At 43.8% G+C, this 144,179-nt stretch overlaps 1 protein-coding gene across 1 annotated transcript; it reads right to left on the bottom strand.

Moving 5' to 3' along the window:
- Nucleotides 1-71,737: 71,737 nt before the first annotated feature.
- LOC147439080 (cytidine/deoxycytidylate deaminase family protein) lies at nt 71,738-134,420 on the bottom strand. The gene is made up of 10 exons (XM_086485009.1): nt 134,173-134,420; nt 133,265-133,392; nt 114,134-114,271; nt 113,849-113,948; nt 113,615-113,740; nt 113,042-113,355; nt 111,608-111,727; nt 111,286-111,534; nt 72,328-72,453; nt 71,738-72,251 (listed from the first exon to the last, which is right to left on the bottom strand). Exons 1-10 carry the CDS (start codon nt 134,351-134,353, stop codon nt 71,970-71,972), a joined length of 1,764 nt encoding a protein of 587 aa, XP_086341135.1. The 5' UTR covers nt 134,354-134,420; the 3' UTR covers nt 71,738-71,969.
- Nucleotides 134,421-144,179: the final 9,759 nt, after the last annotated feature.

Raw genomic sequence — 144,179 nt, 5'->3', positions numbered from 1 at the left:
GAGCAAAACCAATTTTTTGTGCCCCACGTATGAACAGAATCCCTGTTCGTGTACCCCACTTATAGGCAAAACCCTTTTCTTTGCACCCCACGTACGGGCAAAACCTTTTTGTACCCCACAAACGGGCAAAATCTTTTTTGGTCACGACTCTAAACCTCCGTTGTCAATACTTTACCATAAATCTCTACAGCTAAATTAATTTATTTGTTTTTCTCCCTACCTAAACAAGTACCGCGCATATCCCTTACTGTTCTACCCAAAGCTCTATCAAACCCAAACCAATCTCTGGAATCCTTCCATAAGTATTACCTAATTTTTGGTAAGACTCCTTTGCTCTAAATGTTTGCTTAAAACCCTCCCAACTTAACTAACTCGCCCTAGTTGAGTCTCTTTTTCTCCCTCTTAAAACCTATGTTTTAAAAGGATCACCCTTAGCGTTCATTCTCATGTCACTTTCACACACAACTAGAATTAAGTCTTTTTGAATTCTCATTTCAAAATTCAAAACCTACTTCCCCCTTTTTTTCAAACACCTTCCCTCCTAAGCTCACCCTACTCAAACAACCCCTACTCCCTTCCCAAAACTTCTTTACAATCTCTAATCTCTCTGGAAACACCACTGATGAGCTCTCTAAAGAGCGAAACGCGTTTGGTTTCTTCTCCCCCCAACTGTTCCCCCCCCCATGAAGCTAGAGTGTTCCGCACGCTTGGTCTTTCTTGATTTATCTATTTATGGAAAAAATAAACCTTATATCATCCTCATACACAATAATTTTGTACTTTTCTTCACTTTAAAGACCCCTAGGGCCCTCAGCAAGACTGGCCACAAGGGCGCGCAAAAAGCCCATCCAAAAGTCCCAGATAGGTATTTTGCGCGTCCTTATGGCTAGCCTTGATGAGGGCCCTGTGGGCTTTTACATGGAAAAAAATTTGCAAAAATATTTTGTATGAGGATGATATAAAGATATTATGTTGGATGTACAGAGAGCAAGAGCTTCCCCTCCCCCCCCCCCCCATTTTGCTATGGCCTAGATGGCCATTCTCATGCCCTTGTGGCCCCTCTTGTTGAGGGTCCCTCTGGCCTTAATATGGTAAATACAATCTCTTTTTATCCATGGCTATGAGATAGAAGTGTGCAGTTTGATGTATTCAGAGCAAACTCCCCCCCCCCCCCCCCATGGCAAATACCTAAACCTTGTATCATGCTCATCAGCCAATTTTTGCTTCCTTGTGTCCACTGCCCATGTTCTTGGTGTGTGTTTGTCATTATAAGGCCCCAGGGACCCTAAAAAAGAGGGGCCACAAGGGTGCACAAAATGGCCATCCAGGGACCCTGGATGTCCATTCTATGCGCCCTTGTGGCCCCTCTTTTTTAGGGTCCTTGGGGCCTTATAATGACAAATAGGGGCTTTTTTTAATGCATGTCCATGGGATAGAGGTCTAGAGTTTGATGTAATCAGAGAAACCCCCCCCCCCCCCCCCCCCTTTTCTTTGTGTTCAAAGGTCCGGAACATTCACTATGTAAAATTTTAGGGTTTCATGTGCGTTCACCAAAATGGATTAAAAGTACCTCTTATAGGCCTTATCTACACATGTTTCTATAACTTTACAAGAATATAAAATCCCCCCTATTGAACACATATGCTATGTTACATATACTTTAGTGAACTCCCCAGGTGAAAGGCCTCACAAATCCTGTGCACTAAACATTCAGCACTAGAAATCGACCAAACAAGGAGCCAATTTTTACTTCCTTGTTTTACCACCTCGTGTTCTTGGGAATGTTTTGGTTAAGCCATTTCTTTGGCATTTGAAACAATATGTGACCCCTATTGTTATAGTATCCAACCAAAGGTTTCTTGATTAGCGGTTTACATAGGCTCGAGTGGTACATATCTTCTATGTTAAAAATGCATGTATCTATAATTTATGTTTACACTTTCTCTTTCTCTATCCAAATGAGCTACATAGTAAAAATAAAATCCACAATTTAACAATTAAGTTCACAAGGTAATAGCTATTGGTATCATCTTTAGCAATACCAAAGAGATAACTACCAATAGCTCATGAATAGGGATATTTAAGAAGATTTAATACCAAAAACTTGTCAACAGTACTCAAAAAGGTGGAAACTCAAAGGCTTTACAATATTTGTATGATGAAACACGAATCAATAATAAGTCACTCCTATACATCAACACCTCCATCTCAAGTTCTCATTTCTCTAAGTCAAGCTTGATATATGTATAGTATGGAAACAATAACATGTTGGAAAGCAAGAATTTAGCTTTCTCAACTTGTGAAATGTTGCTAATGATATATATTAAACATCCCCAAATAAGGACATCTTGACAAAGGTTATGATCCACTTTAATTAGAATAATTATTGATGATTAAACTGAAATCAAAATATTGCTTGAATTTCTTCATGGTGGAGTGACTAAGACTTGAGACTTAAAACGTCTTACAGGAAAATCAAAATATCCATAAAGGTTAACAATATTTATCAAATCTGTATGAAACTCCAATAATCTAAGCTAAATACTCTCACTCAATGTGACACCATTTAACAAAAAAACATATTTATATTGCATTTATAGAGGAATCAAGCCTCATGAAAATAATTACAAACGGAGATAATGTTGTTGTTGTTAGGCGTCTCCTAAAAGTATTTGTCTTCCTCATCTAGAGATTCATATACACTTGAGTGTTTGTGTGTCTATGACACTAGGAAAGATAGTAGTACTATATGGATGGATTTTCTAAGAGCTCCCAGAGAGTACCTATTGGTTCAAGATTCTACAAAAATTATACTATTCTTATCAAAATCCTTTAACATGGTAGTGAAAGGTTCCTCACGGAACAAAAATAGAGTGATTTCCATATCTGCACATGGTTGCTTGCTCATGTGCTCTGAAAAAAAGTTGACTCTGTAAGTAAACAATAGATTATGTGAGCACAAAGTTATAAAGTACAAAATGATATCATTCTAATAATCTAATGACAACTATACAAAGAACAAATTATAAGAAAAATCTTTCATAACTCTCCATAGATAGCACAACTTACTTGCATTGTGGGACTCAATCACATGCTACACAACTATAGATGGTGCACCAAAGCCATCAACAAAATAGCACCACCCAGTGTTAAGAGGTGTGAAGCCTAAATATTGAAAGCCATAAAGAGGTTTGTTCTCTCCAGCATGATAAACTTAAAGATGGGGATGATGTTAAGCTCTAAATGTAAGCTACAAGGGTAGTTTTCTTACCATTCTATCTTTATGTTGGAGATGAACCCTTGCAATGCCCACACACTATTCACACCTCCTGTTGTTGTGGTATGCAAGTCATGTGAGCTCATACTTTTTCCACCTTCGGGAGTAGACGTTTCCATGTAGTGTGAGTGAATGAAAGTAGGAGTAGAATCTTGTTTCATGCTGTAATGGAGGTGACAGAAGGGAGAGGAGCTAGCTTGTTGTGAAACTATGTGGTGGGCAAGGGGAGGAGATGGGGGAGGATCTTGCTTGGTGCTACAATGGAGGTGGGAGAAAGCTAGCAGAGAGATAATGCTGGACTATAGGGGGTGCATGTGGTTGTTGCATCAATGGAGAGCTTGGAAAAGGGTTTGTAGAGAGAGAAAATCACTTTTTAGCTATAGAATAGGTTTGGAAAGACTTTGGAGGGTGAAAAATGATGTTTTGAAAAAAAAAAGTCAATTTTTTAGATTTTTTAGTGCATGTTTTTTACTTTTGGAGGTCAAAAATACTTTTTTGACCATGAAATAGGTTTGGGGATCTTTTAAGGAGGGAAAATTTGAAATTTAAATTTTTTTGATAGATTTGAATTCTTTAGTGTATTTTTAAATCCAGACCAAAAAGTGGGGGAAAGGAGGTCAAAGTGGTCCCCCCTCCCCCCCTCCCTTTCCCCTAGCCACCTACCTTACCTTCTCACTAGGCAAGAGGCCATTAAGAGGTGTAAGGCTACCTTGTCCCCCTACTTTTTTGAGGGTATAGAGTGTGTCCACCACCTTCTTCCTGTTGGCTGGCCTCTAATTAACCTTAATCCCAAAGGGCCCCTAGAGGGTTCATATTTTTCCTAATGTGGCACGTTGTCATAATAATCTATCTCTAGTAGTAAGGTATAAAGCATCAACATCACCATCATCATCTTCTTATCCACTCTCAAATTTTTCTCCAACCTAGCCATCATACCTTTTTGAAGAAGGAAATGGCGTCCATTAGGGTTTTCACCATGTACTCTTCAGTCGACGGTCCCTTTTCTGGAGCAGGCAATCTGAGGTAATTCAGCCAAGTTGGCCGCTTCTTTACTAGTGCTTCATGTGCTTGCCAAGTTGGTACATGACAAAAAGTAGGATCCTTTTGCAGGGCCGCAGGTGCTCTTGTGAACAGAATCAAATACCTTGGATTCTTATTTAACCAGCTCAGCCTCCACTTCGGGTGGGTCCTTCACTTGCATGTCGGTGTAAAGCCTTTCTTTAACTTGTAGCAGCTCCACTTAAATCAGAGGCTAGGGCAGAGATTGTTGGTGCCATTGCGCATTGATTTGATTGGGAGTGAGTTGTGTAACATTGATGGAATGAAGGACTCTCAGCTCCCAATCCATTGCTGCCTTCCACTGCTCATCTACCTCTTGTATAATCTTCTCTTTCAGTGCATCTTCCTCAGCCTTTGAGAGCTGGACCATTGGCATTGTATTTGTTTCGGTAATGTCTACTTGAAACTCCTCCTCGCCACTTAGCTCTTTTGTTGGCTATGTCTCCATCTTAGCAAATGAAACTAAGGAGATCTCTATTTGTGGCTGCTCGGAAGTGCCTACCTCCTCTTGGGTTTTTGGCCGTTCCTCTCTCAATAGCTAGTTGACTCTTTTAAGTTCTGCTTTTCTTTCAGTAGCTCGTCTTCTCTTTGGACCCACATCAAAGCCAGGTCTCTGCGCTGAGTTTGCTCCAATTTAAGCTGCAGCTCGAGGTCTTGATTCTTCTTCTCTAATGCCTTGTAGACCTCATTTGTGCCTTTGATCGAGGCCACTGCGGGATTTTCTATGATTTGCCGTAGGAAAATTGCATGATCATGTATTCTTTGCTTTGAGTATTGTAGGGAAGCATTTGCTACATCTAACTGTACTCGCATCTTTTGAACTGACAGGGTTGTCGTTAGAAGTTATTTCGTAACATCTATCAGCTGTTCATCTTTTGCTTTGCAAGCATCTGACAACTTCATAAGCAATTCACCAAGCTCCTCCATCTCTTTCGTTTGTATATCCCTTGCGAGCTGATGTTGTTCAGCTTCCACTTTCAACTCCTGCACTTGCCTTTGTAGATCGGTGATGAAGTTTAGTCGATCGTCTAACTCCCCTTGGAGTGCGTCAATCACCATTTCTAATTCTTTGGCCCTTGTGCTACGACTAAGTGCTACTGAGCGAAGTCATTCAATCATGTCCTACATTTTCTTAGCATACTCATTAACTTGCAAGATAACTTCGTCATTTGATTGCCAATATTCGTTTTGTGCCAGTTGCCTTGATGTTTCTACTGGTTGTTGTTGTTCTTGAGGCTACGGGGCTGATAATCTGCCGCTTTGTCATCCTAAGGCTTCTTGGATGCCTCGGCCTTTTCTTGTTGTGTTGAGGTAGAAGGTGTTTCCTCAGCCTCCTGTTCTCTTGGTTCCTCAAACTTTGTGTTGTCCTCTGGTTCCGTACTTGGTGTCCTTTTGGGCTCTGGCTCTTGCTCTTTGTGTTGCTCTTTTTGCTGCTCTTGTGTAGATTTAGCTGCCTGTTGTGTCGGTTCAGCTGCTTCTCTTTGTTCAAGCTCTACCTCTTTTGTGTGTTCAACTTTTGTGGCTTTGCTTTTTGGTGAAGGTGGTAGACTCGACATGGGGTGATCACTCTGTTCTGAAGCAGGTGAAGAAAGTCGTGGAGATACATCACCTTGATCATGTTGTGCTTCTCCTTGTTCCATTGCTTCCGCTCCTTGCTTTTGCTACTCTACTTCCTCTTTAGCTTTCTGTTCTGCTTCTTGGGCTTCTTTCAACTTTAAAGCTTCTACTTCTTGATACATCTTTTCTAGTAGTTCCGTGGGATCTTCTGCCTGTTTCCTGGTATGATGTTTTGTTCTTGCCTTGTGCTTGGCGACTGCATTCATAAGATTGCTTCTCTCTCTCAAATCGGGCCTGTTTTTGTACAGGTTCCTTCTGGTGTGTTGCCATGGATTTTCTCTTCATTTCTCCCATTGTGCTTCTTTTTTCCTCGTTATCAGAGCTTTCACTACTGTGCCGTTCTAGGGATCTCTCAACAGACTCTTCATTTGACTTGTATGTTCTCTTGGCAAATCTTGTAGCTCAAGGGCAAGGGTGTGCTGACACTATCCAAGTAGTCTGATCTGGGACAGGCAACATGTTGTCGGCCATGCCAATAACATGGTATGCAATCCTGTAAGAACCTCTGGTGCACCCAGGTATGTGATTTTTCATTCCTTTTTTGTCCCTTTCAATGTGGACAAAACATATTGTGCATGGTCAATTGGTTGCCGGGTTGTTGATTTGAGAACTTTTGTAAAGGTTGTGTTAACCACATGATTTGATGTCGTATACCTCGGCGGCCTCTTCGCAAGGAAGTGGAAGTGCTGGTGGTACAACCTTGCGGGCTCTTCCACTTGTTTGTGGCTGAGGTTGGCAAATGTCGCAGCGGCGGTTTCCTTGGTGAAAGTACTTTTCGTCTTTCTATCTCTTGCCCTCATTGTCATTCTCTCTGTTGGCAGTTTGAGTGCCTCTACCACTATCTCCTTGTTGGTAATCACCACTTTCAACCTTATTCCCCTGTGGGTCAAAGATCTGAGCGGTTCCATCTTCTTTGATCGTGGACAAAAGCTCATAAGCCTTTTGGAAGTATACTCCACACGGCTCTTGTTCATAGAAATCTCTGAGTCCTAGCCTTCGGTTGGCTTCTTTGATCTTGGGCTTTGTGGCGACATCATACACTTCTTTTGGTAGAAGTTGCAGCTCTACCTGATGTCCCTCTTCGCTCTTGAATCTTCCGGTGAACACTGTGGTGTTATGCTCTTCAAGCTGCTCTCTTGAAAGATAGGTCGCTTTGGCATTCTTGACTGAATCGGGGTCTAGTTGATATGGTGGTAGCTCTTGCAGCTTCTCCTTTTGTGAGAGCTTCTTCTTGGCCCTCTCTAAGGCTTGCATGGCTCCTGTTGAGTAAATAGAATGTCAAGGTTAGCAAATTTGGCAGATTCTCTCTGAAATGTCCTTCATGCTGAAATGCTGACAATTTTGGTCCAATTTGCTTCAAATCAATTTTTAAACAAGCATAGATGCATAAAAACATGTAAAGATGAAATTCATAAAGTCAATACAAAAATTTGCAACAAAAGTAAATAATCGTGATCATTTACAGCTAAGTAATTTCTTCAACTTTTTGCAAACTTGGCATTACAAGCTTGAAGTATATACCAAATAGATACTCTAAATGAGATATGGGCTCATTTGAATTGTGCGCGTATGTCGCACGTGTCAATGCAAGGAACTTGCCGATACACCGTGTGCGAGCCACAAATGGCTCCAAGCACACAACAAGCCTAAACTAGTAAGCTCAAAGAAGGCGATGGTGTGTCACTCACCGCTCTACGCTTGCTTCGTGGAGGATTCCTCGTCGCGAAGACGAAGGAGACGCCGCTACGCTGCGCTCAACCGCTTCACCGCCGTCGTGCCTTCGTAATGCTCGATCGCCCACACACTCCCTCTCTCACTCTCTCTCTCTCTCACACACACAAAGAGATGAAGAAGAAGAAGAAGGAGATGGAGCAAGAGCACTCTTCAATTGCACAAATGAGAGAATGAGTGAATTTTAGGTTTAGTTGACTTTTATATGAGCTCGTCCCATTCACACTTGGGCGCCCATGCTTAGCCAACTAATCCCTTGAATGTTCCAGTTAGAGTGCGCCTCTCATCGGCAATCACTCTTACCCTTTTCCTATTGGACCGACAAGCCCGGTACATGACTCTACAAGTAAATAATATAACGTCCGCCGTAGGTTACAACGTCCGTCGTAGGTGATAGGGTGTCCGTGAGCCGTGAGGGTTAACATGAATGCATAGGATGAAAATAGTGCCAAATTTAGGCTTTAGGTCCTTGAAACAATAGATGTAAAGATATTTTGAGATTCTGCGCTCCAAATTTATTCAAACTTGGCTAGTGGGCTACGCTGCTTGTTGAGTTGGTTAGTCACCTTTAAGGCTATGGACTTGTCCGCAACATAGTCATGAATGCATAGGGTGTCCGTGAGCCGTGAGGGTTAACATGAATGCATAGGATGAAAATAGTGCCAAATTTAGGCTTTAGGTTACAACGTCCGTCGTAGGTGATAGGGTGTCCGTGAGCCGTGAGGGTTAACATGCCCCCCTTCCTGATGTAGATTTTGTCCTCGGAAGCTATTGAGTTGAAGCTCGTTCGTCGAGGTGGAAGAGCATTTGAGATGAATGTCCTTAGCCTTGTTCAGTCACTGCAAAATCAAACAACATTGGCACAGTAATTGCATTCTCATAAGCGATTAAAAAGCATATGCAGTTTTAGGTAGACAAATTGATTAGTAATAGAATTTTAAACAATTTGTCAGCAATAAACATTAAATTGCAATATAATCAAATGCATAAACAGATGTAAGGTAAAAAATTAAACAAGTCTGGGGTCGCTAATTTAACGGTCGAAAGGCACTAGAGATTGACTATTAATACCATGGGTAAGCTTCTTAATTTTCTCTGGTCAATTAAGTTGTTTAATCGCGAGAGCCAAGTATTTCATGTTCGAGGGCTGACTAGAGGCTATACCTAGAAGACCTTGTAGTTAAGCTACGATAAAAGGAATTTCTCATGAAATCATCGCCTGACTGATTACCTTTTCTTTGACCCCCCAAAGTCTTTTCTCAGTGATTCAATTTTGATGTGTGTGCTTATTTTGTATGCCTTGGGTTTTTTGCTTTTCAAGAAAAAGCGCCCACACTGGGAACCTCTAGGGCTCTAGTACCATAGGCGATACATGTGAGTGAAGTACCCAATCAAGCTGAGATTTCTCTTCCAGCTTAAGATTTTACATTGTGGCACTTTGATTTTTTGTTTGTTCATTTTCAGCATTTTAATTTTGTAACTTTTGGGGGGTCATATAGCACTGTTACACCTCCCCAGGCTCATCACACTAGTAAACTCCCTTTATAATACTTAAGCTAAAGGTCAATAGGGATAAAGCCCACTAGAAAGCCCTAGTACATTGCACACAATGCTGCCTAAATCGGATTAAGAACCTAAGTAACCATTGATTATTAGGAAGGCATTCCCCATGGTATTAAGAGAAGATCTCTAACACCTAGCTTGGTCAAACTAGCTTAGTCGGACTGCTTGATTTTTAAATCTAAACAAGTGATTATGAAAAAAAATTACATTGACTTTAATGTTTGATACTAAGCAAATGCGCTGAATATTATGCTACCAATCACAATCAAAGCAGACAAACATGGATGCAAAAAAGATAAGGGGCAATGCTAATGGATAATAAACACCTGTTTGTGTTGATGGTCACGCTTGATTTGAAGTGTGAACGAGAGAAAAATCCCATGAAGGTCCAAATCCTAACCACAGCAACACGTTCCTGTACACACTAAGAAACACAAAGAATACCTCTAGGAGGCACATCAGTGGGAAAAGGAACTTTGCTAATCACTCAACTCTCAAATAGAAACACTCCTATCGTACTAATTCTACCTACCCTCCGTCACTCGAGTGATGAGGATCAAAGGTTTTTAATGACATAGGTTTCTGTTTCTGTGTACCTGATGTGAATGTGTAGTTCTGAGTCAATGTTTTGACTTTTATTGCGCATACTCGTTTGTTTATTACTCTTGCTCTTTATTTTTTTTATTTTTTTTTGTGAGTATAAGGCTTTATATGTACATTCCCTAAGATTGGGAGATTGAGAGGTCAGGGAAACAAGGTTGAGAGGGGAGTGAGTGAATGATGACTGTCAACAAACATTCCCCCCTTCCTTGGGTAGATTATATCGTTTGAAATGTGCTCGTCACCCTTTGAAACCAATTGTTCCAGTCGATAATAGGTGAGGATTTTTGCCAGTAGATTTCTATTACCTTAGGTGTCTCATCGAGTTGCAAGGGTGGTAAGGTACTCTCCCAGGATTGAACTTGAAGTGGTTCTTCAGGTGATTCTTGAACACTAGGAGGTGTGGATTTCTTTGTGGCTTTATGGAGGTCCACTATTGTAGGTGGAGGTTGTGGAGAAGCTTTTACCTCTATGGATGCATTACATGAGGAGCTAGAAGCTTCATGGGACTCCCCCCTTCCTGAGCTAGGTGGAACAAATCGTTCTTTCTTCGTTACCCAAACTAGCTCTGGAGCGGGTGTGTAGCATTTTGTAAATTTTTTTTTCCGTGATTGTCAATTTGTTTTGGAGCTACAGGATTGAGCTCACATGGGCCCAGTGACAAGTAAGAACACAATCTACGTTTTGGCACCCAAATTTGATCATTTCCTCGATAGTAGCCTTGGGCTTCCAATAATCATTTAGGGATCCAACGCCACGTTTTCTTACTTTTCTTGGAGCGAGCGGTACGTTTCTTACAAGGCTTCTATTTTTTAGCATCAGCCATGGTCGCTAAAGAAGATTTAGGGACCCACTTGAATGTTTTCTTCGTTACATTAGGATGAGTCTTGTCAAAAGCTATATGCATTGCTTGTAGCATATTTAAGGGTACGGGCATTTCATCCCCCTCAGGTGTTACCCAGGTTGTCCCCCTATGTCCCCAAATGTCTATGGTTGCTGCTAGGTGGACCCAATCCACATTGTCCGACTCAGTCATCCCAGGTAGTACATCCATATAAGGAGAATCTTCCCCAACATCAGTGTCCGCTTTACACGTGTAACAATACTGCAATGGGGCCGAGTGAACTGTGGTGTCAGATCTATGAACGATTATAAACCTGTTTCCTAGAGGATGTGCTCGACCCGTCACAAGATCCACTCGAATGACAGAATCTTGGAACTGCAAGTAGACATGGTTTTTAGACCAGTCATGCACCATTTTTGCTTCCCTCATGAAAGGACATCCTAAGATCATCTCCGATGCCATAGTGTGTTTGAAGAAATCCATAAGAATAAAGGTAATCCTTATTTTATGTCCAAAGACCTTGATCTTGAGATCTTCTAGCATCCCAATAGGTTTAACAATAGGCCCATTGGCCATCTTCACTACTATGGTTGTGGTCGCAAGGTGAGGTCTTCCCATAGTTTCCCAGTAATTTTTAGTCACAATGCTAACCCCAGTGCCAGCATCAAGGATTCCCTTCACAGTTAATCCCTTAGTAGTGATTGGTATAGTCGCATTAGATTCATCACCCTCAAAGTATTGTCCCAACTTGTTAACAGGTATTTCTATAACAAGGTTCTCATCTAGGTTGGGTTGTGGATCTAAGTGTTCCTCCTCTGTTGGAATCTCCCCAACTCCATCCATCTGTGCAAATTGTGGTAGCCCAAACTTCAATTCTCCATTGAGGAAGGCTCGAAGAGCTGAGACTAGCTCGGGGTCTTTATATAGTTTGGACATGATGGTGGTTCTAACTTCTGAAGACATCAAATCCATCAATTTGGCAATGTTTAACGGCACCTTTTGGACTTCAGTCCCTTGACGTAGGGAAGATGGGATCTCCATTTCTTCGATAGGATCAGGTAGTCCCTCTGTAAAAATTCTTTCCATCAAGAAGTGAGTACACCCACTTTCCCATGACTTTAAGTCACTTTCTTCTTGGATGACACTAGGTATGTCCAAGGGTCTATGGACTTGGTGAGGTTGTTGTTGCGTAGGGAACACGGTGTCTGTAATCTGGATCTTCCTAGGTGCTGGTTCCAGATCCCTTTGAGTATCTTCTACCAAACTCCTTAATTGCTTGACTCGCTCAATCTCCTCTGTAGGGTTTGGGTAAGTTCCTATCTTCTTTTTGGATCCTGGCCATTGTGGCTCATGAAGATCTTCCTTGTTGGTTTCTATGTTAGTGGTCGTTTTGGTCTCCATGGTTTCACCTGAATCAGAATCTTCTTCAGCATCGTTCATATATATGGGGTCGTCACCAGTCCCTATGTTGGTCTTTGAACTAGGGTCTGACTTCGCTGCTTTTTGCGATCTCTTTCTTCGTGTTTTCTTCTTTTTGTGAGATTGGGCAATTGATGCCGTGTCTCTTTCCTCAAGAATATAATTTTGTTTTTGGAGCATCGATCGTGCGAGTACGTTTTCTGGTACCACGGGTGTACTTGGTGATGGCTCCTCGGTAACTTCAATCAAGTTTAATGGCGTGATCTTCGGTGCATTTGGATTATTTGGACATTGGGCAATCAAATGATCTATGCCACATCGATTACACATGAGTATCGGCATTGTAGACGTGCTCGCTTGATTGGTTTGCATTAGTGTGGCGTTCTTTTGTAGCCTAATAGGACACTCGGCTACACGATGTGGACCTCCACACTCATAGCATTGAAGAGGTGGTCTCTTAGCGGTGTAATTGATATTTTGGCCTCTTGCCGCAAGAGCAGCTACTTGATATACAGGTTTGACTTGTCCCCAATAGTCCTCCATGTAGTATTGTGGACTTTCTTCAAGCACATCCATCCCATAGGCGATATTAGGATCTATATCTTCCTCATAGCCTTCCAAACAAGAAATAGATGACTCACAACCCACTTGATTCACAGAAGTGATTCTCGGATGTGGTGGTTGCGGTCCTAGCACTGGAGGTGGTAAGGGTGTTGTTTGAACAACATTTTGGGTCCTAGGGGCCATGTGTTGTTCTATTTGTTCAAGAGGTGGGGCCGGCATCAAGGCAGGCACTCGAGGTGTGTCTGTCCATGCTAAGGTTGGTCTATTGGCCATCGCACGCTTAAATACTATGCAATCCTTAGCTTGATGACCATACCTTCCACAGGCATTGCAGTTCCCATTGAATTTTACTTTAAAAGTAGGGCATTCACTGGTACTATGCGGTCCATAGCATACTGAGCACCATTGCTGCTCCCTTCTTGGATACATATGATTGTTTTGCAGAGCACGATTGTCTCTAAGACTCTCTTGAATAGCCTTGGTGAGATCTGCTAAAGTCATCTCAGATATCTTTGGCTCCTTAGCAATAGGCTTTAGGGTCATTGGCTGATGCCCTGATGCTTGTGAGCTAATAGATTTAGGCTCAGCAGACACTCTTTCTCCTTGAATCATTAAATTATCCTCCAATTGGATCGCATTGGTGGTGACTGCTTCCCAAGTGGTGATACCTCTAATGACTAGGCCATTGTAGATACCCTCATGTCGTAATCCCCTAATGAATCTATCAAGCAATTGGTTATTGTTAAAGCACTCATTTGGATTACAACGAGAATTCAAATGCTTCAAGCGACTTATAAAGTCTCTCACCGACTCTCCTTCCTCTCGTTGGGCTTTCTGGAGATGAGAGGCTACACCCCAAAGCACTCCCTCTCGTATGTATTCCTTTAAGAACAGTCTCCTAAGAGTAGGGTAAATTGTTTTTTCTTCCACCCTTAGGGTTCTATACCAATCCCCAGCCTTTCCACTTAAGGTTAGGCTTAAAGCATCGCTCTTATGTAGGTCATTGTGTTCTCCTAGAGAATCGCATATTTATTCAAACACTTCGATATGTTTTCTCACATCCCCGTCTCCACTAAATTTTTGTGTGAGCTTGGCTATTTGAACTGCCTTACTTCTAGGCTCTCTATCAGGCGTGTTACGCATATTCTCAACAATAGATCGACCAATAGCTTGAGCAAATGTTGCCAAGTCACCTAAGTGAGCAGGCACCATGGGTGAGGGTGCTCCAGAGACTACATGTGGAGTAGGTATTGGCATTTTTCTTGGCGCATAGGAAGCCCTTGGGTTCCACGTTGGGTACGATGTTGTGCCATGTGGTGGTCCATAGTTCATATGAGTGGCCCTAGGCATAGCAGACGTCGGATGTGACATGCTAATGCTAGCCGGTATAGTCCCATGGAAATAAGAACTTGTGTATTGTGGTTGTGGAGCATAGGTAGTTGAAACAATGGGAGGGGTAGGGACTACATGAGTACGTGGACCCATAGGTGCATACGATTGGTTCGCACTTGTAGGTACTATTGCAGGCATTAAGCTACCATGTAGCGGTGCTTTACTAACAAACGAGGTCCATGGTGTGTTTCTTGGCATGCCCATCATTGGGGTAGGCATGGTAGCCGTGGTTTCATCAACGGAAAGATGAGCTAGACTTGGAAAGTAAAGCTATCACTTGTGGGCTCGGTTGCATTGAGACCCCTGGCGAAACAACATATGGTGGATCGATGGGACTCACTGGGGGAGTCTCCATTTGTGATAGAGTGGGTTGTTTCCCTTTGCCCGTGTCTAAAAATCTCATAGGACCCGTCGAAGGTATGTTTATTCCTCGATTTTGCCTCTCGAACTGGATAATCCTATGGATGACATTGCAGATCATTTGTTGTTGTTCCTCCAGACTAGTGGCACTAGATGTAGATTGTACAACTTCTAACCAATCCACATGGTATGTGTAGCCCATGTATAGGTCGGTCAAAGTCTCCGTGTGTAGGTTATATTCCCAATTTTCATTGAGAAATACCCCGTCCAAACTTGGTGTACTAGAGGGTTGCCGTGAGGTGGATGCAATGTTGCTTCCCGTGTTTTGACTTTTAGTCACCGCTACCTTAGAGGCGACTTTGGAAGGTGGTAGCTCGGTAGGGCCCTCATTAAATGAGGTAGGTGAAATGTCCACGTGGACACTCTAAGGGAGTGTGGGGTCTACAGGAGATGTGAATGGTGATTCTACTTCCCCACCCCCTTCGTTTACTTCACTAGCCGTAGGTTCAGAGCGCGTAGCTCTACTAAAAGTTTCCATCAAACGGCTAAAAACACTAGTTCCAGGTTGTTGGGCCCAGCTAGGTACGGTTTCATTTGTTCCCCCGGGGCTTTGTGTAAGATGCTCTTCCATAATATCGTAGTCAGAGGAAGAGTCGCTAGCCGCTATATTTGGGTCTTGGGTTGCACTACCTTGGGTCCCCGCCGAGGGCGTAGACCCTAGCGTGGAAGGATAGTGAGTACCCCGTAAATCGAAGCACTAGCTAGTTGTTCGGACTCTAGCACACGACCAGAGCGTAGATACATGTGCTTTGGGTGCCCTACAAGTATCAGCAAGTACCCTCAAAGGTTACTTGCTTTGTTTTGTGGGTGTTTTGCACCCCGTTTTCTACTTAATTTTTTCTTGTTTTTTTAATGTTTTTTAATGTTTGATTTTTTTGATTGAAGTGTGTGATAGCTCGAAACGAGCGTATCACTTAGAGGGTTGCTGTGTGCTTTCATCACAATTTTCGGACATTTGACGTTCCGTTGGTCCTCAAAAAATCGACTTTTAGCTACGTGTGAAGCTAAATTCGTTTTTTTTAAAGGCGACTGAGGCCTAGGCCTGAGCGTGAGCTTGGGCTTGGGTCTGGGAGATATTCCCGATCCCGGTCCTACCTTTATTTTAATTTTTTAATTATTTTTTTATTTTTTTAATTTAAAGGATAAGGCCGTCGCGGCCTGCGCGAGAGCACACACACACTCTCTCTACCTACTTCTAACTAATACACCTACTCTTACACACTAACACACTCTATTAACTCTCACTAATCTACTTCCTACTTACTGTACACAGAAAACTAACTACCTTTAATACACAGAGAATAAAAACAGAACCTTTGAAATCTCTATTAACAAAGAAAACTAACTACCTTAATACACAGAGAATAAACACAGAACTTTTGAAAACTCCATTAACAAAAAAAACACACAGTATAACACCAAATCCCTCTTCTCAACACACACACACACTCCTTCCTTACCTTTCCTACAATAGAAATTGCACCACGGAGAACCAGAGAGTGCTACTCGAGCTTCATGTATGGCACTCCCTGGCAGCGGCGCCAAAAATGTGCGCGTATGTCTCACGTGTCAATGCAAGGAACTTGCTGATACACCGTGTGCGAGCCACAAATGGCTCCAAGCACACAACAAGCCTAAACTAGTGAGCTCAAAGAAGGCGATGGTGTGTCACTCACCGCTCTACGCTTGCTTCGTGGAGGATTCCTCGTCGCGAAGATGAAGGAGACGCCACGCTCAACCGCTTCACCACCGTCGTGCCTTCGTAATGCTCGATCCCCCACACGCTCCCTCTCTCTCCCTCTCTCACTCTCTCTCTCTCTCTCACACACATAAAGAGATGAAGAAGAAGAAGAAGGAGATGGAGCAAGAGCACTCTTCAATTGCACAAATGAGAGAATGAGTGAATTTTAGGTTTAGTTGACTTTTATATGAGCTCATCCCATTCACACTTGGGCGCCCATGCTTAGCCAACTAATCCCTTGAATGTTCCAGTTAGAGTGCGCCTCTCATCGGCGATCACTCTTACCCTTTTCCTATTGGACCGACAAGCCCGGTACATGACTCTACAAGTAAATAATACAACGTCCGCCGTAGGTTACAACGTCCGTCGTAGGTGATAGGGTGTCCGTGAGCCGTGAGGGTTAACATGAATGCATAGGATGAAAATAGTGCCAAATTTAGGCTTTAGGTCCTTGAAACAATAGATGTAAAGATATTTTGAGATTCTGCGCTCCAAATTTATTCAAACTTGGCTAGTGGGCTTAGCACATCATGTAGTTTGGATGTATGATGGAAAAATTGCAAATTTCTACCATTTTGGCCAAAAAGTAAATAATCGCGATTATTAACTTTTCTACCAAAATAAACTTTTTGGGTACAACTTTGTTCTAGGCATTGTCTTTGTGATATGAGGTGATTTGGATCAAGAAATGTGACTCATAACTCAGAATTTGGCTTGCAAAGACCTCTTTGCATTTTTTGGCAATTTTCCAAGTTATATGTGATCATTTTGGCTCATAATTGAATTTTGGCATGTGTTAGGTGTGTACAAGTGATAGGTGATGTGACGATGTAACTTTCAAGCAAAAATAGTGCAAATGTAAATAATCACGATGATTTACAGCAGTCACATTTTTCTTGCAAAACTTAAAAAATTTGACCTAACACATTCTATACACCTAAAACAAGTCCTAAATTGAAATTGGTAAGGTTTGGTCTTGCCGGCATCACTTTGTGCTTTGTCGAATCTGAAATCTTTGATTTTTGTGACTACACTGCTTGTTGAGTTGGTTAGTCACCTTTAAGGCTATGGACTTGTCCGCAACATAGTCATGAAGCAACTCATCCAATTTTGGCCCATTTGGAGTCAGTTTGTTGGAGTAAGTTTGGCCCCGTATGTCGAATTTGACGCTTTGTAGACTTCAAGACTTTTTTTGCTTTTTGGGGGATTTTCTTGATTGATTTCATGAAACCAATCATATACATTGTGTATAGACCTCGTAGGTAAGCTGTCTGTGGAGTCAGAACCCAATTCTGGCATCTGCCAAAAACCTAGCTTTTCTACTTGGGACCCCCTCGACCTTTGCCAAATGGTCAATTGTTGCTATAGAAGTGTTTTAATATGTTGGGGCATGCTACATTTCAAATCTCATCCGATTTGGTTAAGCTGACATACCGCTATGGTCGATTTTTGGTCGTAGGTCTTCGTGCACTGCTCGGATTCTAGGGGTTTTTTTTTAGGGGTTTAGACTAGCTACAGGCCATACAAAATGGATCATTGTTGAGTAAAGAACTTACTTCGTATGTCTCATGTGAGACAGCGCTGAAAACGGGTGACTGTAGACTCCGGGAAAGACGTGCGAAAGAGGTCAAAAAGCTCTCTCTCCAAAGGCAACAAGTGGATATCTACCCGGACTTTTCGAACCAATTTTTCTCAGATTCCTTTGTTAGTCCTACTAGGCCATGAAATCTATGTTAGACTCAAAAATTTCCCCAATTGGATTCCTGTAGCTCATTCTGCAAGAATTCTGCAAAAGTATTTATGGCCGCCTGATTTACGTTTCCCACTTCCATCTGCCGATTTGATTGAAAGTTTTTGTGCTTGTCCACCTTGTCTTTCTGATCACCATCATGTCTTCACTTTTTCCATCTGAGCTCCGTTGCTATTTATTATTAATTTTGACCTGTTTATTAAAAAATTAAAAGAAAATAACAAAATGCGCTAAAAAACCAAACCAAAAATGCAATAATTAAGAAAATCCATTGAGAAACACAGCTTTATTGTTTTTTGTTGGATTTCTCTATTTTTAAGTCTCAATATCAAGAAAAATTATGAAAAATAACAAAAAAGGACTATTTTTTGATGATTTTCTGATAGTATATACACTATTTACACTCATCAAGGAGATATTATCTGTTAAATTTCTCCTGTTGATGATATATAAGGGCATAAAACTTTTTCCTCCCTCTTCAAACATTGCCCTTAATTATTTAGTACTCTTCCACCCCTCCTAGATGGCGTACTCCGGGATGACTGTGTGCATGGGTTGAACAATCGTGTCTATGCATAGCCGTGGTTGGCTCTACAATGCTTTGAAGATCAATGCAGTTCAAACCATTATGATGTGCAAGAGGTGGGTCTTGAGTGATTAGCTCAAGGGTTTCTGATGTCGAGGCTTGTTGTTGCTGTCTTCCAAAGAGCAAATCTTGTAGCTTGTGTGCTCTTTGCTTGATTGTACCATCAGGATGCTTTAGCACGCTGATTTCTTGATCTGTTGGTAGCACTTTTGACTGTTGTCAATCTTTTACTCGCCATTGATACCTTGGTTTGCTTGGTGTAGAACGGTGTGGTTGAGGATTTTGAGGCTTAACTCTCCATTGCTTGATTGTCTTTCCCGTTTGCGGAAAAGATAAGTGCTCATTTTTTTGCCAAATCCATTTTGTGTTAGGTTCCTTTCTCGATGATGCGCTTCTCTGTGTTTTGACCTTTGGAAACATCTTTGGTATTGTCGATGATGTTTTGGGCACCCAGATTTGAATCGGCTTGTTCTTAAGTTGTGCTTTCGGTACACAAATTTGCCTGACTCCTTGCATGCTACTTGTAGCATTTTCTTGTCGAGAGGATAGAGAAGATTGATTACTTTGTGGTTTGCTTTGCATATAATTGTTTTTCCATTCCTCCTTGCTTCGTGCAATTGGAACAATGAGTTGCCCGCCTTTAGGTGATAGCTTGAGCTGATTTGTATCCCAATCTGGTACTGCTTTGTATATCCGCATCCATGAGATTCCTAGAATGATTGTCTCATTCATGTGTTCAGCTAGTAAGCATACAAATTGATGAGGAGATGAACATCCATGTACTATCACATTCAAGTTGACTACTCCCAATGTTGGTATTGGGTTCTTGTTGCATCCTTTGATAGTCGCTATTCCTGCTATATCAATGACTGAGTTGTTGCTTTCTTGTATGTGGAATAACTAACTGCATTTACTCTAGCTCATGTATCAACCAAAGAATTTGTGCTATGATTGTTGAGTTGTACTTTGATGCGAAGGTCCATTCCATCTAGCCATTCATCATCTGTTGACACTGCATCCTTCGGCAATTCCCATTGTCGGTCATCTATTCCAGTGTGTTGATGGGAATAGGTGGAATTGGAGCTGATCTCTTTAGATAGCTGATTCCAGTGTTAGAATTTACAGCTACTAGTGATTCATTAGTTCAATCAGTAGAATTGGAGAAAAAGATAGAAACTGAACTAGAACAGTGACATGAACTGGGATACATTGCTGAGAGAGAGAGAAACTAAATGACTGGAATTAGTCTTTAGATTCAGTTCAGATTCAGATTCAGATTTAGAAGGAATGGATACAAAGTATATCTGGTTGAAGTACACTCGACTACTATATTAGGGATTACAAAGTAATAGTACAAGTGAGGATAATGTAGCTCGGGAACAGCTTCAGGACTACAACCACACAACTAAGAGTAAGTTGTCAAAAGAGAAAACAGCCCAGAAGTACAGTCAACCCAATTACAATGTAATGGGTACGATTTATAGCCTCTTGGAGTAACTATGGTAACTGCCATGGTAATTACTGACTGGTTGCTGCTCGGCTTCTAGGAGCTGGTTCCCACCTAGCGAAACTTCCTCCGCCAGTCAGACTGCCTCCGCCATCTACATCCTTCCCTCCTTTCTTGAATTTTGGTAAGACTCCAAAATTTTTGAAAAAATCCACCGTTCGATCCTTCTGAAACATAGCTTTATGCATATTTCATGCTTTGTTGAGTGCTTGACAGCCCCTATAATTCTAATTCCAAGGGTGTCCAGCGAAAGAGATACCAACACCTGGCTGAGAAAATCCACCGTCTGATTCTGAAAATGCTTGGAAAAATCCACCGTCTGATCCTGAGAATGGCTGGAAATTTCCTCCATCAAATTCTAAGATGGAACTACCCAGAATCCTTCCACTAAACCCGCTTCCTTTTGCCCTTAGGTCTTGATGGTGTCTCAGAAGTCCCACTGCCAGCATTGTCCTTCTGAATGAGTCTGTAAAATGGCCTCTTGTTCAAGCTAATCCCGCCTCTCTATGGTCATTTCGACTTCATAAGGCATGAGGAGATGATAATTTTTAGTGTCAGGATCATAGAGTGTGCGTCTGCCTTTTGTTAGACGAGTCCTGGCCAATTTGTGACAATGCGAAGCGGTATGGATCCATCCTTCTGGAAGAGGATGATTTGTTTTGATCCTAGCTTCAAAGAGAATCTCATCCATCTCTCTATACTGGGGTCCTAGGCCGGGTTTAGCCATAGTGTCCTTTTCAAAAACTTTAGAGGACTCAACAGTGAGTTGCAGTAGTAGCTGGTTTGTGATCTTCGTGAGGCCTCTAATCTGAATTTTCCATTGTCCCATTCAAAGCTTGATCTTGTGCACCTCATCTTTTAATTCCTGGAAATCATTTAATTGAAGAGCATCATTGAATAGCGTTTGCTAGGTTTTCCATTCCACAGTTGATCGCTCATACCAATCCTGAAGATCATCAGTAATCTTAAAGTATGTAAGCCCATCTATTGGTTCTATATGTTGAGGATATAGTGCTGGAAAAAACCTCGATAGCTCCGCTTCTCTTCCTGGTAAAGCATACAGGAGAACTGGGGATCATGTACAAACTCTAGAAAATTAAGGACAGCCTGGTTCTCCTGCTGCATCATCTTTCTTGTAACTTTAACCAGCTGAAATAATCTCCGGAGAGCAGTTTCCTTTTCTCCCACTGTCATTTGAGTTTAAGTTCCTTTGCTTGTGGTAGTCTGTTCTTCAAGAATAGCTTGCACCCTCTGATCCAGAACTTCTCTAACAATCTGCATTTGCACTAAGACCTCTTTTAACTGACTTCTGACATCTTTCATACATTTATATGTCGGCTTATTCCCCAGAAGGAGCTCTAATTCCATGGAAAGGGAATGACAATCTGCAGTAGAATGCCTCTGCCAATGTGGATTAACTACTTTCTCATCAGCAGTTAATATCCATTCAGGCACTCTCTCTAGTAGTTGTATTGTACTAGGATACTCAGGCAATTGCCACACCTCCTGATCATTGAAAGCAGCTGATTTCCAATGCTAAACCATTTCCCTAGTGCCGACATATAGTCACTGAAACTGCTCCAGATCAGTGATAAGATCATCATCCTCCAGATACATCCTGGTTATAGGCGCCTGTTGATGTTGATGGCCGTTTTTCGAAACCGCGATCGCGAGAACCATACCCCAAGAAGGGGAGAGCATATTACCAAGAGGAAAAAAAAAAGAGAAAAAAGGAGGTTTCTTTAACATTCACCACCCCTCTAGGCTTAACCATTGACGGGGCGCCACCAATTTGTCCACACCTCTGCATTATCGCCAGAAGACAGAGTCTGTCTCTCCTACTGCTCGGCTCCACCAATTCTCTCTCTCTCACTTACTCTGCCACTGCATCACCTGGCCCAGTGGGCGCATAAGACGGAATGCCACTGTCACACCCCCTGTGGCGCGCTGCCATGCATTTTGTATATTCTCTCTCTCTCTCTCTCTCTCTCTCTCTCTCTCTCTCTCTCTCTCTCTCTCTCTCTCTCTCTCTCTCTCTCTCTCTCTCTCTCTCTCTCTCTACTCGTCCATATCCCACCCCTAGCGAGCCGCCACACTATACCCCCCCCCCCCCCTCTTCCCTCTCATCCCACCCCACCCACCCCTCCCTACCCCCCCCCCCCCCCCCCCCCCCCCCCCCTACCCACCTCCCCCCCCCCCCCCCCCCCCCCCCCCCCCCCCCCCGTTTTCTTCCCACTGGCAGACCACCACCCTACCTCTTCCCCTATCTCCCCCCCCCCCCCCCCCCCCCACTCACACACTCTCTCACCCTCACTCCCCCCCAGGGTGGGAACCCGCCATAAGGAAAATACTCTCTCTCTCTCTCTCTATAACTCCTAAACCCCCCCTTCTTCTTCCGTTGACTAAACCACCCCCCCCCCCCTTCCTCGCCCTCTGTCGACTACACCCCATCCGGGCCTCGCGCTCATCCACACCCTCTCTCACTCGCGCCCTCTACATTGCCACAGCCACACGAGCACTCTATCTCCCCCCCTACTCCTTATCCTCACCATCACCCTCCCAACCCCTCGTGCTCTCTTGCCCTGCATCGGGCAGCCCATGCGGGCGCATCAGTAACCGAAAGCTCTCTCTCTCTATCACACACACACACACCCCACACTCACCTCATCTGGGCCTATCACCCGCTCACCCCCGCCGTCGCATGCTGGCCCATCTTCCGCTCTCTCTCCTCGTCGCGCTCGTCGTGAGTAGCCCAGTGGGCGCATTGGTAAAAAACACACACACACACACCCCTACTCACCCCATCACCCACCACACACACACACACACACACACACACCCCACGCACACACCCTCCCTCTCTCACTCACGTTCTCTGCGTTGCCGATTTCCTGCAGTAAGAAACACATTAAAAAATATATATAAATGAATATATATATATATATATATATCATCACTCTCGTTCCCACGCACATTGGCCGACACACATATACACTCACACACTCACGCTCATGCACTCACACATATACACGCACGTATATACGCACACTCACGGCATTAAAAAAAAAGGAAAAAATTGAAGGACATCGACATCAACAAAAGAAGGAGGACGACCAAATCTCGCGCTACACCGACACCAAAACAAGCAAAGGTGCCAAAGGCATGCCCAGGCCGACCCTAGAAGAGACGAACCCGCTACACCGACGCACCAGCGAGGTTGTCATTCACCGGCATCACATCCACAATGCCCTCTTCAGTAAAACCGTAGGATCTCATCAATTTTTCTAGTTTCAACCAAATCTTGTAAAAAAATCCCAAATTTGTAAATTCTCATCTCTCTAGGTGATGGTCACAAAGGCCCACCTAGAGGTTTTCCTTATAATAATTCCCAAGACAAAGCAAGGGTCAACCACTAGGGCCCACCGCCTTGATTTGTCTCCCCTTATTAGATTACCCTAATCACACCAGATAATCCTAATTTAAAGCAGCCAACACCTATAAAAAGGCACTCAGAGGTCACTATCGGGGGGGGCAAGTTCATCAAAGGTTAGCACTTGGTAGTATTTTGGTGGGAGGAATTGGCAACGTTTGCATCACAAGAGAGGGAACTTAGTGTAGCAATTTTCTTTGGGAATTTGTACTATGTAAAAGAGCTATGTCTACATCTCGACTCCAATGGTCGATGCACACACACTCATGTTAGCAAGGTTCTCGTATTGGTGAGTCATCTCTAGAGAACGCACGAAGTAGGCTCACTATTTCTCCCTCTATCTCTCTATCACCATGAATTGGCACCTCATCGGAAATAATCTTGGTGTAAATATTGCAAGAGAATAATTCTCCCTCACACCCCTGAGGGTTTTCATCACCTGTCTATTCTCTCTCTCTCTCTCTCTCTCTCTCTCTCTCTCTCTCTCTCTCTCTCTCTCTCTCTCTCTCTCTCTCTCTCTCTCTCTCTCTCTCTCTCTCTCTCTCTGTGTGTGTGTGTGTGTGTGTGTGTGTGTGTGTGTGTAGATTCCGTGATATTTCAAATCACCGTTGTCTGCGTCCTAGCCGCTCAAAGTTAGGTGGTGCCCCCTGTTCACTTCACTGTGACCGTCTTGCGGCGTGCATCGGCTCCCGATGTTTTATAGGTCTTCGGGGTCCCTGTCGCGCTTTACGCTCGTCATTTGGTGCCCCCACGGAGGAGGGATTATAAGAAACCTTCAATTTACAATGTTGAAAGCAATGCACCTCATCAATCATGGACGAATGGCTGAAGGAATTCTCTAACTGGAGGACAGAAGAGGAGGAGGCTAAGGAGGCACTAGCCGCCTTCATTGAAGTACTACTGTCAGGCGGTAGTGTCGTCTGATTCAAGAGGTAAGCTCCCCATCTTGTGTTGCTCGTTCTCACCAAAAATTGAGAGCATTAGGTGGGAGGCCTGGGAAGTGCTATCATTGCTGTGAACCAAAACACACTGTCAATGAGTACCAGCAACGAAGGCAGCGAAGGGGCTGAAATCGTGTACATAGACATTCACGGCGAGGAGGTCGTCCATATCAAAGGAGGAAAGAAAATGGTAAGGCCTCTCTTTCCTAAGGAAACTGCAATCAAAGGTATAACCTCTACTTCAAAATGGCCTAAAGGGGCTGCTCGAGCCAAAGGTAAGGAAAGGCTAAGCCAGTCTGGAAACACATGACCCCAAAGGAAGAAGCGTCTGGCCAAGTGAGTGCTTCAAGTTTGAAAAGTCGGGTCGTACCAGTTTGCCAAAGAGAAGGTCATCCGAGGCTAAGTGGCAGAAGGTCACCTACCGATTTGCACGACGCATGCGAGTACTGCTAGTCCATTTCGACAATCCGGAAGTAGAAGTGATAAGAAGGTTCCCATGCCCTAAGGAAGAGTGGTTCGGCTACTGCTCTCGCTGTTTTGGAAGACGGGTAGAGGGTCTTCCTCCTCTCCCCGTACAGCTCATCCTGAAGAAGCTCTCCACCACGCGTGAAACCCAGCGGGTTGGAGATGAATTACAGCTGAATGTAGTGGAATTCATGCAACACGCCGACTATGGTAATTATCTGCAGTTGCTGCTAGCAAAAAGGCTGGGAGTAGTCAGACGCGTCGCCATCACCCCGTACATGCTGAGCGACGAAGGAAAAGTAGAGCCTATGAAAGCCGACTCATCAACACCGACACGGTAAGAGTATAAGTAAGTGCTCCACCCTTTGTGCATGATGGAAAACAGGCCAACAACGTTCCCATTTAGATTTCTGTAGCATATGCATGTGAATATTTATGTAGATAGGAAGATCTTCTACCAACAGAAGATTGTGTATTTGTTCAGCGCTGCGGTGCTAGGAGAAATCCTTAGCTCCCAAAACCCTATCATTCTCCCCATATTGGATTACCACCACTCCTTCAATGTTTCCATCTTTATCTTGTTTTAATATATCCGCCCAACCCTGTAAAAAGCCACTATGAGCCACTACTGTCATTAGTATATATTTTTTTTAAAGGGTTTGTAATTTCCTGAGTTACTACCATGGCAAGTGTTTCTTTCCCCACGTTCAGTGGAAAGAAGGGAGAAGACGTCACCACCAACTTTCTGGATGATTTTGACATCGCTTGTGTGGTTTCCAACAAGGATGACGACGCGTCACGGCTTCGAATTTTTCCTTTACTGATGAAAGTAGAGGCCAAGTCTTGGTACAATGCTTTGCCCCGGGCTACCAAAAATGCATGGATGTGTTACGTGTTGCCTTTGTGAAGAGGTTCGGTAGAGGCACAACCTTGGAGAAGCTATGGCAGCTACTACTAACGGAATTATAGTAGGGAAGTCTGCTAGAGTATGCCACCTACGAGTCCAAGTTTGTGGATTTGTGGGAGATATGGGTTGCCTCACTGGAGGAAGGTGAAGGAGCGCCTAATTTCCTAAAGAAGGACCGTTTCATTGTTGGCCTGTGGTCGCCGCTTAAAGAGAAGGTGAAGGGAAGGTTTCCTACATCATATGAGTTGGCAATATAAGTAGCCCACCTTAAAGACAAGAAGCTATGCATGCAAGCAAGAGTCAAAAAGTCAAACGAATCAAGCTCAGTCTGACTAACCACATTGACTGCAACAGCCGTTCATAGAACCCAACCACAAGAGGCATCAGAAGAGCAGCAAGACCTGCTGAGCGCATCACTACCCAACTCAAGAGTTTATCCGTGCATCTGGTGCAACAAGGGCATGCACCTGGCAGAAATCCAGAACAAGGAAGAGGACGACGAAGGCAAAACCAAGAGTACCACTGCTATAATTGCGGGGAAGATGGCCATGGTATGTACTACTGCCCACATCCAAGAAGGCAAAATTTCAATAGAGGAGGGAGACAGAATCAGATCTCTCCACCAAGGGCAAGACCACCACCACCCAGGCAACCAGGGATGATTCCACTGGTCCAAATCCTTTGACCACCTGTACAACAACCACAACCACAACCTCTTATTCCACCGATACCCCCACCACCTATTGTAAACCAAGCAGTGAGTGTTATTAGCTTGGAAGCTAAAGGGAAGGCAAAGGTAGAAGAACCAGTTTGAGAGAAGCACAAAGGGAAAGCAAAAGTAGAAGAAGTGGATTCCATGGGAGTGAAGCGTGCCAGGCACGAAGAAGCCTCTCAAAAAGAAGAGAAAATTAAAGGGAAAGGTGAGTCTAGCAAGCAGGCATCTAAGCCACGACGGAAGATAGACATCGTGGATTTTTCACTACGTGAGTATGCTAAAGCCTATGACTTAGTTCAGGATGTGTTGATGCACGGCCCAAAGATAACTTGGCCCCAATTACTCCACCTTGCACCAAGGATGAGGAGGCAATGGACGAAGATGGTAAGTACAAGGAAATCAAGACCAAGGATAGCTGGGGCTATCTCTAGGAGGGATCTCGACGACATCCTACCAACTTTGGATGCCCACATCAACGGGCAACGAATCTCAAACGTCTACATAGATGGTGGCACGCAAATATGCATCATGAGTGAAAAAATGATGCACCATCTAGGCCTAGAGGTGAGTAGGCCGGCACCCTACCGAGCCAAAATGGAAAATAATGTAAGAGTGAAATGTGTAGGCATTGTGAATGCGGTCAAAGTAAAGGCATTCAATACAGAAGTGGAGGTAGACATCTTCATCATTCCACACAAAGGGGAGGGCTACCCTATCATTCTTGGGAGACCCTGGCTCATGGCTATGGAAGCTAAGCAAGACTGGAGTACTGGAATGATCCAGATGAAGGACGCTAAAGGAAAGTCCATATTCTACAACATGAGGACTGGGAAGCAACGCAACATGATCTTGGAGGCTTCAGAAGATGAGTCCACCAGTGACTATTCGTCCACCTCAGGAGAAGAGACGATAACAACTGAAGAGAGTGACAGTAGCATCGAAGTGATGGGGGTCATCCTTAAAGACCCAAAAATATTGACACAATCCGAAGCACCCCCGACAAACCGAGAGGAACCATCAGGTACGCAATCCTTAGAGGATACAAGTAAGTTACATCGGATGCTCTCCAATGAGTTAACCGATGAAGAGAGGAAGGAATATGTCTCCATGCTAGGTAACTTCACTACATTGTTCATTGATGGCTATGATAAGATCACAGGAATCACAGTAGTACAACATCGCATAAAACTCAAGGAAGGAAGTAAACCTGTAGTGCAGAAGCTCAAAAGACTTGGTGTAATCCAACAAGAGGCACTACTCAAAGAAGTGAGGAATTTGCTACAGGCAGGTTTCATCTACCCCGTCGAAGACTCAGAATGGGTCTCTCCAGTAGTAGTCACACCAAAGAAGAATGGCAAGTGGAGAGTCTATGTGGACTATAAACCTCTCAATGTAGCCACAAAGAGGGATCACTTTCCCCTCCCATTCCAAGATGAAATTCTCAATGAAGTGGCGGGTCATGAGCGCTACACAATATGTGATGGCTACTCAGGATACTTTCAGATTAGCATTGCGGAAGAAGACCAGAAAAAGACAACTTTCATAACACCTTGGGGATGCTTTGCTTACGGAGTGATGCCATTTGGCCTCACCAACGCTTTGGCCACATTCCAATGATATGTAACTTTTGTCTTCCAACCATACTTTGGAACATCAATACGAGTCTTCATAGATGATTTTGCATCTATAGTTCACGCTCCCTCTATTTGAGCAAAGTCTATTATGGCATGACCAGACTGCAAACCTTGGGTGGCCAGCTCAACGTGGATCAATGTCACATTGGTGAAAGCAAAATCACTCTCCTTGGCCATGTAATTTCAGCAAAAGGGATTGAGGTTGACCCTAGCAAGATTCAAGCTCTGGTATCTTTGTCATCACCCACCACAACTAAGCAGTTGGTTTCTTTCCTTCAAAAGGTAAGATACTTAAGCAGGTTCATCCATTTGCTATCTCAAGTGGTTCTCCCTCTACAACAAGTCACCCAGAGGGATGTCTTCTTATGGAGTAAAGAAAATGAGCAGCAATTTACCAAGGTGAAGCAAATCCTAGCTATGCTTCCCATCATTTCACCCCCCAAGTGAGACGAGCCATTTTATGTGAACCCCAGTGTAGAAAGTGATAGACTAATGCAAAAGGACCCCCAAACTTCTTTCATGCGTCCTATTTACTTCTCTAGTCGTGTCATGACCCCATCAAAAAAGGGATTCACCGCAGTAGAACACATGGTGCTCGCATTAATGTTTGCCACCACAAAGTTCCGCTCCTATCTATTGCCTAGACCCTTTGTAATTCTGACAATGGAGGAGATTTTTCCGTATGTAATGCGACACATGGATGTCTCATCTAGGATCTCTAAATGGCTAGTTAGATTACAAGAGTTTGACTACACCATGCAAGTAGAAAACTCCACCAGGGCTAGTTTAGCGGGTATTCTTACTCATGGCCACTATGAGAAGAAGCTGAAGGTCAACACGGAAGCAAAAGAAGAGACACCAATGGTAGAAAGTCCTAAGCTAGAAAGAGCTCACTCTCTTTTCTTTGATGGAGCATACAAAAGAACAGTGGACCAATCTGCAGTTGGCATAGTCATTTTTAATGAGCAACAGGAAAGGGTATTCTCCATCGTGCAGCTATTACACTCCCACTCCAACAACAAAGCAGAGTATGGACCTTTAATTCTTGGGTTAGAATAGTGTATTTCACAAGGAATTCAGCACCTAAATGTGTTTGGCGATGCTTTGATTTTGATAAGGCAAATAAACGGCACTTGGGTTTGCAAAAATCAAGTTTTACTTGGTCAACTACGCCAAGTTAAGGATCTTTTAAGGAAGTTTGAAGCAGTGCAATTATTCCATGTCCCTAGGACAGAAAATCATGAGGCAGATGCTTTAGCCAAGGAAAGAATACAAGATGTTCCCGTAGGAGCAATCAAACTAAAACTACCCCTCTTTCAAGGTAGTGATGCTATGCCCGATATCATTAGCTTTCTAGATACAGGAGAATGTCCGGAAGGGTACACTAAACGCCAGAAACAGTGGCTGGTAAGGAAGGCTACAAGATACCTCCTTGTAAACGACCACTTGTATTGTAAGGGCAAGGATCAAATTCTCAGGCGAGTGCCAACCTCTAGTGAGATCACAAAGGTAATTTCAAGTTGCCATGATGGTGTCTGCGATGGTCATTTTGCTTTAGATATCACCAGTAGGAAGATTCTACAGGCAAGATACTCTTGGCCTAGTCTAAACAGGGATGTACATCATTGGTGTAAAACATGCAAGGACTGTCAAGTGGCCAGTGATCACACACTAACCTATGGCCACAGACTCCTATCATCTCATATGGTCCATTTGAGAAATGGGGAATAGATGCAATCGGAGGGCCCAATCAGGAAAACTATACATTCTAGTTGGTGTAGACTACATGACCAGATGGGCAGAAGCAGCAGCCACCATCCGCATCACAGCCCAAGAGGTAGCCAAGTTCATATTTGAGCACATCTGTTGCCGTTTTGGCACTCCTCTAGAGATAATATCTGATAGGGGACCAGGTTTTAGAGGCGATCTGGTGGGAGAACTGATGAAAAAGTTAGGCATTACACGCCGACATTCCACACCATACTATCCACAGTGTAATGGCCTAGTAGAAAAGGTAAACAAAATGATCTGCAAAATCATCACAAAGCAGGTGAATAACCACACAAGAGACTGGGATAAACATCTCATGGCCGCTCTATGGGCCTACCGAACGACGTTTCGAACATCATTAGGTTTCACCCCTTTCCATCTAGTTTATGGAAAGGAGAAAACTCTACCCATTGCGGTACAGATAGCTAGCTTATGAGTCATGGCTAGCCAATTACAATGCCCAATTGTAAATCTCTGCAACCACATCCTAGATCGGGAAAGGCTCCAACTAGATAGGGAAGATGCAATCAATCACTATGCAGCGCAGGCACCGGATCACCTTCAATCAATGGTTTAAGGAAAAGGGCCTGGAAAAAGGCATGTTATTATTGAGATACGATAACAGATTTGACACCAAGAAGGACAAGAAATTTCAACCCCGATGGGAAGGACCATTCATTGTCAAAAGGTGCTATGACAACGGCAGCTATAAGCTGATGGAAGCAGATGGGAGAATTCACAAGACTAGAGTCAATGGATGGAGGCTAAAAAGGTATTTCCTTAGGTTTGATCCAGAGATCATGCTAGATATTCGAGAAGAGGGAGAACCCTCCAACTCCACGACTAAAGAATCAGAGGTAGGGTTAGAAGCATGAATGCCTCTAGCCAGACGAGAGGGCTAATGAGGGCCGGTTTTCGAAACCATGACCGCGAGAACCATACCCCAAGAAGGGGAGAGCATATTACCAAGAGGAAAAAAAAAAGAGAAAAAAGGAGGTTTCTTTAGCATTCACCACCCCTCTAGGCTTAACCACTGGCGGGGCGCCACCAATTTGGCCACACCTCTCCATTATCGCCAGAAGACAGAGTCTCTCTCTCCTACTGCTCGGCTCCATCAATTCTCTCTCTCTCACTTACTATGCCGCTGCATCACCTAGCCCAGTGGGCGCATAAGACGGGATGCCACTGTCACACCCCCTCTGGCGGGCCGCCACGCATTTTGTAAATTCTCTCTCTCTCTCTCTCTCTCTCTCTCTCTCTCTCTCTCTCTCTCTCTCTCTCTCTCTCTCTCTCTCTCTCTCTCTCTCTCTCTCTCTCTCTCTCTCTCTCTCTCTCTCTTTGCTCGTCCATATCCCACCCCTAGCGGGCCGCCACACTATACCCCCCCCTCTTCCCTCTCGTCCACACCGAACACCCCCAAGGCCTCACTCTCCTCCCTATACCCCCCCCCCCCCCCCCTGTTTTCTTCCCACCGGTGGACCACCACCCTATCTCTTCCCCTATCTTCCCCCCCCCCCCCCCCCCCACGGTGGGAGCCCGCCATAAGGAAAATACTCTCTCTCTCTCTCTCTCGATAACTCCTAAACCCCCCCCCCTTTTCTTCCGTTGACCATACCCCCCCCCCCTTCCTCGCCCTCTTTCAGCTACACCCCATCCGGGCCTCGCGCTCGTCCACACCCTCTCTCACTCGCGTCCTCTGCATCACCACAGCCACATGAGCACTCTATCTCCCCCCCCCTACTCCTTATCCTCACCATCACCCTCCCAACCCCTCTCGCTCTCTCACCCTGCATCAGGCAGCCCATGCGGGCACATCAGTAATCGGAAGCTCTCTCTCTCTATCACACACTCACCTCATCCGGGCTTATCACCCCCGTGGTCGCATGCTGGCCCATCTTCCGCTCTCTCTCCCCATCGTGCTGGTCGTGAGCAGCCCAGTGGGCACATTGGTAAAAACACACACACACACACCCCTACTCACCCCATCACCCACCACACACACACACACACACACCTACTCACCCACCACACACACACACACACACCCCACACACACACCCTCCCTCTCTCACTCACGTTCTCTGTGTCGCCAATTCCCTGCACTAAGAAACACATTTAAAAATATATAATAATAAAAATTTATATATATCTATTATCACTCTCATTCCCACGCACATTGGCCAACACACATATACAGTCACACACTCACACTCACCCACTCACACATATACACGCACGTATATACGCACGCTCACAGCATTAAAAAAAAAGGAAAAAACCGAAGGACATCGATAGTGACAAAAGAAGGAGGACGACCAAATCTCGCGCTACACCGACACCAAAACAAGCAAAGGTGCCGAAGGCATGCCCAAGCCGACCCCAGAAGAGATGAACGCGCTCAACCACCCAGGGCCCACTGCCTTGCTTTGTCTCCCCTGACTAGATTACCCTAATCACACCAGATTATCCTAATCTAAAGCAGCAAACACCTATAAAAATTCACTGAGAGGTCACTATCGGTGGGCAAGTTCAGCAGAGGTCAGCACTTGGTAGTATTTTGGTGGGAGGAATTGGCAACATTTGCATCACAAGAGAGGGGACTTAGTGTAGCGATTTTCATTGGGAATTTGTACTATGTAAAGGAGCTATGTCTACATCTCGACTCCAATGGTCGATGCACACACACTCATGTTAGCAAGGTTCTCGTGTCGGTGAGTCATCTCTAGAGAACGCACCAAGTAGGCTCACTATTTCTCCCTCTATCTCTCTATCACCATGATTTTCCACCTCGTCGAAAATAAGCTTGCTGTAAATATTGCAAGAGAATAATTCTCCCTCACACCCCCGAGGGTTTTCATCACCTATCTATTCTCTCTCTCTCTCTCTCTCTCTCTCTCTCTCTCTCTCTCTCTCTCTCTCTCTCTCTCTCTCTCTCTCTCTCTCTCTCTCTCTCTCTCTCTCTCTGTGTGTGTGTGTGTGTGTGTGTGTGTGTGTGTGTGTGTGTGTGTGTGTGTGTAGAGTCCGTGATATTTCAAATCACCATTGTCTGCGTCCTAGCCGCTCAAAGCTAGGTGGTGCCCCCTGTTCTCTTCATTGTGACCAGCTTGCGGCGTGCATCGGCTCTCGGCATTTTAGAGGCCGTCGGTGTGCGTGTCGTGCTTTGCGCTCGTCAATGTCGTAATCTCTTGTTCAGCGTGATGAGCTGTAATGAATGTTGCTTATCACTTGTTGGAATCTCAGTCACAGCTTTGTCTTTCCCTCTATCATTTGTAATGTGTTGTGACTGGTGTGCTGGTAAATTTCTAGCATTGTTGGTTTGTTGATCTCCCACCTACTGGTCACCCAACTGCTGTCCTTCATGCTGGTCTGATTGGTCTGCCTTGGACTGATTCCCTCCGGTAGCCCCCGCTCCACCATTACCAGGTCCTGAAGGTGGAGATGGAGGAGAGTCATCATCACCATGCCCCTCTTTTGATTCCTCCCCCTTCTCTTCTTCGTCAGCTTCTGCTTTATCATCATCTTCCTCAAGGTTTTTCTGCTGCTCAATATAATCAAGGATAGCTTGGTTTACCAAAGCACTATTATATGCAGAGAGTTTGTCTTGCAAATCACTCTGCATTGTTTCCATGAGAGTCCTCAAATTGTCTATATTAAAAACAGCATTCCCTTCTGAATTTAATATCTCAGCCAAATTATTATATATGTATCTTTCCGTTAAGGTGGCTTTCAGCACAATGTGGGTATTCAGCAATGAGTTGAAATCAACTCACTTCATTTTGAGCAGAGTTTCAAATCTGTCTGCAACCCTTTCAGCTTCTACCCTTTCTTCCCTCAAGGTCCGTACCTCAGACTCCACCTTGGATAACCTATTTTCTAATTGTTGAATGGTCCTAGCTAGCTGAGCTTCAATGATACAGTGGTGCAAGGTCTGGACGGCCTCTCCTACTCCATCTTTTCAATCTGCTGCTTAGCTTCCTTCAGTTTAGTTTTTGCCTTGGTTAATTCATCGTTTGACACTGAGGTATCCAGCATTTGTCCTATGGCATTCACAATAGTGTTCCAAGATGACTAAATTAGTACAGAACAGTCATCCTTGACTGTGGCTGGGTCACAGGTAGTTGGCTCATAAACCGTTACAGGAGCCATATATGGTATTGTAGAATAATCAAAATTCTGCAGAAGTAGACGTCCTTTGAGAGGATGAGTCTGTAGCTGCTGTAACCTATCTGTCTTTGTTAATCGTAGGGCCGCTTCACTATAAGAAATGGAAACCTTTCCCAATGGACTTCAAGGTGTCGGTCCTTTTCCCTTATCAGTCTGATCTGCTGGCTACTTAGCACTAGCCCTATCTGACTGGTCTTGTCCCATACTGGTGGTTGCTGAAATCTGTTATGTTGACTAGGTGACTCCACTAGTAGTCTTATTGAGAGGTTGTTCAGTCTGACTGGCCGGAATCTTTTTAGTAGACACTGTTTGGATCTGCCTTTCTAACTGCTTAAGAAGAGAAGTGCTTTTAGTCAATGTCGTTCTTGGTCTTTTAGAACTGCCAACCTCCTCTTGTGTGGCCTTTCTCTTTTGTCTAGTGAGAGCTAACTAGTTTTCTGGGGACTCTTCATCTGAAGATAATTCAACATTGCTAGGCACTGGAAATGGCTTCTGGCTCCAAGCCAATCTTACATGGGTATGGGCGTCTAGAGAAGATGCCCAGTAAAGAAACTGCCAAAAATACAAAGCTTTGAAGACATTCTGAGACTTCAACTTGGCAGTCTGTTGAAGCACATTGTGTGATAATATCTGACAGAGATTGATAGAAACTGTAGAGTCCAATCTTTTTGCTAAGAGCATAGAAAATAGCTTTTCTGACACATAAGTAGGATTATTTTTAAGACTCACAGCTTCAACCACAAAGCGGTAGGCAGCAAGAATGTCCAGACCTGCTATACTGGCACTCCTTGCGCACTGGCTTTTCGTTTCTTTTTGGCAGCATCATCTTCTTTCAAGGCTACACTGATTTGCTCTACAGTTGCCACAGATGGCTTTGGCCCATTTGGCATTCGAAATGCAAAAGCAATATTCTTTGGAGTGACTGAAACTTTTCTACCATAGACCATAGCACTTTTGTCTTTGGCATTGAACTAATCCAAAACTGGCCTTTTAATTGCTGTGGCAAACTCTATCCTTGTTGCTTGCACAACCACATGCAAATCCCACAATCTAAGTAAGGCCTCTGCTTGCTCAGTAAACACATATCTCTATATTTTGCTGTGAGGAATAAGCGAAAGAGTCACTTTTGCAACACCAATAAGGGCTTGGGTTTCTTCTATAGTTTCCTGCATCTTCTCCAACATTTTCTTCCTACCCATACATCATGAAGACGATGAATCAGTATACAAAGAATAAGATGACTTACTTGATTCGTCAAACCCGTATCCTGGTGTGGCTGGAAAGGATAAACCACAGTCTACAATCTCCTCGGATGAAGAGGTTTACGACTGTAGCGAAGAAACTTCAGATCTCGGCGATGGCGAATGAACGATAGTTGCACTGGTACTGTTCTGACTTTTTGACTGGCTCTGGAACTGGTTGTACATGAAAAAGACCTAAAATAGCTGATTTCGGATTTTCCTGGTCTTCAGTTCCCAGACCATCAATACGCTTTTCCCGAAAAGCTTCCCTGGCTTCTGAATAATAGAGCTTGATTTTAGCTCCATTATATACCCCTGGCAACAATACTCCAGACAAATCTTTCAGCCTTACCGTGCCATTGGAGAACACCCAATCAACTTCAAATGGTCCTACCTAGGCTATCTTTAAGTTTGGTTTCTTAGGGCCTAATTTTGATTGATATAAGAGACCCATATCGCCTTTCTGAAACTCCCTGACCTTAATTCATCTGTCATGCCAGTGTTTCCTTCTTTGCTGAACAATTTCTTGTTCTAGCATAGCCCTCTGTCTCAGCTCATCTAGCTGTGTTAGCTCTTCCAGTCTCTATTTTAGATTGTGATTAAAATCCAGGCCATGCTCGACGGCCATCCTGTGAGACTGGGTATGACAAATTCCATTGGTACAACAGCTTCGGTGCCATACACCATTCTAAATGGTGTTAACCCGGTAGTGACCTTATAAGCTGTTCTATATGCACATAAAGCGGTTTGAAGTTTCAAGTCCCACTGCTCTGGCTTTTTCTGCATAATCTTAGTAAGGATAGTTTTGACAATCTTGTTACTGCTTTCTGTTTGCCCATTGCATCCAGGATAATAAGATGTTGATTTCCGATGCTTGATTGAAAGCATATCCATGAGAATATCCATAGTGTCATTTATAAAGTGTGTACCTTGGTCTGACACAATCTCCACAAGACATCTGTATCGGCAAACAATATTCTCAAATAGGAACCTAGCCGTGGATTTTGTAGTGTTGTCGGGAAGAGCCTTAGCCTCAGAGCCTTAGCCTCAACCCACTTGGTCACATAATAGGTAGCCATTAATATCTATCTATTCTTTCTGGGAGTAATCTTTTTGAATGGGCCCATAAAATCCAGACCCCATTTCATGAAAACCCCCAGTGGGCTGGACTGGTGTTAAAGGAGTCATGTCTCCTGCTGTGGGTCTACCCATTCTTTGGCATATATCACAGGTTTTGCAAAAGCTTCTAACATCAGATATTAAAGTCTGCCACCATAACCCAGCCTGCAGAATCTTCTTGAAAGTAATATCAGTAGAAAACTGTCCACCAAATTCCCCATTATGTGCCTCTACAATAACTTGCATTCTACCCTCCATAGGCACACATCGGCGAAGAATCCCATCGACACCCAATCTATAGAGTGAGCCACCAATGATAGTGAACTTTACGTTTTTAGTAACCGGAGCCTTCTTCTGATTCTGAGTCCAATCATCTGGGAACCCACCCTTAGACACGAACTAATATACTTCATACAATTCTGGATCAATTGAATATGCCGCTTCTAGCTGAAATAGTTCTGTATCTACTGGCTCGTCTCTTAAAGACTCCTTAAAGTAGCCTTCTGTACTCCTAGACAAGGATTCAGCACCACAATGGTTTTTTTCCAAGTTTATGGAAAATACGAAATTCAAATTCCATGAGGAACATCATCCACCGTATCAGCCTGCCTTGAATAATAACTTTATTAATCAGAAACAATAAGGCTTGATGATCCACATAGAAATGAAACAACTCGCCCAGCAAATAATGTCTGAATTTGGTAGCACTGAAAACCACCCCTAAGGCTTCTCTTTTAGTAGTTGTATATCCTTGTTCAGCTTGACTAAACCTACGAGACTGGCAAAGTATACTGGATAATCAGTTATTTTGGCTGAGCTAGAATTTCTCCCATCGCCATTCCTGAAGCACCCACATATACATGAAAAATGACATCCCAATCCGGTTGTCGAAGAACTGATTTATTGATGATAGCATTCTCTAATTTCTGAAAACATTCTTCACATTCAGCAGTCCAACTGAACTTGTTGGTTTTCTTTGTAAGCTCATACAATGGTAATGCTTGGGAGGCAAACTTGTGCACAAACCTTTTGTAAAAATTAATATATCCCAACAAAGAACTTAATTCTGATGCATTTCTAGGCGTCTTGGCCTGTTGAACACACTGGATCTTGTCATTGGCCATCTCTATTCCATTTTTGGACACCACATGTCCCAGTAGTTGTCCTTTCCAGACTAATAAAACAAATTTGAATGGATTCAGAAAAATTCGCTTTTCCTGACAACGCTTAAAAACCATCTCCAAAAAAACCATCTCCAAAAATAGTAAATGCTTTTCCTCTGTGGAACATATAGTGAAGTCATTTATGAATATGGCGAGGAATTGATGAAGAAATTCAGTGAAGATTTCCATCATACATCTTTGAAAAGTGGCTGGTGCATTGCAAAGGCCAAATGGCATTACCAGATACATAAATTCTCTCCACTTCATGATAAAAGTGGTCTTTCCCCGATCCTCATGAGCAATTTGTAACTGGTTATAACCATTATACCCATCCATAAAGCTATACATCTCATATCCTGCAATTTCATCAAGTAACATATCTATGAAGGGTAATGGAATGGGTCCTTGATGGTTTGAGCATTAAGTTTCCTATAATCTACACATACTCTCAGCTTCCCATTCTTCTTAGGCACAAACACAATAGGAAACAACCAATCACTACTGGCTACTTCAGTAATGAACCCAACTTTTAGAAGGTTTTCAATCTCTTCCTTGACCTTCTTAGCTTAATTTGGATTCATTTGATAGCGCTGCAGTCGTACTGGCCTGGCATCGAGTTTCAGTGGTATTCAATGTTGATAGACCTCTGGATCCACTCCTTTGACATCAGTATGTTCCCATGCAAACACACCTTTATAGTGCTAAAACATATGTCATGCCTTCTCTTTCATTGCAAGATTCAGATGTTTATTAACCTTGTTCATTCTAGGGTTTTCCTCAGACCCCAAATTCCATTTCTCTATCTCCTGATCATCTGGAAGTAGCTAGTTAGTCCCTCCACCCTTTCTCTTGGTTGACTCCTCTGCATAATCCCAGGACAGTCCTCTGAGCTCTGAATTACTATTCTGATTTCCAGTAGCTCCTTCAGAGTGTGCCTGTTCTACTGGTGTGCTGAAATCAAATGGTTCTTCTGGTCTTCCAGTTAGCTGAACTGGACGTTCTCCTAAATTCAGTTCAATGAACTGGTCTAGAAATTGTTTCTTTTTTTTTCAGCTTCATCTTTGTTCAGTAAAATTGCATTGAGATCTATCTCTGTTAATGGAAAAATATTCGTAGCCGCTAACATTCTCTCAATTTTCTTCACCTTGTACTTTTGGCAAAGCTCTTTGGGTCTCAGTTCTTTTCTCCAACTTCTATTGTTATTTGTCTGAATCTGGATTCTACCACTAGCCCCTTGTATTGTCAAAGTCTGATTAGCATAGTCGTGAATAGCATGTGCCGTTCACAGCCATGGGCATCCCAGTAGCATCCCATACGCTCCTTGCACATCTAGTACTAGGAAACTAGCTTTGAACTTTTCTTTGCCCACTCGTATTTGCATATTCTCTACCATTCTAGTTGCCTGCACCACTCAATGATCCACCATTCGAACTTTGAAAGGTGCTGGTTTTAGGTTAGTAATTTGCATCCTTTGTTGAAGATGTGCTCCCAGAATGTTTACCCCTGCTCCTCCATCTAGAATGACGCTTGATAGTGGTTCCCGTTGTTTTCAAACTTTGTAGTCCACCTAAATCATGGGCACTTCATCATCTTTGATAGCTGTCAAGTCAATTGATCTGGTCTCCGCCTCAACCTTCATTTGTTGTCTGATGAATTTCGTTGCTTCAGGAAAAGTTCTTCTAATGTCCTCTAACTCCACAGTGAGTTTCTAAATTTTGTCACCAATATTGGCATGAATTTCCTCTTTCTCATGATCAGAGTTGTTGTCAAAACTTGAAGAACTACTAGTATCTTCACAATACCATTCCTTTATTTCAGTGATTTCCGTTCCTTTAGCAGTTCCCAACTCTTCCATCAACCCTTGCACTACAGCCAACATGGTCTCAGGCATCCCAGGCTTTGACTGATTTGGTTGTGTTGTCTCAGAAAACTGGGTAGGTATCTTATGAATGACCCACGCGTCAGAACTCTCTGGCTGCTCTGGCAACTTCTTGGCTAAATCCTCTGTGATTTTTGTCGCTAGTTCTCTTTGCTCCTGCCATTCATCAACCACCTTTTCTTTACCCTTGGCCCTCCATACCTCTCTCTGCCTAGCCCATTTGCTACTTTCAGGAGTGACTGGTTTTGCTGGATTTTCTGGAATTTCCTCAATCACCACCCCTTTACTTCATGTAACTGCTCATACAGGAACTGGTTCTGGAACCTTCACCTCAGTATCCGCAGCCCTAGGTGTTTCTGGACCTGAGCCGCAAAATACCCATACTTACCACATGTATAGCAATTCATGCTTCGATTCTAAAAATTACCACGACCTCAGCCCTGGCTAGTACCCGCTTGGTATCTACCGCACCCTACACCAGTACCACTGACACCTGGTTTCTCTTCTTGAGAAGCATTGATAGTTTCCACTCTTACTGGTTCAGCATTGGTAAATGCCACCACTGACAAATATTTTCCCTTCTTAAAATGATGAATTCAAATACCACAGTTGTTCCATAGATGGCCATAGGCTTTGCAATAAGTGCACTATGGGCATTCGTTTGAAACATGGTCTTTAGATTTACACTTTGAACACCAGGTTTCCATTCTTCTTATCGGTTGTCTGATCTAGATAATTTCAACAATTTGTTGGGCTATCTCTTCAATCTTCCTAGACGAAGGTCCCTTCTTAATCTTGTCTTTGGTCCTTTCATCTAAGATACTTTTAGAACTACTGGAGGCTCTATTGGACTCAGAATCTTCAGTAGAAGTACTGCTACTACTGGACCTCCTCTTCTTATAACTCTTCAGTAGAAGTACTGCTACTACTGGACCTCCTCTTCTTATAACTCTTTTCCTTCTTAGCTTGTTGTTCTAGCTTCAGGGCTCGCTGCACCAAATCATTGAATTTCTTGGTTGGTGCTGGCACCTCCTGCTCCCTAAGCTTCTTACTGTGAAAACCATTCAAAAACCATGCTTGCAGCCGCTTTTCGGATGGTGGTTCCTGCAGTTTTCTAATTGATTTTCTTAACATGACTTTTGACTGACAATTTTCTCTGCTTTATCTTATCCAGCTCACAGAGTATATCCACATCCCCTCTGTTGTCTGAATATTCCAATCGAAAAGCTTTAAACAGTTTATTATATGATCTAAGTTGACAAGCCGGGTAATGGTAGTACTATTTCCTTGCTGCCTCCTTTAATGTTTGTGGAAAGTATTCACCCCAGTCATCTTCATCAATATTTTTTAACTCAGCATACTGCTCAAAGGCTTGGATATGAACATCCCGGTCATCCTTCTTTCCCCCTTTGAACACGGGAAAAGAAATTTTCAATGAAGATGTGTAATCATGTCTATCAGCATCATTTCTTCCTCTTCTCACCTTGGGATCCTGAATCCTCTTTGAAGCTTTCTTATAATGGTCTATGTCTGCATCCCAATTAAGTTCGGCCTTCATCTCAGTTGTTGTTTCCTCCCTGGATTTTCTACTAGAAATATGACGACTTCCTTTAATGTCTTTGGCTCCTTCATCTCCCTGTGTGGTTCGAGAACTCTTGGCCTTGCATTCTTCCCTTTCAGCCCGTCGTCTTTTGGACTGACTAGAATGCTGAGAGTCCTGTGCCTCATCAACGTGACTGTGCTCCTTCTGAGCCTCAGTGTCAGTTACTTGTTCATCCTGGGATTAGAATCTCTTTTTGACTCCTCAGGGATAGGGTCAACGTGGTAGGATGGTTTCCGGCCACGACTGGGTTTGGGTGCCATTACTACAACTGAAAACTCAAACTGGGAGAGGAGTTTGTTGGTCAACGAGTAACAGCTCTAGCCACCGTGATCGCCAAAATGGAATTGGAGCTGATCTCTTTAGATAGCAGATTCCAGTGTTAGAATTTATAGTTATTGGTGATTCATTAGTTCAACCAGTAGAACTGGAGAAAAAGATAGAAACTGAACTAGAACAGTTACATGAACTGGAATACATCTTCTGAGAGAGAGACAAACTGAATGACTGGAATTAGTGTTCAAATTTACTTCAGATTCACATACAGATTCAGAAGGAATGGATACAAAGTATATCTGGTTGAAGTACACTCGACTACTGTATTAGGGATTACAAAGTAGGAGTACAACTGAGGATAATGTAGCCCGGGAACAGATTCAGGACTACAACCACACAACTAAGAGTAAGAAGTCAAAAGATAAAACATCCCAAAAGTACAGCCAACCCGATTACAATGTAATGGGTCCTATTTATAGCATCTTGGAGTTACTGTGGTAATTGCCATGGTAATTATTGACTTGTCCGCTGCTCGACTTCCAGGAGATGGTTCCCACCTAGTGAAACTGCCTCCGCCAGTGAGACTGCCTCCGCTATCTACAATAGGTATTTGTTGAGTCTTGAGAGCAGCTTTCCTTTTGAGCACCCAAAGTCGAGCTTCTTCTTGGGCTTCATCAATAACCTGTTCTTGTTTTATCTTCCTTTGCTTGGCTGCATGCATTCTTTCTAGCAATTCATTGGTTAGCCGCAAATTGTACTTCTTTAAACGACACCCACTAATCCAATTAGCCATTGGTTCACCATCTAGGGTGGACAACTTAATTGCTCCAGTTGGAGATACATCTTCAATGATGAATAGTCCGTTTCTCTTTTTGTTAAACTTGGGAATGTGTTGCTTAAGGGAATATACTAAAACTAAGTCCCCTCTCTTGAAGATTTTTGTAATGATATGGGAATCAAAAAACTATTTTTGTTTTTGTTTTTGTGCATAGATGTGAGCTACAGCAGTTAGCCTTTGCTCATCTAGCTGCTCTAAATCTTCAAGTCTTTTCGACTATTCATGTCCAGTCCACTCAAGATTCTTTTCTACCCTTAGTGTCGGCAACAGAAATTCTATTGGCAGTATGGCATCAAGACCATAAACAAGGTTAAAGGGTGTAGCATTTAAAGTTGTTTTGAATGAAACTCAATAAGTCCATAGAGTTGCATGGAGATTCATTTCCCAGTCTGTTCTTCCTAAACTAACCACTTTAGTTAACACCGAGCTAAGAATCTTATTCGTATGCGCTGAAGCTTGTCCATTTGCTTGTGGGTGATAGGGAGCTGACTTGTTATGGATGACCATAAATTCATTAAGCACATACTCGATTACCTCATTGAGGAAATGAGTTCCCCTATCACTGACAATTTCTATTGGCAGTCCATATCTTGTGAACACATACTCATATAAGAATGCGGCAGTGGTTCTGGCATCATTCTTTTGAGTTTCTTTAGCCTTTGCCCACTTAGTCAAATAGTCCATAGCTACAATGATATATTGAGCTTGGGTTCTATAAGTAGGTGGCTATATTGGCCCAAAAAAATCTATACCCCATTTTGCGAAAGCTCTAACTCCCATCATCGGTCTTAAGGGCATGCTATCTACTCGTGTTGGCATTTTTGCTCGTTGACAAGCATCACATCTTCGAACATATTCTTTGGCATCTGCAAAAAGTGTTGGCCATCATATGCCTGCCATTAAGATTGCTCTTGTGATGGTCTCACTAGAAAAGTGACCTCCAGCTAATCTAGCATGTGCTTGTTCTTGATCTGAATATATTCATCTTCATTTGCACAAAGGCACAAATGTTGATCCTTACCTCTCTGATACAACTGGTTTCCAATAAGAGCATAGTCTCTTGCTTCTGTTTCAATTGCTCTTTGACGGTGTTCACTCATATCCTGAGGAAATGTTCGGCTTGATAAGTAAGTGACTAGATAGTTACTCCATGTAAGGTCTCCGACCCCGAGCTAAAAGAAGACCATTGTACCATGAAACAATCATAATGGAAAAAGTTACTAATTTTAGCAGTTTTCCAAAATCTGTCGATGCCATGATGTTTAGAATGTCATAAAGCTTCCAAAAGTGAATTAAAATAACTTTTGCGGAAATTTTCCAAAAATAGTAAGTTTTTGGTCACCCGACCCGTCAGTTTTGACCGTCTCGAAAAACTGCACCCATACCCCAAATTTGAAAAAAATGCATTTTCGGACGCCGGGGGCTGCTAAATATGGCAGGTACCCATGTTAATACACCTTAGTTAGAGCTTAGTATAGCAGGTTCCGGCTTTAAATTCTGGTTCGTATTGCCCGTCTTAGGTTAAAATTAAATTTTCCTAAAGTTGTGCGGGGAGGCACCGGGACTCGGGGGCTGTGTGGGAACTGGCTCCAGGCCACTGCAGGCTGAGTTTGGCAGTAAGAGGGCGCCCTCACACACTCACAAGGCTCATGGGCTACTTTCCATGCAAGAGTGAGAGAGAGACTAAGTGAGCTCTTGAGCAGGTTGGGACACTTGATAAGTATGCAACTAGAGCTGCCATGCATGAAGTGAGTACTCCTCCAGATGCATATAGCAGGCAAATTCAAATTTTTCAGCTTGTGAGCCTATATAAGAGCATGCTCACACACACACAAGCACACATATATGCTCACACACACACTAAGTACACACACACACACTCCTACACACACACACACCTTGAGGAGGTGTTGCCGACAGACATAGTCTTTGGAAGAGGAGCTAAGAGGGAAGGTGCTGCCCGTTTCTCGTCTCAAGGAGGCCCTTGCATCATAATTTCGAGAGGAATTCAACCGTAACCTCGGTAATTTTTTATTTAATTCATGCTTGTTGTAATTCCCTCTCTAATATCCTCTTAATTCCGCATCTAGTATGCATAATAATAGTCAAAATACTCATTAGATACTCTCTAATTCTCCGTATCCATGATCTATTGCATAAATCTTAATCTAATTAATAATCATGCAAGCAATTAGTCACTCTTAATCATAGTTTAATGCATGTTTAAGGAATCATCCACTAGTCACCGTTGTGATTAAAAATCAAGTCAGCTTTGAGGTGGGAATGATCCATTGCATTCTATTACTCCATAATGTGTAAATAATTAAATTAGAATCAATTTCTCATAGATTAGGATTTAATTAGGAAAAATTAATCCATCATTAATCATTAGGAAGGGAGAAATCCTCTCATCTATGCATACAGTAAATCTGCAATTATATACTTGCATTAAGAAGTGATTAAGCACGTCTATTTCATCTCTAGTAGAACTGATTAAGTAAAAATCTGAATTTCATAATTATCTAGGTCAAGTAAGTAACCTTAGGTCCTATTCCCATAGAACAAGTATGGTGCTATCGGGATTCTCTATGTCTTGAAGTACGTCTAACCTCTCGTACAAGGGGATTTGCTTATTGAAACTAATCCGTCATCATGGGTGTATGTTACTCTCGAATGTTAGCTCTCTTTTTCCAAGTTGTCAATTAAGTAGTGAGTATAAAATGGCCCCGGTAAAGAGAACTCGTTTCGGTGGTTCCCACGACCGCGAGGCGGGGACAAGCAACACTAATGGAAAGGGAAAAGCTCCCATGGTCGTCGGCCATCTCATGGAGCAATGACGAGGAAATTGTGGAGGTAGGTCAAGTTTTAATTCAAGTTTGTTAAAGCAACATTGCATTCGATAAGGTAGGATGAAAAACACATTTTCCAACATGTTGGAAATCAACGGAAACCACGGCATTTCAATTAATTGTATTTTATATTCAAGTAGGAAAGAATGCTTTCGAAATATACTGTCTGAAGTAGGAAAGATTGGTTGCTAGGGAAAATTTAGCTCAGCTAGTTCATTTTCAATTCCAATGTTGATCAAGTCCGAACCCCCTCTTGATCACAGGGGGCAACTCGCGAAGTTATTCGCAAGAGCTAGAGTTCCTGGTTAAGGGCTCTTGAATCCACGACTGCTGGTTAAGCAGTGGATATCCACGACTGCTGGTTAAGCGGTAGAAGTCCACGACTGCCGGTTAAGCGGTGGACAACCTAGTTGTATGGGCAACTAGGCGACAACGGGTGGAGTAAACACTCGTTGGGGGATTTCGTGCCTCCAGAGAATTGGAACTTTAAATGAATGAGTTTTTGAGTGAATTTTTACTAGAATTACTGTCTTGGTGCCACTTTGCAATACTGGTTGAAGGGCTGTATAAAAGAACTTGTGAATCGGAAAAATAAACAAAGAACTTATATGTTGAACAACCATTGTGGTACTAATTAGGTAACAAAGGAAGTGTGAGTATGGGGTGGAAAGTGGGGGCTTGGCTCGGGTTGCCAATGCCTATGAGAAGGGTGGTCCCGATTGGTCGGGAACTCTCCATCCCCATAGTACTGTAAATTGACGCTAGTATTACTCATTGCCCCAAGAGCGGCGAAGTCTCAAGTGTACGTGCCTCTGAAAGCTATGGGGAAAAAGGCACTCGATTTCTCTCCTCTTGGAAGGTGGGTTTTAGAACCGATAATTGATTAGACACGCTTCCGTTGGCGAGGTGGAACTAGATCTCGATGCTAGTAGGCTTGAACTCGATTCACTTGGTGATGAGAGATTGTCCGCTAGTTGAACCCAAAACCACGTTGTTTGTTTCCGATGTAGATCTAGTGGCCATCAGGTTTACCATCAGATCCGTCGTTTGAGACGACGGGGTGGGGATCTCACACTCCACTTAGGAAAAAGCAATATTTAAAACAATGTTACATGAGGTATGGGTGTTTGTTTTTGACATTGAGAACAGTCCTTTACAAAAGAGCGAACGTCACTCCTCATAGTTGGCCAAAATACTCCAAGTCTCAAGATCCTAAGTTGTATAGTTTGGTCTTCCGCAAGTGAAGTCCCACTATGGTAACATGTACTTGACTTAGGTATTGGTTTTTCTCTTCAGGATTAATGCATAAGAGCAATATTTCATCTCGGTTTCTTTTGTATAGCCTACCACTTAATAATTGATACATAGTCAATTGCTTGATTAATCCAACTGTAATAGGAAGTGGTATTTGTGAATCCACTTGAGCTATGGTCATCAATGACACCATATTTTTCGACCATCAAGGTATCATTTCCACGGAGAACAGATATGCATCTGGTAGATTATATCTACTCCTTTAGGAGGTTCTCCTAGACAGATGATATGCTCATTGATGAGTAGTGCCCTTTTTTACAACTATCATGAAATCAAATTCCAAAAGAATGATGAACCATCTCACTATTCTTCTTGTGTTGCATGGCTTGTTGACCAAGTACAATAAGGCTTGGTGGTCCACAAAGAATACAAATTTGTTTGCTAATATGTAATGTCTATACTTTTTTATGGAATAGATCATTCCTAATCCTTCCATTTCAGTGGTGGTATAATTCTTTTATGCCATGTTCAACTGTCAGCTAGCATAAGAAATAGGAGAATCAATTTTCCCGTCTCCTGGTTGAGCTAGTATACACCCTATGGCAAAATTAGAAGCATCTACATGTATGTGGAATATCTTATTTCAATCTGGTGCTTTCAATATTGGAGCTGAGGTGAGAGCTTGCTTAAGCTTCATGAATGATTCTTCACACTCATCAGTCCATTCAAAGTGTGTAATCAAACTATACATGGGTTTTGCAGTTATATCGTACATGTAAATGAATCGTCTATATTATCCACAATGTCCCATGAAGTCTTGAACCCCCTTGACTTTTGTTGGTCAATAAAATGAATTTTATCCATATCAGTAGCTATGCCATTTTTAGACACTATATGTCCAAGAATTTTTCCTTGTCTACCCATGAATGTGCACTTTTCAGGATTTAAGCAAATCCTATAAATTCTACATTTTTCGAATACCTTTTTGAGGTGTTTAAAATGATCAGCCCTGATTGATGAATGTACGCATAGATCATCCATGTATACTTCCAAGAATTATCTTAGATATTCTTTAAAAGCATGACACATCAATCTTTGAAATGTGGCAGGAGCATTAGTTAACCCAAAGGGCATAACCCGATAGGCAAAAATACCCCATTACATCACAAAAGCAGTTTTATGTTGATCTTTTGGGTCAACCAAAAGTTGATTGTATCCCGAAAAGTCATCTAAGAAGCTGTAAGCTTCTTTTTTTGCAACTCGTTCTAAAACATGCTCACTGATTAGAAGAGGAAAGTTGTCTGCTTGGTTTTGCATCATCTCTCATGGGTATGGTATGTTGACAAATTTCTGGATCAACACCCCTGAGATCCTTATAAGACCAAGCAAAGATATCTCGGTATTCTTTTAGTAAGCTTAACAAAAAGCTCTTCTTATTCTTCCGTAAGGTTATTTGCAATGCAGGCAGGTCTAGGTTCTTCTCTTGGTTTAGCTAGATCTATCTTTTTTGTGTCTTCAGGTCCATCGTAGGACTCACCCTATTTTTGTAGAGGCTTTGTATGTGCAATCCCTTTCTAAAATGCATTCTTCTCTTTTTAAACTTCCATTTTCTGAAGCTCTGCACATCCAAATAGGAGTGTCTTTGTTTAACCAAGATGGAAGCTTAGTTTCAGCCGAAGAGACTGAATCAAACTCTTGCATTGGTGTTTTCATGACATCCCTATAAGTGTGATCTTTTAAATTAACCCTTGTTGTAGATCCCACTTACTTCAAGTACAGATAGTTGTTTCCCCAATCTTGGATAAGTTGTACTTGTCGCATGAAAGGTCTTCCCAATATGATTTTGTAATTGAGTTTCTTTCCAAAGTCTACTATGGCAAAAGTGTGTTGATATTCAATCCCACAGGAATTAACTATCACTTTTTTCTAGCAGTCCTAAGGGTTCTTCAATATATTCGTCAGCCAATTGCAATTTCATTCGAGTTTGTCTAATGGCTGGTTGTCCCCAGGATTCCCATACTGTTTTTGTGGCTATGGCTATGCCTGCCCCACTATTTAGTATTGCTATGGTTTCAATGTCATTATATTTCACTGGAAGGGTGGTGTTTGCTTCTTCCCCTTCGTGATATTCTCCAACTTTGTTCATTGGAACAGATCGAATCTCTTTATTATCCATTTTGTGTTTCAATCTTTCCAATTTTTTACAATGAGCCCCGTTATCTCCACCTTGTCTAAGGTTTTCTGTAGATCATTCCATAAATATGGTCTAATTTTTAACAGTTCTCCCAAAGTAAGAGTGCATTGGATGGGTATAGACATGATTGAATGAATATTGTCTACTTCCAAGATCTGTTCCACTCTTTTTACTTGAGTGGTCTTACACACTATGGATTCATCTTCGTTATCTTCCAAGTAAGAGGGTAATTTTTTCAAGGTCAATGGCTTAGACATTCCTGAAGCTTCAGATCTGCAATCCCCGTACAAGGATTGTACATCCATGTCCATATCAGGAGGTATGTTGTCTAGCCAAATTTCCTCTATAGGAGCTGACTTTAGAGTTAGGCTCCCATCATTGACTCTCAAAATTTTTCCCATAAGTGTCTTGGTCAGTCTTCTTCTACGAATGGAATTGCGTCTAAGGCATCTTCGATGTCCGGCACTATAAGTTTTGGCTCTTTTGGTTTCAAGTGGGATTCTACCACCACTTTGGATTTTTCTTGATTGTCTCTTACCGCAAGCTCCTCAGGTTTTGCCATATTTTCGAGCTTGGGTTTCTGTTTTTCCAGAAACTTTTGTGTGATTCTTACCAAATTTTGATAAGCTTCAGCTTAGCTGCTTCCATGTCTAGAGAAGGATAGTTTTTCCATTTATTTTTTATGTTTTGGCTTGCTTTAAGTCCTGCTTGGTAGGCTTCCAAGGCTACATTAATAGGCGCAAAAATTTTATCAACCAAAATTGATCCTCCAGATTTCATGGTTGTTTCTTTGAGTTCACTTCCAGATTCTTTCACCTTTTCTTAGAATAGCTGTTTTGATTTCTCCTCAATTTCAGCTCGTTGTTTCTGTTTTCTCATCTCATACCTTTTGCTTTTGCTTCTTTAGGTCTTTTGAGAGGCATGTTTTGTGCTCTCTGAATCATCAAAGGAGTTATGTTTCTTTTTCTTAGCCTGGGCTCTAGTGATTACCTTGATTGGAACAATCGGTTCGCTCTCAGATGAGCTACTAGGTATCACTTGGACTACATTTACTATTGTTTTCCCCTTGTTTAAAGGATTTTTAGGACAATCTTTTGGGAAGTGTCCTCCCTTTTTGCAGCATTGTATGCAATAAGCTTCAATCGGCTTGAGGTTTTTGTCAGGCTCTGGGCATTCATTTTTCCAATGATCATATGCACCACAGCTATGACAGTTTCCTATTCTTGGCTTAATCATGGGTCTTGCCATAGGAGGTCTAACACCTTGATTATCCATACAATATATTGGTGCAAGCTCTGGTGGAGCATAAGTCACAGGTTCTTTCATTGGTGGTGGATGTGAATTATACCAATCTCCTTCTACCATTACTGTAGATGGACTAGGCTCAGCATAGGGTGTAACAAGCACTAGTGCTTGTTCATCTATGAATCCTTCTGAATGCATGTGCTTTACAGGCAATGCATTATGTCCTAGATACGGAGGTTGTTGACCCAACATGGATTGAGGTCTTTCCATACCCATCGGTGGTCTTTGGGTTGGTGCCATGTTAGGCTAGTATATGTACATGGGTTGTCCTTGTGGACTCATGGGTATGTACTAAACATTATCATCATACTTTGGTTGGTAGTAGCACTCATTGGTCTCATGGTTGGTCCATTTACCCTCGATTGCACACCATTTCTGTGGTCTAATTGGTTGTCCCTGTTGAGGTGTCCCTTGTCCTGGTCCTCTCATAGGTGCTTTTTGCATGTTATTCATCATGTCGTTCATTCTTTTGAGCATGTCTTCTATGGCTGAAAGTGGTGCTGCAGCAGCTGTCCCCACTTGTGCTGGCTTAGTGGATGTTTTTTTCTCACTTTGGTTATCCTTAGAGACATCTTCTTTGTTGAAAATATCACAATTGTCTCCTAAGTCAATAGCATCTGACACACACTCTTCTAGGGTTGTATGCTTCTTGCTATAGAGTATAGCATGAAGTTCTTTGTTTAGCAGCCCCTCTAGAAACAATGATACTAGTCATTCTTCTGCGAGTATCGCTAGCCCTGAGCATCTGGCAATGTATTATTTCATTCAAGTTGCACAATCCCTAATAGACTCACCTTTTTTCTGTTTAAAGTTGTAGATTTGAGCTATAGTATTGTGTTTGATCCCTGTTTTGGAACAAGCAGCTACAAATCCTTGAGCTAATGTGTTCAAGTCCATGATTGACCTTGGTGGAATGTTTTGGAACCATGTCAATGCTTTTCCTTCTAATGTCATTCCAAACCCCTTGAATTGAGTATGGAAATCAAATATGTGTTCTGCTCTTAGCACTTGCTTAAAGCTTGCTAAGTGGTCATATGGATTCCCTGATCCACTGTATTTTCTGACCCATTTTTTAAAATCAACTGGTCCGACGCGTCTATTTGGTTCAACTCTCGGTCTCTAGGTAGTTGGTCTTGTTCCGAGTCCTTCAAACTAAACTGTTGGAAATATTGACCATGTAGCCCTGGACTCGCCTTAGTGTCACCCAGTTTTCTTTGTGATGAGGTGGTTTTTGGTTTCTTAACATTACTCTCAGATGATCTCTCACGGTGTTCATCTCTTGGAATTGTTTCTGGTCCTTGTCCCAATATCCAATTCCTTATGGAATACCCTTGGTATTTGGTTTTTTCTACCTCCTCAGGAGTCATCATAAGCAAAGTTGTTGTTATAACAATCCCTAAACAGGTAGGTTGGTAGGTCTACTGATCCCTTATCCTTGATCTTGAAGATATAGATGATCTTCATGGCCGTCAGTTGTCCTGATTCGGCATGCGAAGTCCACAGGAGATCCTTGACATTTCTATCCTCCCAACAATAGACTCCGATCCTAAGATTATCAGTACTAAGCCGTTTCAAGGGCTTTAAATCAACTTTATCGTATCCCTCGAATTCTAAAGTTGGTGGTCCTTCTTTTGCAGCCATATCTGGAATTATGGTGTTCACTTCTAAACTCCATTTGTCTATTACGTCAGGGTCTTCGACTTGTAAGTATTGAGTTTCGTTTTGATCCATGTACATTTTTCCTTGTTTGCCCTAATCTCTTCTTCAAACTCAATACCATGGTCATCAATCCGAATGGCATACTCTTCGTTAAGATCCGAGTAAACCTGAGCTCCATGGCAATTAGTCTTATAAAAAGAGAGTATATGCTTATAGTGCATTGTCGTTCCGATTTCCGAGTGAGTCGAATAGGAAGACATTTCGGATGTCGAATGAGAAAAAGTGTCTGAGACTTCTTCAGGGATAGTGTGCAAGAAATTGCCTTGATTCATGCTTCCTTGAGTGGATACTCTACTGGAGGTTTCTTCAAGTATGCCTTGATTTCCTAGTACACGACCAGATCTAAGGTTCATAAAGACTTATGAAGCCCTGGATAGAGTACTTACCTTTGGATTGACTTGTTGTCAATTTCTTCCACTTGATTGGATTGCACTTTCTGTCTGAGCTACGGCTAATCGTCTGCAACCTGATTCCTCTACAAATTTGATCAATTTAGTTATTATCCTATAAAGACAGTATAGTTTTTGCTAACTATTGTGATTGGTCTATGTGTATCACTTCAAATTGAGCTAATTCAATCAGCATTTGAGATTTTCAAACTCAACTTTGGCAAAAATCAAAGTACTAATCTGCAACTTGGAAACTGAGTGAACATGTACCAATTTGGATCCGATTGAACCCAAACTTTCCCGCTGGCTTTGTATTATGCTGTCTAACACTGTGCAAGCTCAAAAAAAACACTGTGCAAGCTCAAAAATCAAAATGGGTGGCTCTGTGTACCAGTAGTATATAATCACGATTATTTACTGTTGTCAGCTTTTTGCACTTTTTGGCTTGATTTGCCAAGTGTACAACCTGTCTAGGTCCTTGGACAAGTTTCAACAAGTTTGGACAAAATCTGTTCAACTTTGTCAACTGTTTCGTGTCTGCAGTCTCTGGTTTCAAGAATGTGGTTTAAGTCTCACTTTTATGATCCAAATTTCACCAAAATTGATTTGTGGGGTCTACTTGATATGCTTGACCTTGTGGTATACTCAAATATGCAAGATTGTCAATTTTTGAAGCAGATGTAAATAATTGCAATTATTTACTCTGGCTATTTTTTTGCAAGTTTTTTGTCCCAATCTTGACACAGATCTATTAAGCACTTCAACTTAAGGTCTCTAGACAAGTTTCATCAAGTTTGGACTAGTTTTGATCAAATGGTCATCTGTTTTTTTTCACAAACTCACTTTGCAAATTTGGTCACAATTTTCAATCCAATGATCCAAATCTTACCAAATTTGGTTTGTGGGTTTATTAAGAACATGGTAAAACGAGTGGTATGCTAACTTGGTCAAAAAAGTTGAAAATGGGGCAGATGTAAATAATCACAATTGCCAAATTTTTGCATCTTTTTGGTCAACTGAGCATGTTCACATGTTTATCACATCAATACAAGCCTATGAATCAAATTTCACTATTTTGCCCCTCCAATAAGTCAATGAGCCGGCGGCATGCTTTCCAAATCGTTGCTTAGTCATGCCCCATGGAGTCAGACTTCTGTTTTAAAGCATAGTCTTGAATCTCTTTAGCAAATCATAGCAAAATTGATCGATCTAGTCTTCCAAAAAGAATCTTCGACAAGTATCCCAAAATCTCTGGCAATAGTCATCCAATGTATCTTTCTAAGTCATTTTTAAGTGATGCCAAGGCATGATGACAGCTCTTGCATATTCATCATTCTTTTCAAGTAAGATGTCGTCTTTCGCTCCCTGGAATGTTCTAAGAACCACGCTCCAAAGAAGGCGACGTCAAACTGTTGTTCAACTCAAGGGCTCGATGGGTGTTTTGGCCTTATGCTTATCAAACTCGACCTTCTGGCATACCAAGCAACTGCGTACAAAATCATCCTCGTCCTTCTTGAGTCTCGGCCAAAAGAAATAACACTCCACACCTTTCAAGGTGGTGTCAATGCCACGGTGGCCCGTAAAAGGTGGACAGTGGCATTCAATTAGAACCTTTTCCCTCAATGGTTGTGTAATGCACAACATTGTTTTCTTCATCAAGTAGCCATCCCGTATGGAATATCCTACTGCTACCTCCCCATTTTGTATTCGAGTGAATACACCAAAAAAAATATGGATCTATGGCGTACTGATCGACCATGTCCTCAAAGCTTCTACGGTGAATCGCGGAAATAGCCAAGACTAACAGCTTCCGAGACAAAGCATCTACCACCAAGTTCTTTTGTCCCTGCACATGGACAATCTAGAAGTGAAACTGTGACAAGATATTAGCCCATCGCATTTGCTTTTCCAAAAGTTGCTTCTGTGACAATAAATACTTCAAGAAAAATTGAGTAAAGAAATTGAATTTCATCAAGTACTATCTGTCTCGCCCTGCATTTGTCAAAAGTTACTTTCGTACCCCGATAGTCAATCACGGTGTTGTTCTTGTGGTACCAAGGGATTCTTAGTAGGAATTCACAACCTCCCAAGGGCATTACATAGAAGTCCTTATGCCCTAAACACCCCTAACATTGCAAACAAAGTTTGCCAATGATCGATGTAATGGCAACATCCCGTCCGAGTGCCGTTAGAACTGCCTCCGCCTCTGGCCTCAACCTGTCAAGCTAATTCCAAGTCAGCCACCAATTAAAGCGAAAAGAAGTTGGACATGGCTCCTCCATCAAAGAAAATGAGGGCTTCTTTATCTTTCATTTTGCCCCAAGAGCGACAAAGTTTTGTACTTTCGTTCATTTGATTCAGGTCGGGCCCCATGCAATGTGGTACCAAATCTGGTTTCAACGTTCCTTTCTTTTGCACTCGGTTGATGTTTTGTAACTCTCAAATTTATCCTCTAGTGGTCCTTTGAGTTATGGTCCATCTCTTTCTCCGTGTACACGTTCCTCTTTTCTGCACTCGTCTGTCCTTTTGAATTTCCTCTGTACCTGAGAGGAGAAGCAATGGCTACATGCCATCTCGAGTAAATCTTATCAATCAGGTAATTCTTCAGGTGTCTCGCCAATCTCGGGTTCTTGGAGTACTTAATCAGTTTGTTCACATATGCCAATCTGCAGGTGATGTTTGTACTCCGTTTTGGTAAACTTGTCCAAAAAATTTGCCCAAATCTTCATTCTTTTTTTCAATTCCCGCGCGGGGTCTTCAACTTTTCTTTGCCTTCCCACCGAGAGGTGTCATCTCTGTCAGATTCTTCACAAGAACCCATGTGTAATCTGAAATTATTTATGGCTTTATGCCCTGTAGCACAGAGCGATGAGGATGGGAGAACGCCCGATGCGCAATGTATGAATGGTGGGAGTGGCTGATAAGTCCGTGGTCGGGACACAAAGATTCTTTTCCAAAACTTGTGTGTGCTGCAAAAAGGTTTCGATCCTCCGTAGAAGAAGAATTTTTTTGTGCTCTGATACCACTGTAATAGACTTGGACACCCCAAGTCAAGATTCTGCCCCGACACAGCAAAGATTCACTTCAAAACAGTTTACAAAATTTACACGGCCCGGCGTAGTTCCGTGCCCAGAGGTATTGGTCCCAAAGACTATTGCCCCTTTCGGTTTTTCTTTTTGTATTAATTTGTGTTCAAAGTACAAGAGTGCGGGCAGGTCCTCACTCTCAAGCTCTGCGTCCAGATGCTCTGAGAAGTGAGGCCTTGCCCACTTATTTAAAGGTACAAGGGATGGCCAAAAGCAGAGCCCCAAAAGCATTAAACTCAAAATCTTTTAACTCAAAAGCAAGTTGCCCAAAAGCTGCCATAAAAATCAGCCTGCACAATTTACAAAAATTTGTACGAAATGCCACATCAACACTTCAGCGCGTTTTGCGGAGAATGCCACGTCAGCAATCAGCGGAATCTGTGGTGATCCGTACGGCTTGCTTATTGGCGCATTTGACGGGATCTGCTGCCACATCAGCAATGTGTTTGTCTAGGGGCTTGGTGCCACATCACCAATTTGTGACAGGTCGCATCAAATGAGTCAATCACTGCTCAGGGATACTTCCAAGGAAACACTAATGTTTGGGCCAAAAAGCCTAAAGTAATAGCATAGATCTACTCACCTCAAGAAAGACGTTCTACAGGAGCAAGCCGAGCTATCAATGGGAGACAAACAACTCAAATAGGAGAAAGAAAAACCACAAAAGGCAGAACAAAAGACCTTCCAAGCAAGCCACTCGACAAGTATGGGTACCAAAGTCAAACTTCAACCAAGCTATCCATCAAAGACAAGTATAGCAGCGGATGATTCCAATCAAGCTACTTGAAGCACAATGATTTTGTGAAGGTAACACTCAAATATGGTTACCTAAAATTGTAGCTCGATCTAGAACAACCAAGAGAAATCAGGCAACACAAGCTTCCATCCAAAGGCAAGCGAGGACAACCAAGAGCCAACAAAAGCCAATCACAAGTGAGGGTCCGTCAATCTCTAAATGGATACCTCGTTTCCAACTACAAAATCAAGGCTTTCACAATGGAAACAATCAGATATGGATATCGAAGCCTAGTCTCCATCAAGCCAAAGCAGAAGAGCAAATGCCAAAGATGGTCATACAAGGACCGAAGACAAGGTGGGTTCCAAAAATCGCTAGTGGAAACACAATCACAAAAAACCCACACCTATTGACAATCGCTTCTCATGGGAAATAACACAAAGGATACATCAGTCCCTACAAGAGCTGAAGGAATTTTTTCACAAAGCAGTGTCAACATATGACAAGTAAGTCAAGAGGAGCCAAAATATGCCAACCTACACAACAAAATGGTGGCATCAAAAGACCAACACAATGGTAGAGACCTAAATTTTCAGAACTTATGGAAAAAAACCTTGAACAAGTAAGTCCAAGTCGCCATTAAACATACATGGCATAGCAACTAAATGAGCGAGGCGTTAGTCCCAAACCTTCATGTCATATTCTATGTGGTCTACGCATCTTAGTTATTCTAGGTATTGCTCAAGCTGGAAGAGTTGAGCATAATTATGTTGTGTTGTTCATGCTGGTATAGATGAGCATAAGAGTCAAAGTCTATGTAAATTATGTGTAGTGAAGTGAAGGAGGATGTCCAAAATACACTCACGCACTAAGGACAATGAGGTATGAGTGGATAAGCTTCTACAACAAAAACCCTTCTTGGAAATGTGGAAGTTATTGCGACGTCCTTTGATGTCACATGTGCTACATTTGTTCCTTGAAGCACCCAACAATCCTTCTTTCACAGTGCATGCTTTTGTTTGACAAATTTCTCATATGCATATAGGGTGTCCCATAATTGGCACTTGCATTAGGCACTATTCCTTTGTTTCTCCCATGCACTCAACTTGCATGACAGGTACTTCAAGTCCAAATGCTCAACTCCAATAAGAGCGTATACCAAAGGCACACTGGGTTTTTTCCCTTTGGTCATCCAGGTTTTCAGACCCTAATTTAGAAACCCTCCGTCATCATCTTCTTGTATATATTACTTCTACATCACCAGTAAGAAAGTGGCTACCCAAATCAATCGACAATAGCTTGGAGCAAGAGCTACAGATCCTAAGATACTTATCAAGAAAATCTTACATTGAAGGACAATGAAACAACTTCAACAAGCAATGGAGAGTCAAAGAATGGCCTACAACGACAAGCAATGAGAAATTCTATAAGAGAGTCATCAGTAACAATCAGAAGTAGCTCACATAGTGCTTCAATGTTGGCAACCTATTGCACACAACTCACATTGCAGTGGAACTTGAAACCAAATCCATCATAAAGTCAACAGCCCACGAAGCTCAGTTCCAACAAAGGCACGCAACATCAAAAGAAATCTTCACGGCCAAAAGTGGCAGCAAAAAGAAGAATGAGCAAAACGATGCGAAATTGCCTCGACAATTGAAGAAAAAACACATGCATCAACAAGAACACAGCAGATATGAATCACTCAAGGAAGGGGGGGCGTCATCAACGACAAAGCTCTTCCGAATCTAAACACCAACCTTGAAGACAAAGCTCAAGACAACCCTAATGACAAGACTGCACATGGTTATGTCAAGGGACGATACAAGCTAGGATGGGGGGAATGTTAGCAGACTGATCAAACGAACGCCCACCTGGCCGGATACGTCGCCGAACACCACATTTGTACTCTATTAGTTTTCCGATCTAGTGTAGTGATACTCTGTGTAAATCTTGATTCTAGAGTAGCAGGTCAATTCTCTGAGTTCTAATTCCGTCATGAAATTTGTAGAAGTCCATGTGAACTGGTCATTGGCCATTTAGAAAGCCCTAGGTATAAAGGTCAATAACTTTAATGTGAAAGAAGGTTTATCTTTAAAAGAGAAAGATCTCTATTGTACGTACGCTCAAGCTACGAAGCTGCTCCAACTTGTAATCAACTTTTCTAACGATTAGGTAATCCGTTTTCAATTTCAAAACTTGCATTGTGTTCCTCTATCTTTGCTCTTTCATTAAAGTGTAAGCATTGTCAGTTTTGTTGTGGTTCGCGACTATGCGTCTATGAGTCTTGATTGCAGATTTGAGTGCTTATATCACTATTTTTAGTCGTTTTGACCATATGAAAGTGTTCCTAGACCATAGAGCAACCTTTCTAAATTGATATGTTGCAGTTTTCAGGACCTTTCTCATAATGGATCGTGATTTTGGTACCTTGTCAAAATTGCAACTAAACTTGGTAGGATAATGCCCCTAGGTATCTTAAACCTCCTCCTAAAGTTTCGTTGCATTTTGAGTCCGTTCGAGTGCCGAAATGGCGTGATGATGTGGTAAGAAAGGAGATAGGCAGATTTCCCTAATCATTGAGTGTTGGTTTTCTTGTTGAGTTGGTATGTTTTGCTAAGGTTCACTTCTTGAAATTGACAACCTCAAAGAGTTTCCGTGCCCCATCCATGTCACTTCACTGAGTATTGACATTATGTCAGTGCCAGATAGCTATGATACAGATGTTCATAATCATTTTCAATTTGAAAAATCCTTTTTAACCTAATAAAGATCAAAAATTACTAAACAAAGCCAAAAAGTTTAGATTCAAGGTCTGAAAGCAAACGCCAAACCTACAAAGCAAGAGCTTTGAGCATGTCAAATATGGAAGGATTTGACACATGTTGAAATTTGGGCCAACTTACCACGGACCAAAACTGTAAAATCAAGGGCAATTAACGATCAGATGTCCAATTGATGAGTTTTCTGAGCCGCAAATGGTATGACATGAGAAATGTGGGCAAGTAAGGTAAGAATGCACATTGCACTTGGGACAAGCTAGGCACATATATCAAATAGGGCAGCGTAAACCTCATTTGCAATTAGTCATAGTCACAAAGAGAGAGAGAGAGAGAGAGAGAGAGAGAGAGAGAGAGAGAGAGAGAGAGAGAGAGAGCTTTTGACTTAAGAGCTCCCCATTGGATTTTTACTTGCTACAGCCACACCGGACACCCATACCCCATAGGATTTGTTAGGTATGATCCTTATTAGTGCATGAACAGTTGTGTATGGTCAAATATGCACAACAATAGAATCAATCAAATTTGAGAAGGAATTTCTGGGAATTGACATAACACTTTTGGGAGGGCTAACAAAGTACAAGTTCAGAAACAATTCCATAAGAATGCTCTAAATTTCTAGCAGAATCATGCCATGCCATTACAGTTTGGGAATGTGTTGGAACATGGATCGCAATCCATGACCCTTCACCTCAATTTGCAAACGTAAGCGGTGCAGAATGATACTGGAGAAAGTGCCTCTACATTGTTGCAATCACATATAAAAATTGTAGCAAAACATGGATCGCGATCCATGACCCCCAGCATGTTAAAACAAAAAGAAAATTGGTCCATTCAGTTTGTACATGCCTTGGGGAGTGTGCCTTGCAAATTTGGTGTAAAATGTACAATGGAACCACCAAAAACTAAGTAAAATTAGGATTTTAGTCACCAAATGGTCGTTTTGATCCACAAATGGAAAGATTGACCCAAATCCAAAAAAATGTGAACCAATAGCTTAGGAAACATGCCTAGAAGCTACCCCAAAATTTTTTTCCAATTTGGGTTTAGAACATGGATCGTGATCCATGAAACCCAAATGCAAATTTGTCAGAAATTGGTTGTAAAGTGTTTGTAAGAGTTAATGATTGTGCATGATGGCAAAACTTCCGTTTTTTGTCACATAAATTGCTTCATTTGTCAAAGTTCAGCATTTTCACACTGTTAGTAATTATAATTGTGTTTTGTTTCAAAGTGAAAAGTCTAGAGAAGTAGTGAATTTGTGTTAAGGCATGCCAAAAAATGCTTGGAAAGTGGACCAAACTTGCCAGTGAGACTAAAGGGCTCAAAGAGACTCCGATTGGGCCAAAAATCCACAGACAATTGGGAATTGGACACTTCTTTAACCCCAAATCATCAAAATGGAAAAATGACAAACAAATTGATCACCATCAAAAATCAAAAATGCCAACCAAAACCAAATATGGCGAAGTGGGACCAAATTGGGCCATAACTTGGGAAATGGGATAAAATTGAGAAAAAATTATCTAAATTTAAAAATATCTTCACCAGTGTGTTAGGATATGCTATAGGAACAGGTACCCCAAGTTTCACCCAAAAAGGATGCAGAACATGGATCACCATCCATGATCACCTGTGAGCTTTCCTGACTTAATTCATGCCATCAAGTCCCAAATGCCAAGAATAGCCTAACCCTAGAGTTTCAAGTCATTTTAATTTCAAAACCCTATTAAAATTGCTAGAGTTCTTTCAGTCTGACAAAATTCCAAAAAGTGGCTTAAATTCTCAACGAGTTATCCAAATTCAAAAAGAAGTGAACCATAGCATCCCCAAAGCATGCTTTATCAGATGTATCACTACAATTCCCATATGTGTTCCAACATGGATCGTGATCCATGGCCCCTTGAGCCAAATTTGATATGTAACCATATGACCTAGAGCTTGTAGTTGTTCTAGTTGCACTTGTGAAGTTTGGTCAAGTTTGGACTAGTTTTGATCAAGTTATGCTCATTTCTCATTTTATGATCAAATTTGCTTTTTTTTTTACTTTCTCGATAACTTTTTGGTCAACTTCTAACGCTAATTGAATGATTTTCTGATGCCAGAATACCTTGCAAAAGACCAAAAAAGTAGTGGGAGCTCCCCCCTACCAAGTGGTGGAAATCTTATCCAACAAGAAGGCTCACATTTCAGAAGAGGAGCTCGTCAAGATTCCAACCAGCATTTTTTTTGGAAGATTTCAAGCGGCTCATGGAACAAAGGTCAAGACGACCATATTTCCCAAGGAGCTATGGACTCTGCATCAACAACAAGAAGTTCTCAAGGGATCTAGGTGCTTGCAGATGGACACCTTTTTCAGACTTCCACCATGGGGCACAGATTTCCAGAGAGCCCGCGGGCTGATGAGCTCTATCTAGTACAATGGCAAGGCTATACTGACAGATATATATGGATCAGTGGTGAAGATAAGATAGATCTTATCAATGAGGCCATTCACCTAATCTTATCAATAAGGCCCTCCACCTACCTATTGGAAACCATAACCTGTTGTTAAAGACAAAATCTATTCACAACGACAAAGCATTCGTCAAGTAGCAAGGGCACAACTTCACTTATAAAGACCTAGTGTAATCAGAGACAGAGCTGCCATTGCACCTCAAAGTACAAAAACCGCCAAGATATATAGAACCCCACCTGCACTTTGTGGTTGTCATGGCAATGGGGCTTTCTAAGCAAAGGGTAGTCTGCTGATATTTGGGCATCTACATACTTGAAAATCTGGTCGAAGCAAACCTCAAGAACAATGAAAGAAACAAGACATATATGAATGCAGGGCCAGTGCTAACCACGATAGCCTACCAAGCCCTCATAATGATAGACCAAATGTTGCCAGCCGTCAAATCTTAAATCGACCTACTGCACAAATCTAAGCATACGGTCCGGGCGGTAGGAGGCCCTTCATCGGCACTTGGCTCAAGAAACACAAGAGGACAAGGATCTAAGAAGATAGCAGCAGACAATGAGGAGATAGAAATAGACATAAAACTCAAAGGACAAATAAAACCCAAAAGAGAGATACGCCATCTGAGTTCACCAAAATTGACGACGAAGAGGACGAGAATGAAGAGGAGGATATCACCGTATCTCTAGTGTGGTTCAAGCGCGGACGGTCAATAGAGATGAAAGATCAAATCCCTATCTCCCAGTCTCAAAGGTCAATGGAAGAGGCCCAGAGACTCAAAGAGGAACAAAGGAAAAAAGTGGTTGAGGAAAAGAAGAAGGTAGAGGCACAGAGTGCAAATGTAGATGATGAGGAGGAGGATGACTTGGATAAGCCCCTTAAGCAAAGAAAAGGTGAAAGGCTTGAGAAAATCAAGCAATACAAGAGGAGGACGGCTGCGGATACGGTGGAACTTGTTGGCTCTATGCGGCAACACATCCACAATGTTCTAAAGAGGAAAGTTGAACAAATATTCCAAGAGGATTCAAAAAAATAGAAGACCGATGACCCTTGAATCCTCTGATGATTCCCTCAAGGGAAAAGAGAAAAATATTGAGAGCCGCCAAGGGAGGAGACAAGTGTGGAACCCCTAGAGATCCACACGGAAACAGATCCACCCCTCTCTCCCAAGACAACCACCCCTTCTCCTGCTGAAGAAACCAAAGATGAATCTACGAAGCAAAAAACTACTCAAAAACCAATAGATATGCAACAACAAGGTCTTCAAGACAAAGAGAAGGAGGAATTCCAAGAAAAAGAAGCCACTCAATAGCAAATTCCTCTAGAGTAGCAAGAGTCTAAGAAGCAACAAGAAGAACAAAAGGACAAAGAAACTGAAAGGATGGAGTAGGCTCCAATGAGCAAGATCAAGAGAAGCAAAGGGAGTACCTAAAAAGAAAGAGCCGGAAGCGGGCACCTCTCAACAACGCATCACATCCGAAAGAGGGTCAGTATCTCCACGCTCAAGAGCTGTAATCAAAGATGGTGCAAGGCTCTTTCAAGATTTTGACATGGATGCACACTTAGAGCACATCAAATTGCAATTCCAGCATCAGAGAGCCATCACCATCCTACAAGAGTTGGATGCGAGCTAGATGTCCAAGATGCCAAAGCTAAAGCTCAGACACTAAGAGAAGTTAATCAAAGGCTCCACCAGCAAGTGGAAGAGCTACAAGATGGCCAAATTAAGCTCAAAGAGGATTTAAAGGAAGAAAAGAGGGAGAAAGCAAGCCTCTACCAGATCCTATAAGAACACATTGCAGCAAATAGCCAAATACATGTAGAGAGTCAGGTCCTTGAAGAAAAGCTGGAGGCGGGATAGCAAAAGAATACAAATCTTGGAGAATCATACAGTGTAGTCAAAAACACATTATCACAGCTTTTAGTAATGCAAGACACACCTACCCCAGCTTCAACATCATCAACTCCAGTGGCATTTCTAGAATAATTGAAAGCAGTCAAAGAGGAGCTTGCACAAGAGAAGTATGATAGAAAAATCTTGATCGCAAGACATAGGGCTATCCAAGCCCAGAAAGATCAAGAAATCGTGTAGCTAAAGGAACAACATGCCAAGGAATAGATAGAGTTAGTTTCTCAAAAGGTGGAATATGCTTTGGAGATACAAAAGAAAGATATGGCAATCAGTGCCATCCAAGTCCCAGCAGTTGCACGAGCTCAACCAACACATACAACAAAATCAGAGTTCACAAGGACAGATCTACCCCCAGTAGATCTGCCAAGCACATCTACTGAGGGAGGGATCCATGATTTTTAAGCCACAAAAGAGACACCGGATGCCAAAGAGGAAATCAAGAAGTGGATCTACAAAGTACAAGATCCTTCTCACTGGGAGTACATGCAATACGAGCTAAAGGTACTAGAATCATTGGCCCTCTTAATGATCAAGCCAGATGAAGTCGTACAGACTTTCGATCATGACATGATTGCCTTACCGCTCATGAAACAAGGGGCTATCCTGTGGAAGAGGAAATTATTGCCCACTCTTGAGCCAAACCGAAGGGGGATTATAAAGATGTACCTTTGACAGTGGACCAGGTACTGGCAATTTTAGAGAATCAACCCCTATGGCAAAAGAGATGGTTTGACAAGTGGCCACATGATGAGACCATCTACAAAAATGCACCGCAGCATCTCAGCTCCACCCCACATTCTATCCCATTATTAGAAGGCGATCTTGTGGACAACTACTACAATTGTCAAAGCAAAAGGTTGTGGGTACTCAACTACCCTGTAATATCAAAGCCGGCCAAAAATTTCCCACCATCCAAATACTACATGGTCCATACATTACACGCGGTGGTTATACAAATTCGTGATGTCCCGGACTTTACTTGTCAGATGCTGGTCAAGATCTCCAAAATGATAGTCACATGCATCACATCATTCAAGGACATCAAGATGGCGGAGCACCCATGCAGGTATTTCTAGAGGGCACAAAAGGTTTATGCTAGAATATGGAAACAAAGATACCAAATCACAACGTCATCATGGGATTGTACATTTGAGTCATTTTTATGCCCTCGCAATATCTACAAACATTTGAGAAAGCGTTCATGACAGGTTTCTTCGAGATGGATTCTACCATCTTCGACCCCATGAAGAAGGATCTTTCTGCCCATCATATCGCCTATCAAATCACTTTAGGGAACAATCCTTTCAAGGATTTGGAAGTACAAGTAGAGATTGAGGTCCGAGCAAAAAAATTTAGATGCCTCACAAAGACTTTAAATAAAGATCTTTTGACTACTAAAGAATTCAACAAATCAACTTGAAGATCAGATGTTGTTGCCAACAACAAAGACCAAGACAAAGACAAAGACATAGCCTGCATGAGGGCGTGCAAAGACTAGGAAGAGGGTAATGTTGGTAGATGGACCAGACGTGCACTCTCCTAGTCAACCCCTTCATCATGTGCCCTAAAATTTAGCTATATGAGAGACTCTAATTTAAGCTAAATGATCTCTGCACCAGTTTATGTAACATCTAAGTTGTAAAGTTTGAAATTGAGTGTGAGCCTTGTAAAGCTGGCCACTAGCCAAGAAAGCTCTAAGTATAAAGCTCAATTTTTGCAAGTGGGATAGGAAACATTATCATTATCAAAGTTTTTGAGTTTTGGAGCATACGACTGAGAGCGACTACTCTCACGCGCTTTGTAACCCATTTTTCTTGAGCTTTGGTAGTCCAAATTTAATTCCATTTATTGCATTGTATTCCTTGTCTACTGCTCTTTAATTTAAAGTGTAAACATTGTCAATTCTGTTGTGGTTTGAGAGTGATAGATTTGCTAGTGCTAGAGATGGCTTCGTTCCGTAGGTTTATTTCTTGAGATTGACATCCTCAAATAGTCTTTGTACCCGATCTAAGTCACTTCAAAAAGACTTCAAAAACATGAGCAAGTGTTTCTTAGCTTGCATGTGAATAAGAAGAGGTGTAAAAATTTAAGCCCACATGTTAGCAGGTCGTTACGACGGACGTCTGTCGCATAGCTATCTAGCACTAACATAATATATCAATACTCACGGAAGTGACTCAGATGGGACACGAGACTCTTTGAGGTTGTTAGTCCTTGATAAGTGAACCTAATAAGCAAATGCATCAACTCAATAAGTAAATCACCACTCAATGATCAAAAAAACCGTCTATGTCCTTTCTCAATGTCTCGGTCATCACGTCATTTTGTCGACTAAACGGACTCGAATCGTCACAAAACATTAAAGAAAGCTATATTAATACTAAGGGAAAATTTCTACCAAGTCTCGTCGCATTCTGGCAAGGCACATGGATCATGATCCATCATGACCAAAGTCACCAAAACTTCAATAGAACGGTCCGAACAGGGCGCCCTAGGGTCTAATAACACTCTGCTATGGTCAAAACGTCAAAAAATAAGTCACATAAGGTCAAATAACACTCTACTATGGTTAAAACGTCTAAATACGTAGTCACAAACCACAACGAACTTTGCAATGCTTAAACTTGAATGAAAGAGGAAAGAAAAAGGAACACAATGCAAGTTTCAAATTTGAAATTTGATTGTCCTATCATTAGATATGTTGATGACAAGTTGTAGCTGCTTAGAGGCTTGAGCCTACGTACAACAGAGCTCTTTCTCCTCCAAAAGATAAGACTTCTTTTCACATTAAAGTTATTGTATTTTATACATATATGGATTTTTAAATGGCCAGTGAAGACCGGCTCACATGGGCCTTTATAGATGTCCTGACAGAATTACAACTCAGAGAAAAGATCTGCTCTGTGGAATCAAGATTTACACACAGTGTAACTACACTAGCTTGAAAATATAGTAGAGTACAATTTCATTAAAAATGTGGTGTCTGGCTAGGTGGGTGCTCGTTTAGTGAATCCGCCAAGATTCCTCTCTTCCTAGTGTGTGTGGTCCCTTGACGCAACCATGTGTAATCTTGTCGTTAGGGTTGTCTTCAGCTTTGTCTTTAACGTTAGTAGTTAGCTTTGAAAGTGCTTTGTCATTGATGACGTTTTTCCTTCTTTGAGTGATTCATATCTATTGTGTTTTGGTTGATGCGTGTGTCTAACTTCGATTATCGAGGCAATATTTCAGTGTGTTGGAGATTCATCTTTTCTTGTCACTTTTGGCAATGGAGCTGGCTAGTGGTGTTGCCAGCTTTTGTTGAAGTGAGCCTCTTTGTGACATTGACTTTATGATGGATCTTGCATGCGGGTTCCACTGCAATCTGAGTTCTCTACAATATTTGATCAACTTTGCTCCTTATGATTGTTGTTGATAGCTCTCTTACTGAATTTGTCACTACTTGTCCGTTGTCTTTGTATGTCATTCTCTGACTTGCCATTGGTTAATGGAGCTATGTTGTTGTCCTTGAAGATAAGAGTGCTTCTTGACAAGAAAGTTGAGACCTGCAGCTGTTTTTCTAATAATTTGATGATGAAGCTTCTCCACTCGTACCTCATTGTGTTCAGTGCATGAGTGTCTTGTGGATTTCCTCCTTCACTTCATCAGACATAAAATACATAGACTTTGACTCTTATGCTCACCTACGTAAGCATGAGCGACACAACGTAAATATGTTCAATTCTTCCAACTTGAGAAATACCCAAAATAGCTAAGACGCTTAGACCACAGAGAGTATTACTTAAAGCTTTGGGACTAACGTCACGCTCATTTAGTGGCTTAGCTGCCCAAATCTTACTCTTATGTCATGTATTTTTAATGGCAACTTGGACGTACTTGTTTAAGGCCAGAAACCCAATTCTATAGGTTCTTCAGATTTAGGCCTCTTTCATTGTTTTGGTCTTGGGATGCCACCATTTTTTTCAATAGGTTGGCATACAGCTCCTTTTGATTTGTTTGCCCGATGTCGATACTGCTTCATAAAACAAGTCCCATGGTTGTAGTAGGGGTTGATGGAGCCTTTGCGTTATCTACTATGGGAAGCGATTGCAACTGTTTGTGGGTGCTCCATGATTGAGTTTCCTATGGTAATTTTGGAACCCATCTTGTTTGTGGTCTCTCTGTGACCGTCTTTTGCATTTGCCCCTTTTGCTTGATGACTTGATGGAAGCTAGACTTTGAAATCCATATATAATGGTTATCGTTGTGTAAAATCCTTGCTTCTGTAGTAAAAGACGAGGTATCCATCTGGAGATTGTAGCCTCCTTGGTTGTGATTGGCTTCTGTTGTCTCTTGGTTTTGACTACTTGCCTTTGTTAGAGCTTTGTATTACACGGTTGATCGGAATTGTTCCAAGTTAGTTACTACTTTTGGTAATCATATTTGAGTGTTACCTTCATAAAATCCTTGTGCCTCGAGTAGCTTAATTGGAATCATCCGTTGCTTTATTTGTGTTTGTTGGGTAGCTTTGTTGAAGTCCAACTTTGGTACCCATACTTGTCACAATGCTTATTTCTTTGAAGGTATTTTCTTTTGCCGTCTTTTGTTGTTCTTTCTCCTAGAAGGAGTATAATTCAAATTGGCAAGAGATTTTAGTGCAAAAATTTCAAAGCAATCAAAGTGCCTATTTGCTAGTGTCATCATAACAAAATATCTAGAAATAAAATCCACAATAGGCAATCCACAACATGTCGCCATCAATTGTAAAAGAATATACCCAGTGAGTTTGAAAACACTTATGACGAGGCAGTATTTTCAGCAAGCAGAATGCTTTCGCCATAGCAAAGCTGCACAACATCCCACACAATCACTCACTCAGAAAGTATTGCAAGGCTAAGTGAGGGAAAAAGGAACCTCTCACCAGTTTTATAGGTGGCGCCAACATGTTGTGAGCAGGTTGTCAAACCCCAAGCAGGCTCGGTAGTAGCAAAAGGTCATGCAAGTCAACAAAGGAATCCACAAGTGGGGTTGAAGAATAGGCAACAATATTCTCAACAGACGGGGGTATTCAAGGTGAGAGACCATCCTCGGGTGAAGTAAGCACTCCACCATAGGGAGAGAAGGTGAGTATTAAACATGTATTGTACTCGTAGTGCAAAAAAAATGGGGGTAAAATGTGTTGCAATCCATTGCGACGAGAGTGGAGCGCATTAACCCCTATAGCAGAGATAAAAAGAGAGCCCAATTCTTACCAAAATGGAAGCAAAATGGGAACCTCCCACCAATTTAGTGATAGTTGAATTAACACTAGGTTTGTGTCTGAGCCATTTAATTGGCTTGAGCCACAATAGTGGCTTGGCATGTCAATCTATAAAATTTGCTTTTAAGCTACCTAATTTTCATAAAACCATGGAGACAAGATATCAATGAGGTCCTATCACATAGAGGAACATTTTAGAATATCATTTATCCCAAAAAAATGCAAAATGAAAAATAATGATGTTCTAAAAATCGTAAAAGCTACTAAATTGGCTTTAAAATTGACTGCATACATGTCTTTGAGGAATAGAGAGAGTTCACAATCCTTTTCCTAAAAATAGTATATGCATAAATTCTTATTGTATGCATGTCCAAGTATTTTTCAAAAAAGTTTCAATGTGCTTTGAAGGTTTTTTAAGGGGTGGCATATAAAAAAAAATTAGCAAGTTTTGTTTGGCTGTGCTTCAAAGGTGACCCTTGAAAAATACTAATTTTAGAGAAATTCTTTATTTATTTTTTTTCAACTCCTTACATGCCTTGAGCACAAATCCGTGAAAGCTTTTGGTGAGGTTCTCTATGGTTGGTGAGAATAAGAATTTACACAAAAGTCACTTATAGCCATTGAAGTGGCTTATGTTCACACAACCCTAGTGTTAAGGGGATAATCCCACAAGGCCAACAAAAAACCAATAAGTATAGCATAAGCCAGATTCACCCCTTGAGGGAAGTGCAAGGTGAAGAATCTTAGCAAGGAGACCGAGGACCTAATGTGATTAGGGCATCAGAAGACCCCTCCATCTCAAGGTATACAGTGCAAGGTAAAGCCTCATGGTAAACACCCATAAGATAGCCATCATCTCCATCATGCATAAGCCAAATAGTGTAACTTGAAGTGACAATTGACAGAGATGAGTAAAAATGGGTGCATATATTTTGATATAAATATATGTACATATGGAAATGATTTTTGATATTTTAACTACATCTGAAAAATAAAATAGATAAGTAGCCTCAGTAGACGTCTTTTGTATTGATAAATTGAATAGATTTTGAATCCAGAGATAACAAAAGTCGGAATCCTTACTTGCAACCATCATGCAAACAAAAAAATCATTAGCATTCTTGTTTAAGCATGGAATATAGGCATAGAGCGGACACGACAATTATCCATGTCTCTATTATCTCCATATTGAAAGCCCTTGTCTTTTTGGCAGGCAAGCTTTCAATACTCTGTTTTGATTAAAGACGTGTCTCTTTTTTTTTTAAAGACATACTTATAAGTTTATAATTGTCCTTCTTAGTGGTCTATGCCAAAGAAGAATTTTTTGTTGATAGAGATCTAGTAATTATTGTGTCAATTATCCCTTATGGTTTGCTCATGCTGTTTGTCCCTAATTATAGGGTGGCAAAACAATTTAGGTTAATTTTGTGTTGCTGCCAGACAACAGAGACGATGTTTTAGTTAAGGGAGAAAATTGTACTTAGAGTTGAGTCAATTTGCTTCTAAACAATGAGTTTGTTTAGGTCAGCGAAGATAAAACACGTCATGAAAATCTGCTTACTTCAAAGGCCTACTACCCAAAAAATAACTTACACTTTCAAAATTAGGTTGAAAAGTGAAGCCTTCAAATGGAATTTAAACTACAAAAATAGAACATATAAGATCAAATTGAAATGATTAACCATATTGAGTGATTAACCAGCTCGGAGGTTGAGGAGGATGCATTACCATCACTGGCCGCCAATTGTTCCGCCATTTTAGTGTGCTAATGTACTTGCACGATGCAAGTTTGGAGCTCGGCTCTTTCTCCTTTCACTTGGTCTAGCGTTTGTGCTTTATGTGATGATGTATTTTTCAGCTCAAATTAAGCAATGCACACAACTCTTCTAGTAAGAAGAGTTGAAGACTTGCCCGAGAAAAGATTGATGCATAGTGTGTGTGTGTGTGTGTGTGTGTGTGTGTGTGTGTGTAGCGAAGAAGGCTACACAAGCAATATTGGCGAGAGCGTTGGTGTACATTGAGTATGGCAACACTTTTAAGCATAGCCATGATACACATTAGGTGATGGACTCTAAGGGAACTCTTTACATACCTTATAGTGCAACAACAAGAGAACGAAAATAAAATCAACTAATATGAAAGATTCCCTCCCCCCTTCCCCCTTAGCTGCACCCCCGCCCTCACCTACTCCCCCGCCCCTTCTCAGGGCCCCTCCCACTGCCGCTCTCGTGCGTTTGTTTGGCTAATCCGCAACAAGCAGCTTGGTTGTGCGTGCCACTTGTCACCACACCTCAGGCAAGGCGACCGCAACAAGGCGCCCACTTGCCTTCCCTTGATGTAAGGTAAACACACAAATGCCACAGCAACAGAAACAGCTTGGTTACCAGCATAATACATCCATTGCACTCTCGGAGCTCGATCAAGTGCCAGCTCGACCAAGTTCCATAGGTTACTGCTAGCTTCAAGTGTCATTCAGAACAAATGTAATAGTTTGTCGAGCTTTACATACTAAAGCTTGTGTTTATGCACCCTCTCTCTTTCAACCAAGGGTGTTTTTCTAGAGAGGGTTCGAACTTGGTGTTGATTGGATCTCTATCGATGAAGCCCTATGCCAAAAGAAAACCACAAATGGCAAATGTACTAGGTATGAACCCTTCTTGGAGTTGTCCCGATGTCTCCATCACGTGGTTGTGCACAGTATTCTGGATCCACTCCAAAACTGGGCTTAGATTATTTCAATGTGCTGTCTTTAAGATCTCAATCTTTAAGTGCATTTCGTTATCATCTACCTATTGAATGCGGTTTATGTGGCTCGTTTGGATTTTGGGAGGGGGGCGGCGGGGGGGAGAGAGAGAGAGAGAGAGAGACTGAAAAAAGGAAGTAGAAACTAGGGGCCAACAAAAGCAAGGAACCATGGTAGGCAAAAAAAAAAGGTGATCAAACCTAAGACAGCAAAACCATAGGGTAAACAGGGCCGAATAAAAGTGGTGAGAAACAGCTGAGGCAGCAAGAAGCCCACACGCAGAGCGGAGATGCAAATACCTCTGTTTCTTTCATGCACCTCTGATATTACTAGATAGAACAGATCCTAACAGACGTCTAGCTGCATAATCACATTGAATACACCTCTTGAATGCTCATGGACTCCCATCTATCGTCCAAGTTCATGAGAGTCTTCTCAAGACAAAGAAACGTCAGCGAGAACAGGCAGCTTTTGGCCCCCACGTTGAACCACATCGACCTCGATGTGATAAGGCGCTCCTGACAATTTCATAGATCATTTAATAGTCTAGGACCCTAGACTACATTGGGCCTCCATATGTCTACCCTTCAACTTAGCATGCTGGTTGTCAAATGCAAAGTTTTCTAACTTGGGAAACATGCCAAAACGACTTGGTAGTGATTTGGAAAGAATGAAAAGGATGCTTGTTTGCGTGTAGAGTTTCCATGCTTTTGGTCTAGTGGCGGTTCTCCCCTCCAATCAAACAACAGAGGTATCCTTGGTGGAAGCAATCAGCAATGGAAATTTTGAGTTTTTGACAATGAAGCTTTAATTACGAACATCGACTTCATAAATAAAAAATGTTGATTAACACTAATCAGATTTACAATCAGAAACTTCTTCTTCAACCAATTTCAATGATCTTCTGCCAAATGTTTGAATATTAATTGTCATACATTTGCTTAGTGTGAATGTGAGAAACATGACAATACCTTGGTAACCTTTCACGAAACTATGTGGATTGGCATGTCCACTGCATTAATCACAATCTGCCCCTGGACACTTTGTCATTCATGTGGGGTAAACTATCGATGAGAAAAAAATCAAAGTTCGTTTAAGCTGAAGTATCGGTTCTAGACAAATCTGCTGTGCATTGTGTGCTCTCATTATCTTCTTTCGAAAACTCCACCCGAAGCCGCATAAGCAAACGTCCCAAGTGATTAAGACCTTCGCCATCCCGACCTGCCCCCCAAAACAGATCATGCGGGGAGCTCTCAGCAAGTATGGATCCAGAAGTAGAGAGCAGCAAGGACCTCAAAGCTACATACTTTGAGAACTTGGCTCTGAGGCCCGTGTACATCACCTCAAGTTTAACTCCCTCCCAATCAGAGCGCACCTACAATTTTTCCCTGAGGCTCAAATACTCAAAATGAAACACACCATATTTTCTTCGTTGAGTGAAGAATGAATACCAAGTCCGGTCGCTGTTTGGCTAAGGTTCTTCCGATTCTTGCTGCTTCCTCTGGACTCTCTGCTGATTGGATCTGTTCAATGTGATTCAATGCAAGGGTGTCCTGAACTCCTGTGAACTTCTGTGCCTGCCAAGAGAGTAGTTTATTGTTAGAAACCATTTTCTCAACCCCAGAATCTCGATATTCATGCCACATGGCTACTATGTGCTATCATGCTAATCATCCACAAGACAATATCAGGTCCATCATGCATACAATCAAAGTTTTTTCCAGACCCGTCCGATTGGGAACCATACTACCGGACTCATCCGAGTCCGATTGGGATGAGTCCGATTGAAGTATGATTGGGTCTTTCCAACTTCCCTAGCCGGTCATCAGTGCCCCAATAGTGGGGTTAGAACTAGGTAGCAATATACGCTCGCTCACACACCAGCATCCATGATTGTCATCTATGAGGCATGCGATTTTTACTTTTGAAACACAGCCTAGCGAAAAAAGACTTGCAGAAAACAACATAATTGCTTAATTAGTGTGCACTTCATAGCAATATATGCTCCCTCACACAGCACAGTAAGTCTTACACATGATGTAAGTCATTTGCGAAACAACAGACACTTGATTACTGTGCATTCCAAAGCAAATATGCTCCCTCACACAGCACAGCAATGGCTATACATGGTAAAAGTCTTTTAGAAAACACCATATATGCTTGCTTAATATACATTCCATGAGATAATGGCTACTTTTGAAACATTTGATAATCAACTGAGCAATGTCAAACTCTTACTTGACAGAAAAGCAAAGACGTTGTCATCACCCACCATGAAATATTGCTTACTCATAAGATATTTGACAGCACTATGAAACTCTCTCTGTCCAACATTCAACACTCAGTCCAAAGATAAACAACGCACACATCGCAGTGGCTTGATTCCTAGAAGTGCATACACAAAGCACTGGGAAAAGAATCAAAGCCTCAAAATTTGAGCTTGACAAGGTGCGGACTAAAGGTCCCTCTACACATGAGGTATGATATGAACTATATGATACATGTATATGAATAATATGACATGACACAAAAAGTCATTATCAGATTAACTTATGACTTCCACTAACCAAAGTATCGAGATTCAAATAGTACTAGCACTTAGCTTCCAAGAGACGAGTGAGGAAAACCATAAAAAACCTCTTGCCATCAACTAAAAATAACAGAGCGCGAAAGAGCTCGCTGCTGCTGCTGCTCGCGCTGCCTCCCTGCCCTGCTTTCGCCATCGCCATCGCCCTCAGCCCCTCCTGCGCACTCCCTTCCTCCCCGCCTCGCCTCCTCACTATCCTCCCCATTCACTGCTCGCTGCCTCCCCCCCCCCCGCTGCCCAGTTTGCTGGCCGCAGTCGCGCCCTCCCCCGGCTACCCCATCCCTCTCCCGCATCGCACCCCCCCCCCCCCCCCCCCCCCCCCCCAGGTTTTGCTTGTCGGGCTTCGTCAACATCTCAGCAGTTTTGCTTGGCGTGGTTGGTCTAGCAAGAGAACGCCTTCTCCTCTTCCGCCCTCACTTGTAGTAGCAGACACAGACGGAAACTCATGCTCTGCCTCAGAGGGACTCAGATGAAGCCCCCTCGTCCGACCCCGCCGAGCCCACCATCCGACTTGCTTTGTCGCCAGTAGAGCAAGCGAGCCTCACAGGAGAGGTGGAGCGCCTTCAGGCCACCTCTGTCATCCGCAAGATTATTGGCAGTCGTCCTAGTCGCGGAGAGGTACGCTACCTACTGCAGGCCCGCTTTTAGCAGAGGTAGGGAAGATCATAGACATCTAGCATCTCAGTGAGGATACTAATAACTATCAGATAGAGTTTGAGACTCTCGAGATGGCTACCAAGGTCATCTCGATGAGCCCGTTGGCCATCTGAGCGGTCAAAGCTCATTTCCGACAATGGCGCCATGGTTTTGAACTAGCATCGGATGTTCTGGTCAAGGAGGCAGACTTGCCTATTTCAGTTTGCTTCCCTTGCCTGCGGAGGGAGTACTTACCGCTTCTTTCCAGGATTGGTTTCGAGATGGGGACAGTCTTGGAGACCCTACGCAGGGCAGCTTCGTTTGCAGCCAAGGCTGCCGGGGGTGCCTTCAATACGCGTTCTGGTTCATGAAACCCATACTCTCCCGAAGGTGGTCCTTCTACCTAGGGTGAGTGGGGGATGGTTACACCAAAGGGTGGACTATTCGGGACTCCCAAACCAGTGCTTCATTTGTAGGCAGATGGGCCACTTAGCGAAGGTCTATCCCCACATGAGATCTCGACCCACAACGCATGCGCAACCTCCCAAGGCTGAGCATGCCCAACAGACAGGTACCCAGGACACACAAGTTGGTACCTTGACAGAGGCCAACGATCACACAGCTAACGGTTGGCATCAGGTGCCCGGCCGCCTTTGACAGGGACGGGCTCGCCACACTGCCCCCCCTCATGGCCGACCTCCTGCAGCTCAGCAGCATTGGGTTCTAACAGGGCACTCATTTGACCCCCTCCAGCAGGAGCCCCCTAGGGAGGCCCCCTGCACCTCAGCTCCCCCTCCTCTTGCTTCATTTGCAGGCACATGGGCCACTTAGCGAAGGTCTGTCCTCGTAGGAGATCTCGACCCACAATGCATGCACAGCCTCCCAAGGCTGAGCATGCCCAACAAACAGGTACCCAGGACACACAGGCTGGTACCTCGACAGATGACGGTTGGCAGCAGGTGCCCGGCCATCGTCGATATAGGGACAGGCTCGCCACATTGCCCCCCCCTTGTGGCCGACCTCCTGCAGCTCAGCAACATTGGGTGCCGACAGGGAACCGTTTTGACCCCCTCCAGCAGGAGCCCCTTGAGGAGGCCCCCTCCACCGCAGCTCCACCACCTCCACCGTCTCCCCTCCTTTACCTTCAGACTCCTCCGTTCCTCCTCCTCCTCCCCCACCCCCACCTCTCGCTCCCCGGTGGGGCCCTCAGCCTCATCACCCGACCCATCCCACACTCCTCAGACGCAGGGGACTGGACACACATCCACACCAAGACTATCTCTTGGTAGTGCTTTCGCTTCGAGTCGCATGGCTCGAGAGGGACGGCCCCACCTGAGGACGCCACTTCTGGTTCAGACCTCTCCTTTTGCAACAGTCCCTCGGGGTTTGACCAGCTTTGACCTTAGGAGACGATGGGACTTCTTCGACTACAGCTTCACACGCTTCCTTGGTGACTCTTCTCCCAACCTGGAGGAAGTTTGCTTTCAAGTTCATGCCCACTTTCTAGCAGACCCAGGGCAATGATGCTCTAGATACAGCGGTAGGTTTCTCCTTTCCGTTGTGCAACAGGGATCATACAGAGTGGACCTTACACACAATTCTTGACTAGCTCAAGGTCCACGCTATTGAGTTCTCTCACCACACAGGGGATCTGGGGTGACGAATCTAGTACAGACACTTTGGCCTTTAGCCAAGTTTAGTGTGACGCCACCGGATGCAGCAGGTTGTAGACACTTTGTGGTGCACTTGTTTGCTCACACTCAAAGCCCCCCTGTGGCTATGTATTTGTACATGAGGATTCTTGGACAGAGGATGTAGCCCTACGGACTGCACGCTCGACCTGGGCCTGGGTGGGACAGTCACTTCAGATGTGTTTGTCTACAGGTTGCTCGGATGCGGATTACTCCCCATCCAAACCGGCCTCAAAGATAGCGAGGTTGGCTGCTACTGCAGATCTGTTTTTTCTCACTAACTCCATGAGGATCGTCTCATGGAATGTGCAGGGATTAGCGGGGCTCAGTTTCAGTGTTAGAGGGGTCAGTTGCATCAAGAGCCTCAACGATGCCTTGTGGGTGGTGAGATTGATATTCTTATGCTACAGGAGCATCATCTTTGTGAGAGCCGCATTAGACGATGTGGTCAAATTTTGCATGGTCGTTATGAGACAGTTTGGCCGGCTGCATTCAGGGAAGGGTATGTATAACTAATGCAGACTCATGGCAACGGGCCATTGTGGGCAGAGGTATTATTGTGCCAGGCAAAGCTCAGTGGATTACTCTGCAGGTTCAAGGTTGCCTCATGGGTTTCCGGAACATATATGCGCCCAATGTGGCAAGTGCACGAGCAGAGTTTTGGTCTCATATTGTTGAGTCTTTGCCATATGCAGAGCAGTGGTGTGTTGGGGGGGGCTTCAACATGTTGGATGACCCCTCTGACAGGATTGGAGGTGGCCATGCTACTGTGCACGAGGGTGAGTTGGCAGCTTACAGAAGGGGATATACCTCTTCAAATCACTCGTCATCTTCATTCAATGATGACATTTCAGTGTTGAGATAGAGGACACAGCTCTAGTATTTTGTGATATGTATTGCCTTTCATCTTTGCTATATGGCATGTGCCATGGATTTCTCTTTTCAAGTTTGAGACTTCATCTAAACTTTGTAGTTTTGAATATCTTCATATTATAGTTCATGATTCTTGAGTACCTTGATTCTTGTCAGTACTCATATGAAGTGTTCTGCAGATTGCTACAGTGTAATGGTTCTCGTGGTGTGCTACTTTTGAGTATCAGTTAATATGGAGTCTTAATTTGAGAAAATTTGTAATGGGTTTAGATGACTACGTGTCTAGTATGTTTTTGAAAATGCACAAATATTGTACATACCATGGTCCTCTGTCCCCAGCCTTGACAAGTTGTCTAGACGCCTTGAAGCCACTACAAGAGAGGTGAACGGGGAAGATTGCTCTGATTCTGTCTATAAGGCAAATTGCATGAAGCAGCATATGGCATAATATAAATTGGTGTATCCAATAGGTCGACTCATCTCCACCTCCATGCATTGTGAAGTCAATCACTTCATCAATGCATACCCCGAAAAGTATGGGGAGTAATGGGCAGCCTTGCTTCACACCAATGGTACTAGCGATGATGAAACCGGCCCGTAGGGCGGTGGACTTTTGCTTTCCCATAATTCTTCACTCTTTTAAACTTTATGACTCAGAGGAACTTCACAATTAAACCTGTGACTGGAATTAACACTTCAATCAAACCACGGCTTGGCAGCTAGAGTGCTACCCAGCAGACAACGACACCCTGTAGGCCCCAAAGACTAGCACCCCTTTCAGTATTTCTTTATTCTTACTACAAATAAATGATCCGAACACTTTTACCTAACTGCTGTCCAAACTTGTCCTGTAATTGCAGGTTTTTGACCCAATCCCGCCAACATAACAGCGCAAAAACCACTATATGTCAAAAGTACACGTCAAGGACACTTTCCCTTGCGATTTGGAAGCTTTCAAGTGAGCTGCAGGTCAATTTCAGCATGCTGTAATTCCCTGTTTTGTCACTGTCAGGTGCCCCAAGCCCTGTTTAAGCATCCCAAGGCTTTCCCAAGGCTCCCCTGGCGATGTCCTGCAGTTTAGGTGCAAAGCCCTAAACCTGCAGAAAAATACAGCAGGCTGTAATTTTCTGTTTTGGTTCGTTTTGGGCGGAGCAAACAAGTTTGGGCGTGTATCAAGTGCTCCCACACGCAATGGGACAGTTCCCCTTTGAAACGGACGAGTTTTCACGCGAGAAAACTCTCCGTTTTTGCAATCCTTGGCGATGGAACTGTGCATACTTGTGGGGGATTAGCAATTAGCTAATCCTCTACCTGTCCAGAAGGCTCTTCCTTGGCAAACGCGCATAAAACCCTCAGAACTGTACATGGTCAACTGAGAAGCCCAACTAATGGGGCATTACCATATGTGCAAATAGGAGAGAGAGATGCGCGAGAGCAAATCATTGCGCTACATGAGACAAGGGAAAAGGCAAGCTTTCCATTAAAGCTGTGATCACCTACACCCACTACTCACACACACACTTTAGTCACTTATGAAGCCAAAAATCAGCCCCCTCTCTCAAAATGGGCGCCCCCTCAAGGATGAGGCTTCTAGAGAGTGTGTGGCCTACAGGTTGCTCTCCTGCTGCCATGTGTCCAGTTTGCCTCTTTTGAGTTAAATTCCTAGTACCCACTGACTTATTAAGTGTAGCAAGGGGCCCAAATGACTTTGAACTGAGCCTAGACACCCTTTTACTGCTCGGATTCCAGTGCCGACTGGCCCGACCATCGTGTGGCGATTTGCCCTTCCCGACTGCGGCAGAAACCCTCGACCGTCGGACGTTTCACACTGGCCACACAATGTCCAACCATTTGTGACTTCAAAAAAAGGGTCCCAAAAATTAAAGAAAAATCAAGGGAAAGAAACCAACAACTAAGGTTAGTGGTTGTCACAGCCTCGTGATAGATGATCTCCAACATCCCTCATACCATCATACTCTATCAAACACTTCCTCATCAATAGGATAGATGCCCATGTCTTCTCTATAGGCTATACCAAGTGATGTAAGCGTTGGAATAGCCTCTCTCATTGTCGAAGGCTTCATAGAAGTCAACAACCAAGCACATCATCTCAAAGTGAAGATATGGTCTAAATAAAAAGCAGGGTCTCCTAAAGCTTGCCGGTCCACATGCTCGTAATCCCTCATGCTGAGCATAAGAACTCAGCTTTTCCCAAGCACCGCCCCATAGAGTTTGGCCAAAAATGACCAACCATAATAGTCTTATAGTTGTTTGAATCAACCATGTCCCTTAGTGAATCAGGACCATGGTGTGCACGGTGCATCATCCACTCAGCTGGTAGACCCTCCACCATAGTCACATGGAAATTTGGGGACTATATGAGTGGAGACTCCGTTTCCATAGTCCCCCCGTTTCTCGTTTCATTTGTGCAGCTCTTTAGAGAAGTCTCAAAGGTTGTGTACAAAATGTAACTATAAGAAACCGTTTCTAATCTGTTCTGTTGCAAAGAGCAAGCCGTTCCATCTTAGGTTGCCTTGTAGGTCTCGTTCATTTCCCCTTTCCATGCAACTATGCCCTCTACTAATGCCCCTTAAAACAAGTGAGCAAGGAAAGGAGCTATAATGCTCACCCAGTAAACCTGTGCGATTACCTTCTTGCTCATGCTGAAGGCGGCGGGTGTTGCTAAATTGATTATTTTCTTATTTTTTGAGTAATTTCTTTTCATGAAATTAGAATATTCAAATGTGTGCAATTGAACTGTTAAGTTGGCAACTATAGATCTGCAAAAATTAATAAAATCCATCAAGAACAGACATCTCTGATGTGTCATATGATGCGTAACATTAAGCATCGCAAAGGAGTTGTTCCGTAAGTTCGGTGGGAGACCAGGTAACTAATATTCTTGATGCGTCATAGGATGGGTGACGAGAGCATCGAATAGGGAATATTCCATTGGTCTGAAGAGGAAATCTGAGCTGGGTATGAACTGCGCGTAAAGATGCAAGCACATAAATAAAGATGGGTTCCAAGATTCAAATAAAAAGCAAGATGTTTCTAAGTGCTTTCCATGGAAGCAGATGCTTTCCCATTAAATTTGTGCTCCATGCAATGACTCTGTAGATCGCACTCGTTGTTGTTGCTTCACCTCGCGCTCGCCATCGCTCTCTCCCTTTGCTTCCCCTCGCGCACGCCCTGCCCTGCTAGCCCACCCCCCCACCCCCCTCTTGCGCGTTGCCCTGCGCTGCCCGCTACCTGAGCTGCCCGTTTTAGCCTGCTGAGCGCTGTCCAGTGCTGCCCGCCCCTCATGCACTCCCTCCTTGCGATGTCCGCAACCTACCCCCCATCCCCCCCCCTCCTTCCTCCGCGTGCTCTCTTTCGGTGTTGCTTCACAGCGGCATCGGCTCGCCGTATCGCTTCACCTCACCCTCGTTGACGCCCTTGTCTCCCTCTCGCTCGCCTTCGCAGCACCAAACACAGATGGAGGATTCTGCTCCGCCCCACAGTGGGACTCCACTACCGCCCCCTCGCTCGACCCCGCAGAACCCACCATCCGACTTGCTCTCTCGCCGGCAGAGCAAGCGAACTTCGAGGCAGAGGTGGCGCGCCTTCAAGCCACCTCTGTTATTTGCAAGATTCTCGGCACCAGACCAAGCAGAGGGGAAGTGTAACCGGCCTGTTCAATCCAAAAAGGGCGGTAGACTTTACTTTAAACCTTGATTTAGCTTTCACCCATTATTAGTCGTCTATTTTACCTGTACTTTCAAGACACAACAAAGGGGAGAGGGATACAGGCTGCTAGATTGCACCTGTATGAGTAGACGGACACCAGATTGGCCCCTAACTTAGGCGCCCCTTTCGGTATTTCTTTATTATTCAAAAGAGGGAATAAACGCTGTGGTTCCTACAAGCTGCCCCGCACAAACTCGGCTGAATTTCCACTGTTCCAGCCCGATTTCGACAGCATAACTGTACTAGAACCCTTCACGGTCAGTATTCCCACGCATTGACCGACTTTCCCGACGCATACGGGCACTTTGCAAAACCTGGCGAGAATCTGCAGCACGCTGAATTCTCTGTTTTCAGCCCTGAAAATGCGCCAGATCGCCTGTACAGCGGTCCCCTTGCGTCCCCGAACCTCCTGGGGGTATTAGGGTCCGTTTAGGGCCAAAACCCTAAACCTGCAAAAATACACAGCAGGCTGTAATTCACTGTTTCGGGCTCCGTTCCGCGTGCCGGTCGCATCCCTAGCAAGTCCTCGAGCTCCCGCACCTGTAGGGCTACTTGCCCTTTGAATCGGACGAGATTTCTGGCGTGAAACCTCTCCGAATTCACCTGTACCTGCGGGGGGATTAGCCGCTAGCTAATCCAGTACCTGTGCAAGAGGCTCTTGCCTCGGCAATCGCGCATGAACCCACACAACTGTACATTGGTCAAATGAAAAGCCCACTAGAGGGGCATAACATACTGCCAAAGGGGAGAGAGAGGGCAGTGCGTAGCGTGCAGGGCATCACTCCTGGCACCGCACTGTGCATAAGAGGGAAAGCAAGCACTCCATAGCTCTTAACCTGTGACAGACACTTGCAAAATGAGCCTCCCAACTATAAATCACGTTTTTGCCTTCTCTATAAGTAGTAAACTGGCCTCAAAGTGCCAAGTGTCACTCATTTGTGCATTTTCCCGCTTTAGACCCTCGGGTCTAAAAATATCTCACCTGCAGCCTCTGTTGACTTGGCCACAGAGTAACAAAATGATCCCCATGTCAAACTGCACGTAATGACGCGAAGACATTTTCAGGTCCCAAAATAGCAGTTCCCTAAATTTTAGGAGATGCTGCCATTGTATCTTTCTAGGTCATCCGACCCTCTTTGTACACTGCGGCCACATCCAGAACTGAAATGTAGCCTCTGTAGCAAAGGATTCCACTTTGGCTAGTCAATGACCCCACTTGGCTAACCATAGTCCTTGTCCAACCTTAGTGCTCTCTTGCCCTCAGGCCTGGACTCCCTCTGGACAGTTCCACACTAGCTATGCAATGCAGGGCAGTTAGATTTCCCGAGGGGTGTTTCCAAAAAGTGAAAGTAAATAGATAATAAGAAAGAAATCAACAAAAAGGATAGATAGTAGTCACACGCTGGTGACATACCCCCCTCTTGAAATCTCAAACGTCCTCGTTTGCATCTATGTCGTACAAGCTCCTAGCATTGATGTATTCAACACCTGTCGACACATGTACGACACATACATGCTCATTGTCAACCTTGGTGTATTCAACACCTCGTCGACTCATGTATTGCCTGCGTGTGAACCCTGTCCCAATGACATAGTGGTAGCTTCACACTCTGCCATTGCTTTGAGTCACTAACTTTCCAATGACAAAATGGTAGCTGCACATTTTGTCACTGTCTTATAGTACACGTTGGATCCCGTAACACTTTCGAGCATACCCAAACCGACAGTTTAAGAATGCAGTTACACATGTACTCTTCAATAGAAGCAATCACTGTATCCTTGACAAACTGACAAGAAATACTCACTTCTATAGCACTAATCAAACTTTTGGACATTCCATAAGAGCAATTGCCAAACTGACAATCTGTACAGCTCTAACATTCATGTAACAGGTATTTGATTTGAGCTCACTTTAAATACCATGTACATCATTTGTTTCAGAAGCCATTGCCACACTGACAATCCACTTAGCTTTGAAACTCAAGGGGTCAAGGTAGGTTGCAAATCGAAGGCTTCCAGGTAAAGTGATAACACAGTTGGTGACTCTGCAAGTTCACCTTCTTGCATCCACTTAGCATCCATTGGTGGATAGTTTCTGAACTTTACCAAGTAACGCCTAGCAACCTTGCCTTTCACTTTCCTTTCTTTGTGTGCCAAAATCTGTTCAGGGAGCAAGATCTCGTCAAGTTCCTCGACTTCCGGCTGATCTTCAGCTGGCATATCTTCTGGCACATCACCCACATAGGGTCTGAGAAGACTCACATGAAACGCATTGTGAATCTTCCAGCTGTCAGGCAATTTCAGCCTATATGCAACATCATTGATTATGTCGCACACTTGAAAAGGCCCATAGTAACGCATGCTGAGCTTTGGAAACAGTCTTTCCTTGCCCTTCATCTTCTTTAACCTTGCCTTTTCAAAGCGTAAAAGCACCCAATCACCAAGTGAATATACCACTTCACGACGGTGACGATCAGCTGCTTTCTTTTGCTTTGCCTGAGTCCTTTCTAAGGCCACTTTGACCTTCTTGTACATTTCATCCATGTCCTGAACATACTTATCTGCTTCAAATATCTTGTCCTTTGTATGCAGTATGGGAGGAACTTTCTTGCCACCTTCAACTATCTCAAAAGGTGCCTTGCCAGTTGATGAATGCACTGTATTATTGTATGCATACTCCACCAATGGCAAATACTGCTCCCACTTTCCTTTATGCTCTGACACATAGCACTTCAGCAGATCTAGGACAGTAGAATTTGCCTCTTCTGACTGCCCATCTGTTTGAGGATGAAATGACGAAGAGAATTTGAGCGTGGTGCCCATATTCTCAAACAAGCCTCTCCAGAACAAACTAGTCATGCGTGGATCACGGTCGCTAATAATCGACTGTGGCATGCCATGATACTTGAAAATATTGCTCATAAACAAGCGTGCCATCTGATCTGGCTTTATCTTCTTCCTGACAGGAATAAAATGAGCCTGTTTGCTAAATCTGCAAATAATGGTCCAAATACCATCATTTCCTGTCTGCGTTCTCGGAAGATCAAAGATAAAATCCATAGCAATACTTTCCCATGGTTTATCTGGAATAGGTAGTGGTTGCAATAACCCTGGTGCCTTTTGCCTGTCAAACTTGACCTTTTGGCATATTAGGCATTCTCGCACAAAGGCATCCACATCTCTTCTCAATGTAGGCCAATAGAAGAATGTCTCAACCGCTTTAACTGTAGCATCGATACCACGATGCCCTGCATACGGTGGGACATGACTCTCTTCCATAACTTTGCGTCGCAATGGCTTTGTGACACACAATCTGCCATGCATCATCATGAACCCGTCTTTAAGAAGATAGTGTTCATGACGTTGTCCATCCATTAGTTGCTCGAAGACCCTTGCAAAATCTTCATCATTTGCATACTGTTCTCTCATATCATCAAGTTCATGATGATAAGGAATCGACACAGCTGAAATTTGTGGCTTCCTTGACAAGGCATCAGCCACAACATTCTTCTTGCCTTCGACATGCACAATCTGAAAATGGAACATGGACAAGATATTTGCCCATCGCATATGCTTCTCAGATAACTTTGTCTGTGTCAAGAAGTATCGCAAGGTCTGATGATCCGTTTGGACAACGAAATCTGCACCTAGCAGGTAGTGTTTCCAACTTAAGAGCGCATGAATCACAGCCAGTAACTCTTTCTCATAGACCTGCATGGTCATCTCTGGCCCTTGCAAAATTCTGCTCTCATAGGCTACTACCCTGCCATCTTGCATTAGCACAGCACCAATGCTACTACCGCAGGCATCGCACTGGACCACAAATGACTTCCTAAGATCTGGCAACACAATGACTGGATCTGAAGTCATCTTTTCCTTTAAGAGATTAAAAGCTGAAATCTCTTTCTGTGTCCATCTAAAGGTGACTGCCTTCTTTTGAAGAGCATGTAAAGGTGAAGCAATCTCAGCGAAATTTCGGATAAACCTTCTGTAATAGGAGCATAGTCCCAAAAAGCTTCGGACATCATGCACCGTCTTCAAATTTGGCCATGACTTGATCGCTTCGACTTTTGCAGGATCCATTCTGACACCGTCCTTTGAGACAATGTGTCCCAGAAAGTGAATCTCTTCCAGAAAAAACTCACTTTTCTTTGCATTGATGAGCAACCTATGACTGCGTAGCTCTTTGAACACAATGGCCAAGTGATGCCTATGCTCCTCTTCATTCTTTGAATAGACTATCATGTCATCAAAGAATGTACCAACAAACTGCTGGTGTGGACGGAAAATTCTGTCCATCATCCTATTGAACGTAGCAGGAGCATTTGTGAGACCAAAGGGCATCACTAAAAATTCGTAAAGGCCAAACGTTGTTCTAAAAGCAGTCTTGTGCACATCCTCTGATCTAATGCGGATCTGATGATACCCACTCTTTAGATCTATCCTGCTAAACATAGCTGCTCCTTCTAATTTGTCCATAATATCATCAATTCTAGGTATAGGGAACCTATTCTTGATGGTATTCTTGTTCAGTGCACGGTAGTCGATGCACATACGCCATGAGCCATCTTTTTTCTGCACCAACAATACTGGAGAACAGAATGGAGATGAACTGGGCTGAATCAGCCCTTTTTCTAACAGCTCCTGTACTTGGCCCATTATCTCTTTCTGCTGAGCCGCACTAACCCTGTACGGAGGCTTATTTGGTGGGCTACAGCCTGGCACCAAATCTATCGCATGGTCCTCGGGTCTCTCTGGCGGTAATTGAGACGGTAATGAATCGGAAAAACAGTCACTATACTGTTGTAAAAACATTGACCTTTCTTTATCTAGCACAGATAAATTTGATTCATCACAATCTGACACTTCACGTGCAAAAACCAAGTACGCAGAAAGATGCTTTTTCATTACAGAAGTAATAGCAGAAGCTGATACAGTAGGAATAGACTCCCCTTTAAGCTTTACATCCAGAATGTGAGTCTTTCCCCTGCTCTGTACAGTGATCTTTTTGTTGTAGGCATCCATGATTCCCTGTACACGAAATAACCAAGGAATACCTAACAACACATCACATCCGTCCAGTGGCATGATGTAAAATTCTTCAGCATCTACATAGGACTGGATATGTAGACGCAACTTTCCAATGATGGGTGTCACAGCCTCTGTATGGCCAGGACATGCCAAACCTGCCTCTGCTGTATACCCCATCTCTTCAGGTCTGATTCCCAACTTTGAAGCCAATTCTGGGGAAATGAAGTTGGCTTTGGCACCTGGATCAAAGAAGATAAGCACTGTTTGATCCCTAACCTTTCCCCATGCTCTGCAAAGCTCACTTGCATCTGAATTTGGCTTGTCGCCCACCATATCTGGCACTAGACCAGCCATGGGCTTCTTTCCTTTCCTGTCCTCCTTGTCTTCAGAATCAGCTGGCCTTTTCTTTGTAGGACAGTTGTAAGCAATGTGGCCAGGCTGCTCACATATAAAGCATTTGTTCTCTGTCCTCAGGACCTTCTTTTGCTCTTCTGACTTGCGAGGAAAACGTCTTTTCCATTTCTTTGCTGGTCCTTTTTCTGATTCAGCCGTAGCTTTGTCTTTCCCTGCGTTGGCCGACTCCTGAGTCCCTTTAGGAGCCTCATTGGGAACGTGCTTCTTGGCTGAATTTTTCTTGCCTGATCCTGCCTTGACGCCAGTGTTAAATTCACAATCTTCTCCCTTGAGCAAACCATTGCCAGTGTTTGCTACCTCGATGAGCTGCGTCAAAGTAGTGACTTTTGTCTTCGTGCAGTATTTTCTCAATCCTTTGGGTAGGCCACAACAGTATTTTTCAATCTGTTCTGTCAATGGCACAAACCTATAGGAAGTTACTGGAAGTAGAGCTTTCCAAAACTTCCGATTGTAATCATCCAGATTTCTGCAAGTGGCAGCATTTAGCTGGTGCCATTCTGTCATGACATCTGCTTCGAAATCATCAGATAACCATGCTGCTGCAAAAATCTGCTTGAAGTAAATCCATGTGGACGGAGCTTGCCCTTGAAGCAATAAAGTTGTCCACCATTGTCCCGCATTCCCTGTCAAGAAAGTGGCTGCCTTGCGGACCTTTGAAGCCTCTGTAAAGTTTCCCCCTGCATAGGCCTTATCAAACTGCTGGAGGAATGAAAGAGCCTTCTTCCTGTCATCAAACCCTGTAAAGGTCGTGAATGACACTCCTTTGCCACCTTCTTTGTACGGAGTTGGCCTCTCCAGCGGCGTTAAATTGTCATATGGAAGTGACTGAAACATGGGAACACTATTAAGGTTCATCTGTGTTCCTTGGCCGCTATTAACTTGACCTGGAAATGCCATATTTGGCTGCTGATTTGTAATTCCAGCCATACCAAAACTTGCTTGTGGCATCCCAAATTGTCCCTGAGTGCTCTGAAACCCTGGTAGCATGCCTGTGACACCATACATGGGGTTAGGCATCATCGTTTGAGCACCCCCAAACACTGTTCCTGGCGTATAAAACTGATTTCCAGGTGCATGACCAGCCATGCTCTGAAATACCGATCCACCTCCAAAATAGCCAGGGTGTACTGAAGGTGGTGGGAAGACCTGTTGCATAGCCTGTAAGTTGCTTCCCTGCCCATTAGAACCAGCTATAGGCTGCTGAAAGGTGGCGGGCTGAATTGGTACAGCTTGAAAAACTGGCATCTCAGCCACCTGTTCTTGCACCTTAGGCATACGTTGTGGAGACTGCATGTTCTCCGTCAAGTGTACAGGTGTTTCCATTGACTGTGCGGTATGAATCACCTGTGTTCCAGCCTTAACAGGCTTTTGAATATGATCCAGTGACCCAACTTGCTGAGACGGAACAGGAGGTTGCAGAAAAGCTAAAAACCTCGGATTCTGCATTACTTGTGTGAACATAGCCACAGCAGTAGCCAACTGGGTCCTGAATATATCGTCATCTGTCTGTGGTGGTCTTGACGACTCACCCACTTCATGTGTCTGTTGACCCTGTGAAGAGGAAACCTCTTCAGTCACATCATCTGGTCTGTCAGCCATAATTGCAATTCCCTGTGTCTGGTCTATAATCCCCTGTGTCTTCAAGCCCAAAACTGACCAAGGCTCACTTCTATGGGAAAAAGTGATTTAATCCCGTCGATGGAACCATGTAACCGGCCTGTTCAATCCAAAAAGGGCGGTAGACTTTACTTTAAACCTTGATTTAGCTTTCACCCATTATTAGTCGTCTATTTTACCTGTACTTTCAAGACACAACAAAGGGGAGAGGGATACAGGCTGCTAGATTGCACCTGTATGAGTAGACGGACACCAGATTGGCCCCTAACTTAGGCGCCCCTTTCGGTATTTCTTTATTATTCAAAAGAGGGAATAAACGCTGTGGTTCCTACAAGCTGCCCCGCACAAACTCGGCTGAATTTCCACTGTTCCAGCCCGATTTCGACAGCATAACTGTACTAGAACCCTTCACGGTCAGTATTCCCACGCATTGACCGACTTTCCCGACGCATACGGGCACTTTGCAAAACCTGGCGAGAATCTGCAGCACGCTGAATTCTCTGTTTTCAGCCCTGAAAATGCGCCAGATCGCCTGTACAGCGGTCCCCTTGCGTCCCCGAACCTCCTGGGGGTATTAGGGTCCGTTTAGGGCCAAAACCCTAAACCTGCAAAAATACACAGCAGGCTGTAATTCACTGTTTCGGGCTCCGTTCCGCGTGCCGGTCGCATCCCTAGCAAGTCCTCGAGCTCCCGCACCTGTAGGGCTACTTGCCCTTTGAATCGGACGAGATTTCTGGCGTGAAACCTCTCCGAATTCACCTGTACCTGCGGGGGGATTAGCCGCTAGCTAATCCAGTACCTGTGCAAGAGGCTCTTGCCTCGGCAATCGCGCATGAACCCACACAACTGTACATTGGTCAAATGAAAAGCCCACTAGAGGGGCATAACATACTGCCAAAGGGGAGAGAGAGGGCAGTGCGTAGCGTGCAGGGCATCACTCCTGGCACCGCACTGTGCATAAGAGGGAAAGCAAGCACTCCATAGCTCTTAACCTGTGACAGACACTTGCAAAATGAGCCTCCCAACTATAAATCACGTTTTTGCCTTCTCTATAAGTAGTAAACTGGCCTCAAAGTGCCAAGTGTCACTCATTTGTGCATTTTCCCGCTTTAGACCCTCGGGTCTAAAAATATCTCACCTGCAGCCTCTGTTGACTTGGCCACAGAGTAACAAAATGATCCCCATGTCAAACTGCACGTAATGACGCGAAGACATTTTCAGGTCCCAAAATAGCAGTTCCCTAAATTTTAGGAGATGCTGCCATTGTATCTTTCTAGGTCATCCGACCCTCTTTGTACACTGCGGCCACATCCAGAACTGAAATGTAGCCTCTGTAGCAAAGGATTCCACTTTGGCTAGTCAATGACCCCACTTGGCTAACCATAGTCCTTGTCCAACCTTAGTGCTCTCTTGCCCTCAGGCCTGGACTCCCTCTGGACAGTTCCACACTAGCTATGCAATGCAGGGCAGTTAGATTTCCCGAGGGGTGTTTCCAAAAAGTGAAAGTAAATAGATAATAAGAAAGAAATCAACAAAAAGGATAGATAGTAGTCACACGCTGGTGACAGGAAGTGCGCGATCTCCTTCACGCCCGCCTTCTCACAAGAAGTGGGCAAGATTCTCGATGTTCAGCTTTTCGGACGTGGCTACTACGAGATAGAGTTTGAGACTCCCGAGATGGAGTCCCAAGGTCATTGCGATGAGCCCCCTGGCCATCCGAGCACTTCGAGCACACTTTCAACAGTGGCGCCACGATTTCGACCCAGCTACCGACATTCTTGTCGAGGAGGCAGACCTGCCCATCTCAGTCTGCTTCCTTGGCTTGAGGAGGGAGTACCTTTCGCTCCTTTCCAAGATAGGCTCAGCGATTGGGACTGTCCTAGAGACACCTCGCACAGCAACCTCTGTAGCTGCCAAGGCGGCCGGCATCCCCACAATTCGTGTTCTAGTTCGGGACACCCACACTCTCCCGAAGGTCATCCTACTACCTCGAGTGAGTGGAGGTTGGTTCCGTCAGGGTGTGGAGTATTCGGGCATCCCGAATCAGTGTTTCTATCACAAAGTGATGACGTGGCTGCCCGATTGAGGTTTGAATGACATGAATGCCCATCTGCACAAACCCTAAAACCTGCAAACCCTAATTTCTGCCAAAAACCCTAACCCTAACCCTAAAGGCAATAGGGGGAGATTCCGTAAAATGCGCAGACATGATGACGTGGCACCGTTTACGGCAGAATTTGTGGCTGCTTTTTATGTACACAATTTCAGAGAGAGAGAGTCTTTGCTTTATATTGATAAGCTCAGAGAGCTTGTGAGAGAAAAGAGCCTTTGCTTTATTTTCAGGCTTTTGATTTTAAGCTTTTGGGGCTCTGCTTTTGGCAACCCTTGTAAATAAATATGTGGTTTGGGCTCCCACTCTGCAGAGCATCTCGACGCAGAGTCTGAGAGTGAGACCCAACCACGCTTGTACTTTGAACTTTGATTAATACAAAAAGAAATACCAAAAAGGGGCACCAGTCTTTGGGCCAATATCTCTAGGCATGGAACTCCGCCGGGCCAGTGTAAATCTATTGTGAACTGTGAACTGTTTTGAAGTGGTTATTTGGTGCTGTCGCGGTTGATTCTTGACTTGGAGTGTCCAAGTCTGTTACAGTTTCATTTGCAGATAGATGGTCCATTTGGCAAAGGCCTGTCCTCGCATGAGACCTCGACCCACAACGTAGGCGCAGCCTCCCAAGGCTGAGCATGCCCAACAGCCAGATACACGGGACGCACAAGCTAGTACCTCGATTGAGACCAGCGATCAGACAACTGACGGTTGGCAACAGGTGCCTCGGCGCCGTCGACAGGGGCGGCGGGCTCGCCCATTGCTCCCCCTGGTGGCCGACCTTCTACAGCATAGCATCATTGGGTTCAGAATGGGAACCGTTTTGATCCCCTTCAGCAGGACCCGCTTGAGGAGGCCGCGTCCACTTCAGTTCCTCCACCTCCACCTCCTCCTCCCTCAGACGCTGCTGCTCCGCCTCCCTCGCCTCCTCCCCCTCCCGTCCCTCCTCTCTCCCCGATGGGGCCCACAGCCTCATCTCTCGACCCCTCCTCCACTCCTTCTCAGCCGCGGGGGACTGGACACGTGTCTGCTGCGAGGCGATCTCTTGGTAGTGCTTTCGCTACGAGCCGTGTGGCTCGAGAGGGACAGCCCAACCTGAGGCCGCCTTTTTTGGTGCAAACTTCTCTTTTTGCAGCAGTCCCTCAAGGTCTGACTAGCTTTGACATTCGCAGATGTTGGGACTTCTTCGACTACAACTTCACACGGTTCCTAGGTGACTCTTCTCCTGACCTGGAGAAGGCTTGCTTTCGAGTCCACATCCTCTTTCTTGCAGCTAGAGGCATTGAGGCTTTGGACACAGCGGTGGGTTTTTCCTTTCCGCTATGGGGTAGGGATCCCACTAAGTGGACACAGCACACACTTCTTGAGTGGCTCCAGATTCAGGCTACTAAGTTCTCACACCACACAGGGGACTTAATGGTGACAGATCTGGTGCAGACACTTTGGCCTCTTGCCAAGTTCAACGTGACGCCTCCGGATGCAGCGGGTTGCACGCACATTGTGGTGCATTTGTTTGCTGACACTCACAGCCCTCCTTGTTATGTATTTGTACATGAGGATTCTTGGACAGAGGATGTAGCCCTTCGGGCTGCACGCTCGGCTTGGGCCTGGGCGGGACAGTCACTTCTTTCGTGCTTATCTAGAGGTCGTTCGGATGCGGATTACTCCCCATCCAAACCAGCCTCAAAGATAGCGAGGTTGGCTGCTGTGGCAGCATCTGTTTTCTCTCACTGAATCCATGAGGATTATCTCATGGAATGTGCCGGGATTAGGAGGGCCAGAGGGGTCGGCTGCGTCAGGAGCTTCAGAGATGCCTTGTGGGTGGTGAGATTGACATTCTTATGCAACAGGAGCATCCTCTTTGTGAGAGCCGCATTAGACGGTGTTGTCAAATTTTGCGTGGTCGCTATGAGACGTTTTGGTCAGCTCCATTTGGACCTCGAGGCATCCAGGGAGGAGTATGTATGATTATTGCGGATTCTTTGCAGCGGGCCATTGTGGGCAAAGGGATTATTGTGCCAGGCAGGGCTCAGTGGATTACTATGCAGGTTTACAGTTGCCTCATGGGCTTCCTGAACATCTATGCACCCAATGTGGCGAGTGCACGTGCAGAGTTTTGGTTTCATATTGTAGAGTCTCTACCGCAGGCAGAGCAATGGTGCATTGGGGGTGACTTCAACATGATGGAGGACCCCTCTGACAGGATTGGAGGTAGCCATACTACTGTGCATGGAGTTGTGAGTTGGCAGCTTGGGAGAGGTTATGTATGACTGTGGGTTTCAGATGTGTGGCAGCACTCTAGCTTTGTGAGGCCCCCAAATAGCCTGGCCTTCTCTCGTTCGGACCGCAGAGTGGGAGGAGTGAATCTATCTCGGATAGATCGCTTCTACACTAGTGACCACTTTTGTGACTTGGGTGGGACAATTCGCATTCTGGCTGAGACTTCTTTTACGGACCATGCACCAGTGATCCTCATAGTGACATATGGACAGAGGAGGGACATATCCCTGAGAGGGTTTTGCTGGACTCTGCGCTCAAAGAGCGAGTGGTAGCTCTTTGGACAGAGGGCTTAGACACATAGTAACAGGGGACGCCCTTTTTTGGGCTTCCCGTCCCCACTTGCTGTCCCGCCCTCTTTTTTACATTAAAAACCCCATTTGAGCCCCGTCCCCCGTTCCCCGTCCCGGAATGCGTCCCTTGTGACTATGCTTAGACATGCATGACTCTCCTGCTCACAAAGTGGCCTCTGGACTTGCTTAAGCTTAGTCGGCTATTTCTTCAGAAGTCCATGGCCCGCTTGGCTACAGCGAGAGAGGAGGAGCAGCATCTCCGACAGGGCATTGCTTCCTTGCAGAGGATGTAGGAGCAGCATTGAAACAGTCCTTGGTTGGAGGAGCACTTGCAACAGGCTCGCCAGGAGCTTGCGAGCACAAAGGAGAGGCGCCATGAGTTTGCTTTCCATCGATAGGCATCTCAGTGGACCCAGGTGCGTGACTGAGCGACAGGGGCTTTCTTTGAGACAGTGGGACCCCAACATACGCATGCCAAGGTCAGCCAGTTGAGGAGGCCTGACAGGTCAGTTGCTTCAGAGCCAGAGGACATACGAGTAGTTGCTACTGACTTTTACCGCGACCTGCTATCAGCAGGCCTCAGTCAGAGCGTCAGGATGCATGCAGAGAGCAGGTTTGGGCAGAGATGCCTTGTCTTGTGACTGAGGAGATGCGCCTGAGGCTTGAGCTGCCTCTTCAGCTAGAGGAGCTCCACACGGCCCTCAGAGCACTTCCCCGTGGTAGCTGTCCAAGTGAGGATGGTTTGACTCCCATCTTTTTCTTAGAGTACTGGGACTTGCTTGGCTCAAATCTCTGCAGCGCTTTTCAGTACATCCTGCAGACAGGAGAGATGCCTGACAGCATGAGTGAGGGTCTGATTTACCTCATTCCCAAGGAGGATGGCTCCTTGGATGTGATTCGACAGTGGCGGCCCATCACCATCCTCAACTCAGCCTACAAAATTCTTGCCAAGGCTCTGAGTTTGAGGATTCAGCCACTTCTAGCGAGCATTATACATGGGACACAGACAGGTTTTGTCAAGGAGCATAGTATCCTTGACAACGTCTTTACGGTTTGGGAGGCGTCTGCCCTCGCTCGCCTCCATGGTGAAGATCTGGTGATACTTCTTCTCGATTTTTAGAAGGCCTATGATAGAGTTGACTGGGATTTTCTGGAGGGCACTCTACGCAGGATGGGCTTCTCAGATGCTTGGATCAAAGGTGTATCAGCTCCTTACAGACGGGCACACGGTCAGGTACTGTTGGCAGGTGGTAGAGGAGATCGTTTCTTGCTCACACGTTTGGTCAGACAAGGCTGCCCTCTGCCCCCTTTCTTTTTCTGTTCTATGCTGAGGCGATGAGCAGATTTTTTATTTCACAGTAAGTTGGTCTACGTGGCTTAGCGCTCCCTATTCGGGGCTACGAGCTACTAGATGCTGAGTTTGCAGACGACTCAGCTTTGTACTTCGAGGGCTAGGAGGCCAACCTTCACAGGTGTGAGCAGCTCTTCAGACTTTTTGTTGTGCATCAGGCGCACTGATCAACTACAGAAAGACAGTGGCTTTCTCGGTTGGTAGTGCTCCTACACTTGATTGGCTGCCAGGTGAGGGTTTTAGATAGATTCCCCCAGGGACTGCAGTTCAATACTTGGGCTGCCAGGTTGGTTTTGACTTGTCTCCTGAGCAGCAGATTGCTCCCCTCCTCCTGTCCATCAGGAGCAAGCTGTCGCATCTTGTTGGATCTTCTCGAGTTCCTGCATCGGCCAGGTAGAGAGGCTAATCAGGACTTTCCTTTGGTCAGGGCACGACACTCAGATAGCCCGGGCCAAAGTGGCCTGGCAAGTCATCACTCTTCCTTGTTCGCAGGGGGGGTTGGGGATCATAGACCCAGCACAGCAGAGCAGAGCCCTTCTTGGGAAGTTTGTTGTCAGAGGATTGCTTCCAAGGGAGGAGCCCTAGAAGGAGTTTTTTCTTCAGCGGTTTAGTGCTAGAGTGCCCCAGGCTGGAGGCCCTTGGAGACCTTCGACCAGATGGATTTTCACAGAGATGCGCAGAGTTGGCCTCAGCAGGAGACCGGAGGACCGTTTTGTTGTGAGTCTGCTCCACTCCTAGGAGCAATTGAGGAGAGCCCTGGAGCAACACCAACCTACTTGCATGGAGGAGAGTTTGCGACACCACCTTGTTTGGAACCCCATGATTAGCACTCAGAGAGGCCACTTGGTTGGTAGTAGGCCTCATGTTTCTTGGGGTCCCATGGCAGAGGGTCCAGCACGCACCGTAGGTGACTGGCTACAGTTCTCACGCTTGTCTGTGGAGCTTCAGAGCATCCACCTACAGGGCATGAGAGGGGTGCAGAGCATGTGTCAGGACATCACAGAGGCGGTACCAGCTGAGTGACTCACACCTCTCGAGTCAACAGCGCCCAGATGGATGGGGGCCTTCACATGATTGGAGGTCCTCATCGCAGTTCGGGCTTGTTCAAAGATTGTACCTTCCCTGTTTTTCGAGGTGAGGGTCGTTTGCACCGAGTTTCAGTTGAGGCCCCACAAGTTGTAGAGTGTTGTTTTCAGAGGATCCGAGTTGTGGGCATCTGTGGGAGAACTTGTGTCATCGATCCTGACCCAACAGCTCTTGAGACTGGCCACTGGAGACTGTGGGCTTGGGAGAGTTTGTCCACTGGCACGAGTGCAATGGGATCCTGGAGAGTGGTTTTGGCGGGACCCTTTCGCCTCAGCCAACCATCCGAGTGTCCCTTTCTTTCAGTACACTGTTCGACTGAGGCGTCACATACTGGCAGCACGGAGAGAGGCTCATCCTGCTGCAGCACCTCATTGGCAGGAGGAGGGTCTCACAGCCGAGTTCTTGTCAGTTTTGTGGGCGAGGTTGTGGGACGCCAGACAGCCGCAGCGAGTCATTTTGTTCCAGTGGCTGGTTGCACATAGAGCTACAGCAGTGGGGAGCTGGCTTGTACATAGTGGTCTCTCGGCAACATGTGCAGCTTGTGGCCACCCTGTGGAGAGTCAACGTCATTGTCTTTGGGATTGTCCTATGGCACAGCAGGTTTGGCTTTGTGTCCTTTGACTGATGCCAGCTTTTTCCACAGCACGACAGTACACTTGGGGGGCAGCTGCTTGGTCCACTCACGGGCCCGGCACTACAGTTTGAGCTATCCTCCACTAGCAGGATGATAGTGATCCAGGGGGGTCGACCTACACTCCAGCCTGCTACTGAGCTTACTCCACAGGAGTGGTGCAGTGAGAGAGAGGAGTGTTGGGAGCTCATCTGTGGCCTGACACTCTAGTTCATCTGGCGGGCCCTCTGCTTCCGCATCTTCAAGACTCGCCCTCTACCACTAGCAGAGACAGTTCGAGATCTTTGGCTAGAGTTGATCCATACACTCAGGGGACAATTTGAGAGACTCCAGGGCAGCTCCGACCGCATGCGGGAGCGTAGAGAGGCTTTCCTTCGACTCTGGCGCCCTGGGCCTTTCTTCACCATGGTCCAGGGTGGGCTCAGATGGCACTACTGTCCACCTGTGTGGCTTTTCCCTCCTCCCATCTCTTGATTTAGCCTCATTGTACATATGCTTTTTTTTTCATTGGGAGAGTCTCCCCTTAAGCTTGCTGTAGACCTCTCTAGTAGAGGTGGTTGTAGCCCTATGGGCAGTTTCATTAACTAATAGAAGGATCTTTTTCTCGGAGAAAAAGAAAAAAGCAAATGCTTTCTCGCGAGGAAGTCTATGTTTGCATTGCATTTGTGCATGAGGTTGCATCCAAGGATATCTAGGGAGTGTTGTGTAAGCACTAGTTTTCAGCTCACAAGCTTTTACTGAGTTTTTAAGCACGCTTACACAGCACTCCCCAGGGACGCCTAGGGAGTGTTGTGCAAAGCACTAGTTTTCAGCTAACAAGCTTTAATTGAGTTTTTAAGCACTTATTTTAGTAATTGGCCGGTTGCCTACTTAATAAGTGGGCAGCCCACTAAATGAAATCAAGTAACAAAACGATAGCACCCCAATCTGGCTAAAAACAGCAAGCAAGGCAACCATCCCTCGCTCTCCTCTCTCTAGAAGCTGCCACCAACCTCCTCCTCTCTCCTCTTCTCTATTTCAGCCGCCCCCCATCTGCTATTGCTGGTAAAAAAACAGCACCCCCTCTACTATTTTTGCGACTCCCCTAGGTCTATGAAAGGAGCAGGAGCGCCCCCACTCTCCCCAGTTGTGCCAACAGCCAGAAAGAGGAGACCTTGTTGCGATGGAATTGCAAGCACTCGCGACAAGTTTGCGCACGGAGGTTGCTTTCCATGCTAGGAGCAACAGGTGATGGTTGTACATAAGATCCACAATTATTTGCTACTCTGTTTGTGTTTTCGCAGGTACTCCATCTCAGAGGAGGAGCAAGGAGGCTTCGGCCTACGCTCGGGGATTCCAAAAACAGAATCCGAGACGGTTTGTAGAGCGTCTACGCTCTGAGTACAAACCGGCATGTATCTAAGCTGAGAGCTAGCCTCTCAGGTTCCCGCACGGGAAGGAAATGACCTTCGAATCTGAGATCTAGAGCGAAGGGATTTTCTCCGGTTCTTGTGCTTGTGACAAGATTCTCACATAATAAGCATTCTCTTTAAGAGAAAGAGGGGGGGGGGGGGGGGGGGGGGGGGGGGGGAACCAACCCATCTTCTAGTCTCCAAAACTATGTCCATCTTATCTCTTTTCAGCTTACTAATTGCTCGTGTGCGCTCTCGTTTGTGATAGTGGTATCATAGCTCGGTCACATCTCTTTTTCTACAAAGGAGGACGATTCTGAGAAGGAGTGGAAAGAACCATGAGGAGTCAAGGGAGAACCGTTGTACGAGTTCAACTCGTAGAATTGCAACAGCTCCTTACACTGCCAGATGTCCAGAAGGTTTTGGATGGACTCAAGAAACCGCAAGGAACAAATGCCGATGGGCGTCAGGAAACATTGCTGGTGGTAACATCCCGCAAAAGGAAAAGAGTGCGGCAGTACACAAGGGATCTTCAGATCGGAACAATCGGCTTACCAAGAGCAAAACCCAAGAAAAACAACTCTCTCTGCTGAATGACAGTAAAGAAGTAGAAGGCGTTCTCTTCCCCATCATACTCTCCTAGTTATACTACCTCTACTTCTTATACAGTATCTAAACCCTCTTCTAAGAAGAGAACGCCTTCTACTTCTTTACATAACCCTAAAGAGAAGCCAAGTTCAAAAAGGACAACCGTAAAGTCACCACAAGATGCAAGTTTTCAAATCTAGTGACAAGGACATCAAGTTTGATAGTTACATAGGAGGGAGAGATATCTCCAAGGCACTGTCCTTAATCAAATAGTTTGAAGTGCCTTTGCACATGGAAACTTTACCGAAAAAATCTAGTTGCATCATGTTGGGATGTATCTCAAGGAGACTGTCACGTGACACATCCCAACCCTATGTGTCCGTGGACAAGCTACACCATAGCAAGGTTTCCGTCAAAGTCCAGTCAAGTTAGATTAGGAGTGATCTGGCACTTTTGTGAGTCTATTCGTAGACCGTGCATGCCCAGTCACTCAGTGTAGGTGCATATCCTCTGGTTGCATAAGCACAAGCATAAGCATTTCCATCAGATTCCATCAGAGTCAGTTTGGGGATTTTTTAGATGACTTTATCCCATTATTCCCTATTTTTGACATTTTTCACTTATTTATTAAGTGACTTTTGTTGGGTAGTCAGTAGGGCAAATTGGGTAAGTTAATTTATAAGCAAACCCAAGTTAGCACAAATTGGCAGATGAACAGAGAGCACAACAGGCTTCCCCAAGCAGCAGGTGTTCCCTCCCTCTCAACAAGAACCTCCCCATCCCCTTGGCGAGGCTAGACCATCAAGCATAGCGTTTTCAGCATAGAGCATCTTCTCCTCGCTGGTGTTTACAAGATCTGCAATCGCCATCTTCCTGGCTGCCCTAGCGTTTTCCTCACATGCAAAGATCGCCAGCAAGTAGCAAAAAGGTCAGCGTTTTTCAGTGACAGCATCAGCGTTTTGCCATTCACTAACGCCAGAGAATCAGCAACCTTGACAGGGTTTTTTCAGCCCATATAACCTGCTGTGGCAGCGTTTCCAGCCAGCCTATCGACAGCCAGAACCAGCCCTGAAACGCAGCAGAACTCAAATTTACAGCAAACCCTAAAAACCAGCGTTTTCTGTCAACAACTATACCAGCGAATTCTTCATCAGTTCAGCAATAGGAAACAGTCCAGATCAGCCACAAAAGAGTCCCAGTTCCAGCCACGAAGCCGTCGTCGTCACCATCGTCGTCGTCGGCATAGTCTAACACCATCAGTCCCTTTGCATTCGCATTGTACTCTTTCGTGCAATCAAGTAGACCACTCTCGCCGACGAGAGTGGGGCCTTCGGAGGAGGGTTTTACAACCCCTCGGTGTCGTATCTCTTCTCTCTCCTTCTCTCAGTCTCATTCATTTGCACGCACTAGATCCACTCACTTTGTTTGTGATCACCACACTCTCTATAAGACGGAAAGCTCTCTCTTTCCCTAAGAACTAAAAGGAACCTTGAGCAGTAAAGATCACTAATCTTGAGAAAATACAACTTTCTTTCCGCTGCACCTAACAGAGACGGCAAGCAACTGGTGGTTGGCAAAGATTCTGGACCAGATGTCCTTCTCGAAGTCGGGCGGAAGGAATTGTTCATAAAATTCAGCTTTGAACCGACTCCATGTTCTGGCTTGAGTACCTAAGGAATAGGATTGGCTGCCCAGAAGGAACATGAGAAAGTCGCCACCTACGTGGACAAGTATTAGTGGGTTCTTCTGAAAGTCACCCCTTTCATGATCTTTTCCGACGAGGAAAAGATGCGAAAGTTCGAAGGAGGCCTACAACCACATCTTCGAAAGAGCATGAAGGTGTATCCTCATGATACCCTTCAGAGGATGATGGAGTTAGTAATCATTGCTAAAGACCTACACTCGATTGGAGCCCCCTGAAGGATGGAACAAAGCGTCTATCATGCAAGACAAAAGAGCGGTATATGACGATCATGGAAACCAAGGCAGAAAGTGTCCCCCTGTGGACCCTGATCAATCTAAGAAGCCAGAGGGCACCGGTGAGCGGCTTAAATATCTCTCGTCCGCCCAAGTACAAACCTTCAAGGAAGAAGGAAGATGTTTCTACTATGCACAGAAAGGACATATAAAGCCCAACTGCAATGTTCGGCAGCAACGGCAAGAACGAGCATCTTCGAGGAAAGAACAAACAAAAAAGGAACTCGCTCCACCAAGCTAATCCTAATGTACAAGGGAATGCGGAAATGGAGAAAGGGAAGCGTCAACTTCTAAACGGCTACGGATCTCTAAATAACCAACGAGCTAAATAATCGGCGAGTATTGATCCTCTACGATCCAGGATCAACGGACAACTACATCTTTTGTGATACTGCAAACCACCTAAAGCCTGCAACGGGACAGCATCACGTGCCAACGGAAAAGAACAGACTGAACACACTTTAGACGCTTCAAAACAACTGAACTGAAAGAGAGAGAGAGAGAGAGAGAGAGATGTTGGGTTTCCGAGCCCTAGTCTACTCTGCTGTCAAACCCATGGGAACATATCCTAAGGCATGCAGAGGAAAGTCCAGTGCAACATTCATTCTAAAAATGTAAAAGGCTTTCAAAAAATTAATACCGACGTTGTCTTTTTCTATTGTGTTGCTCCTCTTTCTCTCCCGTCACCTTCTATGCACGCACCCTCCACGACATGGCTCCTTGTCGCTACCACCCTCCATAGCCTTGTACCTTAAGAGAGAGAGAGAGAGAGAGAGAGAGAGACTTCACACGAGACATGGAGTGGTATAGTTCCACCCCCACAGTGCACTGACCCCAAACTGTGGCGCCCCTTTCAATATTTCTTTATATTGCTTCAACGAGGTACAACACTTGCGCCTTCAGTACATATTTATAGGGCCCAAGGTTGCATCCGTACGTCCCATACGGATCCTTGTTCATACAATACGGCTGTACCGTATGGATTCATAGGAATGCTTTTTTTTTAATCCCCTGCCCTATTTCAACCGATTTGGCCTCTTTTCAAAAATCGCCTTGCAACGTCTGCTTGTGGTTAGTTTTCGCCCTTTACATCCTACAGGTAATGTGTGCTCATCTCTTGCAACTAAAATGCCTCGCTGTCACGTGACACATCCAACCCTATGTGTCCGTGGACAAGCTACAGCACGACAAGGGTTCAGTCAATCCAGTCAGTCTAGATTTAGAAGTGATCTGGCACTTTTGTGAGTCTATTCGTAGACCGTGCATGCCCAGTCACTTAGTGTAGATGCATATCCTCTGGTTGCACACAGCATGATCATAAGCATTCCCATCAGAATCCTTCAGGGGAATTTTTCAGTGCATTTAGCCTATTTTACCCATTTTTGACATTTTTCACTTATTATTTTTAAGTGACTTTTGTTGGAAAGTAGGTAGGGCAAATTGAGTAAGTTTGTATATAAGCAAACCTAGACTAGCACTAATTGGCAGAAGAGGCAGTAGGAGCTCCATCGCTCGACAGGCAACTTCTCATGCAAGAACCTTGGTGGCGGTTTTCTCCTCCAAGCAAAGACCCTCTCTCCCCTAGCGTTTTCCATCAAGTATCATCGCCAGCAGATATGCAGCCCTAGCGTTCTGGAGCCCAGATCGCCATCCCAATCATCTGGCGTTTTCAGCCCTATCATCATCGCCTGGAAGTCCACAACATCCAGCGTTTTTCAGCTTGCTTGATCGCCCCCAAAACAGCAAATTTCAGCATGCTTGATCGCCCCCAAAACAGCAGATAAGCACCCAAGGAATTCAGCCCTAAGACCAACAGACCATTTCAGCCTCTAGCGTTCTTGGGACAACAACAAGGTGACCTCAGATTTCAGCCCTCATCGTTTTTGGACAGCAGTACCAAAGTAGCCGAATTCAGCCTTTAGATCGGTCTCACCATCCCCGTCGTCGTCATCGATCTAGCCTAGACTTGCATCAGTCACATGCATTCAATTTGTACCAGTTTGTGCAATCGTAAGTAGACCACTCTCGCCGACGAGAGTGGGGCCTTCGGAGGAGGGTTTTACGTCTCTGGTGTCGTATTCTCTTCTCTATCTCTCAGTCTCATACACTTGCACGCACAGTGTCCATTCACTTTGTTTGTGATCATTCATTGCACTCTCTCATTAAGAACGGAAGGCTCTACCTTCCATAAGAACAAAAAGGAACCTTGAGCATAGTTCGGAGCACTCGTCTTGAGCAAAGTTCAAACATTCATTCCACTGCACCTTACATTGGTATCAGAGCTTTGGCAATGTTCTGTATCACTCAAGGAAAGAACCATAAGAATCACAAGAATTTTTTTGCTTGTTGCGGTCGCACGAACCCAAGTTCGCTTGGGCGTGTCGATTCCTAATCGAGTTTTTGAAGAGTGACAGGAATCCCAGGAAAGAAGGGCTTGTCCAGCCTCCCCTTGTGCCTCTTTTCACTCATTGAGAGCGGACTGTGCACTTAGCGGCCGGCCAATCGACGTGAGGTGGAAAAAAGCAACCTTGGTGTGAGCGCAAGGCCGCCAAGGGGTGCGCCCGCGAAAAAGAGTAGAACTCGGGTGAAGAGAAGATCCTTCTCAAACACGGTTTGCAAGCGAAAGAAAACCTCAAGACCCCAAGAACCCAAGATCCTGAAGACACTCAAGAACCCAAGTTCCTGGTGAACTTAAGAACCAAAGATCATAGTGCATGGTCATCACCCGAAGCGGAATGGATACTTCGCATACAGGTGATGAGCATGAGAGAGGCGATGAAGAGTTCTCCCCACCAAGAGATTTTTCCAACCCTCCCCCTTCTCCATCTACGCCACGAGTTGTACCAACTTCCATGGAGGCGATGGTCAAGTCGATGTTGGACATGATGGCCCAACAACAAGAAGCGACTCGCCTTGCGCTGGCACAACAAGAAGCAAATCGAATTGTGATGGCACAACAAGAAGCGACTCGCATTGCTTTGGAACGCGAGCGCGAAGAACGAAATAAAAGAAATGCCATAAAACAAGAAGCAACTCTTATTGCTTTAGAACGTGAGCGCGATGAACGAAACGAAAGAAAAGCACAAAAAAAGGAGGAACGGGGAGCTCAAAGAGCTACCTTGGAGGCCGAGCGTGAGGCTCAACGAGACCTCCGCACTCAAGAATTAGTTCGACAAGTACTTGCCTCGAAGTCCGAACCAACCAAAGATCGTGGGAGTTTCTCAAGTGGCGCAAGCCACGATGCGGATTCCAACAACCCAGTCACAGAGAAGTTGACTTTCAGTAAGTATGATGGTAAGATGGATGCTACGGTTATTCATTCTTGGTTGCATCAATTTAATGCTTATTTTGCGACAACTAAGAAGACAGGGAATAGCAAGGTTTTGACGGTAACTATGTACCTTGCCGGTGATGCCATCAATTGGTACCACGCATGCAAGAGGCATAGTTAGCCGCGCACCTAGAGGAAGCCGACAAATTCACGCTCCTTTTCTTCAATTGGGCTGATTTCCAAGACAAGCTCAAGGCACGGTTTATGCCACCTCAGTACCTCGCACGATTGAAGGACGATTGGCGCGCTCTCAAGCAAAATGGTATGCCGGTTATGTCTTTTTCTAATCGTGTTTTGCAACTAGGTACCCAATTATGCAAGTCGGATGATGAGCGCAAAGAGGCATTCCTTTATGGATTGGACGAGTATATCAAGTACGATGTCGAGGTGCTCGATCAATCGATCTCAACAAGGCGGTAGCGATTGCTCTCGCACAGGAGATGAAGCACAACAAGGGAAAGCCTAAGGAGAACAAGACTTCCACAAGTACCTCTCAGACTTCTCAGAACCCTCAAAACGGTAAGAACGGTAAAAACGGTAAGAATGGTAAGAACGGTAACTCTTCTAACCAATCTTCCACAGTCTCTCAGAAAAGAATTCTTCCAATGAACCTAAGGGTAAGGCTAACACAATTACTAAACCTAAGCTTACTCTAGATGAAAAGGTAGCACAAGGAATTTTAGGAGGATACATCACGTCGGAAGAGCAAAGCACTTATTCTAAGGAAGGTCGTTGTGTTCATTGTCACATTAAGGGTCACATAAAAAGAACATGTCCTAAGCTTGAATCGAATGAATCTAAAGAATCCACAGAACCCACTTCCTCTGTCAATGCAATCACTGACAACACGAGTGTGCCCCAAGTTTCTCCTGACCCTCCCATTGATGATTCACTCATTAAATGTTATGGTCATATGACGGGGCACCGTTTTGTCATATTGTTTGACCCAGGTAGTATGCATGATGTGATCAGTCCCTCTCTTGTTGAGAGAGCCCGCCTAGAGGTTCCGCCTAGAGGTTAGTCAGAAATCTCCTCTCGAGGTCTCTAGCTTTGTTCCCGGTATGGACTCTCTCATCACGCAAGAGTGTCTTGGTGTGTTGTTTACAATTCAACAAGCTGCTTTCCGTAGAAAAATTTTAGTCTCTCCTCTCTCAAGATGTGATATGATTTTGGGCATTCGATGGTTTCGTGAGCATAACCCTCTCATTGATTGGGAGGCTAACACTTTCACTCTCAATGCCAAAAGTGACTCTCCCATTGTCATTCGTGGAGAGGAAGTTGTTCATTCTCCCTCTCTCATTGCTAATGTGCAGGACAAGATTGAACGGATTCAGGAGAAGGAGACTCTCTCAGTCTCTTCTTCTCCCAAGCATGACACACAGGATTTGAATGACAATGCTTTGCATGATGATTTGAATGATAATGATGAGCATGATAATTTGGATAACAATAATAAGCATGATGATTTGCATGATCAAGATGTGATTTCTCACAAACATGATGATTTGCATGAAGATGACGTGATTGTTCACAAGGATGATGAGTTAGTTGATGTTTTTTCTAGCGAAGCTAATCTCGTTGCAGATTCGATCAATTACGAAGAATCGATCTTGGCTCTTGAGCTAGGTCCAAAGAACCCTTAGAAGAAGTATTATGTGTTCGCATGATTGATACGCACGCATTGTTTGAGTGTTTCATTCGTGATCGTTTCCTGTATTTTAGTCAACGTCTTTATGTAATCCCTTTTCCTAGGCATGACATATTGTACGTTGAGCACGTTTCACTCATGAATGAGCACGAATGTATGCGGAATGTTCATGAAAAGCTGAAAAGTATGCATTCAAGAAAGTCACATTCCATGTCTCTTCCTTGGCACGACACAGTTGTAGAAAGAGCACATGAAAGAATGAGCACCAAGCATGGGCATTTCCGTTGTGAATTGCCACAGTTGATTGCTTTAGATCAGAAGAGAAAGATTCGATCTCATTGTTTGCGTGTGTGTGGTGAACGGTTTGGCACTCCGTCTATTTGTTCATCTACATTGCATGCACAGTCTTTGAGGAAGACAAGATTTTTTCCAGTCACTTTACATGGAATAGGTATGTTCATGGTTTTGTGTTAGAAATGGTTTCAGGAATTTTCAGCCATGGAGATTCTTGAAGAAGGAAGAAGCATGACTCTCAACGAAGTTGAAGCATTGAAGGAGCCACAGAAGACTTTGTGTCGCTTTCGACGCGGCCCAGAGAAGCAAGCATTGCAGACCTTTATGAAGTTCAAGTACCACACGACCCACACATCCGAGTGGGCCAACGAAGAGTCCCTTCCAGGATTCCGGATGCTATTGGCAATCTTCCTCGACGCCATACAGTTCGGTAACAGTACCTCACTTTGAAAAGGAAGAGATGTCACGTGACACATCCAACCCTATGTGTCCGTGGACAAGCTACAGCACGACAAGGGTTCAATCAGTCCAGTCAGTCTAAATTTAGAAGTGATCTGGCACTTTTGTGAGTCTATTCGTAGACCGTGCATGCCCAGTCACTTAGTGTAGATGCATATCCTCTGGTTGCACACAGCATGATCATAAGTATTCCCATCAAAATCCTTCACGGGAATTTTTCAGTGCATTTAGACTATTTTACCCATTTTTGACATTTTTCACTTATTATTTTTAAGTGACTTTTGTTGGAAAGTAGGTAGGGCAAATTGAGTAAGTTTGTATATAAGCAAACCTAAACTAGCACTAATTGGTAGAAGAGGCAGCAGGAGCTCCATCGCTCAACAGGCAACTTCTCATGCAAGAACCTTGGTGGCGGTTTTCTCCTCCAAGCAAAGACCCTCTCTCCCCTAGCGTTTTCCATCAAGTATCATCGCCAGCAGATTTGCAGCCCTAGCGTTCTGGAGCCCAGATCGTCATCCCAATCATCTGGCGTTTTCAGCCCTATCATCATCGCCTGGAAGTCCACAACATCCAGCGTTTTTCAGCTTGCTTGATCGCCCCCAAAACAGCAAATTTCAGCATGCTTGATCGCCCCCAAAACAGCAGATAAGCACCCAAGGAATTCAGCCCTAAGACCAACAGACCATTTCAGCCTCTAGCGTTTTTGGGACAACAACAAGGTGACCTCAGATTTCAGCCCTCATCGTTTTTGGACAGCAGTACCAAAGTAGCCGAATTCAGCCTTTAGATCGGTCTCGCCATCCCCGTCGTCGTCATCGATCTAGCCTAGAATTGCATCAGTCACATGCATTCAATTTGTACCAATTTGTGCAATCATAAGTAGACCACTCTCGCCGACGAGAGTGGGGCCTTCGGAGGAGGGTTTTACGTCTCTAGTGTCGTATTCTCTTCTCTATCTCTCAGTCTCATACACTTGCATGCACAGTGTCCATTCACTTTGTTTGTGATCATTCATTGCACTCTCTCATTAAGAACGGAAGGCTCTACCTTCCATAAGAACAAAAAGGAACCTTGAGCACAGTTCGGAGCACTCATCTTCAGCAAAGTTCAAACATTCATTCCGCTGCACCTTACACTCGGAAACCCAACCCAGTGTGGGATACGCAGACCCATATGATCAGATTAGTGATTACGTCGGGGCAACAAGGATCAAGTACTCGTCAGTGGCAGCGCAAGTATTGTGGGGAAGGTCGTGTTCTCAAGCATCTTACGGGGATAGGTACTACAAATCATTGCCATGGCTGTGAGAAGATCCAACCTCAAATCAAGGAAGACCTTATTCGAGAGCACTTTTCGGTGGTATCCAGTGCACCTCCGAGGCGGTCTTCGATTTCACAAGATGCCTTGCAAGATGCATTACTTTGGGACCTTGGTGACATTCATGGCGATGGAGAGATGGGTTCTGGCTCTTAGACTATTGTGCCCTCCAGTGTTGGCACTAGTAAGAAAAGAGCTCGTGCATCAAGGCATGATGAGGAGGACAGTGGAGATGACTAGTCTACAACTCCCACCAATGGACCGAGCAGACTACGTTGCCTTCATGCGTTAACTCTTAGTCTTGGGGGTGAGAGAGAGAGAGAGAGACAGAAGATAGCAGAGATGGAGATTGCTCGCACTCTTGTAGAGTGCAATATTGCATTCAATGTGCTTCGTCAATGTGCTTCGAACAGATCAATGGAAGAGGGTGGTTAGACCCATTGCACAGGTTGGACCCACAAAGTCGTTGACTGTCTTGGATTATAATAAGATGCGTACAAGTATGCTAGATGAGCAGAAAGCAATCATTGACAGAGCAATCACCCCAATAAAAGCTGGGTGGCAGACCTTTGGGTGTTCTATCATTTCTGATGGATGATGTGCGTAGACGCCACATCATCAACATTTTGGTGTCATCTTGCCTTGGTACATATTCTTTGAGAGTCGTGGATGCAAGAAAGGCAGGTGAGAAGATCACTGCAGAGTTCATCTACAAATATATTCGTCAGGGCCATTCTTGGGGTGGGAAAGGAGAATGTGGTGCAGGTAGAGTCAATCCGACTCAATCTCCCCATTTTTTCTCCTTGTGTTTATTGTTCAAGAGGACCACCTCTTGTATCTCTACGAGTCTCCAATAATTAAATATTTGTAGCTTTACATTTTTTGGCTACTTGCAGGTTGTTACAGATAGCAACTGCAAGGCAATGGGTGAGATGGTAGAGAGGGATTTCCCTCACATTGTGTGGACTCCATGTGCCGCCCATTGCCTAGACTTGCTTATGGAGGATATAGGAAGATTGCCCTCAATTCAGCCTATTGAGTGTGAAGCAACGAGGATTACCACTTTTTTCCGTAAGAAGCATCAAGCTCTGGCCATCTTCAGGAGCCACAATACATTGGATATGGTGCGGCCCTCGAAGACCATGTTTGCATACATGTACCTTGTTCTTCAAAGACTGTATAGGTTGAGGGACCCACTTTTGCAAACGGTTGTGGATCCAAAGTGGCGTCTAATGCGCCATGCAGGACAAGAGCCTACCAAGGACATTCAAAGGAAGGTTCTAGATGAAGCCTTCAGAACAAAGACGCATAGCTTCGTCGTGGCTCTTCAGCCACTCTTTGTTCTCTTACATATGGAGAAATCTACCCTTGGTCTAGTATTTCACCTCTTCTTGCAGATGAGAGGGCACATTGAGACGTGCAGGACGCTATCTCTAGAGCGGTAAGAATCAATAGGTTGCTGATTTTTATAGAATGATGGGCAATCTTAGATTGAATCATTGTTTTTTTTAAAGTTGCACACCGACCGACATTCTGGCTATTGTAGATAGTCGATGGCAATTTATGCGTCGTCCCATTCATGGGATGGTAGCTATACTCCATCCCTTCTACAAGAAGCTAGAGCTTTTTGGAGACATGCCCTTGTTGACCCTTCGTTCGGAGTACCTCAATCTCGTGTTCAACGAGGATGAGCACCTGGTCATAGATGGGGAGATGTCGAGCTTCATGAACAACTTGGACCCAACTTTCATGAGGAGCGTTGCAATGAGACCCGAGGCTACCAACAGAACTATGGAAGACAAGGTCGTCCACAGCTCTGCAAGCTAGCTCTACGTATTCTCTCTCGGGTACTCAAGTTGTAACATGTCTGTAAATTGTGCCTAAAAAATGTTGACCTTGTGCAATTTTGCACTCTCAAGATTTGCATCTCTATGTACATTGTCGACAGAATTGTTCAGCTAGTGCTTGTGAGTGCAATTGGAGTGCATACTCCTTGGTGCACACAAAGATAAAGAACCGCTTAAGCACGACCCAGCTAGAGAAGCTGGTGTATTGCCGAGCTAATATGAGGCTAGTGCGCTCTTTCCATGCTTTGGGAAATCCCAAGCAGGTTTGAACTTTGTTCCATGTTGCAATGCACTAAACGCTCGTAGATTAGTAGACTAGGTTGAGACTTTGAGTTACTTGAAGTAGATTTAAATCTTTATGGAATTTGAATTTTGGTCAATGTAGGTGCGGGTGGAACCTACGGAGGTGAAGATGGTTCCACACCCTACAATAGAGGAGATAAATACTCATATCAGAGACGAACAGGAGGAGATATTGCGAGAGCTTCATAGAGAGTTGGAGAGTATGGATAGGCGAGTCACCAGGTCACGTGCTCGGGCCTTGAGCATCCCTCTCCAACAGAAGGCTGCAGATCGTGAGAGGACACGGCGAGAGAGAATTCGGATTGGGAAGCTTCCAATGCACAAGCCTCGGGTTCGAGCGAACCTAGCCGTTCGTCTCATCTAGACTTCAGAGCACAATGATCCACATGAGGATGATGCAGGCCCACCATGGGACCCAGGATTTACAGGGCCAGAGCAATGTCCTCACACAGGGAGGGATGTCCTCATCATCATCAAAGCCAGAGATGAAGATATTCAAAAGTTTTCCCAAAAACATTAAAACCAATATCAAAACCAAAATCAAGCAATCTCAAGTCGGCACCAAAACAAGTTCAAAACAGATAAAATCCATTTCAAACAAATTCCAAACAGTATTTTCAACAATTTCTCAAGTAAAATTTCAAGCAAACGGTTGTCCTCGTTACAAAAGAGCGGATCTCCAACTCCATGCTCCCAAATGCTTCCAATATTACCTGTTGTCTGCAAAAAGCTCCCAAAACATTAACTTGATCCGTGCTGCAGAAACCCTAATTCGTTGTTGAAAACCCTAATTTTTTAAAATTATCAGAAGCAAAACGCTCACGCCAATGCGTAGGGCTCATCGAGAGGATCAACATTTGACTTTTGTTGCATATCCAAATTCTCAACCCTTGAAGAGATTTTTAGAGGCCATTGCAACACAGGAAAACGTCAAAGAGCATGTTTTTAAAGCTTTTTAGGGCAAAAACGAACTCCTCCTTCATCTCCTTCTCCTCTTGTCGTTTCTTCTTCATCCAACTCCGTAGCTTCCATCTATAGGTTCATGTAGGTCTGGTTCTCTCTCCAAAAAGGGAGGGGAAAAATTCTATAGATTCTAGAAGCGCTATCTTGCTCTGTTTACTCTTGATGGACCAGTATGCTTTCAAAAAAGCACATGCTTGAAGCTCTGAGACCACTATAACAGGACGGCACCACGTGCCAACAGAAAAGAACACACTGAATAGACTTTAGACACTTCAAAAAACCTGAACTAAAGGAGAGAGAGACTTCACACGAGACATGGAGTGGCATAGTTCCACCCCCAAAGTGCACTGGCCCCAAATTGTGGCACCCATTTCGGTATTTCTTTATATTGCTCCAACGAGGTATAACACTTGTGGCTCTGCTCTCCATCTCCCGTAGGTAGCATGCCAGAGAGTGATCCTTCAGCACATAGTTGAAGGCCCTTGACCAATCTGAAGCTGACGTGAAGATGTGCGTATCTGCCCAATAGCACATTATATCCCATGAGATAAGTGTATCCATGTATGCAGGCCTAGTCACAAAACCGTCCTCCGTGAGTTGGAGAAGATGCTCTCTATAGAAAGCCATCTTCGTACCCAACTCCTGTGCCGGCCGTGTCCATGTGCTCCTGGTATCTAGTTGAATTAGATCCTGACGTATGAGTTTGGTGATCTTTGTCCGTGTGGGAGATAGGCAGGGTGCATCCAAGGAGTACTGGAATAGAGGCAATATATCCATGCTGAAACCATGTGACTGAAACCATGAAGTCATCTGCCCATACCAACATGTTGTGTGACCTTGCAGTGCTAACTATCGGGATGCTGCCATGGTGGTCTATGAGGGTCCCCATATCTGAACTCTGAAAAGCATAGTTGAAGCCACTAGAGTGTCAAAAAGCCAGAGCTTTGTTCACAGTTCCTGAAACTCAATCTGGGAACACATCCTCTCCAATCCTCCCAAGGCGGCATAAGCTCTAGTCAGTCTAGTCTATGCTGCTCTCCTCAAAGAAAACACCGGGCCACCGAAGACTACCCCATGATAAGTGTATGCATCTGTGTACTCCAGTGTCTCCTGGCCATAAGTAAATGTGGGTGCTGACCTCGTGACCCACTATGATATGGTGTTGAACACCATAACCTTGGTTTTCCCAAGGTTGACAGACAATCCACTATCATGAGCAAATGTATGCAAAGCATCCAAACGGCACTGCATCCCCTACACAGAGTCAAAAATCAAGGCTATATCATCAGCGTATAATAGCATCGGAATCCATGTCCCTGCTAACTGAGCACCCCTATCTCCCTCTCGTTCTACATAAACTCATCCACATACATCCCAAAAAGAGTCGGCGATAGGGGGCATCCCTGCTTCACCCCAATAGTGGAGTGGACCATGTCAGACGTACCCTCAGTAGTGCGTACCCGCCCTACTACTGTCCTGTATAAAGCCAAGATCCCAAATCATCTCTCTGGACACACCAATGTCCTGTGGTTGGCGTATAAGTCTTGCTCTCCGCACTGTGTCAAAAGCTTTGCGGAAATCCACAAAGCTACAGTAGATCCTCCTGCCATGGTGTCTACCCTCCTCAATCATAGCTCTGAGTGTCAGAATCTGGTCGAGAGTGGAGAACCCTCTCCTAAATCCTGCCTGCCCTGATGCTCGTATGCCCTTTCTCTCTGCCCATTTACTCCGCTCCCTCTCAAGAATAGATGCATACAACCTAACCAATGTGTGACCAACAATGATGGTACGATAATTTCCGGGAATCGTGGGATATCCTGATTTGAAAATAGGTACAATCGTCAACATACTCCCAAGTGTCTCAGGAAAACCCTCATATATGGCTCGATTAAACATCATAGAGAGAGAGAGAGAGAGAGAGAGAGAGAGAGAGCCGTTCAATAATACATATCAAGCTAAAACATAGACCTGGTAGTAGTGTTCGACACTGGTCCATTGTACAGCTCCACCTTCTGAATTTCCAATATCAATGGCATGAGGTGAAAAATTAGAAAAGGCACCCATGGCATCCCATGCTTTGTAAAAACAGATGATAGTAGGCTTTTCTTCAAATGATGCAGCCTCTGTGGCGCTCAGTTCGTCCAATCCGTCAGGGACCTGGAGTCTTAAATCAGGAATGGGTTGCAAGTATCCAGTAATCAGCATATCTGGACCAATCTGCAACAATAACAAACTTAAGATTGCAGACCTGGAGTTATGTTTAAACATCTAACCAAAAAGGATTTTCAACCTTCTCAAAGGATACATCCGCTAGATTAAGAGCCTGGGTCATTTCCACCATTCCCATGTCTCCAACAGGGGAAGGTGCAGTTGTGCCTCCTATTATCTTAGGTGCAACAAATGCAATCACCTGCTCTGAAGCAAAGAAAATGAGGTTAAGTGTAGATCAATGAAGCAAAAAACAAGCTAAACCCTTTATATGAATGTAAAAACAACATAAATTACAATAAATAATACAATAATACACATAGACTCTATGACGTGGCCACATGCACACACGCTTGCAGGCACGGATATACACTTGTTTTGGTGAAAACCATTGTTCTATTATCAAAACAGATGATACACTAGGTGAAAAAAAATTCTGCTATCAAAATAGATAGTACATAAAGGGGTGAATTTTATTTCTTAAGATACTACAATCAGTGGGAGAAATCCTCAAGCTGGCAATCGTCAATTTTATCTATTTCCAAAATATTTGAGAAGCACAGCAAACACAAAAAAAAAAAATCAAAGAAAGGCTTTGTTTTGCATTTGCCATATGCTCAAAGATGACAACATCATTTCTGGCCATGCAATTTGGCACAATTCCATAACTCTAAACTAGCTTTCCATTGGTCAAAGAAAGAAGCAAATACGAATCTTGATTTTGGTGAAAAGCAAGAACCACCCTGTATGTATTAGATTCTGGGGCAATTGTGGAACATTTTCCTTCCAAAAGCACACCGGCATGTACCACCAGAAATAGGCATCTTAGCAAGTAGCAAAGATTCACAGAGTGCTCCCGCAAGACAGCACCAAAGTAACAACTTTGGGGTAGCAGCTCCTTGCAATTTCAGTGGCTTGAAGTCCATTCTTTTACAACATTTAAGATTATCATCCATACCCTGTTGAATCAGCATGAGTTTGGCCCCATGCTTATGGCATATAGCACTTAAATGTTGTGCTTAATGTGAGATTGTATAGATGTCTTTTGAGTTACCAATCTCCGAGGTGGTTCTCAGGACGTACTGGTAAGAGTCTCATCATGCAATAGCTGATAGTATCCCTAGTCAGATGATGATGATGGAGACCAAACAAAGGCCCCATAAAGACACAACAAATTTGTCTTTTTCCGATAGCCCATAAGTTTATGCAGCTATTTTTTATAAATTACTCATCCACAATACATTACACACATTCCTGTTCCAAATCTTCTGCATGTATATAGCTGCATCAACATATCATCACCATGCACATTTATCCACATTACATAACAAGTCGCAAAATTACACCTACAAATCAAGAAGAAAATATATGCAGAGTAGCATTTGAAGCGCGCTCGCATGAGCATGTCCAAATGCACACAATGCACAAATGCAGATCCATAACTCTACATGTGTGCGATGTTTACTACAGAGAGAGAGAGAGAGAGAGAGAGAGAGAGAGAGAGAGAGAGAGATACTTTGTGAATAACACCACTTGTTAGAGCAGGTGCAGCCAACGTGCCTCCACACTCCCATAGGACACTAAGAAAGCCTCGATCATAGCAATATTCCATTACTGCCTTTGGCGTCAAAAAGTCGAACTCCACAATCTCCACTCCCTTTTTCTCCAACCGCTGCTGAAAATCCTTTCGGGCTCCTCTTTGTGTCATCACAATGGTTGGTGTAGAAGAAACATCCCACAGGTGGGCATCCTCAGGCAAATGCATACATCGTGACATTACTATGCGTGCTGGGAGATGGCCACCCTCTTGCCGAGTCGTCAGCTTAGGATCTGAGCTTGAAAGCATATTAGCAAAAAAAACACTTAAAACAGGATCACAAAGAAACTCTTTCCAATGTTCAAATTGCAGCAGCAAAAGGCTCTAAAAATGTTGCAAAAACAGAGAGAAATAAGAATTTGAACAAATTGAAATGATAAAGAAATAGATTCTGCATAGAGAATGGGCAGACAAGGCTTAAATAAGAGCACAAATTCATTGAAGACTTGATAAAGCTTGGACACAGAACCTTAAAGAGCTTAAGAAACATACTATCGCGGCGGACGGTGTTGCCTCCAACAATGATGGCATCACTTCTGCCCCTAGTAGCAAAAACTCGCTGCCGTGATGCCTTACTGCTGACCCAGGCTGCATGTCCAGTGCTCGCGGCGATCTTCCCTAAAAATGTAAGAGTTATAGATCACAGATTTGTAAAAACAAATAGTTAAGGGGGGGGGGAAATACTATTTTTCCTCTACTTCAACAGAATTTCTTCTGAAAGCTCACCATCTAGTGTCATAGCATACTTGAGAGTAGACATTGGACATCGCAGTGAGGATCTATACAGTAAAGGAGCATTCACATAGTGGCAGGCTTTCAAGGCTTGCTGTATTCAAAACAAAACTGTCATCATAATCTTTATAATTGCTACCACAAATATGGCTTGTGGCACTGCCCATGACATGTATGAAGGACTTTGTACGAATACTAAAAAATCATGTCAATTTGAGTAAAAAGTTGGGCACAGATATGCGAGTTAGGTGTAGCATATGGAGCTGAGGGTGAACATACCTCTGTAGATGTGTTCTTGGGCAAGTTCTCGCCTAGAACATCCACAACAATATTAGCTTTCCTCAACTCCTTGATTGCTTTACCTCTAAAATGCTGCAGCGGATGAGGAATTCCCACAACTACACGTGAAACTCCTGCCTGCCAGGACACAGTAAAGCCACTTAACAAGTATTTTCACTCCCCTATGATGATGCAACTACAAGGACGACTGAGAACTTCAAAAGTTACACAAAATTGGAATGATTTTCCAATTCATGCAAAATGTAGGAGTCTGAACTTTCAGGCATTCAAAAAGAACAGCGAAATTCCTGTTGCCTGAATTAAGGTGTCCATATTGACATGTTGGCCCTTATCAACAGCGCATCATCAATCCTTTGGCCCATCCCAAAAACTTCAGAAGGTCAGACTGTTGCCAGTAGCCAGTTAACTCATGAGTGCAGCTCGCATTTTATAAAGAGATTCTCCATAGGAAGGTTATCTACATGTGTAACCTTCAATGCTCACCCGATTTTGTACACTGCCTTACCATATTTTCGTAGTGGGGTGTGAGCTCACTTAGGCACAACCAGAGCACCTTTTTCCCTCACTACGAGGTATACCTTTCCATGCAACCTTGGCACCTTGTAGAATCTCATGCTGCAGAGTTTGCCCACAAGGCTTGTCCTCTCTCTCTCTCTCTCTCTCTCTCTCTCTCTCTCTCTCTCTCTCTTCGTAAAAAGAGGAATCATCTGATTCAGGAACCAAAGTACAACAACTTGGAGCAGAGAAAGGCCAAGAAAGAATTTAAGAATGGTGGCCAAGCATGAAGTTTGACACTTTTTCAGGCCACAAGGATACCCATAAGGCCTTGTCTTTTGTTCAATGATTCGACACTGCTTTCTTCGGAGGCAAATTTATTGAAGCCTCCAAGGTTCGAAAGGTGGTATCCCACCTCAAAGGGAGTGCATAGACATGGTGGTGTTCGCTTTAACTGCAGAAAAGCACCCAGAAACTGGGGTCAAGTTCAAAAGGCTACTTTCATCTATTTGGTTGACCGTTGACTGCATGAAACCACCTGAGGATAAAAAAGGAAGATACTTATCATCTGATACGCCAATGCCATGTCCTTGATTGGCAATCAATTGCCAACTTTCAAGGATCTCATTAGTTCAACCGTCGATATTGGAAGTTTGACATACACTCTTCCTACATTCATTACATTGAAGTCTTGATTCCGGTTATAGACTCACACCCCTTGTTCCATCTAAATGTTCTAACTTTTGGAAGGCTAAAACCACTATCCTCAGTCCAATGCTAATTTGGAAGTTTGTAAAACTTGGAAGGCTGCAACACCCTTCCAAGGGCGTCTTTATCCTTCTAGAGCAGGTTTAGGAAAATGATACTCTTCGAAAGAATTGTACGAAAATTGAAAATTAGTTGTATGCCCTTCCAAAATATGTGTAAAGAAAAAGGGGAGTTTCTTTAAGGTCTTCAAAATGAAAAGTATTGAGTCACCCTTCAAATTTGATGGCTGTTCCCTAACATTAGGATTGGCACAAATAACATTGGCCCCTAAATGAGAACAGGCCCTTAGGTAAAGGACAGTCCTATCCATTTTGTGAGCATTCATTGTGTCACCATCACACTCCCACGGCTAGCTTCCTCCATGTAAGGTGGAGCGGAAGTGAATGTTGAACTTTGCTCAAGATGAGTGCTCCGAACTGTGCTCAAGGGTTCCTTTTACTTACGAAAGGGAGAGCCTTCCGTTCCTTTAGTGAGAGAGTGCAATGGACACAAACAAAGTGATGAACATTGTGAATGAAGGTACTGAGACTGAGAGATGGAGAGAGAAGAGAATACGACACCAGGGACGTTGTAAAACCCTCCTCCGAAGGCCCCACTCTCGATGACGAGAGTGGTGTACTATTGATTGCACAGTCCGGTACAATGGCTGATGCAATGAGTCTAAATGCTTGCTATGTCGATGCCGACGGAGTGGACGACGAGGGGAGTGGACGATGAGAGGACAATGCTAAGGCTGAAAACTGAGTGCTTTGAATCCGCAACTGCTTGCTGAATTTCTATGGCTGAAACCGCTGTTTCGTATGGCTTGAAAACGCTGGACAGCCTGTGCAAAAACGCTGCCCTGCTCTAGCTCCAAAACGCTAGACTGCTGGCTGAAATGCTGTTTGTAGGAAAACGCCACTTTCTGGCTGATTTACCTGCTGAAATCGCCCAAGACACAAGGCTGAAAACGCTATGAAGCAAGGCTGAAAATGCTGAACAAAAACGCTGGCCTTCTGAGATGAAATCGCTGATCTTGTTGGGCACTTGCTTGCTGAAGGGCCTTGCTGGAAACACCAAGCTAAGGGTTGATCCAAATGCTGATATGCTGCTGAAATTCGCCAAGGGCTGAGGGAAAAACACTAGCATGAAGGGGAGGTTGTCTTGCTGAGAGGGGTTCTTGTTCTTGTTGAGACTTGGCCTATTGAGCACTGCTCCTGCTGCCTCATCTGCCAGAAAGTGCTAGCTTTGGTTTGCTTATATACTATCTTAGCACAATTGCCCTACCTAGTTCCCAACAAAAGTCACTTCATAAATAAGTGAAAAATGTCAAAAATAGGGAAAATAGGTTTAATGAACTGGAAAATTCCCTTGATGGATTCTGATGGGAATGTTTATGATCATGTTGTGCGCAACCGGAGGATATGCATCTAATCTAAGTGACTGGTCATGCACGGTCTACGCACACACTCACAAAAGTGTCAGATCACTTCCAATTCTAGACTGACTTGACTGACAGAACCCTGTCCATGCTGTAGCTTGTCCACGGACACATAGGGTTGGATGTGTCACGTGACTCCATCACACTAGGATAGTGAGGACTGGTGGTATAGGACGCAGACACTTGCAATGGAGGCTTGAGTATGGGCTGCTCACTCCCAGGCTCGAGAATAGGTCCATAATAATTCATGGCTCGAAGATGAGCTTCATGTCTATCCTACTGCTTTTTCTATGCACTTCTTTGGCTTGTGCCATGTCCCTATCATGTCATGTACGCAAGATAAATCTTAATGGGAAGCTTATATGTATTCCATTACCTTCGGCAATACGTTTTGTAAGGTGCAGCAGAAATGAATGTTGAACTTTGCTCAAGATGAGTGCTCCGAACTGTGCTCAAGGTTCCTTTTCCTTAGGGAAGGGAGAGCCTTCCGTTCTTTAATGAGAGAGTGCAAGTGATCACAAACAAAGTGGATGTCCGATGAACACTATGAATGAAGGTGCTGAGACTGAGAGATAGAGAGAGAAGAGAATACGACACCGGAAAGTTGTGAAACCCTCTTCCAAGGACCCCTCTCTCGATGGCGAGAGAGGTCTACGCTATTGATTGCACAAATCTGGTACAAATGTAGATGCGAAGCTAAGTGATGCTGATGCGAGAAACCGAATGCTTCGAAGACGACGATGACGATGTCACAAACTGCTGACGTGTCAAAGCCTAAAGAATGGAGCCAACTTACAGATGCCGGCCGAGGGGCCTAAACCCTAAGAAGAACAAGTAGCAGAAGAAGAAGAAGTCCTACCAACTTATAGGGACCTCGTCCGATGGGGCCCCAAGTGACATAAAGGATTAAAATAAAGCAGGACCCGCAGCTAATGACGTGGCAGTTTTCGAAAATTGCAATGACATGATGACGTGGCAGGCTATATGGATTTCCGTAAATTACGCTGGCAGTTTTTTGGCATCGCTTTTTGGACCAGAAGCTTTTGAGTTTTGAAGGCTTTTCACTGTAAGTGCTTTTCAAGCCAAGGGCCTTTAAATATGTGCTAAGGACTCATTCTCTGGCATGCTTCCTGGAGAAGGTGCAGAGTCTGGAGTACCGGCTTGTACTATGTTGATGCAATATAAAGAAATACCGGAAGGGGCGCCAAGGTTTGGGGCCAATACTCTCTGGGGTGGAATTCTACCACTCCATGTCACGTGTTCGTCTCTCTCTTTCAGTTCAGTTGTTATTGAAGTGCTAAAAGTCTATTCAATCTGTTCTTTTCTATTGGCACGTGGTGCCCGTCTTGTGATAGACGACGACAACGAACCTCTATCTGCTGATGTGGTCTTGAATGTTGAAAACACCCAACTCCTTGCTATTTCCAAAAACGCTGATTTGCTGTGGATAAAACACTAAATTGGCTAACTGTATTGGCTTGAAAAGACGCTGATTCTGCTGCTGTTTTAGTCGTTGAATTTGCTTGTTGAAAACGCTGGCCTGATGGCTGAAATGCTGCTGCAAAAACGCTGGCCTAATGGCTACTGAAATCGCCATGTGTAGGGGGCTGGAATCGCTACAAGGCAGGCTGGAAAACGCTGCTATGCAGTGCTGAAAACGCTGGCCTGATTTGAGGGGAAAACGCCAGCATTCCTTAGGGATCTTGCTTGAGAGAGAGAGAGAAGGAGGAACCTCCTGCAAACTGTGTCTGTGTTCTCCTTGCTTTTCTGCCAGAAATGCTAGCGCTAGGGATTGCTTATATATATACTTATGCAAATTGCCCTACCCAGTTCCCAACAAAAGTCACTTAAAAATAATAAGTAAAAAATGTCAAAAATAGGGAAAATAGGTTCTGTGCATTGGAAAATGCTCCTGATGGATTCTGATGGTAATGCTGATGATCATGCTGTGTGCAACCAGAGAAAATGCATCTACTCTAAGTGCCTGGGCATGCACGGTCTGCGAACACTCACAAAAGTGCCAGAACACTTCCTAAGCTAGACTGACTGGACTGAACTGAACCCTTGTCATGCTGTAGCTTGTCCACGGACACATAGGGTTGAATGTGTCACGTGATATCCCCTCCTTTTTAAAGTGAGGTACTGGTACCGAGCTGCATGGCTTCCTTGTAGTCTGCCAACAACTCTGGGTAAACTTTGAAAAACTCTTTGTCGACCCACACTGCTTCGTGGGTTCCGTGATCTTTAAACTTCAAAAAGTATTGTCTCACTTGCTTCTTCGAACCATGGCGAAACCGATGCAACAATGCTTGCTCCAGCTCCATGACTTCAACTTCATCGATGATCTCTGGTTCTTCTTCTTCCGAAATGTCCTTTGGAGGTGTTCCCTGAAACACTTTCAACCTAGACACATGTAAAACGTTGTGCATTGACCATGAGTTAGGCAATTGCAATTTCATTGAAACCTCATTTATTTTTTTAATGACAGGAAATGGACCATATATTCAAAAAGACAACTTTGGACACTTCTTTCCAACTTGCTTAAGACGTTTCTTCATGATTCTTAAATACATCCAATTTCCTTCCTTGATCAAAACATCCTGACGATGCTTATTAGCCTGCCGTGAATAAGATTCCTGAGCCTTGCTTAGCCGAAGCTTCACACTCTCAGAAATCTCATCCAATGACTGACTTTCAGCATTGACATCCGGCATTTGACTGACGAAGCGAGTCAAAAGTGACTTGAACGGACGGCCAAAAGCTGCCTCATACGGAGTTCGACCAATGGCAGAGGAAAAAGAGTCATTCAAAATAGCCTGGACCAATGGAAGATAGAGCTCCCACTGAGACTGCTGATCATGCACAAAAGACTTTAAAACATCAAAAGCCAATTGATTGTAAATCTCTGTTTGACCATCTGACTGTGGATGAAAAGCCGATGAAAAATTCAACTTTTCCAAAATTTTCAAAGAATGCGCGCCAAAAATTGGACGTGAACTTAACATCCCTATATGAAATAATCGATTTTGGCAAACCACAAAGGGGGTACCAATGCTTGATGAACAACCGTGCCACATCTTCTGCAGTGGTTGTGGCCTTACAAGGAATCAACATGCAAAACTTGCTGAAACGATCAACAATTGTCAAACATTGAGTGTTCCTTGAATGCAAACTTGGTGGAAGGTTAGTCACAAAATCCATGGAGATATCCTGAAAAGGTCCATCCAGAATAGACAGTGGAAGCAAGAGACCTTGCTGCTTACCCCGAGGAGCTTTTACCTTTTGACATATAGTGCACTGTGTGACATAACGAAACACATCCCTTCGCATTTTAGGCCAATAAAAGAATCTTTCTATTTTTTCCAAAGTGATGTTCATTCCCCTATGCCCACCCGTGAGAGAATCGTGTGCATCATGCAATATGGTTGGCCTGAGAGAGGACAACACACATAAACGTTGACGAAAATACAACAAATCATCACAAATGAGATAGTTGCTTGGCCCTTGGCAAGCAAGAGCCTGCAACCATTGCTTACCAAACTCGGAATCCGCATATTGGTTCTTCATGCTGTCGAAAGACACACCCTGAATAGAAACTGTGAATCTTGACTCAAGAGCCAAAATCTGTCCTTTGTGACTCAACACATCTGCAACAGGGTTAGCTTTTCCAGGCACATACTCAATCAAACCTCCAAATTGCTCCAAAAACTATGACCACCGTGCTTGGCGATCACTCCAATGTGCACTAGGCATAGACTGGAGCCACTTGAGGGCTTGATGATCGGTCCGAACTGTAAACTCTCTACCATACAGAAAATGTTTCCAATGCTTAAGAGAGTGAATGACAGACAAAAGTTCTTTATCATAAACTGAATAATTCTTTCCTGCACTATTGAGCTTCCGGCTAAGGAAAGCTACAGGACGACCGTGCTGCTGAAGCACAGCGTCGATGACGACATTGCTCGTATCCGTCCATACCTCAAAGGGGTCATCCCAAGAGGCAAGGATAAGACACGGTGCTTCTGTCACCGCAACCTTGAGAGCTGCAAAGGCCTCAATGGCTGCTTCGGGCAAGTCTACCCGCTGACGGCGAGTCTTTACCCCTTTCAAAACATCAGTCATAGGTGCGGCAATGCGTACAAAATCCTCTATGTACGAACTATATGCTTGACATAAACCAAGAAAAGAACGCACATCATATGCAGGTTTCGGCAAATCCCAATTACATACCAGTTCCACCTTCGCGGGGTCTAGCTTGACGCCTTCTGCAAAAATGATATAACCCAAATAAGTGACTTCAGTGAGAAAAAACTGAGATTTCTTAGCTGCAATGTACAACTAACACTCATCCAAACGGGTTAGTATCCTTTCGACATCCTTTTCATGTTGTTCCCACGATGCAGAAAAAATGAGAATGTCATCCAAAAAGATGAACACACATACACCAATCATATCGCCGAAACGGCCTACCATGAGACGGTTAAATGTACCCACGGCACCTGTCAATCCAAAAGGCATAACAACATACTCCCATTGCCCTCGCTCGGTGCGAAAAGCGGTCTTGAAGATGTCGCCTTTGAATACCTGTACTTGATGGTATCCACTCTTGAGATCGACCTTCCTGAAAACCTTTGCCCCATTGAGCCTATCAAGGATATACTCAATGCGAGGCATCGAAAAGTTATTCTTGACGATCTTGTTCAACGCCCTGTTATCAACACACAAACGAAACGAACCATCCTTCTTGCGAACAAACAAAATAGGAGCAGCAAAAGGACTTACACTAGGACGTATGAATCCTCTGGCCACCAACTCCGTGAGTTGCCGCTCTAATTCTTCCTCCTGTATCTTGTTCAAACGGTAGGGAGCCTTACTGACATGCTGTGCCCCCTCCATAAGCTCGATGCGATGGTCCTCCGGCCGCTCGGATGGAAGACGGGGTGGAAGATCATCCTGCAAAAAGAGATGCTTAAACTTGGTAAACAAATCTGAATACTTGTCTGGAGCCTGGATGCTCTGGGAAACTAGAGCAGCATGGATGAATGCCGCTTGTGCTCCGCGTCATAGTTCACACTTTTCCTGCACATGAGAAATGAGAGGCAAAGAATGCAGACCCTCCTCAGCACGAATGATGATGGGTGAGTCAGTCTTGGCATTAAATGTGAGAGTGTTGGCCTCCCAATCAATGAGAGGGTTATGCTCCCAAAACCATTCTAATGCCCAAAAGCATATCACATCCTGAAAGAGGAGACACGAGAAATTTCCTACGGAAAGCAACTTGTTGAACTGTAAACAACACATCAAGGCACTCTTTCGTGATGACAGAGTCCATACCAGGAGCGAAGCCAGAGACCTCAAGAGGATATTTCTGACTAACCTCTAGGCGGGCTCTCTCAACAAGAGAGACACTAATCACATCATGCATACTGCCTGGATCAAACAATATGATAAAACGCTAACCCTTTACATGACCATAACACTTCATGAGAGACTCATCAATGTGTGTGTCAGAGACATGAGAAGATTCAGCTTGGTTCATTAAAGTGCTGTGGGTGCCTTAGGCTCTTTAGGTGGGGCTGTCTTAGGACAAGCCTTCTTGATGTGACCCTTAACGTGACATTGATTGTCACAAAGTGATGACGTGGCGGATAGCAGAAACCCTAATATCTGGCTGAAACCCTGAAATTCCTGCAAACCCTAAAATCTGCCAGAAACCCTAATTTGCAGGAAACCCTAATTTCTGGCTGAAACCCTAATTTCAGCAAACCCTAAAATATGATGGGATGCTGACGTGGCAGTTGGTATGGAATTCCGGAAATTGCGCCGCAATTTGCGCTGACAGCTTTTGGGCGATGCTTTCTGCTTTTTCCACGCAAATGGGAGAGAGAGAGAGAGAGAGAAGAAACCCTTTGCTTTATTTTTAAAAGCTCAAGAGAGCTTGTGAGATAAAGAGCCTTGCTTTTATTTTTAGGCTTTTGATTTTGAAGCTTTTGGGGCTCTGCTTTTGGGCATCCCTTGTACTTTTAAATACATGGTGAGGGCTTCACTTCTCAAAGCATCTGGATGCAGAGTCTGAGAGTGAAACCCTAGCCACTCTCTTGTACTTTGAATTGATTAATATAAAAAGAAATATCGAAAGGGGCGCCAGTCTTTGGGGCCAATATCTCTAGGCACGGAACTCCGCGGGCCAGTGCAAATCTATTGTGAACTGTGAATTGTTTGAAGTGGTTATTTGGTGTTGTCGCGATTGATTCTTGACTTGGAGTGTCCAAGTCTGTTACAGTGGTATCAGAGCACGGCCGATTTCTCTTCTACGGAAAATCCGATCCCCGAAAAATTTTTTTCCGCGGCACCTATGGCTTCAAGCAATGATCAATCGACTCCCTCTGCATCTGGAGATGCGGACAGGGATCACAACGAAGATTCCGGCACGGAGTATGGCCCGCCTAGGCCTACTCAAGCGGAGCAGCGAGAGATGGAGCGTCGTCAATTGATTGATGATGCGACAAAGATGATGCTCAATTTTGCCAAGGACCTGAAGATGGCAAAATATATGAACCAAACCTCTTTGGAAGAGGTACAGACGGAGTGGCAGAGAACCACAACACCACTTCCGAAACCCGCTCTCAAGAAACCTTCTGCCTCCAAGAAATATATGGAGAAGGAACTGGAGAACGTGGTTGATGAACAGATTGCTCAGCTTTTCGACGTGCAAAAGAAAGACAAAAAGCAGAAGAAAGGCACTGACTTCCCGGGATATTTGGGTTGTCGGTCGACATTCGACAAGGCAAAGAAACTGAAGAAGCGTGTCAAGTTTGAAGGATTACCCAGTTCTTCTTCTTCTTCTTCTGACAGTTCTTCTAGCTCTTCAGACTCGAGCGAAGAAGACAGGAAAAGCAAAAAGCGAAGCAAGAAACAACGCTTTGGAAAGGGCAAGAAAAAGGCAAAGAAGTCTAAGTCTCGCCGAGTGAGTGACACTTCTACAAAGGACTCGTCTACGGACAGTTCAGACTCTGACAACGGAAACTTTTATGCGAACAAGAAGAATTTTTACAAAACCAACCAGTATGACTTTCTCGAAGATAAAAGCAAGAAAGTTCGAGAGTTTAAGGAAGGTGGCCACTCGATCAAGTTTGATACTTTTTCAGGATACTCAGATGCTTCGAAGGCTTTGTCTTTTTACAGCAGTTTGACATCGCTTTCGCGGAAGGACGCTATTCAGAGCACTCCAAGATTCGGAGAGCTGCCTCTTACTTTAAGGGGAATGCTCGTGCTCGTACTTGGTGGTCCACGCTTCTTTTAAACAAGACTGCGCCAATTAAATGGATGAAATTTAAGAAGCTTTTTATTTCTTCTTGGTTGACGCAAGAATATGAACGAGATGTACGAGCTGCTTGGAACCATCTTCGGATGACCAAGAAAGATACAATCAATCTTATTGTGAAAGATTCTGGAGCTCTTTTCTACCCGTCTCTTCATTCAAGAAGATCTCGTTCAGAGAACAGATTGAGCGGTTTACCTTGGGTCTACCTACAGAGATCCGAGATCACTGCTTGGAACAGAAGTCAGCTTCTATTCAGGAGTTGATGAGTCATGCGAAGCGGGGCTTTGCCATTCACTCTGGCAGTCTGACCTACTCCACAGATGAGGCCATGACACAACGAGCCGAACAGACTTCTGGGAATGAAAGTAGAAAGAAAAAAGAGCAACCCAGAGAAAAAGGATGCACGACCCCAGCTTACTCCTGAGGAGAGAGCTCGCTTCATCAGAGAGGGGAATTGCTTTGGATGTGGGGAACATGGACATATCTCCGCGAAGTGCCCTAAAAAGGCACAGAAAGAACAGAATGATAAAGACGACGACAGGCCTGAGAGTTCGAGAGCAGTTGAGGAACGTGGCAAAAAAGGCACATAGAAAAGTAGAATTGGTACCACATGGCGTGGGACCTGCACCGAATCTAATGAATGAAAGTACAAACTTTGCCGCTTTTGGGGCAAAGCGAAGGATCAGGAAGCTCTTTTGAAGGAGCCAAGGCCAACTTCTTTTCACTTGGAATTGGCGGCTCGATTTGGAATTATGCCCGACAAACTGACGCCACAGGCGGAGGTAGTTCGACTGGCACCCGGATGAGATGTTGCCATTACACCGAGCATTGGTAAACTTCGTTTGCAATGACAGGGGTGTTCAGGGCACGCGAGTGACGTTCTACTCGGAATCCCTTGGTACACTAGAACTACGCCGTGGTTGACTACCGGGTCGAGAAAGCGACTTTGACAAAGGAAGGGCTCAGAGATTGTACTTGATGAACTTCAGTTTCTTTACTCATTCTTTTGAGAGAGAACTGAACAATGGATAAAGATTGAATATGTTTTGACCTGAACAAAAGAACACCAAGATTTTTCTCCACACTCATGCCGATTGCTTTTTAGAGGGCCTGAAGATCATACCATTGATCTGATACCTGGAAGCACGCCACTGAACTGGCCACCCTACCGTGTGAGCCGAGCACAGAATGAAGAGATTATGAACCAAGTGAAAGACCTCTTGGAAAAGGGTCTTGTCCAGCCTAGTACTTCACCGTATTGCTCTCCAGTGTTGTTGGTTTTGAAGAAAGACGGATCTTGGAGAATGTGCATCGATTATAGAGCTCTCAACAAAATCACCATCAAGAACAGATTTCCAATCCCTAGGATCGATGATATACTCGACAGGTTACAGGGATCCTCGTACTTTAGCAGGATTCACTTGAAGAGTGGATATCATCAGATCAGGATAGCGCCGGGAGACGTCTACAAGACAGCTTTTCGAACGACTTTTGGGTTATTTGAGTTTTTGGTGATGCCTTTTGGTTTAACCAATGCTCCTGCAACATTTAACCGGATGATGGACAGGATTTTTCGAGAGTACAAGCTATTTGTTGGCACTTTCTTTGACGACATCATTGTTTTCTCCAAGAATGAGGCAGAACACAGAGATCATCTGCTTCAGGTCTTTCAGGCATTACGAGATCACAAGTTAGTGATTAATGCAAAGAAAAGTGAATTTTTCCTACCAGAGAGACACTTTTTGGGACACATTGTGTCAGCAGCAGGAGTGCAAATGGATCCGGCCAAGATAGAGACTATCCGTGATTGGCCCGACTTGAGGAATGTCCATGAAGTTAGAAGCTTCTTGGGACTGTGTTCGTACTACAGGCGGTTCATACGAAAGTTTGCAGAGGTTGCTTCCCCTTTGCATATCTTGACACAGAAAGGAGTACCTTTCTCGTGGGGACCCACAGAGGTGACTGCCTTTCAGACATTGAAAGAGAAATTGACTACAGGACCTAGTTTTGACTTTGCCGGACTTGCAAAAGTCATTTGAAGTATATTGTGATGCTTGTGGTCGTAGTCTGGGTGCGGTCTTGATGCAAGAAGACCATGTCATTGCTTACGAGAGCCGATTGTTCTCTAGGCCGGAGATGACAGCACAAATATATAAGAAAGAGCTTTTGGCAGTGATCCATGCTCTTACTCAGTGGCGGCACTACCTACTCGGAGCGGATTTTACTGTCTTTACAGACCATCAGAGTTTGCGCTACTTCTTATCACAGAAACAGCTTTCGAAAAAGCAGATGCGGTGGGCGAACATCTTGTCACAGTTTCACTTCCAGATTGTTCATGAGCAGGGACAGAAGAATGTGGTAGCAGATGCTTTGTCTCGGAAGCAGTTGGATCCGGCTATTTCCGCGATACATCATAGGAGCTTCGAGGATATGGTCGATCAATATGCCACAGATACAGATTTTGCAGATATTTTCACACGGATACGGGATGGGGAGACAGTAGCCGGATACTCCCTTCGGGAAGGCTACTTGATGAGAAAGACTATGTTGTGCGTTACACAGCCGTTGCGGGAAAAGGTTATGACTGAATGCCACTGTCCACCTTTTACGAGTCACCACGGCATTGCTACCACCATGAAGGGGGTAGAGAGATACTTCTTTGGGCCGAGACTCAAAAAGGATGTGGAAGAGTTTGTGAGCAGTTGCTTAGTATGCCAAAAGGTCAATTTTGACAGGCATAAGGCACAGGGATTGTTAAAGCCTTTACCCATACCCACCCGCCTCTAGAAAAGTATTGAAATGGATTTCATTTTTGATCTCCCGAGAACATAGAATGATCACGATGATTTTCCGATTACATGGCACTTCTGAGACGATTGTCTCCGACAGAGACCCCAGATTTATGAGTTTGTTTTGGAAGGCAATTTGGAAGAACATTGGCACGTAGTTGCAGTTCTCATCATCGTTCCACTTGCAGACTGACGGGCAATTTGAGATTGCCAATTCAGTGATTTTAGATTTATTGGAGTCTTGTATCTCGGATCAGAAGACTCAATGGGAAAAGAACTTACCTTTGGTGGAATTTGCCTACAATAACACGATACACTCTTCGACGAGGAAGACGCTATGTGAGATTGTTGAAAGTGTTGCGAAGGTTCCATCCTTCCTAAGCACAAAAGATTAGATATTTGAAGCGGATGAATATTCGCGAGATTTGGATACGGCTTTTGGCAAGGTTCGCGAGACTTTGCAAGAGTCTCAAGAACGACAGAAAAAGGCAGCAGATCGCCATCGTCGTGACTTGAAATTGAAGGAGGATGATTGGGTGCTCTTACGTTTTGAGAAGGCACGCCTACGAAAGAAAAAGGGAAAGGAGAGGCTTTTTCCAAAGCTTAGTATGCGATACTATGGACCTTTCCAGATCACTGACAAGATAAATGATGTCTCCTTCCGATTGAAACTGCCAGATACTTGGAGGATTCACAATGCATTGCATGTGAGTCTCTTGAAACCTGTTAAGGGTGATGTGCCTGATGATGGGGAGCCTGATGAGCAACCCGAAGTGGAAGAAAACGAGGAGATCCTTGTTCCTGAACAGATTTTGGCACATAACGATACGAAGAAAGGTAAAGTCCGAAGGCGGTTCTTGGTTAAGTTCAAGAACTTTCCTGCATTTGATGCGAAGTGGATGGAGGAGGAAGACCTAGCAAATACTCCTCGGATTGTGAAACTTTACCTCGATGTTTTGGTTTAGCATAGTCTACTCCAAACGGAACCCAGAATTTAGCTTGGCCGGAGATCTGGTGCAGTGGGACGCACAAGAGGGGAGTCACTCCGCTCCCTTGTCAACAGATGCCTCGATTTTGATACTAAAGTCACTGATGTCTCTTTGAGCTTCAGGGATACTGATAGCTGACAGTATTGTGCTGGATGACTTTATGAAATGGAATTCCTGATAATGATACTGATTTGTTCTTGACTTCTTTTGAGTGCACGAACTGATAGACGAAATGACTGCAGCATTTTGGTCTACTTGATCTCAAATAGACATGGTTGCAATAGTGGTTAGTCAATCGGACATCGATGAGGTCCCGATTGGACCTAGATGTGATTGCTAGCTACATTGCCGATAAATCATGGTCTAAGATCCGAATGAATGTTGAATGTCATGTGATGTCCTGTGATGTCTGGTGATGTCCTATGATGTCGTGTGATGTGACTGTCGATTTTGTACATGTGCTAGATGTGTGTTCCTAGTACGTAGGTACTAACAGTCAATGTCTGCTAAGACGGTTTATGGCTTTTGTCAGTTTTGCAGGCATAATCGCGGTCGATTACAATGCTTTCAAGAGGGGGGTATGTCACAAAGTGATGACACGGCAGACAGCAGAAACCCTAATCTCTGGCTGAAACCCTAAAATTCCTGCAAACTCTAAAATCTGCCAGAAACCCTAATTTGCAGGAAACCCTAATTTCTGGCTGAAACCCTAATTTCAGCAAACCCTAAAATCTGCCGGGATGCTGACGTGGCAACTGGTACGGAATTCCGGAAATTGCGCCGCAATTTGCGCTGACAGCTTTGGGCCGATGCTTTCTGCTTTTCCACGCAAATGGGAGAGAGAGAGAGAGAGAGAGAGAGAGAAAGAGAGAGAGAGAGAGAGAGAGAGAGAGAGAGAGAGAGAGAGAAGAAACCCTTTGCTTTATTTTTAAAAGCTCAAGAGAGCTTGTGAGATAAAGAGCCTTGCTTTTATTTTTAGGCTTTTGATTTTGAAGCTTTTGGGGCTCTGCTTTTGGGCATCCCTTGTACTTTCAAATACGTGGTGAGGGCTTCACTTCTCAAGAGCATCTGGACGCAGAGTCTGAGAGTGAAACCCTAGCCACTCTCTTGTATTGAATTGATTAATATAAAAAGAAATACCGAAAGGGGCGCCAGTCTTTGGGGCCAATATCTCTAGGCACGGAACTCCGCCGGGCCAGTGCAAATCTATTGTGATCTGTGAATTGTTTGAAGTGGTTATTTGGTGTTGTCGCGATTGATTCTTGACTTGGAGTGTCCAAGTCTGTTACATTGATAACATCTACCTTCCTTAGCATAAATCACTTGTTCTTCAGCCGTTATGTACCCTCCTATAATTCCTTGTGCAGCTTTTTCATCCGGGTTAGCTTAGGTTTTGCAGGTGCTTTAGTTTTACCCTTAGATTCATTGTTAGAGTTCTTTTCCGAAGGATTAGAGAAAGATGGGCTAGAAGAGTTGCCATTCTTACCGTTCTTACCATTCTGCGGGTTTTGAGAAGTATGAGAGGTTCCTTGAGAAGTCTTGTTCTCCTTAGGCTTTCCCTTATTGTGCTTCATCTCCTGTGCGAGAGCAATCGCTACCGCCTTGTTGAGATCGATTGGATCAAGTATCTCCTCATCAAACTTGATATACTCGTCCAATCCATAAAGGAATGCCTCCTTGCGCTCTGCATGCGATTTGCGTAATTGAGTGTCGAGCTCAAAATACGATTAGAGAAAGACATAACTGGCATACCATTTTGCTTGAGCGCGCGCCAATCGTCCTTCAATCGTGCGAGGTACTGAGGTGGCATAAACCGCGCCTTGAGCTTGTCTTGGAGGTCGGCCCAATTGAAAGAAAGGGACGCACCATCCTCGGCTTCCTCTAGGTGCGCGGCTAGTTGTGCCTCTTGCCATGCGTGGTACCAATTAATGGCATCACCGGCAAGGTACATGGCTGCCGCCAAAACCTTGCTATTGCCTGTCTTCTTAGTTGTCGCAAAATAAGCATTAAATTGATGCAACCAAGAATGAATAACAGTAGCATTCATCTTACCATCATACTTACTGAAAGTCAACTTCTCGGTGACTGGATTATTGGAGTCCGAATCTCGGCTTGCGCCACTTGATGAACTACCAACATCTTTGGCCGGCTCGGATTTTGAGGTGAGAGCCTGTCGGACCAGCTCTTACATGCGTAGGTCTCTTTGCACCTCGTATGTCTTCGGCTTCCGAGCGCGCTTGCTCAATAGCCGCCTTTCTTTTTGCTTTTCTTTCTTTTCGTTCATCACACTCGCGTTCCAAGGCAACGCGAGTCGCTTCTTGTCGTGCCATCATGTCCATCATTGATTTGACCAAAGCCTCCATAGGATTCGGTACAACTCGTGGCGTAGATGGAGAAGGAGGAAAACCTCCTAGTGGGGAAAACTCTTCTTCACCACTCCCATGCTCACCACCCCCGTGCGAAGTATCCATTCCCGCTTCGGGTGATGACCATACACTTGAAGTCTTGGGTTCTTAAGTTCACGAGGAACTTGGGTTCTTGTGGGTCTTGGGTTCTTGAGGTTCTTGAGGTTCTTGGGTTCTTGAGATTCTTGAGTTCTTGAGATTCATGAGTTCTTGAGGTTCTTCTTTCGCTTGCAATCTGTGTTAGAGAAGGATCTTCTCTTCACCCGAGTTCTGCTCTTTTCCGCGGGTGCCCCTTGGCGGCCTTGCACTCACACCAAGGTTGCTTTTTCCCACCTCACGTCGATTGGCCGGCCACTAAGTGCACTGTCCGCTCTCAATGAGTGAAAAGAGGCACAAGGGGAGGTTGGACAAGTCCTTCTTTCTTGGGTTTCCTGACACTCTTCAAAAACACGATTAGGAATCGACACGCCAAAGAGGACTTGGGTTACGTGCGACCGCAACAGGCAAAAAAAATTATGTGGTTCTTTCCTTGAGCGATACAGAACACTGTCAAAGCTCTGATACCAATGTAAGGTGCAACGGAAATGAATGTTGAACTTTGCTCAAGATAGTGCTCCGAACTGTGCTCAAGGTTCCTCTAACTTAGGGAAGGGAGAGCCTTCCGTTCTTTAATGAGAGAGTGCAAGTGATCACAGACAAAGTGGATGAACACTGTGAATGAAGGTGTTAAGACTGAGAGATGGAGAGAGAAGAGAATACGACACTAGAAAGTTGTAAAACCCTCCTCCAAGGGCCCCTCTCTCGATGGCGAGAGAGGTCTAAGCTATTGATTGTACAAATCTGGTACAAGTGTAGATGCGAAGCTAAGTGATGCTAATGCGGGAAACTGAATGCTTCGAAGACGACGGTGACGACAACGACAAACCTCTATCTGTTGTTGTGGTCTTGAATGCTGAAAACACCTGACTCCTTGCTATTTCCAAAAACGCTGATTTGCTGTGGATAAAACACTAAATTGGCTAACTGTATTGGCTTGAAAAAACGCTGATTTTGCTGCTGTTTTAGTCACTGAATTTGCTTGCTGAAAACGCTGGCCTGATGGCTGAAACGCTGCTGCAAAAACGCTGGCCTGATGGCTGCTGAAATCGTTAAGTGTAGGGGGCTGGAATCGCTACAAGGCAGGCTGGAAAACGCTGGCCTGATTTGAGGGGAAAACGCCAGCATTCTTTAGGGATCTTGCTTGAGAGAGAGGGAGGAACCTGCTACAACCTATGCCTGTGTTCTCCTTGCTCTTCTGCCAGAAATGCTAGCGCTAGGGATTGCTTATATATTAACTTATGCAAATTGCCCTACCCAGTTCCCAACAAAAATCACTTAAAAATAATAAGAGAAAAATGTCAAAAATAGGGAAAATAGGTTCTTTGCATTGGAAAATGCTCCTGATGGATTCTGATATTAATGCTGATGATTATGATGTGTGCAACCAGAGGATATGCATCTACTCTAAGTGCCTGGGCATGCACGGTCTGCGAACAGACTCACAATATGCGAAAACATCTCATAAGCTAGACTGACTGGACTGAACTAAACCCTTGTCATGTTGTAGCTTGTCCACAGACACATAGGGTTGGATGTGTCACGTGACACGTTTGTACACTGAAGATCCATGGTCAACATCAAGAAGGAAATATGAATCTACAAATGTGCTTGATGTCCCTTCTTTTTCACTTTCACTTTCACTGAAGATCCATGGTCAACATCAAGAAGGAAATATGAATCTACAAATGTGCTTGATGTCCCTTCTTTTTCACTTTCACGACCAAAAATAGCACAAGAAGCCAAAGTTTGTGTAAGTACACCTAATCAATCAACTTGAGTGATAATAGATATGAAACTTAAAGTCGTGTCCAAACACAAGAAGAGGTGCAATTGAGGACTAAATCCCATGCCCATGACTTTAAAGATGTGAGATATTCGTTTTATATTGAAATGGGGTTTAGGTCCTTTTAAAATTTTAGTAGTGCACAATCAATCAACTTGGATATTAAAAGTTCATTTCTATAAACAAAACGATGAGGGGACGAGAGGAAGTGAAATACCTTATGGGGGCAAAGAGAGAGAAATATGTGCATAAAATCGTGAGCAAGTTTGTAGTATTCAGTGCACAATCAAATACCCAAATCCTTTAGGTCATTAACTTCATAGTTATGCTCTCCAAGCCAACAACCTCAAATGGGGGAAACGTCCATCGCCTCTCTTCCTTATGCACATCAGATGCGGAGACAATGACTCATCCTATTCTACACCTGACTTGCTTGGGCCAAACTAAGGATGATGATGAAACTGGCTTTGGGCTCAATGTATAGTTACCCCTTCTATGCTAAAGATGTCAAAGCACACAATACACAAGTAAACTTCAAACCTCATCATCATACCCTATTCTAGAATAACTCACTTGTATTGAATGCTAATGTTGTCCCACCACAAATTTCCTGCTCAACATGCCCCTAAAACACGTTCAAAGAAAAAAATGATTTTTGTGTTGCCTGCACAGCAAGTCTTGTGCATTTCACAAACTTGTAAAACTCAAAACATCATGGAACTTACAGCCAAGATTATGTTACAAATGTTAAATGTAAAAAAGTTCTTTACAGCCCCTGTGGCAAGCTGCAGCAGTCATGGCAAAGGCCTACTATCTACCAAGCTCCAATGTAGTATATGGACTCTAATTGGGACCACCAAAGGCTTGATTTACCAAATGTAGAACTTCACATATGCTTGTCCATATGGAAGTGCATAGACGTGCTGGCACACCATGTCAGGTGATTAAAAACCTATACAGTTCGCTCTTTGAAAACAACAGAAAAAGCTATAGATGCAATTCGTGACAAAAACATTAATAGTTGTATTGATACATTACTTGTTTTAATGCATAAATTGCACTGTCATCGCCATGGCAATCACCAGGTTCAAGGTTGAGGTAAGCAGTACAGCCATTTGCACGTTCTCCAGCTGATCGGCAGGCCTGAACCTCCGCAGATGTGGTGCCTGCACATATTTTATCATGATCATAGTAGCAAAAAATGAGCACCTGGTACACACTCTGGAGCGGCCATTAAAATTAAGATGGTGAAGCAATAGACACTCAATGTTTCAACGGCTCATTACAACCTCTCCAATTTCTATTCAGAGAAGGGTTCGGACCTTTCTCTAGAGTCATGAGATATCAGGACCAGAGATGTCTTGGACTGTATCTACTTGAGTTACACAGATACAGAGACAGTTTACTAAGGAGATCTGGAGAGAGACAATCCCAGAGACAGATTACTGATTTCTTCACGCCAGACATTGGACAATTAGAGGAGCAGCCACCAGTGCAAAGCTCAGCTCATACTCACACTCGCAGTACCCTCATTGATCGAGCATCGGAGCTAGGGAGATTGAGACACCCACGACTGACAAGAGGAGCTTCACAGCATCGACGGAGATTACAGCAAAGGATTCGAGCAGCTCGACATCTAGAGTGCATATGAGGATGGACTCATCACCCATCATACCACCCTCTTGTATTGGGCACAACTATATCAGTGATCACACATACCATACACATTTCCAATGGTAGCAACTCCAGTTTCACTTTAGTATCCCTCTTTTTTTAACCCAGACATGGTATGATATTCAACAGTTTGACACGGTTTGGTCTCATAGGTCAGTTTAACCTTTTCCAAGACGTTAATATATCATTTCATTTCATTTCCTCTCTCTCTCTCTTCTCTCTCTCTCTCTCTCTCTCTCTCTCTCTGTGCGCGCACAAGGCGCACCTAGTACCTTGCCCATAGAGTACACCACGGCCAACAATGTCGTTGCCATTGAAGAGTAGGCAGGCAGAATTGGGATGGGGAGCAGTAAAACCGGCAGAGGTATCGGCGAGCTCGGCAGCCTTGGTAAGTAGCTGGGCGTCGCCATCGCTTACGAACAGCGGAGGTGTCGGAACTCCCGTTGAGAACATCGTCACTCAGCCACCTTTCACCCCTACCATAAACAAGCCGCACTGCACTGCCTTTGAGAAGAGTGACTAGATTAAAGAGGACAACTAGTTTTGCTTGGTGGGCCTTTCCTAGGAGATACCCAACTAGTCTTGATTGGTGGGCGTTGCTATAGCAGCTAACAGGACATACGCAGATTGACATCAAGCATCTAGCACTGAAGTAAACAAAGTACAAATTGCATTGACAAAATTTTAGAAGAGTGACTAGATTATAGAGGACAACTAGTCTTGCTTGGTGGGCCTTGCTATAGAACCTAAGAGGACATACGCAGATTGACATCAATCATCTAGCATTGAAGTAAACAAAGTACAAATTGTATTGATAATTTTTTTTTAAATAATTGCGTATACGATGATTGATTAGTTCTATAGTTGTCTGTAAAATGGTCCAATTTCACAGCATTGACGAACTTTTAAAAATAAATTGCATGTGTATTTATTTAGTCAATTTTCTCTTATTTCTTATAAAACCTTAGAGAAATATCTCAAGAGACCTTAAAGATCTATCCGACAAGGAAAGAGAGAGAGAGAGAGAGAGAGAGAGAGAGAGAGAGAGTGTGTTACATGTTGTCACAGTCGGAGGGAGCAAGGAGTCTTGGCTGTCGATCACACAACCCAGTGCAAAACATATTTGAGGAGGAAAATGTTGGGATAAAGGTTTGTCCTCGTGCTGCAGAACGGTTATGCAAAGGAGAACATAAAAACATGTGACTAAACTAAACTTAAGGACGCATCAACTCAAAAAATACAAAAAGCGTCAACAGACTAAAAATTGAAATGCACTCTCGACTTGGTAATTGTGTACGGGTCGTCCAATTGTGCAAGCTGGAGGACAATGTTTGAATCAAGCTACGTAAAAGCAATGTAAATAGTTAAACATTTTGTTTTGCAGTTAGGTACAAAGTGAAAATGCTAAATATACAGTGCATGTCACACAAAAGTGCACACAAAAGTATGGTGGAGAGTTGACATTGTGGTCTCTCCATAAATTATAAGAAAGGGAAGCCATGCCCTGTCCCATAGGATTAATTTGTTGGACCAAGGAAACGCATAGACATGGGGAACTGGATATAGATAACAGACCTTGCAATGTTGTCGAGTTGGAGTCATGGTTATGTAATCGAAATGTCCACTGTTGTGAAAATATGTCCTTTTTGTCACACAAAACAAGAGTTAACACAAATACAAAAGATACAGGATATAGATTAAACATAAAGAGAAGTAAGGTAACTTTATGTAATGGAAATGGCCTATGAACTTTGAGAATAACGAAATTAGGAGAATTAGAGTGAGCAATTTTGTGATACTACTTTGAGAACATAGAGAGTGAACTTAATTAGCGGTAGCAACATAACCATAGTACTTAATTAACTTGGCATGAACAATACTTTTGCAAGAGAGAGAGTTTAGAAAACTTGACAACAGTTGACGACATTTTTATGTGGAGCCGGTCCCCCCTCCAATAGGCTTTTGTATTATAGATTCTCCCATCAAGAGAGACTTGGTACAATACAATCTTTATGTTCCTTGTGACCTAGGTGATGCAATGAAGATAGAAAGCTTCATGCATCACGAGCATAACATAGACTTTGTAAAAAGCATTAACCATCCCCAGTCTCAATCCTAAGGCCTCAAACACCTTCAAAGGTGAAGAGAGCTAGCAGGAATGGTGGATAGGGAAGAGGAAGAAGAAACATTCATAGCATAAAGAAATAGTTCCTCACTTATCATCACTCTTCTTGCTTAGCATACATAATAGCATAGTAATGAAGATGGAGAAGATGGCAAGCTTAAGCATTGGAGCATGGCTCTTGGTTGGATTTGCATTCCATAGCCAAGAGTGTAGGTGTAGGCTCTCAAATTCTCTACAAGCTTGGAGAAGGAGATGGAGCTCTTGCACTTTGCAACACACAATGAGAGTGTATGTGTGTGTGCGTGGGAGAGTATACTCCTCAAGCTAGCCCCCTTCTTGCTTTGGTTGACCCCCCTCTTCTAGCACTAGCTTACACTTGATTGGACCTCCTCAAGCTTGGCCAATCGCATGCTTAGTGCATATCAAGCAACAAGGGTAGCCTTGGCACAAGTGTCCCCCTTTCCCCTTTGGGAGAGAGGACTTAATAAATGCATAGACAAAAATTAACTAAATTATCATTGGACCCCTTGGGAGGCCAACCAATAGGCTTTAAGCACACTATAAGGGCAACATGAAGAGGATCTTGACAAGTGTCCTAGTTGCTTTCTTTGTACCAAGCTTGCCTTGTGTGAGGGTGTGTGTGTTCTCTCTCTAGCTCCTACAAAGAGGGCTCGCCCCCTCATGAGTAGGGATGTACTTTGACTTTTTGAACACCTTAACCCCTCAAGCACCTTAGTCATGGAGCACCTTAGCACCTTAGTCAGCAAGCATGACAAGCACCTGAAGCAACTTAGTCAGCAACCAAGCACGACAAGCACCTCAAGCTTGGGCCGGGTTCCCACCTCAAGCACAGCCCTAGCTTGCCTAAAGTCAAAGGACTTTTAACACTAACCTTTGGAGGTCTTTAATGAAGCTAACCCTAAGGTCTTTAAGCTCTATTAGCTAGCCTTGCTCTTTGACATACCATCTCTTATTTAGACCCCTTTACCATTGGCCCCGTGTTGAGATAGATCTGTAAGCACATGTCTATATTCTAACCCGTGTTCCCATTTATTCTCCCACATTAAATGATCAGTTTAATATGAGAAAATCATTTTGATAGGTTAGATATTATATTTTATAACATTACCTCTCTCTTGAAATCATAGTTGTCCTTAACTATGAGGTAGAAGGGATAAAGCCTTAGTCATTAGTCAGTGTTTCTTAGCGGGTAGAGGATTCCTTGTTACCCTATGACATCATTCCAAGATGGATGACTAATCCATTTGGTGCTTGGGAGACGTAGCTGCTGCAAGCATATCTGCTCTTTAGTCCATTTCATTCTCCCAAGTAGAGTGATAAATTCTACTTGGTGTTTGAGAGACGTCGTCATCACAAACATGATTCTAAGCATGCATACTATTTAAATTTGTGCACAATAAAAAGCGAACTAGTCTTATAAGACAAAAACATTGATCATTTAAAAGAAACATGTACATTTGCTTACTCTAATGTAGCATTGTAAGCATTGACAAGGTTCATACTATCCTTAAGCTATATTCCTTGCATCCATATAGCATCTTCAAAAGGATAATTTTTGAAATTAATATGATAGCGTCGGATAATCTTACCATGTCGTAGTACCTTATCTTCATGCCGAAGGATAGCTTCGGGTTGTAGCACCTCTTCTTGGTCTTCGATTTCAAGAGGGTCTTCAATAAATGGTTCACTTGGTGGCTCTCCTTTGTAGGGCTTAAGTAGGCTCACTTAAGTTGATAAGCCATCTCATTGATTGGCTTCAAGATATAAAAAGGACCATAGTATCTTTTTGCTAGTTTAGCATAATACTTTTGATGGCCCGTAGGATTTTTGCCCGTCGTTTGCCTCAATCGAGCTTTGGGAAACTTAAGTAAGACCCAATCATTTTATTTAAACGTTAAGGCCCTTTTGTGCTTATCATCAGCAACTTTTTGCCTTTGTTGAGAGATGGATATAGCCTCCTTAATCTTTTGGAAAGGTCACGGCTATACTCATCGATAGCGAAGATCTTCCCATGTACTTTAAGTAGCAAGGGACTTTTAGGTGTTCCCTCTATGATTTCAAAAGGTGCTTTTCTCGTAGAAGTATGGACAATATTATTGTACGCATACTCTACAAGGGGTAAGTACTTTTCCCATTGTGAGCATTGATCTACTTTTGTAACATAAGTCTTTCGTAGATCAAGAATTGTAAGATTGGCTATCTCACTTTGGCCATCCATTTGTGGATGATAAGCCGAAGAGAAATTCGATCTTGTACCTAGATTTTTAAAGAGACCTTTCCAAAAATTACTGGTCACTCTAGGATCTCTATCTGACACGATGGATGCTGGCAATCCATGGTGTTTGAAAATCTGGGATATGAAGAGAGTTGCCATTTGGTGTGCCTTAATAGTCTTTTTGACATGAATAAAGTGTGCTTGCTTGCTAAACCGATTGACTATTGTCCATTAGGGATTGGCAATAGCTGGAGTAATCCAGGTTTCTTCCCTCTATCATACTTGGTTTTTTGGCATACCACATATTTTGAAACATACTCTTGTATGTCTACTTTCATGGTAGGCCAATAGAAGTACGTCTCTACTCCTCAAAGAGTAGGTTGAATACCTCTATGCTCTGCATAGGGAGGAGCATGGGATTCATACATGACTTTCTCACGAAGGGAGTGGGCAACACATAGCCTATTACCATGGAGAAGATAACCATCCTGCAAGGTGAATGGTTCTTCTTTCTTTCCCAAAGCAAGGGCTGACATTATGTCTTTAAAGTCATGGTCAGTAGCATATTCATCTATCATAGAAGATAGATCATTTATTGTGAGTTGCTACAGACACCGCATTAACTTTTGGTCGTCGTGAAAGTGCATCAGCCACTTGATCGTGCTTACCAACAATGTGAGCAATATGAAAATAAAATTGCGAAAGAAAATTTACCCACCTCATTTGTTTGTCGGAAAGCTTGGTTTGTGTCATGAAGTACTTGAGACTTTGGTGGTCTGTTTGCAAAATAAATGGAGTCCCCAATAGATAGTGCTTCCATGTGTCTAGGGCATGTAAAATAGCTAAAAGCTCTTTCTCATAAATGCCCAAGACTCGTTCATCCGTATTGAGCCTTCGGCTCTCATATGCTATGGCATGCCCTTCTTGAAGCAAGACTGCTCCAAGGCAATCACCACAAGCATCACATTGGATCTCAAATGGTTTTGAGAGATCCTGAAGCATAAGGATTGGTTGGGAGGTAAGCTTCTCTTTGAGCTTGTCAAAAGAATTTTTCTCCTTAGCAGTCCATGAGTACTTAACGTTCTTCTTTGTTAAGTCATGTAATGGTCCTGCTATTTGAGAAAATTTCTCTATGAAGCGTCTATACTATGCACACATACCAATAAAGCTTCTTAGCTCACGTAGATTCCTTGGGTTAGGCCATGCTTTTATTACCTCCAACTTTGACGGATCCATATGTATACCATCTTGAGAGATAATATGACCTAAGTATTGAATCTCTTGAAGGAAAAATTCGCTCTTCTTTTGATTGATAAAAAGCTTGTTCTCCCTCAAAGCTTGAAAAATCACCTGGAGATGTTGCTTGTGTTCCTCCAAGGACTTGGAGTAGATGATGATATCATCAAAGAAAACTCCAGTGAATTTGCGGTAGGGTCTAAATATTTTCTCCAATAAACGACACGAACGTGGCTGGTGCATTAGTCAAGCCAAAAGGCATGACTAGATATTCATAAAGACTAAACGTTGTATGAAACGCGGTCTTTGGGATATCTTCATTCACTACCCTTATTTAATGAGAGTCACTTTTAAGGTCAATCCTACTAATGTAGTTAGATCCTTGTACCTTATCAAACAGATCTTCTACCCAAGGTACGGGAAATCTGTTTTTGATAGTGATATGGTTTAGTGTTCAATAGTCCATACACATGCAATATGTACCATCTTTATTTTTCACTAAAAGGACTGGAGAACAAAAGGGAGAGGAGCTATGCCTGACCATCCCTTTGTCTACCAATTCTTGTACTTGCCTCATAATCTCCTCTAGTTGAGCTTGGGAACCTCGATAAGGAGACTTGTTAGGCGGTGAGCTTCTTGGTAGGAGCTCAATTCGATGGTCATCATCCCCTCGTTTTGGAGGTAAGTCCATAGGGATATCATTGATGTGCACATCTTGGAATCCTTTTAGAAAATTAGACAAGTCTAATTCTTCTTGATTCCTACCATTTACATTTGATGAAACATTAGGACCGTTTAGGGACTCTTTGACAAAAATCATCTACGCAACAATTGAGATTTTCATTGATTTGTCAAAAGCAGGAGAATTTACAAGTGGTATAGTACGATCGGGCTCACTAGCATCTAAATACATGCTCTTTTCCCTGTATAGGTGAAGTAGATTCTCCTTTCAAGGAACTTCATGTTGGCAACCATGCGGTTGAACCATGGTGCCCCTAGGATAACATCCTCATGTTGGAGAGGAGAGATGAAAAATTTTTCTTTGTCGACGTAGCTTTGGACATGAAGCCTCAACTTGCCAATCAAGGGAATAATGGAGGCTTACTGTCCCTTGAAAGCTGTGTTGGAAATTACAATATCTCCCATCTCGAAAGCTTGAATGCCCAACTTGGTGGCCAACTCCATTGATATGAATTTGTGAGTAGAGCCAGGGTCAAACAAGATGAATCCAATCACATGCTTAGTGCATATCAAGCAACAAGGGTAGCCTTGGGACAAGTGTCCCCCTTTCCCCTTTGAGAGAGAGGACTTGATAAATGCATAGACAATTAATTAAATTAACTAAATTATCATTGGAGCCCTTGAGAGGCCAACCAATAGGCTTTAGGCACACTATGAGGGCAACATGAAAAGAGGAGCTTGACAAGTGTCCTAGTTGATTTCTTTGTACCAAGCTTGCCTTGTGTGAGGGTGTGTGTGTTCTCTCTCTAGCTCCTACAAAGAGGGCTCACCTCCTCATGAGTAGGGATGTGCTTTGAATTTTTGAACACCTTAACCTCTCAAGCACCTTAGTCATGGAGCACCTTAGCACCTTAGTCATTAAGCACCTTAAGCACCTTAGTTAGCAAGCACGACAAGCACCTCAAGAACCTTAGTCAGCAAGCACAACAAGCACCTCAAGCACCTTAGTCAACAAGCACGACAAGCACCTTAGCCACCAAGCACAACAAGCACCTCAAGCTTGGGCCGGGTTCCCACCTCAAGCACAACCCTAGCTTGCCTAAGGTCAAAGGAATTTTAACACTTACCTTTGGAGGTCTTTAATGAAGCTAACCCTAAGGTATTTAAGCTCCATTAGCTAGCCTTGCTCTTTGACATACCATCTCTCATTTAGACCCCTTTACCATTGGCCCCGCGTTGAGATAGATCTGTAAGCACATGTCTATATTCTAACCCTTGTTCTCCCACATTAAATGATCAGTTTAATATGAGAAAATCATTTGGGTAGTTTAGATATTGTATTTTATGACACTTTATATTGTACGTTATAGATTGTGTAGGGTTTATTGTAGTTCTCAGCTCGAAATCCCCACTGGAATCTAGTGACTGCCATGAGCCATCTTATAAATTACAAAGTTTACATATCTCGATCATTAGCAATTATCTTCTTTTGAAAACGTAGTTGTTGCAGAAGAGGTGACGGGTGTTGGGTGGACCTGTCCAAATTAGTCAAGGGAGTGTAGATGTTTTGAGCTCTCTAACAACACCTCCACCATGCTCATCGTCTCCTTCCGACCATCTATGGACCGAGGTTTAAAGCTTCCAATCTATTGTCACAGGCTTCTACATGCCAAAAAGCATTTGTGCCACCTACGCAACATGGCCAATACCACACATATCAAAAGCATGTGTGCCACCATTACTGATTATGTGCCACCTCTCATGACCCTCTTCTGTATATTCATTTCAGTGCCTATGCGCCCAAGCCTCCTCGACGATGATGCATCATGCTCTTGATCACCTACAACCTAACCTGCCTCTAGTCCCTCAATGGTGCTGACCTCTATCGTCCTATCTTCAAAAGGCCTTTGAGCCCTTTGTTGCTCTCTAACATCGCTTGCTCTTGAAGCACCATCACAAGCCATTACTTCTATCTACTCTTGAAGCAACACCTTGGCTTTGGGCCCCTCCCTCTCTCGACACAACTCTACCATACCTTCTTTCACCCCCTGCTGGATTGTATGCACAAAAGCCCTCAAGCTTTGTTACACTCGGACAGTGTTGCAACTGACGGCCATCTTGTTGCCTACTATTTTAGCCACCCCTGCAAGCTCAAAGAAACCAATGCTATGAGTTGCTATGGACCTCTGTCTCTCTCTATCTCTCTCTCTCTCTCTCTCTCTCTCTCTCTCTCTCTCTCTCTCTCTCTCTCTCTCTAATAGAAGAAGGCAGATAACCCTTTAAATATGGTCTTGTTACTCCCAAACATTTTCACTCTAAAAGGGATAGGAATTTTGTGTATGTATGTTTGCAAGAGGGCCAAAGTTACAAGCTATAGTTTGATTGTCAAAAGATTGTCCTTCTATGTAAGTAGATTATACCTTTAAAAATTTACTTATGGAAAATGCAATGAAGCTGAGAGGAAGTTAACACCAGTTCTCCTTTCAATAGCTACATAAACATGAGTTAGGATATGGAGCGAGCTTGGTGAAGTGAACTTTAGAGCAAGTTTTTTTTTTCTTGGGCCGCCTATGCACCACTAGTGTTGCTAATCTTGGCCACCAAAGTCATTGAATGCCACCCATGATTCTTCAACACCCTCTCCTCCTTTGTTGCCCTCTTCTCCTCCACCACCTCTACCTACCCTTTATCCTCCTCCCTATCCTCTCACTACTACTTGCCTCTCCCTCCCCATGCATATGCACCTCTTCTTCCCTCCTTCTAACCACTTTTGCCTTGCTTCCACATCCCCCCCCCCCCCTCTCTCTGTCCATCACCACCTCCCCTTAGTCTTATTCACTCCCTCGTCGCAAATTCCCCGATCTCACTTCCTTGTATTTTGCCCACTACATAACTCTCTTGCTCTCTCCCTCCCCTTGCCTCCTTACCTCTTTCTTAGTGATCCCCCCCCCCCCCCCTCTCTTTCTCACTCACAATCACCCTCATGTTTATGTGGTTAGTGGCACGAGTTACCTATTGACCTCTCTCTCTCTCTCTCTCTCTCTCTCTCTCTCTCAATGCACCGCCTTCCTCCCCCTCTCTCTCTATCTCTCTTTATCACATTCTCTTTGTATAACCTCAATCCCAATCGATTTTCTTACAAACTTTCTCTAAGTTAAGACACAAACACTGTATATGCTCCTACTTCTTATGTTGGGATCTCTTCTAATTAAGTTTATGGGCATGGAAAGGTTTGTGGAGTACATGATAAAGATACATCAAAACCCTTCACATCGACTTCCTACAATTTCATGGGAGGCAAGAAAAAGTTCAAAAGATGTATAAAAGCAAGATCTTGAGCACGGGATGGATTCAAGACATATAAAGAAGTCGTTTGGGAGATGGAATGCATGGCACTTGCAACATGATATCTCATTAGACTCCCAAGTGAATGAAGCTTTTCTACTACACCAATGTATTATAGCTTGGAAGGGATCCGGTGGATCGCGCTATCATTTGGGTGAAAGCATGAAAAGGTGGTCAGGTTTTGGGGCAAAATTGGTGAATCACTTTGGTACTTTCATATTGTGTGAGGGTCTAGTCTAAGTCGATTAAGGGGGTACCAAGATTTGAAAACATCACTTCAAGATTTCATCATTTTCTGAAATGCAAGCATGCAAAAGGTAACATGCTTAGTGCTGGCACGTGCCAAGGTCGCATTGCATGGATTGCTCGTGCTTGCAACTCTTTCGGAGCTCACTTTCTACTGTGTTGTGCCACTAGTGCCACGAGACTGCTAACAACCATTTCTTCCTCTCTCTCTCTCTCTCTCTCTCTCTCTCTCTCTCGCGCTGATGCTTGTTCATCTGTGTTGGGTCAGATTTCCTTGCATATCTAGACTGTTGAAATGTTGGATTTTCTTCTCTCTCTCTCTCTCTCTCTCTCTATGCTGAGGGTGTTGCATTCATTGTTGGATGAGATTTGATGGTTTTTTTATCGGGACACCATATATGAAGGCGCCA

Source organism: Adiantum capillus-veneris, chromosome 16, assembly GCF_014529385.1.
Source record: "Adiantum capillus-veneris isolate H3 chromosome 16, ASM1452938v2, whole genome shotgun sequence".
NCBI classification, from domain to species: Eukaryota; Viridiplantae; Streptophyta; class Polypodiopsida; order Polypodiales; family Pteridaceae; genus Adiantum; species Adiantum capillus-veneris.
Note: the sequence above shows the minus strand (reverse complement) of the source record. Positions and strands in the feature narration are given on the sequence as shown.

Coding starts and splice junctions, on each gene's coding strand:
- LOC147439080 (XM_086485009.1), bottom strand. CDS start 134,353: ATGTTCTCAACGGGAGTTCCGACACCTCCGCTGTTCGTAAGCGATGGC. Junction 133,393..134,172: donor TGGTGTACTCTATGGGCAAG/GTACTAGGTGCG, acceptor AAATATGTGCAG/GCACCACATCTGCGGAGGTT. Junction 111,728..113,041: donor CAAGTGGTGTTATTCACAAA/GTATCTCTCTCT, acceptor GCTTCAGAGCAG/GTGATTGCATTTGTTGCACC.